At 35.7% G+C, this 144179-nt stretch overlaps 6 protein-coding genes across 9 annotated transcripts; 4 read left to right on the top strand and 2 right to left on the bottom strand.

Moving 5' to 3' along the window:
• Window positions 1-7085: 7085 nt before the first annotated feature.
• On the bottom strand, window positions 7086-25457 carry LOC148678715 (uncharacterized). Of its 2 annotated transcripts, none has more exons than XM_088637512.1 (7): window positions 21614-25457; window positions 20273-20430; window positions 18610-18824; window positions 16005-16163; window positions 13485-13643; window positions 10369-10468; window positions 7086-9531 (listed from the first exon to the last, which is right to left on the bottom strand). In XM_088637512.1, the coding sequence occupies exons 1-7, from the start codon at window positions 21705-21707 to the stop codon at window positions 9493-9495; spliced, it is 924 nt and encodes a 307-aa protein (XP_088493638.1). In that variant the 5' UTR covers window positions 21708-25457; the 3' UTR covers window positions 7086-9492. The 2 variants fall into 2 exon arrangements, with proteins under 2 accessions (XP_088493638.1, XP_088493647.1); XM_088637521.1 differs by having other exon boundaries at window positions 10340-10468.
• A 93-nt stretch (window positions 25458-25550) lies between these two features.
• Window positions 25551-31873, bottom strand: saraf (store-operated calcium entry-associated regulatory factor). The gene is made up of 6 exons (XM_088637500.1): window positions 31498-31873; window positions 30754-30932; window positions 29246-29675; window positions 28591-28738; window positions 27569-27654; window positions 25551-27131 (listed from the first exon to the last, which is right to left on the bottom strand). The coding sequence occupies exons 1-6, from the start codon at window positions 31565-31567 to the stop codon at window positions 27106-27108; spliced, it is 939 nt and encodes a 312-aa protein (XP_088493626.1). The 5' UTR covers window positions 31568-31873; the 3' UTR covers window positions 25551-27105.
• Window positions 31874-32480: 607 nt separating this feature from the next.
• leprotl1 (leptin receptor overlapping transcript like 1) lies at window positions 32481-39496 on the top strand. Its single transcript, XM_088637534.1, has 4 exons — window positions 32481-32617; window positions 35371-35446; window positions 36660-36846; window positions 37316-39496. Exons 1-4 carry the CDS (start codon window positions 32602-32604, stop codon window positions 37430-37432), a joined length of 396 nt encoding a protein of 131 aa, XP_088493660.1. The 5' UTR covers window positions 32481-32601; the 3' UTR covers window positions 37433-39496.
• A 4211-nt stretch (window positions 39497-43707) lies between these two features.
• On the top strand, window positions 43708-59792 carry srp72 (signal recognition particle 72). 3 transcript variants are annotated; one of them, XM_088637548.1, is made up of 19 exons: window positions 43708-43847; window positions 45094-45214; window positions 45453-45579; window positions 46289-46432; window positions 46892-47003; window positions 47768-47799; window positions 48816-48940; window positions 49138-49195; window positions 49309-49440; window positions 49830-49958; window positions 50461-50533; window positions 51836-51900; window positions 53436-53531; window positions 53821-53924; window positions 54996-55073; window positions 56667-56804; window positions 56949-56986; window positions 57514-57673; window positions 58781-59792. In XM_088637548.1, exons 1-19 carry the CDS (start codon window positions 43727-43729, stop codon window positions 58947-58949), a joined length of 2022 nt encoding a protein of 673 aa, XP_088493674.1. In that variant the 5' UTR covers window positions 43708-43726; the 3' UTR covers window positions 58950-59792. The 3 variants fall into 3 exon arrangements, with proteins under 3 accessions (XP_088493674.1, XP_088493680.1, XP_088493688.1); XM_088637554.1 differs by having other exon boundaries at window positions 45456-45579; XM_088637562.1 differs by lacking the exons at window positions 57514-57673; window positions 58781-59792 and having other exon boundaries at window positions 45456-45579; window positions 56949-56994.
• A 945-nt stretch (window positions 59793-60737) lies between these two features.
• On the top strand, window positions 60738-66894 carry arl9 (ARF like GTPase 9). The gene is made up of 4 exons (XM_088637571.1): window positions 60738-61290; window positions 65106-65274; window positions 65801-65976; window positions 66341-66894. Exons 1-4 carry the CDS (start codon window positions 61141-61143, stop codon window positions 66518-66520), a joined length of 675 nt encoding a protein of 224 aa, XP_088493697.1. The 5' UTR covers window positions 60738-61140; the 3' UTR covers window positions 66521-66894.
• A 4315-nt stretch (window positions 66895-71209) lies between these two features.
• suclg1 (succinate-CoA ligase GDP/ADP-forming subunit alph) lies at window positions 71210-102203 on the top strand. The gene is made up of 9 exons (XM_088637574.1): window positions 71210-71354; window positions 76372-76472; window positions 82194-82310; window positions 86077-86289; window positions 89548-89605; window positions 92819-92902; window positions 95531-95682; window positions 99522-99710; window positions 102017-102203. The coding sequence occupies exons 1-9, from the start codon at window positions 71321-71323 to the stop codon at window positions 102041-102043; spliced, it is 975 nt and encodes a 324-aa protein (XP_088493700.1). The 5' UTR covers window positions 71210-71320; the 3' UTR covers window positions 102044-102203.
• Window positions 102204-144179: the final 41976 nt, after the last annotated feature.

Genomic DNA, 144179 nt, shown 5'->3' on the forward strand with positions numbered 1-144179 from the left:
GAGTCGGGTTCATTAACTATTTTTCTGACTATAACGTTTGGGTAAAACCTTCCTATGTATTCCTGGTCAAGTAGCAACCATTCTCTCTTACGGATGAGCTTCTGGATGAAAACAGCTGAAATTGTCTGACATTTTTTTTGTCTGTCACTAGAGTTGCAAAGGGCCTTTTTAGATTTAGATCTTTCTAAAACTCACTCTTTTATTGATAATGTGGTTTCTATAATTTTATTTATGTATTCATTGTCCCTAAAGTTGATGGCCAGACACTCCTACAATAATTCTAAGGTTGTCACAGAAACATTAATAAAAAACATTTTCAGCATGTGTTTTATACATATTTACAAAGTGTGAATAAATCACGCGTAAAGAAAAATATGCAATACAGACAGACATGCTTCTGCACTATACATTACTGATGGTAGTCTTACTTTTTATGTTTTCTCTGTTATCATTTATGCAACAGAAATTGAATTTGCACTTATTTTATTGATTTATTTTTACTTAATTTCAGTTACATTGTTTCAAGTGTATGAATACATACGGAATCAAATGCATATCTAAACAGAACACTTTTTTTTGTCCTGGTCAAATGGTGGTTTTCCATAAAGGTACTTGCGGATTTCCCTTGTTGAAGCTTGGCTATAACTATGAAGACCCACTATTACACAGCATGAAATGATTTACCTTGAATGTGGAAATCCTGCTTTAAATAACGTTTGCATGTCAGATTTTACTCTGAGTCTTGGCATAGCCCTTGTTTACTGGGTCAGAACTATATGACTACATATAAATGGTACAGTATTTGGTAGTGCCCCAAGTCTCTTATTTCATGCTGTTTTGCATCTGTTTCCGTAAACCTGGAACTTATTGAGCATAACCTGAGGTTAATGACCAATGCATGCAGTGTCTTCTGTTCTATACCATACAAAAACACAGATATCTCATCTAAAAGTGCTTAGTTCCACAGCCATTATACACAAGGTTATTATTAATAAAGCTCCAGAGAAAGGAATTGCTTAGACATACAAATTTACGTGCAAATATGCAACAAATCACAGTGGAACCAAAAGTCTGGAAATAGCAAAAAAAAAAATGCAGAGAGAAAGAAGGGAGCACAATATTGTTCACTTTAATTAACTTGAGTTCCTGTTTTATTCATGTCATTCTATCCCTGAATAGATAAGTGTCTGCTCTTTCCATTTTTAGAACACAGCACATAGTTAGGAAAGGTTAATTTTTGGTATTTCCACATTTCGAACGATCTGTACTGAAATTCATTAATAATTGTCTTTATTTTACCTACTGTATAAACATTTTTTCCATGGCCTAGTTTGTCAATCAATTATTTTTAATGGTATAATAAGCCTGTTACAGTTATCTCACTCCTCTGGTTATTTGAGACTGTTAAAGCAGCCATGTCACCCTGCAACTTACAGTTGACAACCCATTGAAGGTAAGCAGGTGTGAGCCTGGCCAGTACCCGGATGGAGGAGACCTCCTGGGAAAAACTAAGGTTGCTTATAGAAGTGGTGTTAGTGGGGCCTCTAGGCGGTGCTCACTCTGCTGCCTGTGTGGGTCTTAATGCCCCAGTATAATGAGGAGAACACTATACTGTAAAAATGTGCCGTCCTTCAGATGAGACGTAAAACTGTGGTCCTCACTCTGTGTGGTCATTAAGAATTCCAGGGCATTTCTAGAAAAGAGTAGGGGTCCTGGCCAAATTTCCCATTGGCCTCCTAATGGCCTCCTAATAATCCCCATCTATAAATTGTCTTTATCCATCTGTTCTCCTGCCCACTGATAGTTGATGTATGGTGAGTGTACTGGTGCACTATGGTTGCCGTCGCACCATCCAGGTGGGTGCTGCAGATTGGTGGTGGTGGAGGGGAGTCCCCATTAAAGTACTTTGAGAGGAGTGTCCAGATAAGTGTGATATAAGTTTAAGGAATTAGTAGTAGTAGTAGTAGTAGTAGTAGTAGTAGTAGTAGTAGTAGTAGTAGTAGTATTAAAGAGAGTGAGATGGTGCAATGTAGGCCCTGGGAATTGTGTTTGCGTTCATACTCTGAATGTGGAATCTGATCATATATGCACACACAGAGAAAGTATTGGCTCATACAGTATTCAGTTTTGCTCATAAAAATTCATGTTGTGTGAAATTGATTAAATGATCAGAAAATTAAGAAGCACTTGAGTCTTTTATAGGCAAATAGCCACACCCAGTCCATATGTTTCCTAAGGAGTGAATAAATGTGTTAAAAGTTTGTTTTTTCATATTTGTTTGTACCACAATTGAATTAGGGTCTTATTCATTGTAGTTCAGCATGTTTTGACTTGAAATGATCTATTAGGTCTCAACCACGGTGCACCATAATTTGTCCATGTGACAGCCATTCAGAATGCTTCAATTACATTCTTGCCTTTTGGTCCTCCACCTCTACCCTCCACTAGCAGTCTTTTTCTGGTACCTTTTGTCTCTGTCATTCCCAGAATAACTCTTCTTAACTCATATGGCCTGACCATCCTTTGTCTGTTTGTCAGACACTTCAGATTCTAACAAGTAATTCTAACTGCAAGATGTGTATGAGCATATTTGGCTTATCTTAACTTAAGATAGGTTTGTTGCATCACTTTCAGTTTAGGCAGCTAGAGTGTTTTTTTGAGCATTTGCTTCAGTATAATTTGCTTGTGTTATGACTCCAAGAGATCTGTTATCCACACTGACAGTGAGAACCAGATGGTTCATTCTTAGTAGTAATTTTAATTGAAAACTTAATGTGCCTGCCCTTCCATTTTCTTTCAATGTTGTAAGCAGAGATTATGCAAAAGTATTAAAAAGCTGACCTTTTACAAATGCATTTAAGTTTGGTTTATTGACATGGTTAATTGAACCATGAGTAAAAGGCTACATTTCATAGAAGACAGCCTGACTCATCTACAGTGGAGGACGTTGTTTTTTGTCTCGGGGGGGGAGACTACTGTGTTTGCTGCTAAAAGGGGTCTCACTTGAACCAGACAAAACCAGTTCCTTAGCAGTACCACTTTGAAACGTTCTAAGCATTCTCTTACAAATAAATGAGGTCAGAAGCTCTCACATCTCCACCTAAAAAAAATCCTACCCAAGCCTTATACCATATAAGCACCAGTAAGTTTCTTGAAGGTTCCAGATACAGTATACATGAATTTAGATATGCTCTATAAAAGGAAGAAAAATAAAGGAAGAAACTATTAAATAAACGCAAAGTATATTTTATGTGTATGACTGTCTGAGTATATGAGTATCATTACATTTTGTCCATAGTTAATATGTACAGTCCTTTGTTTTAAGTTCAATGCTTGATTTAAGAGAAATTCTTAGAAATGTTGAAGTTTTGTTGCTTTCTTGAATACCAACAGTATACAGTGTTACAGTCTTTTACACTCTGAACATTAGTGAAAAAATACTCGAGAAGAATTTATGCACAGATATTCTGAACATGAAATGTAAATAGCAAGAAGGTTGCCTGCCTTAGTACATGCTAACAGACATTTCCATTTACTGGAAAACTGTGGGGTATACATTCTTTTAATTGGATACAGATTTGAAAGACATTATTTCAGCGCCAGAGTGCTTGGAGCACATTTTACTTCTGGTGTAAGGGGGACCTCTGCTGGGGTATTCTAATCATGAATTGTTCAAAATTTACTTAAAAAAAACAATTGCTGCTGCACAATTGCAACATGCCAAAAAATATTTAATCATCTTGTAAAAGGACCAATGCTATTGTTTTTTTTTTTCAAACTAAAACACTCATATTTACATACATTTACACAGCAGCCACACTGAAAAACTATGCACGTAAATGCACGGTAAAGGGTTTTATTTTCCTTCTTTGATTTATTGTTTTGCCATAATATCAACTTCACTTGAAATATTCTCATGTAGAAGGAAGCAATGGATTCTCCACTGTAATCATGTTGTTTGTTACTTTAAGGTTGGGTACAGAAAAGCAGCTTACAGATAAAACCCTGATTTGAAAAAAAAGGCTAGAGTTCCTGAATGCAATATATGGAATACATATAATTGAAGCTTATTCCCAAAGGGAAACATTGTGTGCTCTCGGTTTCTAAATATGTGATTCTGAAAAACTCTAGTGGTAAGACTGTTTCTCCTATTTCTGTTAGTTGATTGAAAATCATTGTTTTCTTAGGATGGTAATAACTCAATGTGATGAAATGGTGGTAATAACTCAATGTGATCAATACATTTAAAAAAAAACAGTAAAATTGTATATCAAATTGAAACGAACAGGACCTTGTAATTAAATAAATCTTAATTTTGGGTAACAAGTATTATTTCACTTTTATGTCTCTTACAGATATAATGTTAGTTTCTGTCACGCAGAAAAATATTGAAAAGAAGAGACAGAAAAAATTAGACTGTTACTAGCTATACACTTATACCTTGTAACAAGGCCCATGAGTGATAAATGCTACTATTTTAAATTGAATACAATTACATAATACAGCACTTTGTAGAAGAGTTTAGATAACTTTTAGTGTTTAGTGGAAGTTAACATTTATTAGTTAAAATGCTCAGTTTCATAGTTTTAAACCATGAGTTTTTATTATGTCTGTTTAACCATATTAGCAAAGCTGAGATAAGAGGATGAATTCTAAATTCAAGGGTGTGCATACTATTTCCCTATCCAAACATATTCAAGAGATGTTCTTCATTAAAAAGAAAGAAGTGGCATGGTACCTATCTTTAAAAAATATGTAATCTTGTCAAACTATTGAATGAAGAAATGTATCAATATGCACAATTATTACCACATTTGAAAGCTTCGAAATATTTTTTAGATTATCTTCAAATTTTAAAAAAGTATTAGAATTTTAAATCAATTGTTCTAAGAACCAAGAATTGAACCCTAATAGGTTAATGTTACTCTTTTTGCAGTCTCAAGGGTCTCTGTTTACATAGCCTTTGGTTTCACTAGTCTTCATTTGTAAATAAATATACAAATTTGTTTTGTCTCCAGCTCATGGAGTTATGACCTGCAGCCAGTCCACCCCTGAGCTTGGGGTCTAACAGATCAAGTGGTCAGTGACTGACTGACCTCTAAGGAAAAACAAAATGTTCTTGAACAGACTTTACAAGAACTCTCCCCTTATGGTTTAGAATTAGGTCAGTGCCTTGTGTTTGTGTGATGTCTGGAAACCATTCTACACAACCAGTTGTAGACCAGTAGTCAGTAAACTAAACTACATATTTTAATACAGTCAATATTCTTACTGAGTTTAACTAACCCCAGATTATAAAATTGGCTAGAAACAAAAAACAGCTTTTCTTGTTTGCTATGTTGAAGAAAATGCATATAAAATGCATAAAAATAATTTAATAAATTCCCATACAAAATAGTTGCATTCAGTGGTGAAAGTATCACAAAATATTGTTGGAGAAAAAAGTAAAGGACCAAATATTATAAAATCCTCTAACCTCTCATTTTACATAGCATCTAAGAAAGCTTTGCGTGAAAAATCAAGTTAATTTCCCCACCTACCCTTGTGTCTTCTGAAACCATTGGAAGCATTTTTATAAACACCACTAAATTCTTTCATAAACCCATTTCCATCTGCAAATAAATTTGACCAAGCTGGATTCAGTGGTTGACAACAGCATTACAACATTTTTCTTCAGCTGTAAACTGAACTTTTTCTTATAAAGCAGAGTGCAGTCAGTTTATCGCTTTTTATGTCCACTGACTTGTCACTATTAAAAGTTGGAAACTGCAGTGTGTTTAGAGGATATTAGGACAACTGCTTAAACTGTCCCTGGATCCTTATAAGACTTGTAAAATGTCAACATGCAAACCTAATCAGAACCTTCTTTAATCACACTTCTGGTTTTTGAATACAGCGGGCTCATTAATGTTGTGATTAACATTGCTTGATACTAGACAAATAAAATTAAAGTGACATTTTTCTTCAGGATACTGCAAATTAAGATTCATAGTCCTCAAATACTGCAAAAAACATCTACTGGTCATTGTTAAGGCTAAATTACCATTCTGTTTCTGTGAAACTATGTGCAGTGTGGTCTGAAAATACTGAGTTATTAATAATCCCCAAAGTTTCCTTTAATAGCTTGTGTTGAACATGATTGGTAGCAGATGGTTAATTGTGTGCAAATCGGCCCAGCTATCAGAATTCATACCAGTCATACACATTGCATTTCTTTGCTACAGAAATATATAAGAATTCATTTAAATAAACACAAAAATGCTCCTTTAATGAGCCTCTATAACCACCTTTGCCATGCACAACCTCTAATTATCCCTTCAAAATACTTTCCCTGCATGAGGCAACAAAGTCACCACTGTTCTTTAACTTCTGACACCAGTATTTCCTCCAGTGCCCATAGATATAATGAATTGTGTGTTTGGAAATCTAAAAAGTATTTTTTTTGAAAAAAGTTTTTGAGTTTAGATCTATTAACTTCTGTTTTCATTTTACTGCAAAGTGCTCCAAAGTGGAAAATCATATAATTATATTGGCAGAAATGTAAAAGTACTCTCCATTCATGCTCTGGACTTGCTTTGCAAAAAACACAGAACAGAGTGGTGTCACAATGAATCAATGTGGATTTGAGGTGAAAATAAGGTAATCTTCACAACTGACTTTGCAGGTTATCGTGGTGCACAATCATTTTATTTACTTTTGAGTTATATGCTGCTTTCTTTGTGAATAACTGGGAGATGGTATTTATTAGAATTAGAAGTATCTAATTCTGTATTAGAATTAGAAATAATTATTTAGTTTTACTGTACCATTGCTAGTATTATTTTTCATAAGAATTTGTCTCCTCGTATAAAATAATTATGAAGTAACCTTTCTAAGTATTATCCATTTTTAAAGAAAAATATAAACCTATAAACTGCTGTACATGACTTGGGATTGTTGTCAGTTTGTCAAGATGATATCATAGCTTTGGTATAAGAATCTGTAACTGTTGTGATTATATAAATATCTTACCTGTTAAAGGTATAGTCTATTTACAAGACCTGTCACAGATAAGATGCTTGTTTAGTTTAGTTTTATGTCCAGTGCTTGACCTGATATTATTGAGTTTAGCTGACCTAGAAGAGAGAACTAATAGACAGAAATGCTACAAAAGTTGTTGTGAGTGTAGGGTCTAAGACAGGAATCGATAAAGTTGTGTTTTAAAGATGGAAACCTCTTTTTGTCTGTCTTTTGACACTTAACCTGCTTCCACTCAAAGTAATGAGTCTCACCTTAAGGTGACCCCAGGTTAATGGCAAACACAAGAATGCTGTTGCCTGACCCATCTGACCAACAACACTCTTTTCCTGAGAGCCTAATCTGAGAGCCTACATTTTATGATACAGGGTGTACATATCTAAGTTATGAATAGTTTTTAGAGATGTTACTGGAGTGTAGAAATGAGTAGGCAAACTCTGTATTTTAAATTATCATTCACTAGAAATATAAAATACAATTCCACTTGCCAGGATCAATGAATATTCAATAAATCTAGCAGACATATTATTGTCAAATTCTTTTGTGACATATGGAAAATGACAGATTTTATGGCCTATGAATGAATTTACTCATAATGAAAAAGAAAGGCTAGCTCTCTTAAATTGGGTATAACTACAGTCTGAATCCAAGACCATTTGATTCACTCAATATCAGTCTTAGTCATGGTATCAATCTGCTGCTGTTACTCTCTGTTGCTCCTCAGCTATTACTGCTTACATAATATTTATTAACTAAAAAACATCACCAACCCAAACCACATAGCATATTACAAGATTCTGCACCAGCTCATGGACCAGTAATTATCAAATCTGGTGATAGGGACACTGTACTGTAAGGGTCCAGAGTCTAGATGAAAAATTATTAGTAGTATTATTGTTAACTTTATTTATAACTTTATTTTATATAGTGCCTTTAAAGGTGGCTAATCAAAGCAATTAACAGGATGCCAACAACAAAAAAATACACAAGATATTTACTATGAAAATACACAATGAAAGGAAAAAATAGATAGGGGTAGAGAATACGGTAGGAGCAAAAGGATATAAAACAGAACCAGTTAAATAAAGTCCCTTCTACAGAAGGTTTTGAGTCTAGATTTGAGGGCAGGTGACTCTCTGATATAATTAAATTGAAGTTCTGACTATACGGTCATTAAAGATCACATGGCATTTTTCAAAAGATTAGGAGTGTGAACTCTACTGTCCTGGTTTTCCCATTCTGAAACCGCACTGCTCTAAATCTGGTGAATCAGTCTCATCAGAATTACCAGGATATTGCAATTCAATAGTAGACAATGTAGTTCACATTCTATATATATATACAGCTCTACAAGATCTTTCAGGATGATATGCACTGTATAAATGTAGGAAGTAACTGCTGTCATTTTCTCAGCCTGGGCTCTTATGAAACAACACATCGTGTTCCCACCCACCTATGCATACCCCATCTACAATAAAGGATAAGATACAGTATCTAAATTACATACATGGATAAAAGTAATAAATTTGGACTCTATTTCAGAGAAGATTTGGCATTAAAAACATCTGACACACACTGTCCCCCACCTGGGAAGGCAAAAGAAAGTGGATAAACTAAATCCAGGTGTAATTTGGGTATCTCTTATAAAGATTTACCTTGATAATAGTATGATCAGATTTTGTATTTTTACCATGCTTTTGTTGTGTTTTTAGCATAGTTGTGACATTATTACTATGTTAATGTCATGTGTTCAGTTTTAATATGCTAGCTAGACTATAAGAAATCCATGATATGCCATGATAAATATTTTAACAAAATATTAACTATAGCATGGTATTCCCATGGTCCAGAGAAGTAATGCTGAAACCACAGGAAATCATCACTAAGCCCATGGTAGAAATGCCACTATACTGGGGTGAATCTTCCAAGGTAAAACAGAGAATGGAATTCAATACTTATTTTGTTCAACTTTCTAATCTAACAGTTCACTTGGAATCACTGCCACATTTCTTGAATCCTGAAATGTTAATGTAACAATGAAAACATTTGTACTGTCCATATTGAATCAAGTAATGTTTATGTAATTTTTCTAAGTGACTTTTCCCCATAATTCTTTTTAACACTGAGGGAAAGAAAATAAGTAGTTACTTCTTAGTCTGAGAGTCTGATCTAATGTCTGTCTTGCACATTAAACATTTTCCACCTTATTAATGTGGTTAAAAATAGTTTTGGTCAGCTAGTCAAAACAAACATCATCCCCACACTTGAGAAAGTACCACATTTGTTGCTCTGATTTTAAAAACCTCTGAAAAGAAAGACAATTAGATACAGATGTATTTCAAAGCAGGTAAACAACAACCAAACACGAACTAAGATGCAAAGGTTTTGAATTTCGTTGCCAGTCTGACCTAAGACATGGCCCAAAGGTATGTGTAAATCTCCCAGTAGAAAGAAGGAACTTCAGCCAAAATGTCTTCAGGGAGGTTTTTGATGTCCATCGATTGCATTTGTCTCCTGGTGAAAAAAATAAAAAAAGGAAACTCTAGGTCACAAGGTGTGACTATTATCCAGAAAAGCCACAAGTAATTTATAATATAAGAGGGCAGGACCAGTTGTATTTCCTGATGCAGTCATTAACCATTATGGAACTTTACCAGCTTAATATTCAATATAGTGAAAGTTAGAATAATAAATCAAATATGGAGATAATATATTGGCATTACAAAAAAACAAAATCTTCCACTTGGAAATTATGGCTACATTTTCATATTTTTGCCACTGCAGCTGGACAATTCTCTTTTGTGTATATAAAACAGACTTGAGGGAAATGCAATATTATATTATTTAACAAATAATTCTGATTTCTTTTTGGTTCTGAAATTTAGTTGGTACGTTTTCTAATATGTTCTTTTTTTCTTAGTACTTAGTTGCTTATTTCTTTTGTTTCTAACTAGACTGTTATTGGAATCCCAGTACTCTGAAGTGAAGGTTTAAGGAGGAAGATATCTTGCTTGTACGTTTTTGAAATTATATATCTCTCTCTTAAACTCTGAGACACTTGAATAATATTATCTTTCAGACTTTCTAATAGAATTGTTTTGAAGTACCAGTATGGAGTAGTACTTAGGGTTCCAAATTAAGCACCCGTGTGTACCAAACTTTGTAACTGGAAGACTGTGGCTTCAAAGTCTCTGAAGGGAAATGCTATTTTACCCTTGTGCCCCTTCAACACAAACCTCTTTAACAAACAATGACTGCAGTAAAGTAGCTCTTTATCTGCACTGTGCTCTGCAGTAATGTTAGTTGTTCAAACATTTCTTACTTTAAATCCATACAGAATTATCAACTAACTTGAAGAGGCGTAACATTTTTACAAAGGTCTCCTGTCCTGTTCCATTTGTTTATTTCAGCTTGCCCTTCTGCCAGTAGGACTGGATCCACCACAGGGAGCCTGTAGAAGGCAAATGAAAACACACAACATGGTTCACAAGGAATTGTAAAAAAATGTTTTTGTACCTTCTTGGCTAAGACATGTTTGGTTAGGCCACGATAAAAAGGAAAACAAAGAAGCTTTCTCGTTTTCTCTCCAATGGCCTCTCTTTTAATCTTTTTACGCATGAATGCACCTGACATTAAATTTATGTTGTGGTAAGAGGAGAGGCTTTACAAAGGAAATCTATATTGGTCCTTCAATGTACCAAATATCATCAGCATTTTTCTGTTATTTTATGTATTGCTTATTGTGCATCTTATTTTCAGAGGCAGTCTTACCTATGGGGTAGTCTGGGCAATTAGGCGGGACCCTGAGCTGGGTGGAGGAGAGAGGGGTGTTGTCTGGATGGTACTGATTATGATATAGTATATGTCCTAATGAAGTATCCAATAATATGACAATTCTGATGTTTTCACCTATTTCAATTTTCTTTGATAGCAAAATATTCCAACAACAACTATTTCCAGATGTCTACCTGCCCTTCGCAATTGAGCTATTCCAAAGTGTGCTCATATAGGTGGTATTTTTTTGATAACTCCCACACGTGATTAATCTAGGTCGTGCTGTTACTCCGTGTTCCAAAAATAAGACCCGCTCGTCCTCAATCTCACTAACATTATATAATAGTGAAACCTGGCAATGTTAGCTGAGAGCAATGAAATGAAATTATCCAAGTGGGGTAGACAAATGCAAGAAAAATAAAAAGAGGAGAAGAAAGTACATGAAAGTTTAGTTATTCCTTTTTTCAAAAGTAAAAATGAGAATGAAGCAACAGTGCCAGCAGCATTACAGCAGTCATCTGAAACCACTGGTGGCAAGCAGAATGCTACAGTAACATTAGCTCTGCAGTTACAGAGGCCCTCAGAGGAAGAAGGACCATCAGCAACAAACCCCAGCCTCACTGTTCCTACTGAGGGTACTCTACAGCAGAAGCATCTGCTGAAACCACCAGCAGCAAAACTGTCACTATAGAGGGAGAGGGACTATCATTCTACAGATTCAAGGCTCACAGATGGTTTTATGCCTGCCGTGGGTGACACTGCTGCAGTAATGGCCAGATCTGGATCTCCTCAGCCACTTGCTGTAAATTGCACTCAGATATTCTCAGACCACCAGGCACTTTGGCCTCAAAACCTCAAAAGTGACCAACAATGTTATGACATTGTTAGATGAGCGCCAGTCCAGATCCCAATCAACTTCGTAAAGCCAGTCCTGTAACCCTGTCTGTAGATGGCTCTGTACTTGAGCTTCAATCAAAATTGAAAAACCTTGGGGTTATATTCGATTCTGGCTTAACATTCGACCCACATGTACAGCATACTGTCAAAACATCTTTTTTTCACCTTAGAAATATCGCAAGACTACGCCCTATGCTATCATTAACTGTGGCTGAAAAGCTGATCAACATATTTGTATTCTCTCGAATTGACTACTGTAATGCTCTACTCCCTGGGGTATCTAAATCTACTCTGAACAAGCTGCAGTATGTCCAAAATTCAGCAGCCAGAATCCTGACCAGGTCTAGTGCAAGTGTTCACATTACTCCTATCCTGGAGTCCTTGCAGTGGCTTCCGGTCAAATTCCGCGTAGACTTTAAAATCCTCATGCTCACCTACAAGGCTTTACATGGCTTGGCACCTCAATACCTGTCTGAACTTTTATCGCCCTACTCCCCACCTCGCAACCTCCGCTCTTCAAATTCTGCCCTCCTTACTGTCCCCCAAGCCCGTCTACATTGTAGGGGCGACAGGGCCTTCTCCTGCTATGCCCCCAAGCTCTGGAACTCTTTGCCCAAGGATATTAGAGAGTCACCTTCTCTAAACTCCTTCAAATCCAGACTCAAAACCTTCTTCTTCAGAAAAGCCTTTACTTAACTGGTTCCATTCTTCACCCCTCTGCTCTTCTTAATACCAACTTCCACGGTCTCCTCTATTGTTATTGTTTTATTGTTGTAATTATAATTGTGTCCTATCTTGTGAAATCTTCTTATTTATTGTTGTAGTCTTCTTATTTATTGTTATTGTCATCCTGTAAAGCGCTTTGAGAAGCCACCTTTAAAGGCGCTATATAAAATAAAGTTTATTATTATTATTATTATTATTTTTATTATTATTATTATTATTTGTGTAAAGAAAATACCGCAAGTATTACAGAGAATTACACATACATAGAAAATGTGCTCTGCCTTTATGTCATCTTATACATTGCCTTGAGACTTCTCCTGACCATCCCAGTGACTTTTTCCTAAGGATAGAGAAGCTGTTCCTGTTTAAAACTAATCAAAACTCTTATGAGATCAACAATGTCACAAAAACAGCAGCATTTCTATAAGTTATAGCTAGAGTATGATGTTTTTCAATCCCAATATAGATCCCTCACACTGAGATGTCAAATGAATCTAGAGTCATTACATTGTTTTAATAACATTCAGTTTCTTTTTTATAGTAGTAGATTTATATTTTCTGTAAATAGAGTGAAATCATAACAAACTGCGGTACTTTGTTGAAAAGACATGCATTGTGAAAAGTGGGTACTTTATTCTTAAAGGTGGTCTGGGGGGCTTCATCCTTGACTTCTGCCCAGAGCTCCAGAACCACTAAGACAGCCCCTGTTTACTATACGCATCTTGTAATGTGTATTCTGCATGACTTGACACAGTTGTCCTGTCTTCTTAGACTGTTTGCAATGATATTAATTTCTTATACCAATTGTGTGTAGTGCTAAATCCCAAAGGTTTTAAAGGTCTACCAGTCAAACTAGCCAAGTCTTGGAACCTCACTAGTTGTCCTCCCTATGGGCTGATCCTAATGACAACTTAAATTATAAATCAGTTGATTTATAAGAGATGTTTTACTCTTGATGCTTGGCATACATAGAAAAATACCAGATACAGGCTTAGAGAGGTTCATTTTATAAAAGGTTCATGACCCATTCCAGATATTTAAGAATCTTCACTCAAGAGTACTATTCTTACCTGTCATAATGTTGATTGGCTGTCTCAGCTGCAGTGGATGCAAAGGCCTTGTATTTTGTGTTTTCTTGCATAATCCTTCTGAATTGCTGCAGCTGCTTTTCCATAGTGTTGATCTTTCCCCATAAGGCATCCTTCTCTTCTGACATACAATCCTTAAACCTTAATGTAGTTAATAATTGGCAAAATAAATGTTAATTTTCATGCTGAAAAGTAGAAAGACAAAGCACAAAATTCCAGCTGTTGAACCTTTTTCAGGTTTGAGTGAGAGAACGTAATGTCAAAGATAGGCAAAATGCAAGTAATAAGTAAAAACTAAATTCTAAAAATTGTGATGTAGTTGCTTTTCCTCTGAATTTTAAGTTTGTAGAGCAAAGATATTCTGAAACATCTTTAATTTTTCCAAGCTCAGTAGGGCAAATGTCCTTCTCTTGTTCATAACTTTATAGAAGGTCGTGTAACATTATATTACTGTATTTGTTTACCCAATGTCATTTTTGCTATATGGTCATTGAGTGTATGTACAAGGAACAAGCATGAGGGGTCAAAAATTTTACATAATGGCAAAGAGCCTAGCAAAAATTGGATGAATAACACGTGCCACACAATCAGAAGAAGTAATTAAAATCAAAACAGTATGTGGATTGCATGGATACACAGTAGTAATGTAAACACCCTGTAGGCATGTATACTTTGTTTACCCTAAATACAATTACCAAGTTACATAACCAATTTGAGAATTAAAAACATTTGTGCAATACAGTGTAGCTGAAGACTGTAGCTGACAGTTGAGAGATCACAGGTGCTGTGTAAACAAATGACTCTTTCATAGGCACCAAAAGGGAATGAACTGTTTTGATTACTGTGGGTAGTTCATTTCACTACTAAGGGGATAATTGTCAGGGAGCACACAAATTCTGGAAGAGGAGAAGTGGAGAAGGAGGGAGTGGGTCTTGACATGACACTGAAACTAGGCGGGAGCAGAGCAGCTGAGACAGTGGTAGCTAAGAACTAGGGTTTGAATCAGTAGCAAAAGGGAGTCAGTATAGGGACAGAAGTAATGGAAGAAATTGAGGAAGACAAGACAAGCTGCAGAGTTGGTGATTGGGTAAAGTCCACTGACAGAGAGTCCTGACACGAATGACTTACAATAGTTTAGGCAGGAGAATAGAATAGCCAAGGTCTAGAATACATGTTGTGTGGAGTAATGGTACAGTAAGGAAGTACCAGATTCTGAGAAAAGTTCACAGAAAAAAATGGAACAGCTGCAACAAGCCAGGGCCCAAAATGTATTTTTGGAGTGTCATAGAAGAGTGACACTAAGACCACCAAGAGGGTGGTGGGGTTTAGAGGAAATGAGATGGAGTGGTCTCAATGTGGGGAAGAAAGGTCAGACTTTGAGAGGCTGAGTTTAAAATGATACGATTGTGTCCAGAAGGAGATGGTAAAGAAGAGGTAAAAATTTGGAAGGAAACATGAGAATTTGTGACAAGAAACGAGATAAATATTTGAGCATTATCATCATAAAAATTATATGAAACCTCATAAGTGGAGATAAGAGCACCTAGGGAGAGAGAATAAGGAGAAGAATGAAAGCATAACCAGAAGACCTGCTGTAGCACAGCAGGAGGATCACAAGGTGTGAGCAGAGTCAGAAATCTTAGGTTGATCAGTGCTGAAAGGAGAATGAAGTGATCCACAACTTCATGGAGAGGGAGATAGCACAAGCTGAGAGAAAAATAAATAGGTACACAGTGGAAAGCAGTCTAGAGTGCCAAACATAAGCCACAGTGTAGAAAGTGAAACAGCAAGTGCTTCAAGAAGAGAATGAAATGTAAGCCACACAAGAGTTTTATAGAGAAAGAGCAAGGTGGAGATAAGACAATAGTTCAAAGTATTAAGGATGGTTTGTATAATAAGAAAAAACCTTTTTGTTCTTTTATGAAAGCCTTTTATATTAATAATACAAATGTCAGTTTTCATCTGTTATCTCTATTTAGTATTCACTAACATTATAGGACACTTGCTGAATTACACAACACAGACGAATATAGTATAGCCTTTAGATGACAATGTAAATAATAGCTTCAGAAATCTTTGTCTTTGTTTTGCTGCTTAGAAACTACTGGTCATTGCCACAAATGTGCCATTCAATACTGCCCTCTACAGAGATTTCAATCCTGAGCACCTTTTTTTTCCCTCTTTGTTCAGAAGAGTTCAGTAGCATAATCCTACACCCATTTTCCATATCAGCACTGCTTTTAGGATTCACAGTGTAAATTATCGCAAGTTTTTGTGATGCCATATTTAATATACAGGTATTGCACTGCATAACTTTTCTACTTTACCTGTAAGTTTAACATAGGTGATTATATTTTCTGAATCACACATACATATAAGTTGCCTTGGACAAAGGTATTAGGAAAATGAGTAATAACGATAATAAAACAAGGGACCACCTCTTCAGGAACAAAACAATGATAAACCTCCCTGTAGGAATTAGATCTTTCTCTATAGCTGTACCTCTTCACACAGTGCATCCAGGTCTTCTGCTGCTCACAGAAAGACTCAAACTGAATCACTGTCACCTGCAGTTTTTTCAGACTCCCCTGGTTCTTTTGTCTCATCTGCTTCAGAATTTCTGCATGAAGACTTCTCTCTTCATCCAGCTCCTGGATTTTACTGTAAATAGAAAAAAGTTGAAAGTCCTAGGTGTTTCTGAAAGGTGAAAACTCATTATTTTTGTATGTATATAGTATAAAACAGTTGAACCTAATATTGCTAGAACTCCTCAAATCCTGCATTCCTAAAAAGACAAATGCCAGCGGATGTTTAGGCTGTATCTTGAAATCTTTCATATGTTTCTAACAAGCTGAGAAAACAAAATTGGAAAACAACTGTGCAATCATTAATTCAACACTTTAAACCTTTGTTTCATCTGATCAATTTGGGACTAACACAATATTTCATTTTGTGTGCTATACATTTTTTTTTCTTGTTTATGAAGCACCATGCTAATACTTTTAAAGCCATAAAACTCTTTTTGATGTGTATCAAAACCTAGTTTATAACATCTACACACATGATGCAAATCGGAGCTGATACGATTAATAATGTTTTTCTGTACTGTATTACAGTAAGTGCTGTGATGTCAATCAGGATGAATGGTAGCTTTCCCTCAAGAAGAAGCAATGGGTCACTTTTCCCACAATGGGGGATATACTCCGTTTATAAAAACAGTGCACTCGTTCATTCGATTCTTAACCAAGCACTGGGTTAAAAAGGTTTATCAACACATTCATGATGGTTTTACAAACAGGGAAACGAACAAAATGGGAAGGACTGCATTCAAATTTCTGTTCAGTTTCATGACTTATGTTTTATGATACCCAGAAATGTGTATCTCACAGTAAATTGAAGTGTTACATCCCTGTTAATGCAGGATTATTTAAATTCTTGCCATGTTACTGTAGAACGGCTCCAGAATTCAAGAACCTAAAAAGTAAAAAAAAAACTTCCGTCGTTTTAATTTTATGTAGTATTGTTTTCATATTGTTTTCTATGTCTAACAAAATATGTCTATGCTGTGAAAGAAAGAGCAGTGTTCAGATATCCTCTGAATATTTTCATCGGTTTTAGAACTATCAAAAGTAACCTGGGAGAAGGCTAGTGGGAGTGTTTCCTGTCCTTTCACACTTTCTCATAATCTGCAATGTTTTGTAAAAATAATATTCTAACAGATATTGAATATTACCAAGGAAAAGTTGCTGTTAAATTTATTTACTGAAAGTCGAATTCCCCTCTTGGATGAAGTGGTAAAATATAATAATTTTATTAAAAAATATAATATAAAAAAATGCCTTTCACCTAGAGAATGAATCATTAATCACTCTTTCAGCAAAGTCTTAAAAATTAAACTTTGTTGTCTCTACAATGTAAGATTCCTGGAAAGAACAAAGCTCTACAATGATCTCCAGGACCAGCAGTTTCTGTAACTGATCAACAAACTCCATTGTTTTAGTCAATCCTTGTTTCTGACAGACAGATGTTTCTTAATCAACAGAAATGTTGGATCTATTATAGTCTATCCACTGAATGTTGTAAATCAAAGAGGACATAAACCAAAGGAATATAAAAAAGAACAAGACATGTTAACAAGAAATGTGAACAAGAAATTATGTTGTTAAACCCGTTATGCTTGTAGATGGCTACTATCTGATTATTGCAAGAGCATCACTAGGCCATATAGTATATTGAATGTTTATAAAGGATCCGATTTCACAACATTTCAAGGTGGTTTATTCAGATTTGACAACTCTTTGTGTAAAAAAGGTATCTGTTATTTCTATGAATCCATTACCAGAAATCTTTTTGTCCTGATGAAGTTGGTGGGCTTGCGAAATCTGTTCCCAAAGGATGAGATACACAGTGAAACGGAAAGAACATGCCAGCTTTTCCCCTGTACAAGAAGCCAGTACATCCTACAGTATCTCTTATTTTAGGTCCTTAAGGGACCTTGGGTGGAGCGGTGGCACTGTGGCTAAGGATCTGTGCCTGAAGCTGGAAGGTTGCTGGTTCAAATCCCATGGCTGGTAGAGAAATCCTACTCTGTTGGGCCCCTGAGCAAGGCCCTTAACCCCAACTGGTCCAGGGGTGCCGTATAAATGGCTGATCCTCTGCTCTGACCCTAAGCTTCTCTCTCCCCATCTGTCTGCCTGTGCATCTCATGGAGAGAAAGCTGGGGTATGCAAAAAGACGAATTCCTAATGCAAGAAATTGTATATGGCTAAAAAAGTGATCTTCTCAATCTACATGCTACAGAATTCTTTCAACTATGAAGCACACCTCCCACTACACTCCCTACTCCACGGCGCGTTTGCTATTTAAGATCCCCACATGTTCACGGACGTTGTTCAAGCTTAGAACCAGAGCATTTACGAGACAGCTACAAAAGGATTATTTTTTTCTTTCATATACAATCCTCTTGTATAACGAAGAACGATCGCTATAGAATCCCTAAGAATAAGAAGCGCTCTGCCGGTGTTCAGGCAGTACCCTTTCGAACCTGATACTATTACACTGGATATGGATTTCAGCCTGCTTGTAGGCCTGTGGTGTCATGACGTACCTGTTGAGCTCTGCCTGCAGTTGCTCTGCTTGTCTGGTTCTTTCCTGATTTTGCTGTTGCATCACCTCCAACAGGTTCTGAAGTTGGGTCTCAGAGCCCTGGAGCTGATGCAGGTCAGTGAGCACCTTCTCCAGCTCCTGCCCAAGCTCATGGGAGTTCTTGGCACTCTCTTTCGCCAATGTCTGCAGTTGCTGCTGCAGAAAATCAGCCAACTCCTAGGCATATATACAACAGACAGCATTAACTGACAGAGTAATAACCACTGGGCACAGGCCAATGGGGCCCATGTCCCGAATAGACTGTATTTTACAGTGTCCTGAATCTATTTTTAGAGCCACTGCAAAGTCAGAATTGAAGAACATAAATCTACTGTTTATTTTCTCAGCCAAATACAGAAGGGTCTCAAAATTCGCTTATACACAATTCTGTCTGGCTGACAGGGTCTTGGATGGAAAAACAGCAGAGCGGGATGAAAATGAGCCAAAAATGTTTAAGCTCAACTTTCAAATTAACCTCCCAAATTCACGTTGTGAATAAACCTATGACTAGTTTCTATGGCTAGAAAAGACTAGATTACTTTGTCAAAATGTTTTACATAGACTTTTTCTTCTCCCCGTGAATTGATATCAGGTCATTTTTAACTATAAAGATGAGACACAAGGATGTCAAAGAGAAACTAGGAAATGCAATGAAGCTTTAACAGAATGTACATGATGTGCAGATGTAAGTTCAAGTAAGTGAATGAGAAACCCAAGGACCAGGCCAGTGGATTTTTGGTAAAAGGAAAACTACTCATTTACTAGATGTCGAAAATGGTCCCACGCTTTCTGCGCTGCAGGGACTGTAATGGCCACTAACCTTTCACTAGAGGCCGCCAAAGGCCTCTAACCATTCACCAGGTGTTTATTTAGGTAAATATTACTGGTAAAGGGTAGATTACACATTCTCACGTGGGTGTTAAATACTGATCTAGTTCAAGTAGGTAGCTGCTTCACCTGTAGTCTTTACCCGAAACACAAAACATTGTGTTTCTTTTCTTCTCTTTTTGGCATGAAACAAACCTTTACCTTTTCCTTGAATACTGACATGTTTGGCTATATAAAGTGCTTTATGAGTATTGTGTTTTAGGAACCTTAGAGTGGGAAAACTGCTACAAACGTTTGAAGAGCACATCTCTTGAGTATATGACCTGCTATTCAATCAGCACAAATTCTCCTGCACTGTACAGTGTTGTTCTTATGTTATTTTTATTTGCTCAAATCCATGATGCATCTTCAAAGACTTATTCTGTTGTAGATTCTTTTAGTGAGAATGAGGCCATTTTAGGAAGGAGAGTTGCGGACCTTACTCTCTGTGGTCATTAAAACTCTCAGGGCATTTCTCAAAAAGAGTAGGGGTGTTACCATCTTAGTCAAATTGCCCATTGACCTTTACCAATTCATGGCCTCCTAATAATCCCCATCTATGAATTGGCTTCCTCTCTCTGTTCTCTTCCCTACTGTTAGCTGAAATGTGGTGAGCATACTGGTGCACTCTGGCTGCTGGCACATCATCCAGGTGAGTGCATAAGTACTTAAGTATAAGGAATTATTATTATTATTATTATCATCATCATCATCATCATCATTACATGCAATTATCAAGCTTTGAATACAACAAGTACCTTTTCATGCTGGGTTTCTCTAAGAAGCTGGTCATGTTTCAGCTGTAGTGCCATATTTATTTGTTCCTGTATGCAGAGCTGCATGGAGAGTGAGTTGACATCCATTCTCAGGCTCCTTGCCTGTTCTCTGGCCACCAAACATTCCCTCTTAAGGACTGCTACACCAAAGCAACCACAATTCATCATTTCAGAATGATAATAGAAACTACTTAGTTATTAAGTTATTAAGCAGTACTGAGCTCATTTGTATTTCAAGCCAGTATTCAACAGCTGTCTTAAAAGGATCTGTACCCTGCATTGAGATATCAAAGTATAATTTTCTATATCTACAGTATCTCATACTGTATATACTGTACCTCATATATCTGTGCACTGTGTTTGACAATAAACTTAAATTCATTTAGAATACCGATGCCACTGTTAAGAAAAGCCAGCAGTGCTTAGATATTTTGAGAAATATAGCATTTCCAAAAATAAAATTTGGAGTCAAAAAAGTACTTTTTATAAATAAGTAAATAGTTTTATGTATAGATAGTTTTATCACTATCTATTGGGTAGAGCCCCTTCTACTCATTTTTATGGTCCCTTTGCAATTTTTTATATAAATTTGTTCATAGTAATGTTTTGTTTCAAATGTGTTGTGCACTGCACCACTTGCTCCATAAATTGCCCCCTTGAGGATGAATAAAGTAGTGAATAATCTATCATTTACAGTAATATAGTCAATAAAGGGCATTTGATAATTATTTAGTATTACTTTCATCATAGCACTTTTTTAGTGATATTATATAAGATCTAATTATACAGTATAAATATCTAACTAAGAACACATTATGGCACCAACATTTGAATCAGTGTAGCTCTCTGTGGGTGTGCATTTACTTATTCATTTGAGCTTTATTCATTATTCACAATAACACAATTATCTGTGTATCCCTAAAGCATTATCAAATGCATAACAGAACCTTTTATGACAGATTGTAAACCATCACAAACAGTAAACTGTATTATTATTAATTAGGTGTTTGGGTAATATACTGTATATGAATATTTGCTTCACAGCTTTTTTAAGTATAATGTAATATTAAAGAAAAAAAAAAGTAATATTATGTTTCCCAGATTCTTTTTAAAGCACATTTCAAACTACACACTATCACTTGCTACCAAAATACCTGTGCACGTAACATTAGAAGTTACATAAATTGAACAAACTAATTTCAGATAGTCCACAAATCATTTTTTTAAGTTTATTTTTCATTATGTTAACCACATAGATACAGTGTATCTGGAAACACCACCAACTTTCTCAACCTAAGCTTTTACTCTTAAGGAAAGACTCACCTTTCTCTCCTTCAAGAGCATTACATTTTTCTGTAAGAAGCTGAATTTGATCACGAAGTTCAAAATCCTCTCGTGACATCAGAAATCTCTTCATTCTTTACTCTGTCCTTAACCTGTGTTGTGCCCCATTTACGTTGAGCTTGCATCTGTGAAAATGAAAAGAATTTAATGCTTTCATTACTTGCCCAAAGGTACATTGCCACCCACCCCCTGAAATCCACACCTTCATTCTTTTAGAACAGTGCATAGTCACACATTAAAAGGTTTTTCAGTATGTAATCATTTGTTTATATACAGTTATAAAAAAATAATTTTTAAATAAAAAAAAAGTTTTCCTGTTACAATAGTGGTAAGGTACCCCTACACAGAAATGTTGTAAGAGGTAAATATAACCTTACCATAACAATTAATCAAGAGAATACTATAAAACAAACATGAATTTATTCACAAAATAAATGTGACACTCAGATCTAATGGATGTAATCAAATATTTTAAACATAAATCTCTAAATCTAAATATCTATCTTGTGATCAAAATCCCAAAAGGTGTGAACAAAAGTACAGATGTATGAAATATGAAAAACTGTCAAAACGCAAATGTTACAAAGTTTGTTTTAGGCGTGACATTCTTGCTGTCGCTTGTGTAAATGCAAGCCAGTGAAAGTTGTCCAGTCATATTTTTACCTCTTCTTTGCGTTGGAGGGTTAGTCCTGCCAATGTTTTATTCGACTCTGAAGCAATCCTTTTCTCCTCACCTGAGCAAAGATCTCCACATTGATTTCTTTAAATAATGCCATAATAATACAAATATTGTGTGGTCTCACAGTGTCCTGGTGAACAATTGTCAGTTCAACACTGGTTTGCAGAAACTGAAAAACTGTTGGATCAAAGATTTTGGCAATGTACCACTGAGCATAAATCAATCCACACTAACGGCTTTGTTGTGTTAAATGTGGTTGCTTCCTACATTGTCAGAAATCCACTAATCCTACCTGTTGAGTTGAGCAATGCAGAAATCAACACAATGCTCATTAAAATGTCTCGATGTACATTGTGTTCTGTTATGTACATCAAGTGCAAAACAACACACATCATTAAATAAAACACTGCACAACCCACTCTTCTTCAACTTCAGACATCTTCTGGCCCACAGAAGACTTTATGTGCTACAGCCACTGTAATCTGAAGATGATTCAGAATGATGTGATCTCATTCTCTAGGTAACATCTCTCACAGATAGGCCACCTTAAGTCATGCTGATAGCAATCAGGTGATTTTCTTTACTCAGGTGGGTCATCATGCCTTTTTGAATGTCTGTTATTGCAGTTTTAACTAAGTAGCCAGACACTGAGCACCTGGCATTTTAATAAATTATGTCATAAGCACAGAATCTGTTTCATATCAGGATCAGTATTGCTCAAATTATGTATATTTGTAATCAGCTAGTGATGTAAAGCTGAAATTGTTGCTTTCTTTGTAAAATCAGGATACTTTACACTGTATACTGTATGCACACACAAAGGACGACTAGCTAGGTTGTATATATATTTATGACTGTATACCTTCAATAATGTATTTGCAAATACCACGTACTGTATGTTTGTATATTTAACATATTTGTTTCTAAACATTAAATACATTATTTAAATGAACTACCCAGTTTTTTAATATTGAACGCAAAATGAAATAAGTTTTGAATTTTATGTTTCCATGTTATGCTAACTTTGTCATTTGCAAGAAAAGTTATATTGACTTCTGTATGTAATTTGCTAAAAAAGCTATTGACCATTTTAAAAGTACAGAATCTCACAGAGGGTCTCTTGGGTGGAATGTGCAAAAATAAGCAAAGCAGTAAAGTACAAGAATCTTTGAACCTCCAGGCTATCCTAATAATAACAAGGGGCTAACTGGTGAATGCCTTCTCCAGTGTAGAGCAAGTTAGAGCTAGCAAAGCAGTACGTGTTATTCCTTATTAGAAGATAGGTGAACCAAACTTCAGCCATTTATTTTAAGGAATTGCAAGTAAGCTTTTGTCACTCTTGGCTGACATTAGTTGGAAGAAATAAGTTTTGGAGTAAATTTATTTAAGAGATTTTTCAGTGGCAATTTGTGTTACTCCTGTTACACACTGATGCGCTCTATGGTGACATCTCAATTGAATTTGTAATTAAAACATCAAAATACACAGGCACTCAACATTTTCTAGCCAACAGCTGTACAAAAGGTACTTGAGGAATAAATGAAAAAGTATCAAAAACCTGACAAAATTAAACAAAGGTATGCAATAATGTTTTAAATGTCTGTGCACATGCAGTACAAAAACCTTCATAACAGTCATGAAAAATAGAGATCTAAACCTCCCTCTGACTTGGATTGCTATTGTTTTCTTCTTTCATTCTTCTCTTCAACACTTCACATATTTCTCTTTAAAATCCTGTGAGTTTGTCTCCTTATTGTACACCAAAATCTCTGACCTTTGCAAGCTCTTCAAACCCAAATCTTCATATTCTTCACATCCCTGACAGATCTTTACTTCAGGGCAATGAACCCATGAAGAGGTAAATTGCAGGAGGGGACCAGTTGCATGTAGGTCTTCTGTTCCCACTCACCTTTTACAAATGGATAGTCCTGATCTTCCTTCCCTTTTCCTTTCACCTCACCTTAACATCTCTCTGCTTTCAGCAGGGTTATCCATACAATTTATCACTCAACTTGTGTTGCCCCCATTCTTTTCCATTTTAATTGCTCTTAATCACTACTGTCTTTGACACTGTAAATCACTCTACTCTGTTGTCAACACTTAGTGAAAAAGGAATTTCTGTCACTATTCTCAACCGGTTGTCTTTTTTCCTTGCTGGCCATAGGCCCACTTTCTGATCCTTCTGCACTTGTATCTCTTATGGTCCCCTTATGGGCCCACTACTGTTCTCTTTTTACACTATTCCCCAGCTCTTTTCATCTACATTCCATGATTTTTTGCATCATTATTCAGCTGAAGAAAATTGTCCTCTTCCCATCCTGTACCTTCATCTCTGTGAACCGTTCTTATTCCCCTTGTCTCTCTACATCCACTTTTGCCAAGAACCTAAGCATCACTCTTGGCCAGACCTTCTCCTGTTCCCGACAGCCCCATGTCCCACGTAGACTATTGTAGCTACAGCTGTCCATATACTCAACCATCAATCCAACTAATCCAGAATTCTACTCTTCTTATATTTTCTTCTTTTCACATGCTACAACACTCCCTAGTGCCACATGCATCTAATTCAAAACCCAGCCATTATCTGAATCACTCTGCTCTGACCTATCTTCAGTCCGTTGTTTTTCCCTAACTTCCTTCCGGCTCTCTCCACTCCTCTACAGCCAGATATTGGGTTTTGCCTTCTTCCTTCTTCTGCCTGTTCCTGAGCCTGTTCATTCTCACACATATCAGTTGTGGAATGGACGACCCACAGAAATCAGAGATCTACCCAAGACTCATCTGTCCAGAAAGCACCTGTGACCTTTTGTCTCTCAATGACATTCCATAATATAGTCTAATATCTCAGCCAATGTGATTCACAAATGGCTTTTATTCACTGTAAATATGAAATGCATACTGTTCCAAGGCCACCTATTTTATCCAGCACAACACATGATTTACAAGTTATTTTTCAGTTTTATTAATATGCTGTTGGTTGCATGACTGTTACTTACCAATTGTAAATTTCATATGTACCTGTATGTGCAAGTTTCCCTCAAAAAGAGCTACAAAGTGAATAGAAAATTATTAAACCGAATAAACTAAATTTTCATTCTCAACATATTCAAGAAATCAAAAACCAAGACGTATTCTCAGTTCCCGGCTGTTCCACCTTTTAAGGTAATATGTTGTATTTTAATTTCCAAACCAAGAGTTAAATAAATATTTTTGCTTCAAATAATCACAAACAATATAGACATTTGAAATTCTCTAATTTATTAGAAACAATCAGAAAAAGAAAGTCCAGTTCTGTTCTATGTTCAATACAACTAAACAACAGATTCATTTTAGAAAATGGTCAAATTCATGAGTACTATAAAAAATAACTTACTATAATAGTGGGTTCTTATTATTATATAACTCGGTGTGAAAATGACCAGATGCTGTTACTCATTAAATTGATACACTTTTACACAGATTCACAAAAAATGTGTAATATTTTATAACTCGTTTCAGTTTGCTGTACTTGAAAAGTCTTTAGTTTTCCTTTAAAAACTTGTTATAGTTAGGCACGCATACAGATTTGTAAAGCTCATCTAAATTTAAACAAAATTAAATAGAACACCTGTGCTTAAAAGTTTAATTTTTACCATAGCTTCAAAAATACCCACCATTATTATGGCAAAACATTCTAAGATATACTTTGTAATATAACTGATTGTTTCAAACATTAAAAAGTAGCATTCAGCTTACAAAACAATTTTCTCCCAGCATGTTTTCTTAAAGCTTTCATTTCAACCTTACATAAGGAGTATTTTTTTTTACAATCACAGCAATAAAATCAGACAATGTCTAAACCATCTCACTTTTTCCCTCAAAATCTTATATTTGTCGTTTTCAACAAAAGAGTATATATGTACAAAATATCAAATTCACTCAAAGCAATAATTGAAAGAAAAGTAATGACTTAAATGCCTATTGAAAACATGTGGAACATCTCAAATATATTCACATTCAACTCAAAAATATATTCAAACCAAATTCACAACTCTTTGTGTAAAGAAGGTATTTTTCACAGCTTAGACTAATGAGTCTATAGTTTTTTTAATTAATCTATTTTTGTATTCAAACCTAAAATTTATTTTTATTTCAGTTTCTTTACAGGGACCTCAATACTACTAGCTCTGGGAAGAGACTGTGGTGATAACTCACAGAAAAAAAAAGTTTTACATCTTCGAATTATGGAATCAGGAATGTTGCCTCTTAAGATATAAGCAGAGAAGATTAAAATTTTGAAAGACACTGGCTGTCAGCCCTAAAGATTACAACAGTGAAACGAGGACCTGAGGTTATAAGTGAAACTAAGGTGGAACAGATTTAAGGAAACAGGAGTTACGTCTTTACACAAAAGGTTGTGAGAATATAGAAACAAACTGCATACCCATGTTATTGGAGCAGACTTGCCAGCATACTTCACCAAATGGCTGGGTGAGACCCTTGGATTATTCAGATACTAAAAAGGCAATATCATAGAATACACTCTGAAGAGCCTTCCAGATTGCAAGATATGATAGAAGGTTAATTAAAAAAAGTCCTGAAAGAAAAAAGTTCTTAGGATCCCTGCCTGTGCTTCCTGTGTTGCTACCCAATTAAAAAGTTAATATTATGTCCTGGAATATACAACATGTTCATGTGAGCTGTTAGTTACAAAGCAGACAATGAGCAATCGTATAAAAAGCCTGCTTCATATCTGACACTGAAATTATTCTTCATGCAGACGACGTTTGCTATACTTTAACCTTCCTCTTGTCTACCTTCTTTTGGTTCCTCCAAAACCTACAAAAAACCAAAAAAAGACAAGTCTGCCTTAATACCACATAACTAATAAGCAAGATAGAAACCCAACAGATACAGTACATTGGGTTGTTTTCTTTTTAGTCTGCTCCAATTTCTATATACTTTTATGATTTCACATTTTCACAGGAGTGACAATACAACTTATTAGCATACTATAACATGGCAGATTTAAATCCTTTCCCCCTGAAGTGTTATTAAATTAACAATTACATACTACAAATAAAAATACTATTTTCACTAGTGAAAATAACACTGAAACATGGGTGCCATTATTATCTAATAAAGCCCTCATTCAGCATATCCTGCGTTTTATAGAATTTCAGAATAAAATAAGGCTGCATTACTAAGAAATGCTTAGTAATCAAATTATTTAAGAAAAGGATGCATAGATTTTTTTGAGAAGCCTGGACTGTTACCTGAAACTGTTCGGGTTCCACTATTTACTGGTGTAGGACCAATGTTTGAATTCCCTGTATCTCTTGTAAAATATCTGGGCTGAGATCTAGAAAAGTGGAAAGAAATAAGCTGGTAAAAGGTTTAAGACATGAAATGACCTGTTTCTCTTCAATGTATGCCAGGAGACAGTGTTGCTCACTGGCACACAATACAAAGACATTGATTTTGACTGACTTCTTCAAACAGAAGTGTGTGGCTAATCACTATGAGTCTTCTGTCATTTTAAAGTTCTGTTAAACATTGCTAAAATCACTGCTATAAGAATGATTATACAAACTTAAGGAGATGTATCTTAGACAATAGGTGTAACTCTCAGAAGTGAGTTTTACAGGTGCTAATCCAATTAACCCTGACAAAGTCCGATTCACATCACAAATTAAGATATCCTGATATTATTGTACTTAAGTAAATTCTTTCTTTGGCCAAAAAAAGCCTGTTTTCCTACAACTACTTTTCTTTGGTATAGACTGCTCTTGTTCAATATAAGTAGTCACATGAAAAACTGCATCTCTTATGCAGCTTAAGTTGTAAAATACAACTACTGTAGTGCTACAGAATATTGGTCATGCCTGTGAATTGAGTATAATCATAGATACATCCCCTGAAGGTTTAATATATACAACTTTGGCCTACACTGTATATTGTACATATAGACAGAATCGGAACAACCTTTCATTTATTCTAAAGACTCATATACAACTACGTTCTGTAATTGAGTACACATTTTTTTTGTGTGTTTTATACGTTTGTTTCTATGTTTTCGGGCCGTGACCAGACACGGTTGTTTTCAAGCTCGAGGATTAATTGTTTGAAAAAAAAATTTAGGTGCGATGTTCTGTGTTTGTGTTTGTGGCTCATATTTAGTCCTAGATTTATACAGTACCTCGTTGCTCCCTATGATGACTAAAATTAACACTGATACATCTACAGTATAAGAACTAGGCTTCTTGAAAATAGTTCCATTAAAACATTAAAAACTCACCTCTGACTTCCAAATAAATATCCTAATACACCTCCTGTGCCCATTCCAGTCCAAAATCCAGGCCCCGAAGCAGGCTTTTGGTGAGGTCTTGTGAAAGTGTCTTTAAAACCATAACTATCTCTGGCACCCCCATAACCTGGTGACTCTCCTAAAAAAAGGAGAAAAAATCAGGCTTGTTATTGGAGGGATGTTAAATAAACCAACATTTTTATAAAAGCAACATACAAGAAAAGTACAATGAACTGAAGATTTCATTGAGCAACATTCCAATTAGATTTTACTGACCAATATATTGCTCCAATTAATGTTTATAATACAATGCTTAATATTTAAATGAACATATATATCAAACAAATACATAACAAGCAGAAAATTCAGGAAAAAAACATTTTAAAAATTAAACTTTAAATCCTAACCCATATACGTTTCCTGCATTGAGATCCATCTACATTTTATACAACTCTGAACATTTCCCTCCTTTTCCAAATTTACACTATACCTCAGTACTGCTTTGACCTTGTTGAGAATAACCAGGAAACCTCTAGTGGGATAAATAATATTAAACGTAAGCCTTGGAAAATTTCCACGTGCAAGATTCCTCACAAGTTACAAAGAAAAATATTTGTTAACCAGGAGAAGTGGACTCCTCAGGTACCTGCGTAGGATGACTTAAATCCCGGAGGAGGTGGGCCCATTGTGTTACCATCAGTGAAGTGGCCATCGGTGTTGGCGTTGGAAAAGTCTGCATCAGGGAAACGCTGGTGTCCTTGTCCGTGTGGCCCACACAAGAACATCTTATATACACCATAGGCCAAGAGCAACAAAACAGCAACCACCATTAATCCACTGACATCACCTCCAGAGCCCTGATAATTCACATTGCTTGAGGAGTCCTGAAAAAACCCAGATCCAAAGCTCCTACTGTTCCTTCCCTTCTGCTTTCCTTCTTCAGTCAGTTCCAGAGTGTACTCCAGCCCACAGGAACCCTTCAGCACATAAGGGTCATCTGGATAATTATATCCCTCACAGCTCACTTCTATTTTTCCAAATCTATAAGAGTAATCCATGTCGGTTTTACACTCCCACTGTAGAATAAAAAGGACACAAAGAGAAATAATTCAAACACAAAACAAAATCATCTTGATAGTCTAGCTCCAATGAAAACATATAACATTTGTTTTGTACATTTTTCTAGTGGATGCTGCACCTTGGTGGAGGAGATCCCCGTTACGTGTAAAGCTATACAAGTGTAAGCAATTATTACTATTATTATTATTCTGCTGGTACACAAATGTGCTTGTAGAAGATCATAAGCCTGTTCAACCAAAGGCTTATGAGCAAAATGAAAAGACCTAAAGGGATGCTCTTAAGGTAGCAAGGTCCTCCTTCTGTCTCAGACTTGTTGAGAGTTGTCCTTGATACTGCACATTATAGCATCCTAATGGATTACATGGAGATTATCCTGGGGTTACAGGTACTTTCCTTTATTGGTTTGACTTTTTATTTATGATTTATTTATTTATGACATGATATTTAATGATCAGGAACCAATTTGTCAATCTTGATCATTTTAAATCTGATGTTGTTCCAGGTACTAAGGGATCTGTGTTGAGAACTTTACTATTTTGTAGTTGCACCTTCCCACTTGGTCAAATAATCAGCCATCATGAACTAGGGTTTCACTGTTGTGCTGAGGACACTCAGATTTACTTGTAGACTGAAGAAATCACATACAGTACTATTGTTGTGGTTTCTGTACTTTAGATATATATACACAGAGCAATGTATCTATCTTAAGCTGCCAAGACAGAGGTTATGCTCATATCCGCATCACAAAGTTGGACTCTAGAATGTTGATGGTGTTGAAATGAATCCCATGACAAAAAGCAGTTAAGACCCTTAATCTGTATGATGCTGAAAGATAGATACCATAATTTCATCATGATAATATGGAATAGTATGGCATCTAGTAATGTACAAAACAGGCTTCAGTATATCCAGAATTATCCTCATTTACATAAGAATATAATGACTCCTACTCACACAAAAGGCTCTGAAAAGTCTAAAGACTTATTACATGAGTGTAGTCTAGCTCTACATTCCTACAAAGATGATGATCATCTTTGAATTGTCTTGATATGTAAGTAGCCAAGTTACACATACCTGAACATCAAAGCCATCCCATCCTTTGTTATGACACTGAACTACTTCAGGAATGAAAGAGCCACAACCAGCAGTTCCTCCAATGCACTGTAACTGTGGAACAGGGCTGGTCCTGCGAGAATTGGTGTACTGTCCTTTGTACAGAGTAATCACCTGAAGCTCTCGAAGCAAAACACTCCCTGCAAACATACCAGATACACTTACAGTATGGCTTTGAAACACAAGCTTGTCAAGAACACATTAATACATTTTACTGACAAATTTTGAAAACAAATCATCCATTAAGACCCCCATAATCCCGATTTTCTACCTTTTGGAAACGTAGTCAAAATCATCAAAGAAACAGACAATAGGAGGCACTTTGTAACCGAAAGGGTTTTGAGTGTATGAACAACCTATCCAGCCATGTTGTTGTTTTGAAGCTGATATCCTGGCTTCGTTCAAGAAATATCTGGATGAGATCCTCGGATCAATTAAGCACAAACAGGAATTGTTGTAAAATGTAAGGATCTGATGCTATAATACTTGTTAACAGAATCATACAAAACTCTAATAACTATCAAACTCGTCAATTTAAGTGCAGATTAACAAGTGATAAACCTATCACTTGTTATAGATTAAACGCACTGAGGTAGCTCTATGGAATTAAAACAATATAAAACAGTTACAGTTTCCGTTTCAAAACAATGTGACGTAGCCGGCCTGCAAAAGATCTGCAAATAACAGCCACAGATTTCAACTTACCTCCATCGTTCCAACTCTCAGTTCGCCCCGTATAAATAAACAGCACAAAAATGGCGACGAATATCTTCATAATTGCTTTCTGTACAAAAAAAAAAACAACAACACAAAATGAGAACCTAAAATATCGAACGATGTAGTTTCCGGGGTATTTCACCTATCGAAAGCAATATTACAACTATTTTAAAAAGTAGACCAAGTTGTTTTTATATAGAGACTATATCACGTCTCAAGTATATGTACATGTATATGTCAAATCTCCCTTGCGATACCACTAAGGTATGACTAACACCTATTAAGAGAAGAAAAGCTGCTATGATTTCAATACTGTGATCATTATTGCGATTGTTTTCATCATGCAATACAATGTCTTTCAGTTTAAGGCTTTTCTATTGGCTTGTTCCAATCACGCAGAATAAATACGATGGCGTGAGAGCTTTTCAAGACGACCATTTTGTTGAGGTCAAAGTATATTATACTAGCAGGCTATTATTAAAGAATGTAGTTCTTGGTTATTCGAAATAATAACCATAATAACCAATAATGTTCCTATCACTCATAGTAAACAAACACTAGTTATATCCCCCACTCTTTTATTAGGCTTCTTATTCCGAAAACCGGGATGGACACAACACTAATGGGAAATATTGCGACCCCTAAAACAATGGATAAAAAACGGTCTCTAGATGTTTTACTATTACTGTAATAATCGCAGTAAGTGCAGGCGCTGTCGTTTCGATTGGGTCTTTATACTTCAAGTGTCTGAGCAAATATCTCCTAGGGAAAAACAATACTTTCCACGTTACTTTTGACGTGATTTGTATCTGTGCAGATGATACAGATAGCCAGATCTTGCAACATTGCACACAAAAAAAAAACATTTCACAAAGAATTGCTTCTTTTTAAATACCTGATTTTCTACATTTCGTTAGATAATTGCAAAGACTCGAAAATAATCTTAACTGCGCAAGGAGTGCTGCACCGTTAGGCGCAAGGAACCATCTGTCTGTCTGGCGTCGAGCATGCGCGCCGGGTGAGATTGCTGGGAATCGAAAGTGTGTAAGGTTGAGGATCAGCTGTTGTCGAAAGATTTCATGTTGAGCTGAAATGGCTGGGATTAAAGGTGAGCAGTGACTCGTTGAATCTTATCTTCTGATACAGTAATATAAGCAGTCCCAACAAAACAGCGTATAGATAGAAAGATTATGACAGCTGTCTGCTTGGTTGGCAACATATCCTCTCGGTTCGTTCATGGTTTTTTCTACAGGCCAACACCTTATTAAATGTGATTTCAGTCTTTATAGCTTATAATACCTGGAAGTCTCAACAAATTATTGATATATCAGTCTATATTAATGGATGTTTTAATGCTTTTTTCTTTTGTTATTAAAATAGCCGTGTGCTTTTCAGACAAAATGATACAACCGTTTGTCGTTGCATGATCAACAAAACAATGTATACAGCTATCATACAAAGGCACGATGTATCAGTATATTGAACTCCGTAGTTTTTCACAGTTTACACCGCACATGGGTAAAGGATTTAAAACCGCTAATAACTTTAGTGGATTGTATATTTATCATGTAAGCCTGTTCCGGTTAATAAAAAAAACTCGTCAGGTTTACGGAATTAGATATTTTCGTTACTGTGTCATTATAATACACTTAGAATTGTAAACTGCTTTAATTCCAGTTTACAATGAACATCGTATTTTTATTTTTAACAATCAAATTTGCTGCAACAAGAGGAACACGGTACTAAAATAATACTTAAACAGAGAAAATTTGACGATGTTTTTAATCGTTTGAAAACTATAGAAACAAGCTACTCAAGAGGCCACCCTTCGACAGTACAAGGGATCTTTGTGTGACTGATCACATGGAGATCATGGAACTGAGTACTTTGTAGATGTGAACTAGCTGTTTAATACATTTTGTAGTATAATGTGGGTTTATTGAATTAATGAGATGAGGTATTAATCTAACCCTCAAAACGATCCTCACTGTGGATGGAGTATATGACTGCACTATTTTCACACCAGTGTTAAGTCTTGGTTAGATTGTCATTGTAAATCATAATTTAAATTGCCTGCTTAAAGTATTATTATGAGATAAGTGATCAGTTTATAATTTTGTGCAATTTAGTAATATTTTCTCTGTTCTTACATTCTGTAATCTCGAAGAAAATGTTAGATTGCTCCTTCACCATGATGACAAATGATAAAGCATCCACTGCAACACCTGAACTTTTTATTTTGTAGAAGTTTGCTGTTATAATCATTTATTTAATGTACTCCAATACATGGAATTGCTTGGATATTCAAAGAAGCCTTATGTGTCAGGAATGATTTTCCCTGGTATCCTTATAATTGTCCACACATTTTGTATTGCGTGTATTGCATTTTGTTCTTAATCAAGTTATTTATACACTGTTGTCACACCTTTCAAGTTTCTTTGCTTAGTTTCTATCACAGATTCTTTCTAAGAATTTTTAGAATGTACAGTACCAGTCAAATGTTTGAGTACATTTGCTTGAAACCAGGTTTTTCATGATTATCTGTGCTTTAAACTGGATAAACGTGTCTATAGACACTTAATATTTAATTACATGATATGTTTACTTATAATCTTAAGTGAAAATGAGCCCTCAAAGCAAGCAGATTTCAGTCCGAAGCCCAGGTTAGTTTAAAGTCAGAAATGTGTATAACATGGTTTTAGAAAACTAAAAGAAGTTTAAAACTGTATTTGTCTTTGTTAGATGTTCTCACACTTAATTAGCATGTTACCTCATTTACCTTTTGTCACCAATTATTGGTAAACGTGTGAGGGTCCATGATTACTATAAATATAGGGGGCATAGGCAAAAGTTTGTAATTCCTGAATGAACATGGCACAATTTGCTCAGTAAGCAAGGAAAAAAGACAGTCTATAATTACTTTAAGAAATGAAGGTCAATCTTTAAGACAAATTGCAAGAACTTTGCAAGTGTCTGTAACTGCTGTGGCCAAGACTGTCAAATGATATGAAGAAACTGGCACTCATGAGAAGTGAAAAGGTTCAGGTAGGCTAAAGGTGACCTCAGAATCACAGAATACGTTCATTAGAGTCACAAGTCTGTGAAACTGGCGACTAATTGCGTGAAGCTGGCCTACCAGGAAGAATTGCTGCAAAGAAACCATTGTTAAGAGTGCAGAATAAGAGGAAGAGACCTGTCTGGGCCAAAAAACACAGAAACTGGACCTTTGAGGCCAACTTCACACAACCTCCTCTGAACAGTTGATGTTGAACCGTCTGTACTTCTAGTTGCATTTATTGAAAATGAAAAATTAACATTTTCAGTGCAGTTCACTTAAGATTATAAGTACACATATCAAGTAATGAAATATTAAGTGTTTATAGACAAGTTTATACAATTTAAAGCACAGATAATCATGAAAAACCTGGTTTCAAGGAGGTGTAGTCAAATTTTTGACTGGTACTGTACTTTATAGCTTTATTTTACTTACTCCTGCCAGAAAAATCACAATGACTCATTTGAACCTTTACTAGTACTAACTTAATTTTGTTCCAGTCAGCTGATGTTCTGTAGGTTCTATAAAATTATACAAGAGCTAAATATATGTGGAAAGTTTTGACCTATGAAGAGAGTAGAATCAAGTTCTTAATAATTTTGAAATTTAGCAAGCTGTAAGTCATACTACACAGTTGCTCATGTAGGATAAATAGCAAGGTATGATTTGCTCAACTGGACCTAAAATAGTGTTCTGAGTCATAAGGAGATTTTCCAGAATACAAAATATCTGACAAATGCCAGCGAATCAGGTTATGGTGATTTGGTCAATATTTTTTTCAGATGTTTTTTTTTTTGCTTTCACAGCTCTTATTAGCCTGTCCTTTGGAGGAGCCATTGGACTTATGTTTCTTATGCTTGGATGTGCTCTTCCTGTGTACAAGTGAGTGTTGTTCCCTTACACCGAATTTTCTGCTTGACAAAGACTGACACAACAGCACACAGAGGTTATATCAAAACAGCATAAGGCACACCACATCTCTCTTTCCTTAATTGTAATGAGTGATTCAGGGAGCACATACCTTTGTTTTTCTTAGTATAATGGAATAGTTTACTATAAAGCTTTAAAAACTCCTCCTTTTTTATAAATATGACTTCTGAGTCATTTTAAGTATGGCTTCTGATAAAGGCATTCAAAGTAGAGCAGTGTTTCCACCTTGTAACCTGAAATCTTAAAAGCCAAGTAAGGCTGGGCCTGGGCAGTACTAGGATAGGATACCTCAGAGTTAAACCAGGCTGTGGCTGTAAGTGGAGTGTATGGATACATAGATAGGTGATGGAGACACAATTTGGTAAGAGCTGCTGACTACCAGATCTTTAAAGATCCTGTGGCCCTGTTCAGAAGAATATGGGTGTTAACCCTCATGTCCTGATTAATCTGTTTTTGGGCTTACACAATTTAGCCTCCCTCAATTTTCCCTCAAGTTCAATTAGTGAACTCATTTCTCAAGTCTCCACTTTATCTTTAGTGGGAATGCAGCTGCATAATTACTGTTGTTTATCACTTAGTTTGATGCTGCATTTTAGTGGTGAATCCCCTCTTATATTTGAAAGTGCTTGGAGATCCTTGGGATGAAAAATACTTATACATTCAGAAGCAATTATTATTAATTAGTGACCACACTGTACAACTTTGAATAAGTCTTGCATATACATTTGACTGTTTTTATTACTTCCTAGCGTATACGATGTGTAAAACCAATTATACTTGAACATGAACAGTTTATTGTTTTGTTTATATGAGGGGAATTCTATGCCTCAGTGGGAATAATAACAAAAAAAGGTTAGTAATGCAAGTATTTATAATTTCCTAATCACATATTTTATTTCAGTGTTGTATTAATAAAAAGGGAAATACCTTGGATTTTTCTTGTGAGCATCTTTTTTATATTTACTTTTGTAGAAGACCCTTAAAATACTTGCAAAGCGTGGGTATAGAATCATCAGTGAGATGTTTCAGGAACAGATAAACTGAAAAATGTATTTACCCAACACCTAATCTGCTTTATCTTTTTTTATATTTTTGGAAATGCTTAGCTCTTGATCCTTTTGCATCTCCAGTTTGTTTTTGAATGTTTTCTGTCTTGTCATTACAGCAAATACTGGCCATTGTTTGTTCTTTTCTTCTATATCCTCTCTCCAATTCCCTACTGCATTGCACGGAGAGTGGTGGATGACACAGATGCTGCAAGCAATGCCTGCAAAGAGCTCGCTATTTTTCTCACAACGGGAATAGTTGTCTCAGCATTTGGATTGCCCATAGTCTTTGCAAGAGCTAATGTGGTAATTTTTTAATTTTTTATTAACATCTACTGAGATGCAGCATTAATTTGTGAGCAGTATAATATCTTTATACATTTTACAGTATAAACATTAGATTTTTATTTGTGCAGTAGATGAAGCTGGCACCAGACGTATAAATGTATCACACATTACTCTCAGGTGTGGAATATTAAATACAAGCATTTATTGTGGTGAAAATGAACTGCATGACCCACTTTTTGCTGTGTCATTTCCAGTTGTAACATATAAAGTTATCACTACTTGAACTGTAACTTCAGTATATTTTAAAGTCATAAGATTTCTAAGCTCATCATGTTTTTTATTTTTAGGAAATATGTAGTAGATGTTTGTCTCCTCAATGATCTTATAACACTGCCAAATTAAATTGACTGTTTTTTCAGTCTATAAGATGCTTTTTATACAGAGAAATAAAGCTAATATTGTCCTTTTATATCTTTCTTCTTTTCAGATCGAATGGGGGGCATGTGCACTTGTATTGACTGGGAATGCTGTCATCTTTACAACCATTCTGGGCTTTTTCTTGGTCTTTGGATCAAATGATGATTTTAGTTGGCAGCAATGGTAAATTTTAAGCTAAGTAAAAGTGCTGGGATCGGGGAAAGAGGTTGGGGTGGGGCAGTGATTCGGCTTTAAAAAGTGTCTGTTTTTTGCATTTTTTAAATGACCAGCCATCCATAGACAAACAGAAGAAAACTGTGCAATAAACTAAAGTAGCATAACTGTCATTCAGATTGTTAAAATAGACAGACTGTAGACTGACAGTTGGGGAATTTTAATTTACAAGTCCTTGTTATTTTTAATTGTCTTTCTCCTTTTTTGTATATGTACTTCCTTAGAATGTAAAGAACAAATAAGGGAGACATAGGACATAGAGTTGGTCTCTAATAATAGCACAAGTGGCTACTTGAAGAAACATTGCTACTATATATCTGCCTAGCCTCATGTTAACCTAAACCTAAGGAACAGTGCTTGGGAAAACTGTATAGTTTAAAGAACCATGGTTAATGAAATAACCCTGATATATGTAGAATTCTCAGCTTTTATCTACTGTATATTTCTCAGTTGTCTTTCACTTCCTGTATAAAAGATGTCTGAAGATGAAGTAATGCTAAAAATTGTTTTATATACTTTAGCTGGAGAAACAAATGCATAAAGTTTAAACTATTGTGGAATGTATAGCAAACTAAAAGAAAACTATTCTGATAACACTGGGTTTGAATTGCAATTTATATATGTTTTGTATTTAAGGTTAAGTGACAGACCTAGGTCTAGGCTCTTCAGGCTAGTCCAAATGAATCCTTATTTGTAGTCATGACACATCCTGATCAGTTACCTCTCCAGCAGGGCAGTCATTTTTACCTCAGACCCATTTTAAGCTCTGTCTATCAGATTTTGAACCAACTATGGTATGTCAGTGTGGTAAGTGTGATTTTAGAATTGTGTACCAGGTGAAAACTGTAAAGGTCTCTTTAAGCACATTTTTAATTCAGTTCATCTATCATTTATGTAACCAATACCTTGAAACCAATACCTGAAAACTAGGCGAAATGGGTACTTCAGGACAAAAGCTGAAAAGCTCTTAGTTACAAATATCAGTTTAGAGAGGGCTGTTCTGTTTATGTTTTATACTGCATTTACATCACCCAATGTTAACTTTGACCGTGCTTTGTTAGGTTCCTAAAGCTGCATGTGCTGTATACTTCATGGTCAAACCTATATTATTCACAAATTTATTAGTCAGCAAAAAGTGTTTAAAAAAATGTTAAAGCATCTTCTATCCAGGATTTATGAGACAAGCTGTATTGCTTAGAAGAGAGGTGCCATACTGCAGTCTTCAAGAACTACTAGGTCTTCTGATGTATGATTCATCTCAGAATCCGCTTTAATATATTCAGTTGTACTTTTGTGCAACATTTGTTAATTTACTGATTAATAATACCGGTAGCTATAGTGGAACAAAATTCAGAAGACTCCTCTAGAAAATGACATTAACACTCCCAGAGCAACTCTTTCTCATCGTATTAGGTTTTACTATATTGTAACATATTCTGAAAGCCCATTTAAGAACTGAGGAGAATCAGGATAGTATTCCTGGCTTTATTAGGACATATTCTTTCATTCAGCCTTGAAAATGATGCATTATGCTGTTTCCCGTATTTCCATATTTAAAGCTGGAATTATCACTTCAAATGAAGGAAAACTTGCTTAAAGCTGTTTATTTGCAAAGGGAGATTCATTACCTTTTTCTCTTTTTTCATCTACATATTTTCCTTATATCATTTAATGACAGAATGAACCTTTCCCAAGAATCTGAACTATAGTACTCTGCACATTTTGAGTAGGCTAATGTCATTGCTAATCATACCTATTGTGTTATGTATTAGACAGTATATGTCTTATGTTACACAGTATAACAAGGAGTAGTGTAAATAGTATGTTGTTTTTGGTCAAACAAAATGCTGTTACTTCTACCTATTCAAATTCTAAGTAACTGCATGCATTCTACAGAGAAGAAACTGATATCTGTTGCAAATATCCCGTTGTATGCCGTGTTTAAAGATCTGACCCTCAAATTAAAACCTTTTATCATGTAAATCACATAAAAATAAATGGCAAATAATTTATCTTATTTAAATATGTGTAGAGTTTATCTGCTTCAGATGTGTACTTCCAGGTATAGTACTGTAGTGGTAACCATGGGAGTAACATAAATCACATACATTTAGTTATTGGTAGGATTTACAAATTATAAGATAGAAATTCTGAGATATTCCATTAGAAGATAAAACAATATTCCATGACTTGCGATAGGAATCAGTTTGCGTGTCTTTTCCTATTGCATTTCTATTTTCTGCTGTCTTTGTTGATTTTCTGTTTTAGGCTGTTCTCATTGAAAGATAGATTTTGTAGACCAGTAGCTAAGATGCAAACAGGATAAAGCAAGCAAACAAGCTAAGCGTGTTTTTTTAAACTTATTTCTGTTTTTCAGTGCTGGGAGTCCTTACACAATAGTGTATAAAGTAATCTGAGTAGAAGCAGACTGAGAGAACTCGTATAAAAGTATATCTCAAAATAATTTATGTAAGATGCAGATAATATGAATTAATCTATAAAAGTCTTTTTTATTATTTTTCATATTTATAGGCTAATGTGTTTGCATAAACAATTGTTCTTCCTTTATCCTACACCACTGTTCTTTTAGTAGGTTTTTTTTGCTTTAAAAAAATACGAGCAGTAACATATGTACTGTAGGGCTTCTGATTTTTCAGTTTAACCAATATTTATCACTTAAGATTCCACCTCTTTCCCAGCATAATTTTAAAGGCATTTGCACTGTACAGGCTAACCACATTAAAAGCATTAAATGTATTAAAATTAATTCTATTGTGCTACAAAATGCTACTGTAAATCTGTAAATGTACTGCTACAAAATCACTGTAAAATTAAAAAACTTAAATGCAACAAAAATGAGGTACGATTATGCTAGTAATCACAATTTCACTTCAGAAAAGTATAAAGTACACAAGTAACAACTACTGTACTGTTGAGAGTAAAATTCATTTTCATTGAGATTTTATAATATTATTTGAGACTCAGACTGGAATAGTATCCAACTGTTTTTTAACTCTGTTTCTGTGATTGTAGAAACATCCATGTAAAAAGGGGCCTTTCACCTAAGGAAGGTATCTTGCAAAGTAAGAACAATTTGATTATGGTGACCTCAGTATTTTCAGAATTTAGAGTGTCACTTCTGCAGCAATCTGGTATTGTCGATACTGTGCAGAACTGCGCATTGTGGCACTTTTAAGCATATATTTTACAGTACAGTTGCCACATTAATTAAAACAAATACTATTTATTTGTTGCTGTTATGGGGCTCTTTTCCAGGGGCTGTTGATCTCTAATGTGCACCTTCACACCCTATGCCATTTCCTTGCTGTGATCCTGTAAATTAATCAAGAGAGCTTTCTGAAAGCTACAGTACATAGTAGACTACATATCCTTAGAATTTGTTTAAACATTTTTTTTCTGCTTATACTGTATGTCACTCTTGAAATTCATCAGTGGATAGTGGAAAAGAAATTTGAACATATGAGGAAAACAACAATGGTAGTTCTGTAAAATATGCACACATGAACATATGCACATCTATCATATGTTCTTACAGTAGTACAATTCTAAATATACTTACATGGATAACAAAGAAAGTAAGTAGTACTCTGAAGTCCAAGACAGTGTTTGAGAGAGAGAAAAGATATCAAAGCTAATAAATGTATAGACCCTATAATACACTGGATCAAACTGGATCAACTGGATCAAATGGGTATATCTGACTGTCTACAGTACAATTGCAGTTGCTTCAGCTTCAGCTATTTAATTTTTTAACATTAACTGAAAGAATGAGCCCGTTTGTATTTCTCTGCTCTTATTGGTATTTTTCTGTGCAGCCGTTTGTTCTCTTAAAAACCTTTATGTAAGATGTTTGTTGGTTTTTGAAAGAAATATTGCTGGAAATTATACAAATGAGTTACCACAAAGTTATATCACTTTTAGAGGCCCCAGGAATTAAATGTTGTGTCTTTAAAACATTCTTACAGAATTGTCTTTAACATTTTAATACTTTTCTTACCTTGGTTTTTACCAAGAGGTATTTTTCATTTCAAAGTTATGTATAAGTTGTAATTTTGCATTGATAGTATTTTTGATTAATAATTTAGACATGAACCCTGGGGGGTCAAAGTGAACACTTTTCTTTTATTCTAGCAGAAATAAAACATTGTTTTAATTTGTATGCTGCTGTTCATTTTAATTTTTTTTATTTGAAATAACTAGATTTTTTTAAAGCTACTGATCAAAGTGTAATGTTTATTTAGTAAGTGATTTAAATGTTCTTTAGAACAAACTAAGGAATTTGCTTTTATAAATGTACAAAACTGAGGTTATCTTAATGCTTGGAAGCAGTTTATTTTAAGATCTGATGTATAGTACTGTGCTTTGCTATGAATAAGTGAAGATAACTGGCACTTGGGTCTGTATAGTTCAACCTCAACCTGGAAAAAAATAGCAAGTCTGTTACTTTTAACATTGTATTTATTTTTTAATTATTATTTTTGTAAGTCCATTATATACACTGAAAAATATCTGTCAAGGTGAACTGTTTCCTCAGAAAACCTAACTGTACTTGTGGGTATGTTATAGTGGTTGAATTGTTTTACATATATTGCTCATTTTAGTCTTTTGTCTGTATATTTTTGCATTTTGCTACCAGTTTCATTAATATTCTTTTCAAGATATACATTTTTGTTTTATGTACGCTGAGCTATAATGTCATTGTGGTGAACCTGGAATCTTTTTGAAAAAAATAAATTTTTGAATACCTGCATTCAAGATACTGTTTTAATTTAAGGAACAAGTAGAGTTAATTCAGTGCTTGAAATGCACAATGTTTTTTTTTTAATTCCGCTTGTTCCTTTGCAGTTGCATACAGACACAGCTTCTCACTCAATCTTCTATATATCCATTTATTTTCTAACTGCTCTATGCAATACAGGGTCATTGGGGAGCCAGAGCCTATCCTGGCGAGCAACAGGTTTAAGGCAGGATACATCCTGGACGGGTTGACAGTCCATTGTAAGGCATACACAAACTAATATCGGGGCCAGTTAACCTAGAGGTATGTCTTTGGACTATGGGAGGAAACCAGAGCACCTGGAGGAAACCCACATAAATACTTGGGGAACATACTGTACAAACTCCATGCATATAGCATCCCAGAAATTAAAAGGCAGCAGTGCTAATCACTGCACAACCATGCTGCCCTCAAACCTCTTCTAGATACATACTGTACATGTAAATGCATGTATTAAACACAAGTAAATAAACATCACCTGAAAATAGGGGGTGTTATATACCTACAGTAGCATAACTGGTCTATTCCCATAATTATGGTAGGTATAATGCAGACCAGACTTTTTACTTTGAAAGGGGGCACACATTTGGGCAGCAATGTATGATCAGGCAAAATAATGTCTCATAAAATCTAGCTATTCTGCTGTCAGATTGAAACAAAGTTATCGTTAAGTGTTAGTCCACTAAAGAGATGCTTCGTACTGTAGATCTGGATGGTTAAACAATGTGCATCTCCACAAGAAACAGAATGGTATAGAGCAGCATAATACAATGCTGCTAAAGGAGGTTCTACCAGTTATTAAATACAAGGGTTCACATACTTTTTCCAGCCTGGACCATGAATGTTTAAACGATGTGTTCAGTACTGACAAGAAGAAGTACAATTGTGTGTTATTAGTTTAAGCAGATTGTGACTTAGTTGAAGATCCAGGTAATTCCAAAGGGTTCACAAACTTTTTCTTGCAAATTTAAGTAGCTAAATAAAATGGACAACATGAACAATATCACACCTTGCAGCCCTTTGCTGGAATATCTACTGTGTTCTTCACAAGTATTCAGAACTTTCAGATTAAGACTTTCAACAAGAGAATTATTTCTTCATTTGCACAGTTTTAATAAAACGCTTTATTCCAGGCATGTTAATCATCAGTGGCTTTTTACTGCACCTTTCTGTATGGACCCAGCATGATATCGTTATAAGAACTGACAGAACCATTTCAAAGGATATACCTTATATTTCACACGCGTCGTCGTTTTTGTTTGAGTACAACAAGTTTATTCCATGTTATATAAAAGGGAAAAATAAAATGTGGTATTGTAACGCTTACGGTTATTATAACCCTTTCAGCAAATGTGGCAGTGAGAACTACAGTATCCAACGAGATTGATTCTACACGTAACATTTAACCCGGAAACGATAGTGCCGTTTGTTCCGTGATCGTTCTGCTGAATGTGCAGTTTGCAAGGCAAGATGGCGAGTGGTGGAGTTTCTGTAGCTACGCTCTGGACAGAAGTTAATCGCTATGGACAGAATGGGGATTATACTCGAGCTCTAAAGTCCGTCAATAAAAGTAATGGATTCATTATGTTTTATATTGCTTACGCGATTACAGAATAGATAGGGGCACTAAACCCGCTAATGAATGCGAAACGCGTTCAGTGGCAATGTGTTTCCTTTTTATAGTAAACGTGGAATGTGAAAATAATAAAAAAAGTTTAATATATGTAAGATAATAGGATACAACATTATAATGTATAATGTATAGTAATAATGTTGTACATGGACGTATATTTTCAATTTAATGTCCTAAGTTTAGGTGTCTTGTGGCTGTGGTGGTAATGGTTACGTGTCCCAGTTTGTCGAATTCTCACATTCGGGTATTTTGTTTTCTATATGGAATATTAATGTATTATATATTTTTTTTTATTCCTTTAATTGCTCTGTGTTGTCACCACGTTTTGTGTGTGTCCGTTAATGTTGACGTAGATTAATGTTCACGTAAGTGTTTGTATTGTTAAAACGTTATGAATTACAGTAGGTGTATCCCAAAATATCTGGAGATAACAGCCTATTAGAGAAATCGCACATTTTAAGCGTTAGAAAACGTGAGAGTGAGAGAAAAATTCGCTCAGGGAGAATATGTTCCAGAAGAAGAAACGTGACAAGAACAGGGTGCAATATAATGAAGAGTATTTTGTTGAGGCCGATGCTGCATTTGTCATCGAAATTGTATTGATATTCGTGATTGCAAGATTGCTTCTATTTGTTTTTGGACATAGCTCTTTGGCTTAATAAATGTTCAAATAATAACCAGACTAGGGTATACATCAAGAAAATTTTAAAACAAAGAATAGTTTTATTAACTGTATCTCAAGAAATGTGAACCAGTTTGGGAAGTTAGTAATAATGGTAAATAACACCTGGAACTAAACTAACCATGTGGTCTAAACATACGGAAATGCCTGGGCATTGTGTCTGTTTCGATTGACTTGACCATTACCACATTCATTATTTTTCTTATTATTCTACGATAAATAAAATACTTGTTAGCATGTCATTTATAACTACCAAGAAAACATTTTCTGTTTGACCTTGTATTAAATTATTAAGCAAAAGAGAAATGCATATGAAGGCTTTTTTGGGTGTGCAATTTTTTTAGGCACCATTACAATTATGTAGAAGGTTGGGGATGCATTAATTTTCAGTAGATTTGATCTCTGTGTGTGTTTTAACAGTATTTGTTAAGTAAAATAATCTGTGTCTACAGTGAATCTTCCTATGCTTGAATTCTAATATTCCTTTCTTTCTCTGAATAGTTCTTCAGGAATGTAAAGATGACATCACTGCTCTGCATTGTAAAGTTGTATGCCTTATTCAGAATGGGAACTTTAAGGAAGCGCTGAATGTTATTCATACTCACACAAAAGTGCTTGGCAGGTGATGTAACCTTAATATCATTACAGATCCTCATTGCAGCTCAATTAGCATTCTGTACTAATGAACATTTCATGCCCATCTTCTAATGTACTGTACATTATATTGCATTATACTTTGAATGACTTCAAATTCTAGAAACTGACACCAAACTCTTGAAAATAATATTTCATAGGCATCAAACTTCCAAATGTTTTTTTAATATTTCATAGTGTCTTTGTTGTTCGTGTTTTTTTTTCAGCAGTGATGTGATTGCTTTTGAAAAAGCTTACTGTGAGTACAGGCTGAACAGGGTAGAGAATGCCTTGAAGACAATTGAAAGTGCAACCCAGCAGAGTGATAAACTGAAGGAACTCTATGGCCAAGTGGTAACTGTTCTAATCTTTATAAGCGCAAAGCTCAGAATGAGGTGCTGATACTAGTCATGAGGTTCAGAACTGCTATGCTATTAGCACGGGAACATGCCTCCTAGTTTGTTCTGTATTAGTATGGTTCATAATTGTCAATAAAATCTCAAATGATAGTCTTTAATTCTTATGCTGAGGCAGATCAGTCATATACTGCAACAGAGACTACACTTGAGCTTGCTTTGTTAAAATCTTGTTAAGATGAAACTGCACAGGGTTACATAAATATGTGGATGCACATACAGTAGAATTTGGGAGTAGTTGGAAATTACAACACTAAGTTGTTAGATCCGTAGGTGGCACTCTAGATTAATACTTTTCTACTTTTTTGCATTACAGAATAGATTTTATATGGCAATTATAATCAATCAGTACTTCTTAATTTTCTCTTCACCAGAGTTTTCTTATATTGATGTTATCACTTAAGAAGTATACCATATATCTATAATCTAGTGTTAGTTCTGCTGTCCATACAGAGCAAGTGTTTGTTAATGAACATTGTCAGAGAACTTATATTGTTGATGCACCTGCCTTTCTGGGTGTATTTGGGAAACTTTAAGATTAACATTTTTCTGTTGCAAAATAATTCTCGAAGGGGACCATGTACTGTTGAAAGTCAAATGTAGCTCTTAAAGTCTTTCAGATGTTGAAATGGTATGGCTTTGTTCAGTTATACAGATTAGAGCGCTATAGCGAATGTGTAGCTGTCTACAAGGACCTGATCAGAAACTCTCAGGATGAGTATGAGGAGGAGAGGAAAACCAACCTGTCTGCTGTTGTCGCAGCTCTCAGCAGCTGGGAGAAATCCCCACCTGTAAGTTCAATTTTTAAATATGTGAAGATACCCTTTCAGTTATGTCTTTTTTTTGTCTTTCTATAGAATTGAATTCCTGTGAATTTGGAATCGTAGTAAAATTAGCTCACCGCTCTAATTCTTGAACCTGTATGGTGGGAAATGAGCACCTGTCTAGACACACCTCCAAGGTGTTTGCTGTCTGTTTCACATGTTGCCACCTCTAAAATGCTTTGCGGTAGCGTTAGCATAGTTTGGAAAAATGATTCCTCACTTTCTTCAAAAACTTCAAGCTTACAATATTGCAGTAGGTCCTAGAGATCACTGATGAAAAACAAGCCAAGTACATCCTATGCTACTTAAGCCCAAGTTTCCTTCACTAAGACAAGGCTAGTCTACAGAATAGTTTTGGCTAAAACTATTGCACATTTTAATTTAACAAAGTTGTTACCATGCGTTTCAAACAACTTGTTTTATCAGGAGGACCTTGGCCTTCCAGAAACCACCTACGAACTCTGTTACAATTCTGCTTGTACTCTCATTGGTCAAGGGGATCTCACAGAAGCAATGAACAAGCTCAGAGCAGCTGAAGGTAAGATGAGAGGAAGCGATGTGCATGGATCTACTTTATCCGGTGGATAGCAATACAGGATATACAATACAGTATATAAAACCAAAGTGACCATAAGAATATCGCTGCAGGATTACTGTATTGTTAGGTAGATGCACATAAAATACATTTCTGTAGTAGTTCTTTCTGCATTCTTTATTTTAAATGAAAAATGGGTAGCAAACTGAGATGACAAATGTTACATACTGTACATTTCATAATGTCACAGAGTTGCTGTGAAAGTGAATGCTTTTTATATCACAATGTATATCACAATACAGGTGTTTCACTGTAAGCTTAAGTGTTGCATTAATTAGCATTTCACACTTGCTTGCTTCAAACATTATGTACATTTACAAAAGTATTAGAATAATACAAAATGTTTATGAATTCTTATATGCTGTCTAGGTTGAAACTTTGTCCATCACAAATTCTGAATTTGTCAATGACAATTACAGTGTTTCAACCATATTATGTACTGCATTATTATAGGTGTGCTATAACATGAATTAAAAAATTAAACAAAAACTGTTTTACTGATTAAATGTTAGTCATTTGTGTTCATCTATTAAGACACTTGTAGCTTCATTGTCTATTTCTTTACGTGCTTATAATAAATTCACAATTTTGGAATGGTATAGTACAGGTTTGAGAGGGGAAGATCTGAGTATTCATGCAGTTCGCTTTTCTTTTTAAATTGTGAGCATCACTGAAATCTAAAACGGCTTGTTTTTTGTGTTTTTTAGAATTGTGTCGACAGTCTTTGTCTGAGGATTCTGTAAGTATATTTTTAACTGGTTCTTTCTGTTTTGTCTATTTTTTTTTACTTTGGGGGCTTTTAAACAAGTTGCACTTTTACTGTCAGAATAAATCATTTTGGCAATGAGTGATTTACCTGGACAAATTTGGAACTACACCCCGACGGTTGCATGTTCAGGCCCAAGTTGCTGTTTACTCACTGTGGCTTGCAGACTCTAGTGGAAATTAGGATTGGCTGGGAAAGCCTTGTCTTTCAGTATCATATGTGTGAACTGTAGAGTTCAGCATGCTCTTAGAGAGAATAACTTTATCAGCCAAGTCTTAAATATATCATTACATATATCACTATGTATATTTAAATGTTTGACTCATAACAGAAAATTCAGAATTAAGACAGATACAGCATCTCAACATTAAAATTTATATCACTTACAGTAGTGGTAATTGTATAAATTTGTATACTAGTATATACATATTTATTTGCATTTCTATAGAAAAATATTATATCTTGTACTGCTAAACCATTCTATGATAGTATTAGTCTTTGAAACCCAGTTCTAAACTCATTAACCCAGTCTCAACAAACTAAATAAAACCTTCTACTTTTTAAGTATTCTAGCTGTACTAAGGGTATGTATCCAGCTGTTTTTCACGCTATCGTGCATCTAATTTGTTCACCATACTGACTAAGGCTACCTCTCCAGGTGGACCAAACATTCACAGTATCCAAATGTTACGTATGAATGAGCCCTCTCTTCTCACTGGTACAGTGTTGTAGAAGTATTTTATCTTCAAAACAGAAGTATATAAAAATGTTCTGTTCTGTTACCTGTTCTGTTTGAATAAAATGTTAATGCTAAATATGTAGTCATTGTGTTATGCATATGTTCTGCAACTTGAAAAGCAAAGAGGTCTGTCTGCAGAATAGTTTTTATTTAGTTAACACAATGTGCTTTTTTGCTAAATATACTGTTTTGATAGGTTGATTCTTAAGCAGTGTGATGCTATCTTTTCCACTTTGATGTTCATCAACAGGACATGACAGAAGAAGACATTAATTCTGAGTTGGCTGTGATCCATTCACAAATGGCTTACATCATGCAGTCACAGGGGCGAACTGAAGATGCATTACAGCTGTACAATCAAGTCATCAAATTAAAGTAATTCTTTGTGAAATCCACAGCTACATGCAAACCTTTATAAAAAGGATTCTCATTCTGAGATGACCTTAATGAGATTTCAGTTTCAATGTTGGAAATTATAATAAAATCTGTATTAATGAGTAGTTTAATTTAAAATACAATACATTTTGTTTGTCAAAGAAACTTATTTCATTCCAAGCTTGTTGTTTTTATAGGCCAGCAGATGTGGGATTGCTGGCTGTAACCGCCAACAACATCATTACAATTAATAAGGTAAATGTTTTTTTCATTTCAATGATGACACTCATATTTCTGATCTATTAGTGACAGCAGTAAAATTGCTCAAATCAGAATTACTGCATGTAACTTACTTTTTTTTTATGCAGGACCAAAATGTGTTTGACTCCAAGAAGAAAGTGAAACTGACAAATGCAGAAGGAGTTGAGCACAAGCTGGCAACAAAACAGCTGCAGGCTATTGAACTCAATAAGGCTTTACTAGCCATGTACACCAATCAGGTATTTTTCAATCCACATCTTGCTGACTGACATTGCCAAAACTGAAATTAAGAGATTGAAAACCAGTATTATACACGTTCTAAATTTTCTTTAACTTACATCTGTAGCATACTGCTCTAGATCCTGTTCTCTTTTTCACATAATCTCTCAGGAGGTTCTTTTTACTTTATCACATTAATAGTTTCAACGGCGGATGTCTATGATACTGTGGTTTAAATGTTTTGGCATGTTATCACTCTCGTGTTATGACTGTTCAGGTATAGGTAAAGTCTTATTCACTTCAGTGGTGTTACAATGGAATATTCTGCTGACGAATATGCTGATGGTAATTTTGATAATTTTGACAACATTTAGCTTTAACATTTTTAATTTTGATTTTCTTAATGCAGGCAGATCAATGCCGTAAACTTTCTTCAAGTTTACAGGCCCAGAACCCAGGGCACCCACGGCCGGTGCTAATTCAAGTGGCTCAGCTCTGCAGAGAGAAACAGCATTCAAAAGCAATAGAACTGCTACAGGTACATTTTGGTTTTATTAGAGCACCAGTGTGAAGTGATGGTTAGTGCAATTAAAAGTAGAAGGTTGGATGGGGCCCCAAGTATCCTTGAACCAAGGTAGTTAAATGTGCAGCTGTGTAAAAGGGAATATGTGTGATTTGCTGTGGATCATGTGTCGGTTAGATGTAGTTTTTATTCTATTAAACACAAGGACACGTGTTATCGAATTATTATACTGGGACTTTGACCTGTTCATTTGCATTGTCTTTTTCTTCAATTATAGCACAGTCAAAGCATATTTTTTTCCTAATGCTTCACAGGATAAAAATGTTGTGATCCTGTCATCTGCTTATTGATAAATGCAGATGTAAATAAAGGCATATAAGATTTCTGTGAGCATTGTTGTTTTATTAATGTACCAGGAGGCATTATAACTCAACAAATCAGTGGTAAAGCCAGTAGTAATTGCATTTTTATTTCCTTTCGGTATATATTGATTATATATTTATTTTTCCCCATTTAGCGTTTCTCAGAACAGTACCCTGAAAGTGCTTCAGAAATCAAACTAACAATGGCTCAGCTGTATCTGATTCAAGGTAGCCCGTCTGCTTGAAAGTCACTAAGAAACCCAGTTTTATTTCTATCAGTGCACATAAGTTATTTGAAGAGTACACAAATCATACTAATTATACTTACATAATTATACTTTTGAAGCAATGTGCTGACTATATTTGCATGAATTCTTCTTTTCCCTGGGAATAAGTTTGCTAATTTGAGATAATTTAGCAGTGAAGAAATGACCCATGACCAGTTTATAAATTAGACACTTGTGAAAAAATTCGATTGATTCAACTGTATTATTACCGTGAAATTATTTTTAATTGTCCATGAACTGGAATGCTTGTCTTCCAAATCAACTTGAAAAACTGTGTTAAAGAGGTTATTGTTTTACTTAGCTTTACTCCTGTTAAAACACACCTGATTACCAATAAACAGAGAAGCTACTACTGATTGTGGTAAATATTCTTTAAATCAAGTACAGTAGACCCTTGCTTTAACAGACTGGATTAAATGGACAGACTGTTGTCCGCAAAAGAAACATCTGTTATTGAATTGCAAACAGCATCCATTATGGTGGTCAAACACATGACATTTAATTTTAAATGCACTGACGGATGGCTTTAGTAATTTTGTAAATTTTACTGAACTGTGAATAAAAGATCCTATGATGAAGCTTTGAGTGCACCCACTGAAGAGATGGAGCAGGTCCATAAGAAATTTAATAAATTCGTGATTAAGACGTCATATTATCCCAACTGGACAATGCCAGTGAGACTTGGTTGTTTGCTCTCAGGACATAAAATTAGCAAGGAAAGGACCTCAGAATTACTGTGTGCAAATGCTGATGGCTTATACAGATTGACACCCTCAGCTGTTGGCAAATTTTGGACACCAAGGATCCTAAAGGCTATAATGAACTAGCATCCCGTAGTCTATTGCCATTCCAAAACAAGCTTGGTTTAATTCTTAATTATTTTAGCTAAAAATTCTCCTTAGTAATTTAACGGAAAGCTGGCAATAATTAACACCCTTTTCCCCTATTAGTCTGGTAAAATAAAAATATAGTGTACTTTAATAGAATGGTGTGTTAATATAAACAGTATAGTACAGTAATATATTAATTCACAGTGCTGTCATGTATGTACATAGCAAGAAAGCATATATATAGTACACATTTCGTGTAACAGCTTGTTTGGGGGCTGAAAAACCATCAATGGTTATTTATTGGATAACTCTTCCCACCTATTAGTCCCTTATCTCAAGAAGTTACTGTAATTATTATTAACTCGCATCACATCAGGGGTTTTCTTAACTATTTTACTTTTGTCACCCTAAAGGTCATGTTACTAAAGCCTGTGATATTTTGCGATCAATAGAGGAAATTAAATACAAGCAAGGCATGGTAAGTATTTTGATTATAGAACTATGAAATTCTTATTTTTTATATATTAATCAAGAATACGAGAACATTTCAGCAGTGATGTCAAAATGTCACATTAAAGATGTACATTGCAGTAAAGAGGGATACTTAAGACAATTGTTTCAAGTTGATATATACTGTAGTTTTTTTTGCCCATTGATGCGTTGATTGATTTGTTGCCTTGGATTTGGAGGGCATAGCCAAATTTCATCCACCTAATCTTAAAGAAGTCACTGGTCATTATAGTTCATAAACAAGTTGAATATTGTACCCTGTAAGTACATATTTTTATATACATTTCTGATTTAATGTTTAAAATGTACTAGTTTGTAAAAAATAACCATTTATTTCAAAATTGTGATTTGGGCAATGGTGGTCACAGTCACATGATCGCTTTCAATTGCCAGGGTTCCAGATAGGATTGCAAACTGCTTTTAAGGTTGCACCTTTTTAGGGTGATGATTGGAAGTCATCTGGTATAGGATGTGTTCCTTATTGGAGAGTTACTCTAGCCCTATCAGTGGATTAATGACAGGTGATCTCCAGCTTGATTCTGAATCCCCACCTTGAGGTAAAGAGGGTGCCTACCTCTTGGAGATAAAGACTGAGAGGCTCTCCACATCTGGAGGTGTCAGGATGAGCCCAGTTTATGGTGGCCTGGTTCAATATACGGACACTCTGCTTACAGTCCTATCTCTGCAGCATTCCTATGAATCTGAGTCAAAGGAGTTAGAGAGTTCTGGGTTTTTTTCAGTTTGTTGCAACAGAAAGATGCTTATACTTCATATTAACATAATTATAGCCTTGTTGCTGTACTGCATATGTTAAAGACAGCCTTAGTAGGTATTTGTCTGGCTTACACAGTTATGTTATTAAACAATACATAAAACTGATGTCAATATCTATAATATATCAATTTTATTTGCTAATGGTACAATAAAGGGGAAAAATTCCCATTGCATCATTGCCTAACAGCGACATTGTGAAAGATGTGATGCTTCTCCACCCTCATATGTGGCAATCCGGAGTTTGCAGTGTCGAATTAGACCTCTGAGAGGTGGGCAAGTCCTAGGAACACATTCACAGGCCATTATTCTCTTTGTGCAGCAAAGGAGTGGTGGTACTCGAAAATTTGAGCAGATAAACAACTGAAAATTTCAAAATTATTAATATTTGGAATTATTTCCAAATAATGATGATTTCTAAACTGGCTGGGTTAACAAAAAATTAAATTGTACCTAAACGTCTTTGGTGATTCTTAAGTCTCCTTCAAATTTATAACGTTTATTATGTTCTCTTATTATTGATTTGAAAATAACAAATTGTTTGTTGGGGCATTTTTGTGTTGTGCAAGGCTGTACTATTGTCCATTAGAGGTGGAAACAAATATTTTTGTGATGTAGTGTATAGATAACAGTTAAGTGTTTTCTAGTGCAAAATATGAAATTTTCCACTCTACATTGTGGGAATTGCTTTGTGTTGAGTTCAACTATTGTTTGATAACTTTTCTTTTATAGATTTCAGCATTGGTTACCATGTACACTCACGAAGAAGACCTAGATAGCGCCATTGATGTCTTTGGCCAAGCTATTCAGTACTACCAGAAGCAACAGGTATGTTGCCTAATTATAAATGGTATATAGTAATTATGTTGCAGATACAAACATCATTTTATGAAGATGCTGATCATTAGATGCATATTCAATTTTCAAATTAGCTCTAAAGTATCAAAGAGATCATCTCCCATGTTTTACTGAAGCATAGATGTAATACTTTTGTTAGATTTCATTGGATAAAATTAAATGTCTTATTACAACATCTGTCCCAGTAAGTATTTAATACTGGTTTCTGCAGAATCTGCCAAGAAGATGAAACATTTTTTTTCTTTATCATCCTTTTCAGCCTGGTTCATCTGGTCATTTAGCACTTGTACGAGAAGCAGCGAACTTTAAGCTGAAATATGGAAGGAAGAAAGAGGCTATAAGTGATCTGGAACAGCTGTGGAAGTATGTGTACTTTAGTCATTTTGTTTCTTTTGGTGTGTGAATGCCGTTTGTTTTCTGTATTTTATTTCAGTAAGTCTTAAAAATTGCAGACATTCTTTCTAGTTTAGCTCAGGGTTCACCATATAGGTTTATAGGCCACTCGAATTCACCTGTTTTTAAAGATTGAGAACACTTGAAAGATATTGGTTAATTATGCAGGTAATTTGTCCAATTAAGGAAATTCTGGTTCTTGATGCATGACATTTCTGTTACAAATGACTTTTAGATTACATTGTTAAACAAATGACTAGCAATTGATCACAGATTATTCCATGATTGACTGATTAAATATAAAAACTGCTGGTTTGGGGCTTTCCAGGAGTAGGTCTGGTAATGCGTAGATTAGGTGACATAAATCCTAAAGTTAAGGGTGTTATACTGCATTTTCTGTTTTATCAAATTCTGGTCAAAGTGGCAATAGTTTTGTGCGCTTTGTTTCATGTTTAACAAATCAACTCCACAATTTTTAATCATAAGGAGTACATTTGATATAGGGATACATTCAATTAATCATAGTAGGAAAGAGTATTGCATCCACTGTTAGGTACATAGGACGCTTAGGTCTCCTATAAAGTTGCCAGCAGGTCTATCCATGTGGAGCTTAAACTAAAGAAATTTCAGAAACTAAGTAAGGTAGAATCTTGTTAGTACTTGGATCGTAGATATAAAAAATCAGGTTGGTGCAGGTGCTAGTAAATGAAGAGACCACTCTTCCTCAGGACCTGACAATTTCAAATGAATGTCCTTGTGTGGTCACAGGGGCCACTATGCAGTGGGATGTTTAATGTTTCAGATGAGATGTTCAGTATTACACAGTACTTTTCAGAAGAGCAGCCACTTTTCAAGAATTCCCCCTGTCTAAGATTTTTCTTGCTCATACCGAATCCTGAAATCTGACCTGAGGAATATGTGGCTTCCAAGTTAAATGAAGGTTGTTCTCCAATTTCCCCTAAAGGTGAAGCAATAAACAGTTGTCCTTTTTTTATGTTGTTTGTAAAGTCCTTCTTTAACCTATAAACCATTTTTTTCCAGGCAGAACAAGAATGATATACATACATTGGCACAGCTTATCTCTGCTTATTCATTGGTGGATCAAGAAAAAGCAAAATCGTATCCTTTATTCAAAAATATTGGTGTCCTTAAGAAATGGTTGGATGACATCCTGCGATTAGCTGCTTGTTGCCAAACAGGCTACATGGCCTAATGGCTTCCCCTCATTTGTCACTGTTCTTATGGCAGTTCCACCCCATAGGGAACTGCTGCTATTGTGGTGGCAGATCATTCAGATGTAAACTGAATTAATGTTAATCTTTCATAATAACTGACATAGGTAATGCAAAGTTTCATTTACTGTACATGAACATTTGTAGAGGTCTGCAGAAAGGACAGATTTGATTTAGTTTTTCTTGTGGCTGCAACTTTAAATGCAGGAAATGCATTTGTACGGTATTAAAGCATACGACCCCCAAACCATTTCTTTTGAAACAACACCTTCTTTACCGCTGTGTTCTCTCTAAACTGCGCACATGCAAGGCTGCTCAGTAACTTCGAAGGTTCTTGTCACAAAACATACTAGGCTATGCAGAGTATTAAGGAAGAAACAGCTTCACAAATGATTGTTTTGAACTAATCATTTCAGTGAAATTAGTCGATTCAAGATTCCCCAGGTGATTTGGTAATTTAATTCCCTATACCTTTATGCTCAGTGAGACAAAAAAAGCATCTTTAAAACTAAATGTGTAGAGCCTTCATATTAATGCTATGCATGGGTTTAAGGGCTACATGTGCAGAATGTATTTTGCTAGTTATTTCAGGTGGCTGTATTAATTTCCAGATTATATCGAATTTGTAATAAAGCATTTTTAAGATGGGTGTACTTTCTAAAAGATAAATGCATAATTTTCTTCAGCTGTGAATAGATATACCCCAGAGTAGGTAAATACTATTTGATTCCATGTTGCTGTTTTATTATTCCACTGTTAATTTCACATATATCTTTGTTAAAAAAAGAATTTGAAATTGTGTATTAATATTTTCACATTGGTTTTGTTGAATTTTCTTTAAAAAGTCTGTCATAATACTATTTTGCTACATAATTAACTACGGTAACAGTCGTGATTATTCAGTAAAATAACATGAGTGTACTTTGGTAATATTTGAACTTATTTGGCTGCCCTGAACCCTGCAAACATCCACGATATGTAACAAATGGGCTCAACAACTAATTTGTCTACTTTTAATATTTCATATGGATTTTAATTTAGATTCTCAGATAACATAACCTCATTTAAGTAATTATTTCTCTTAATGTGGTATTCAGTGGTGTTGTAATATTCAGCCTAAATGTACTATATGTGAAATATTGCAATGAAAAAAACTAATATGCTGCAAGCCCAATATGTGATAATTGTAAGTTCCAAGCAAACGTAACAATATTAATTGAATTTACATAGCTAGTTCATAGCAAAAGTATATGATGTGAAAGAATAAGTGTTAAGCTCTTACAAATTAAATTAAACTAGGTTAACAGTGTGCCACACTTTTCTGTAAAGTTTTTTAGATACATTTGAACATGGCACTATTTAAAACGTTTAACACACCCTCAAGCTGCTCAGCTTTGATGTTTGTGCTCACTCCAGTTTGCCCTGAGTTAAACTAGATGGCACTTTTCTTGTGTGATCCTTCCTTAACAGCATTCCTCAGTCTCAGTAAACACCTCCCATCTCCAGACACTATGTCTTTTAATGTGGACGTGGATGAGCTGGAGAACTCGCATGGAGCCACTTATATTAGAAAGAAGGCTGCAAAGGTGACTGGGGATACTCTGCCCAAAGAACAAGGGTAAAAATGAATTATCTCCCTTACAGCATATGCAACTGCAATTAAACTGCAATTTGATTACATTTCAGTTTTTTAAGTGCATTTTATGTCATAAGAATACAAAATAATTAATATGAGACTTACAATTAAATATTTGTTTCACAGGCAAGGGGATATGAAGAAAAAAAAGAAGAAAAAGAAGGGTAAGTGATTTTATAAGCACCCAGTCTCTCTCAATATACATAATTATATGAAGATTAAAAAGTTACAAAATGTTCCATTAGGGTCCACATGTTGCTCATTGATTAAAAAATCTTAACTGGAGATCACTAACATCTCTAAATGGATTTAATATTGTAAAGAACAATATATACTGTATTTAATCATACAGTTTTTCAGCAGAGCTAGTAGCTATAGGCAGACAGCAGTAACGTCTGGACTGAGCACTGTCCAAGTAGAGCAGAGAGGTTTACTTGTGAAAGAATGTAGCAGGAGACTTCCTTGTTGTATGGGGTGGTTTAGCGGTATGTAACAAAAAGACTATGCAGAGTACGTTGTTTTGTGAGCAGTTACAGGGATTTCATGAAGGCAGGTATGACTGTCTAATACTGATAAAACCTTATTAGTTATTAAAGAACTCCTAGCAGGCCAGATTCAGACATTTATAACCTCTGATTAATTTAGATCACTGTTCAAAACATAACATCGTGTTTACTTTTAATATCTTTAGGTAAAATGCCAAAGAACTATGACCCCAAAGTGGCTCCTGACCCAGAGCGGTGGCTGCCAATGAGAGAACGCTCCTACTACCGTGGCAGGAAGAAGGGCAAGAAGAAGGACCAAGTGGGCAAAGGAACACAGGGGGCAACATCTGGAGGCCTGGCTGAACTGTGAGTATTCAAATACCCGCTTTAAAAACCTGCTGTTTCCTTTAGTAAAATGTTTTTCAGCATAAATATCCATAGGTGGTCATATTTCAGATAACAAATACAGGATGACCTATAAATGTCTTTATCATACTTTTAAGATCAAAATAGAGCTCATAATGTGCATCTTTAGATCCATAAACATGATCTGCATTACTGCTCAGATATAATTTGCATGGAATTTTCAAACTTCAGCTAAGGATTAAAGTTGAGGACTTGTTTCAGGTTGAACTGGTGTTGGAGGCACCAGTCTAGGGTGTACAAGATCCCATAAGTGGCAAATAGTGAAGCCAAACTTGATAGTTTTTGAAGAAGAATACCTGCAGCTCTCTGTTACTGCTGTGTTTTGTAAAATACTTAGCTTTTCAGTATCAAAACAGTGAAAATGAGTTTAAATTGTATTGTGTAAATATAAACATTTGTCTTCAGCAGAATTTTCAAAAGCTTTAAAAAAGTCTATAAGTTTCATCTCATAATGGCACTATTTGAAGGAGAGCATAACAGAAGTAGTGCAAAGTGCACTTTTATATTCATATCAGTAAAACCATAACTAGAAGAGAAAAGAGATCGAGGTTACCCCTGATAGCTGAAACCCAATATGTTCAATCATTCAGATGGTGATATAATCAGAGGAACCCATCGTTCCCATATAGGAATGTTACTTTTGGTGCTTTAGGCATAAGACAAAGTTCAGAAAAAAACGTGCACTACAGCACAGATTAGGTCAACTTGAATGTCAGGGTATTTTCTCAGGCATTGTTTTCTGCATATAATTAAAATCAGGAAATGACTGAGAAATTAGAAAATCTGACCTTTCGACTTGTCAAAGGTGTGTGAATGTAAGTGCATGGCTGCTGACTTCAGGCTTAGGAAAATATAGGATAGTCTTGTAAAAGAATCCTCTGAGCATAAGGGATATGACATCCCACCCAAAATAGTAATTAGCTACTATTTGTTTTAGTTGTGAGCATTTGGTAATTTGTGTAAAGCAAGTGCACTTTTGTACATGTAGTTCAATCAAAGTTGGATAAAATGGTTATTAACATAAAATAATGATCCTGTTTTCCTCAGGGATGCTAGTAAATCTGCGAGCAGCCCCCCCACCTCACCAAGGCCTGGTTCTGGTGCTACTTCAGCCTCTTCGACCAACATGGTTCCCCCCAGACAGCAGAAGCCAGCCGCGTCTGGAGCCACTAGGAAGAAACCGCAGCAGAAGAAGAAGAAAGGGAAGAACTGGTAGTGCCTGGATGTGCTGTACGGTGCCAGCAGATGCACCACAATAAATCTCAGTCATGGATCTGATTAACTGTCAATCACGAGCTGTCCGTATATATTTTTTAATTTAACCATGATGTAACTTGGGGTTTTGATAGAGAAGGTGGATCAGGGTTAATTATTTTTTAAAATAATGCAAGACCCTTAGTTTTGCCCCCACCCCGTCTCTCACCTCCATTTTTAAGTTGGGTAAGTCTGAAGGAACATATTTTCAAAACCAGCCTGTGCATTAAGAATGACCAACAAGGAAATTTTCTGTGAGCAAAGCTCATGTGTTCATCAACATCCTATAAGCAGATTTTTTTTTAAGTCTACTTCACATGGAAATTACTAGGTTGTTTGCTTTTATTGGGAAAGGTAGCTACCAAATTCAGTGCTGCTGGCTGCTATAAAACCAAAATGAAAAAAGTTGAACGGTAATGTAGAACACATTTTCAGCAACTTTAAACTTCCAATACAAGTTTCTGTAATTAAACACATGGCACGAATTGTGTGTTTGCTGAAATCATTGTTATAGCGTGGTTCATTTTAACCACCAAGTCTTTGTTTGATTCCTTAAAGACCTTAAGGATTTTGTTAAACACTCTGGATATCCATGGTAAATGTATTAAATTCTGGATGATGTAAAATTCAATCTGTTACTGTCCTGTTATTTATTAGGAAGCAGTGTGGAGTAGTGGTTTTGAGGTCTGGGGTCACTCCCATTGCTCCAGTAAATACCCTGTTGTATAGAGGGTTCTCCAGGGTGTTGCTGTAAATGAGTTTGTTCACAATTGACTTACCAGGCAAAATAAAAGAATACAAAATACTGGGTAAGCTTTCAGTCCTCTTAAATGGTGGTGATTCCATGTTTACAGTAAATCTTCTTGATTATAACAATTATGTAATATTTGTCAAAATATCAAAAAAAGACCACAAATCCCAGAGTAACATTTAAGGAACATTCAAATCCTTTGTTTTTACACTGTCCTGATGTAACTTTGACTGGCTTGTTTTTTTCTGGGAACGATGGCTTTTTTTGTCCTGTGTTGGATTCTGTCTGGGGAGCACCTTCTGTGCAGAGTTTGTATGTTTTCTTCTCTTCATGCGTGCATGGATTTTCATCCCATCTCCTAAAGGCATGCTGGCTAGGTGAAATTGCCCCCTTTCTCTCTTTGTGATGGACTGGCGTCTTGAGCAGTTAGGCACCTTCAACACCCACTTTGCCACTCCATGTTTCCAGGGCGGGGTCTAGGTTGTTGAAAGTTGAGATCTTCACCAGGACGAGTAGCTTTCCGAAAGTGGATAGATGAACAAACTTAGTTCAGATTTGAACAAAGTGGAAGATACAGCAGGAGCCAGCAACCTTACAAGTTCTTATTTTATCTGGCTGTTGGGCATGTGTTGGATTTTACCAGCATTCGTTTCAGACCTAGTTATAATTATTCTTTCACAAAATTGAGTTAACGCCCCTGGACAGCTGATGGATCTGTAAGAAAGTTGCTGAAGATTGCACTGTAGATGTTCTCATGCAATCGATATTAAACTGTAGCTTGGATCGTTTAAAAACGCGTTCAGACTTCTAGTTTATTTAGGATTTAAATGTTTTGAATATAGGCTGAAATATAAGGATAGATTGAACTGCGATAGTTTTTTTTTTTTTGAAAGTAACCACGTCTTAATCGTTCTTTTTTTTTTTCCTTGCTAAATTTTAAGACCAGAGCGAGGAAAGCGCCTCACAATATTGCCCGAACAAAGCTTCAAGAATTATAGGCTGGGCAACATGTTGTAATCCTCGTGTGACGTCAGGGAGGTCAGATGGTTGGTTTGAGCTGTGCTGGTCATTTAGCTTGAGTCTGATTTTCTGTGGAGGATTTACTCTTGTCCTGTTACGTTGTACGTAGTTCGAACGCAATACGTTTCAGGAACTGAATCAACACGCTTTTAACTTTTAAACGCGCAGACCTGCTAAGGCACAGAAGTTTGTTCTCCACTGTTAACGTTGCACCTCCGGATTTGCTAGATGGTAGTCGGATATCACGGTTGTGATGTGGTTGTCGATATTTTAAAAGCACGTTTATACTAACATGAACTATGCACAGCATTATTGATTACTGATAGTAACGCTTTTATCACGATTTATCAAAAATATAATTCAGGCGGTCTAGTACAGTAATATGCCTGGTTTCAGAGAGGCTGGTCTGTTGGGTGCTGCATTTGCAGCTACTGGGGGAGTTGCTTACGTCTTCTGGAGGTACTTGTCTTCGAGGGAAAATGAAGAAAAAGTGAAGGCTGGAACTGTGGGTGAGCAACCGCTGTTCACAGAGGTAACACGTTTTTTTGTTTAATTTAACACACTCCACCCCCTTAAAATCCCCCTGGGTCTGCCTGAAGACATTAACCTGTTATTTTTAGAAGATGTTAGAGGAGACCGAACCGTGGATAGTTACTTTTTAAATCGCAAAATAACGCTTATGTAGTTAAAATGTAATCGTGATAGTGCATAGGTTATTAAATCCTAATTTATTGTGGCTAAATTTGATTTAGCTATCGTCTGCATTTATTCAGCGTCGATTAATATTAAATGTGTAATGCTTTTAGTGGTATGTCAATTGAAATTACTGCGGACGTTTGCTTCTGTTTAACTTATTTTCCGACGCATTGTGTATCCGTGTATGTAGCATTGAAAGACGCACTGTTAACCAGCGGGTCCCCTTTTGATTTCAACTTCCGCTAAAATCTACCCTTATCGGTCAGCTCATAATGTAATACCGTGGTTTTTTTTCCGGGCCAATATAGTGTTTTTCAATCATTATAAAAGTAATTATAAATCAATAGATAGTGCAAACAGAATTGTCGCCGACCGAATGTTTCATGATGTGTTTCAGTGTTATAACGCATTGTGGGTGTTGTAGTTCTACCTCGCCAAACCGTTGTAGCTACTGAAATGGTGTTTTTTGTGTAAACCTTAAAGTTTTCTAGAGGCATTATATACAGTATATATATAAGTTAGGCATATAGTTTGCATCATCCCTTCCCAGAAAAGGGCCCATTTGTCTTGCTTATCATGAGAACAATGCCTTTGTACCATTGATATGTTTTGGGGTGGACTAACTCAGCACACTGTTTTGTTTTCTGAGGCCATTTGTAACCTGTTAAGATGCTAGCGAAATACAGTCCATCACCCTCTGGCCAAGAATAAGGACACCACACTAAGACTGATACACATGTTCTCTCTTCATAATATTTTCCTTCGTCATACAATTCCACTGGATCTGAAATGCTAGGTTGCATAAATCTTGTACATCACTCAGCTGTTGTATAAAAATCATTCTACCAGAGGGGCCCAGGGTTTGCCAATGTTCATTGAAGCAACAGAATGAGATCAAGAACTCAGATGCATTTCCCAGCAGGAGAGCCAAATTATCCAATTATCTGTCAAGTTGCTACATCACTTGTATTGACTAATGTCAACCTCATTGGAGTGACATTGATCAAGTCCTGGGACTTCAGGTTCTGAGGGCACACATTCCTGTTAAACAACCTCCATCCTAATGCTACTTGTGTAACAGTGGATTTCTTGAGAGGTGTGAATGCCACAGTTATGCATGAATGTGCCTTATGACTTGAGCCCCATGGAACCTGTAGGATGAGCTGGGACAAATGTGTGAAATCTGGGGCTCAGATATCAGCAAACACATTTATTTATACCATAAGACAGCATCTGGTCCCAATCTTGTATATGTAATTTGTTCTCCCTTCAAGGGCGGGTACATATGGTAGTAGCCTGTGGTTTTCACAGTAGTTCCCCTGTGATGACAAATGTTGATTAGCATTAATCTGTTTTTTTTTCTCTTCAATAAAATTAGTGCACTTGCTTAAAACAATTACTACACTTCTGATGATACCTTTATGGGTTTGCTGCAGTTTAAAGTTTATTCTTACTACTGTAGGAATAGTAACAGTATATGTATATATTTCTAGAAATGTAAACAATAGTTTTTTACATATCATTCAGTATTTTCTAAGTTTCAGCTGACATTTAATTGAACTGCATAATAATGTCCTTATCATTGAGAAATGCAACAATTACACTACAGGACAATAATTAAATTTCTATTAGCATCAGAACAAACTGTCAGGATTTGTCTTTGCTTACAATACCATTGTAAGTTGTCACAATAGAAGAAGTATGGAGATTCTGATATTATGGATATAAAAATTCTAGTATAGTATAGAGTCTATACTGTACAAAAGGTGCTGTCCTTTGGGTGAGATAAAACCGAGGTCCTGACTCTCAGTGGTCATTAAAAATCCCAGAGCATTTTCAAAAAGAATAGATATGTTACGCTGGTGTCCTGGCCAAATTTCCCACTGGCCTTTACCAATCATGGCCTCCTAATAATCCCCATCTATGAATTGGCTTCATTACTCTGTTCTCCTCCCCACTGATAGCTGATGAGCTGTGAGCATATTGGCACACTTTGGCTGCCGTCACATTATCAAGGTGGGTGTTACACATTGGTTAATTTTGATGGGGGGGGGGGGTCCCCATTACCAGTAAAGTGCTTTGAAGGGAGTGTCTAGAAAAGCACTATATAAGTGTAAGGTGGTTCTTTCGTATTATGAGGTGAATTTGCCTGGCAGGGTTCTGGTATACTCATTCCCTTAAAATCAATGATAAATGTTTATTTAGTATGGCTTGATGAGAAGACTCTGATGTTATTCATATGTCATAGCCTTCTCCTTCACTAGATCTGAACCCTGAACTGAGAAATTATGGGATATTATGGCACAATGCCTATGGCAGCTTTTCCACTTTGTCAAGGTATGATTTGATTGACTTCCTCTTAGAGGCTGCATCCCTCTTTCAGAATTCCAGACACAGGTACACTCTGTGCCACGATGCATAAAGGCTGAACCGGTTGCGCATGGTTGCCATTAAGTGATTTTATGTTGGTGTTTCAAGTCATTCATATATTATTTTTGTTTGTAGCCTTGACCATACTGTATCAATTTCTTGAAATCAAAATTAAACCTTTATGTCTTCTCTATCCAAGCTCTGAGACTTGAACTTTATCAGGAATTTGGTAACATTTAGTTACATTTCATGCTTTCCTTTATGCCTTCTGATTCATATCAATAGACCCATCTTTTGTCATGTCACTGTGCATGCAAGAAATGTATTGCTCTATATTTAAAATGGATTGACAAAGTGGTGCCTCGCTGTCTGTGTGTTTTATGGTGCTTGTTGAGCTTTTGTGAGACTCTTTGGCGTTATTCTTCCATTGTACAGTTCTCCAGAAATGCCACTACATTTGAACTTTAGCTGAAACCGCCTATGTGGGATAAATCCCTTCATGCTTTAAAATATGTAGGTGACAGTCTCATTTCATATAAAAGAAATTGAACATTAAGCTTTAGAAATAATCAGTAAAGAAGCATTAATTATTGAAACTACCTTGTATATAGGATTTACTACTTGCATTTATGACTTGGACACCAATTCTAAATGGCTGTTTGTCTTTTTGGAAAATTTATCTGCTCTTGTGAGGCTAGGACAGCCTATTCTCTGTTTTATATTCTTTATTTTTATTGGCACTTGAAATTAATTTAAGTGGTGCCAACTGTCTACCATGTTGGCTTTGCGGGAGAAAGATAAAGGAATGACCAGTCATCAGCAGAATCCAAATTTAGTGGTTAGGGATACTTTAAAAGCCAGCGGAAGCTGCAGTCAGGCATGACTAGTTGTGTGTGCATACAGACACTTTGATAATACCTTAAATATGTGAGCTACATTCTTAATGACTTCTGTTAATGCGTGTAGTAGTTAAAATAATTCAAATTCCTGCTGCGGTCCTAGCTACTACACAAAGGAGCAGCTTAAGTTATCTGAAAATTTCTAATGTGTACCGAGATGTGGATTTGTTGATATCAGTAACTAGTTCATTTTTGTGTGTGCTGTACTTGTTTGACTATTTTTCTTTAAATGTATACATAGGTCTACCTATTGGTATACTGAGCAGATACTCTTGAAGAAATTTACATAAAAAGACATAAAAATGTATCATACCAGAAGGTTATTTGGTGCATATTAATTGACCATACAGTTTAATTTGATTGAATTTAATGTGTTTTGTAGGTTAGATCTGCAAGCAAACAGGTGCTAGTACTGGGTTTGGACGGGGCTGGGAAGACCAGTGTTCTCCACTGCCTGGCCACTGGAACTGTGAAGAATAGTGCATCTCCCACAGAAGGCTTCAATGCTGTTTGTATCAATAAAGAAGACACCCAGATTGAATTTATAGAAAGTAAGATAACCAACGGGGCTTAGGATTTTTGTATTTTATACAAATAACAGTAACACAAAGTTAACTTTACATGAAATGTTGTTTGTGTGAATGTGAGCAGCGTGAATATACACCCATTCTACAACATTACAACTACAAAGAAATTTCATGACTTAAAAGGACCTAAGCCTCAAACTTAGGCTGATTAGTTGTAATTAGCTGATTTACCTTTGTCCCAGTTTTGTCTTATGTTTTTTTTTAAAATAATTTCATACAAACCTTTCTTTTCTTTTGTGAATAACGTCCCTCTTTCCAGTGCACAACAAGATAGGTGCATGTTTTTTTTAAGAATTCTGTTTCCAGAATTACTCTCATTAATGTTTACACATCTTTTTCTAAAACAATCAACAATCCCATTTTGTTAAAAAACATGCATTTCTAAGTCTATATTATCTTGTAAATCTGTGTTTTTGTATTAAGTAAAGTTTTGAAGGATAAAATGTTAACTAAGTTTCATGTAATGTGTCTTAAATGTCTCTTCCTGAAGTTGGAGGCAGTGAGTCACTGAGGACGTACTGGAACATGTACCTCAGTAAGGCCCAAGTGCTAGTCTATGTAGTAGATGCTGCTGACCCTGATCGTTTCCCTTTGGCGAAAAAGCACCTCCATGAGCTGATCAGAAAGGACTCCTACCTCCCTTTGGTGGTGTTGGGCAATAAACAGGTGGGTGACAGTCTAGAATGAGTGAAAGTTGCCATCTTGAGGAGTGGCCATTAACAGATAAATTGAAAAAGGTTTTAAAATGATTTCCAGTCTGACCTGGGTAGCCCCTCAACATGCTAGATTAAATCCACATTGCTAGTTTCCCTGCATAAGAGAAGATAAGCAAATAGAATTAAAAAAAGTAGATACACGTACAATAGAATTTTAACTGTATGAAGTGTTATTCTGTCAATTTGAGAAAATGTAATTATACTTACCCAACCGGTGCAGCTTGGTGAAGAAAACATTGAAGGAAAATGGCTTGGAAGTTGCAGAGTTGAGTCTGTTATATAATGTCATGTAATTCTTGTTTTGTGCTTTGTAGGATCTACAGGGGGCCTGCAGCATTATGGAGCTGCACGACGCTTTATCATTGGATGAAGTGGGGGATGAACGAAAACTGTATATCATCGGCACACATGTGAGAAAGAGTGACTCTGAGGTCCCATCCAGTGTCCAGGATGCACGAGAGCTAATAACTCAACTAGTGACAGAAAGAAAATAAGACATTTTTTAATACTGTGCCATGAGGAAAGAATGTTTGATATTTTTATGAGGTATATTTATCAAAACTTGTTAAGAGCTGGTTAACAGTCTGCTATATTTGAGCTTTAAAAGTTACAGTATGAAAAGAAGTTGCAAAATATACACTTTTGTGCTAGGGATCTACGTCTGCTTTTATATTGTCTTTACAAAAATTATGTTAGGTTACTTCACCATTTTTAGAAGTTATGTTTTATTTTTTCTGCTTAAGGACGGGTTGTTTTTAAATTGACTTATTCTTATGAAAAGTGTCATTTCAATAACACAAAAGTTGTTGCAAAACTGTATGAATATAATTCTAAGAACATCTGGGGAAAATAAAGTTTTTGAAAAGATTTTGATGCTTCAGTTCATGTAAGTGCTTAAAAAATTACATTACAATCTAACTGGTTCGTATAACACTCAAGTGAAAATAATCAAATATTTAATTCATGCAGGTAAAGATCTGTAATATTTTTTAAATTCACATTTTTTTTTGTTTCACCACAGTTTATTTCCAACTGTAATTCGTTATTTAAATCCTGTCACCTGAAGAGATAAAACAATTAATATCACTACCTATACGAGGGACATACAGGACGCATAAAATATTCTGCTTAACTAGTCTTTGTTGTGGACGTTGCAATGGTACTCAAGAGGGGCACATCATATCATCAGTGTGGGCGACTTTAACTCCATATTGTATCACATACATAGATTTTGAGATTGCACACAGATGTCTCTGAGGCTGAATCATGGTAATCACAAAGGCATTTTATAAAGAAATATCACATAGATTATGTACAGTATAAACCACATTAATTAGATTATATGTATAGTCCTGTTACAGAATTGCAGAATTACTGACAAAGTGCAGCATCGATTTATTCATTAAATTTTTTACAGATGTGGACATCTATGACCATTCATCCAAAAGTACTTGACAGCTCTGCATGAGATGTGTGAAACATTTTTAGTAGCTTTTAACAGCCTGAATTCACTGCCTTAGGGGGTTGTCTATCAGCTACTGACTGCAAACCCCTAAGGTGTCTAAACTGATACATTTAGTCAGGTTTACTGTTGTAAATCCTTTTGTGTGATTGGATGATCTGGAGATTTACATGGCTTTTCTGACAATAACCATGATGATGGATACCACTATTGAATGTCTTTTTTGTTATCCTGTTGTCATGTGCCTGTGCTGTTGCCCTGACAAGATGGCAGGTAGCTGCTCTCTTTGTTGAAGTCAATTGAATGTATCATATGTCACTATCTTACCCAACTATAAAAGATCAATTAATCAAAGTAATTCCAAGACCATTTAAGCCATACCTTAATAATCCTGTCCCACCTAATACCCATCTACTTTGTCTAATTGTTACAACGTTAGACACGCAGATCATGATTTGTCCCTGGGTCAGCACTGCTGGAGGAAATGTTCCCAGTGAGTCAGAGCCCGAAAAGAAAGGAATCCTCAGGGTACTCATGCTAATGGAGTGATGCTCACCAGGCATCTGAATTGGAAGAGGATGCCTGGCTCTCTAGAAAGAAACAGAGAAGTGGAAAGCAGGCAAGGGTTCCAGGGTGAAATGCAGACTGGCGCTGGAGCTGCAGCACAGGGCAAAGTGCAGACTAGTGCTGGAGCTGCAGTACAGGGCAAAGTGCAGACTGGCGCTGGAGCTGCAGCACAGGGCAAAGTGCAGACTGGAGCTGGAGCAGCAGTACAGGGCAAAGTGCAGACTGGCGCTGGAGCAGCAGTACAGGGTAAAGAGCAGACTGGAGCTGGAGCAGCAGTACAGGGCAAAGTGCAGACTGGAGCTGGAGCTGGAGCTGCAGTACAGGGCAAAGTGCAGACTGGAGCTGGAGCAGCAGTACATGGCAAAGTGCAGACTGGCGCTGGAGCAGCAGTACAGGGCAAAGTGCAGACTGGCGCTGGAGCTGCAGTACAGGACAAAGTGCAGACTGGCGCTGGAGCTGCAGCACAGGCAGAGTATTGGAATGGACTTTAATAATGCATGCTGTTTCAGCAGAGAAGGGCGAGGGTAGTTTATAAAGAGCCCTGAAGAAAAGAAACCTGGACAGTCAGCCCATTGACGGGGATTAGGAAGCCTTGGCTGTATGGGTGTTGCTCACTCAGTCATGGTGACTGGATTCCTGCTGCAAAGTTTCCAGAAAAAAAGTCTAGCATTCCAGGGCAACAGGACTCCTCAGGGAAACTGCTGAAGCTTCAGTGTACCACACTGGAGCATCAAGAAGAGTGCAACCAGGATGAAGAATGGGGAGAAAATTAATAACGATGAACTGCCACCAAAGCAGTGCCTTTGGATTAAATAGAGAAAACAGCAAATTGAATAATTGAAAACATAATTGCTTATTAGGATGGCTCATCAGAAGGGGGTCTGGTCAGAGGGTCAAGCCCTGGAAAACCGTAAGTCCTTGTGAGAATCCGTCGGTTTCCTAGAGCAACCTGGGGCCGAGGGATGCTACAGGACAGCAGTCACGACACTAATACGTCTACTTTGAGTCTCAGTATATATAGAGAGAGAATTGCCAGTTATTTGAGCCTGTATAATATACACAGAGAACTTGAAATTAATAATTGTGTTTGTTATGTTTATTGCTCACCCCAATGATGGTTGGAATTTTAGTCCTCCTGGTACTGATGTACTCTACAGCAAACAGGATATTATTTACTTTTGGAGCAATTGAGGGTCACTAATTCCTCCTGAACAAAACCTTCAAAATTCTTCGAAGTCCCGTGAACACCATGACTGCTCACTCAGTCATGGTGACTGGATTCCTGCTGCAAAGTTTCCAGAAAAAAAGTCTAGCATTCCAGGGCAACAGGACTACTCAGGGAAACTGCTGAAGCTTCAGTGTACCACACTGGAGCATCAAGAAGAGTGCAACCAGGATGAAGAATGGGGAGAAAATTAATAACGATGAACTGCCACCAAAGCAGTGCCTTTGGATTAAATAGAGAAAACAGCAAATTGAATAATTGAAAACATAATTGCTTATTAGGATGGCTCATCAGAAGGGGGTCTGGTCAGAGGGTCAAGCCCTGGAAAACCGTAAGTCCTTGTGAGAATCCGTCGGTTTCCTAGAGCAACCTGGGGCCGAGGGATGCTACAGGACAGCAGTCACGACACTAATACGTCTACTTTGAGTCTCAGTATATATAGAGAGAGAATTGCCAGTTATTTGAGCCTGTATAATATACACAGAGAACTTGAAATTAATAATTGTGTTTGTTATGTTTATTGCTCACCCCAATGATGGTTGGAATTTTAGTCCTCCTGGTACTGATGTACTCTACAGCAAACAGGATATTATTTACTTTTGGAGCAATTGAGGGTCACTAATTCCTCCTGAACAAAACCTTCAAAATTCTTCGAAGTCCCGTGAACTTAATATTGTAAAGTGCTATATATATTCATGTGTCCAATTAGCCACAATAACTAAATGCTTCTATGCTCAAAATTCAAATCAAAGAAACTTTAAATATGCATTTAGCAAGTGATTCAAGCCAAGCAATAGATTCACTTTGCTGACTGGCTTAACAATATCCTTATTACAATCGGGTTCACTGTCCAATTTGTTTACAGTTTAAACACATTTCTCCTCCATGTATTGCCAGTAGTACTAAGTGTGTAAACTACAAAAAAAACAACAACATTTTCTTTCTATAGTTAAAACTGGGTTTTCATGACCATGCAGGCATAATGATAAACAAAGTGGTTTTATTAGTCTACCAGGAAATTCTCCCACAAAAAGAAGACTTACAGCTGAGAATACAGCTATAGTTGGAATAAGTGGGAAACAAACAGAAGAAAAAGTGACATCAGAAAGAGTTGACATGGGACTAAGAAATGTGAGACAACACACTATTATAACAGGTAAGGAAGAAAAAATAGTTGTAGGTCTAGGCAGATAAACAAGTTAAAAGTCAAAGGGTGTGCTATAAGTATCAGAAGAGCACAGGAGACAACGTTTCATCCTTCAAATTGTGAAGCATTTAGAATAAAAAAGAGTGTTAACTAACAGGTTTCATAGTGCAAAGGTTGAAAACACATGGAAATGGACATGATTTCTTATTTCTTCACGTAAATATCTCATATTTATATTCACATCTTTCCCCCCTAAATTAAACACTTTACAGGGTTGCTTTATTAAGTTATTGGACATTAAATGTGACGTTTTTACATTGCACATAATGTAAAACCCATTCAACGTGTGTTAAATTATTCTGCTTTAATATTGTACTAGATCGCCTCAATACAGCACAGCATTCCTCTTCCCCCTAGTGGACAACCTCATCTACTGCGTTCATGATGCCTACTTCGCGGAATTCAAAGTAGTTTAACCTTAAAACGCATGAAACTAAGAACATTTACTGAATTTTATTACAATGACTCTTGTTCTAGTTAAGGTTTTATTAGATGAACTCAGTCGTTTCTCGAAATAAGTTTGTTTTAAAAACTATATTTTATATATAACTATATATATATGTTTTAGTTGCAGAATAATTTACGGCAGGTCCCGCGGAAGGTCGACATTCATACGTGTGCCTTAACAAATAAAGTTTTTTTTATTTCATGTTAATTCATAATATTGTAAAATATATATTAAACATATTTAAATAAAACAAAAACTGTAATTTCAAAGCAAAATGCCGAAGGCTCAATTGAAGAATTATTTTGTAGTCAGGCACATTAATAGCCGACTATACCTGTGACGTTTAGGGCCGCTGCTCGCCTGTGTCATTGGTAAATGACCGAAGATGTCTCATAGCAGGCTGTTTGCACGATTGCTCTGTAAGTATTACAACTTTTTCAGACTTTTTTAATTTTATTGTGGTATCACATTATGCTTCTGTGTTGTTAAGTAATTAATGTACGAAAGGTGTTAATTTTGTACATGCAACTGTAGCATACCGTTAAAGCCTTGTGTGTACCCCTGCCCTTAATTACTGATTTAGGCCACATTGAACTTTGACCTAGTCAGTGTCTTGTCAGTTTGTTTCCTTTCTGGACAAAATGTATTTTTAATGTTCTCTGCAAAGTCTGCCGTCGTATTGTTAGAAATAAATGAGGGATTCTAGTGGCAAATTGCTTTTTTTATGCAGTTATGGGCGCACAGTATCATTAATTCAGTGTATGGCTGAGGTTAGAAAATATCATCACCAAAAAGGATCCTTCCCCTCATGCATTTGATAGATAGATACTTTATTGATCCCGTGAGGGAAATTGCAGTGCAACAGCAGCTTAACACACACAACACAGCCATAGTGTAACGAATTATATAATAATAGTACAATACATACAATACAATACAAGAGTTACTCACAGTCCGGACACACAAAGAACAAACTAGAACAGAACAGTACACAGAAAAATCGTATCACACATATGAATATAAATATAGATGTAAATATAGATATGGATGTAAATATAGATATAAATATATTGCACAGGTCCCTGGTGCAGTGTATTTCTGCATGTTTCAATATCTCAAGTTTTAGTTATGTTGAATGTGTTTTGCAAATTTGGCAAAGGTATTCTAAATCAGAACAAATGTCAGTACCTGCAGTTTATGGTTTGCAATCGATTATATAGGTCTTCATTGTTATCGCAGAAAAGCAATCGGGTACAGCAGTGGAACTGTTACTCAATACTTGCAGTAGTGTGCTGATTCAACAGTTGACTTGTGTTTCTGGACTTTGGACTTAATTTAAGTTGTTTCGAAACAGAGAAAACGGAACAGTGAAAATTGTACGAGTGTACTACATACTTTGTACATGCATATAATAGTAACGTTAAAATTGATTTCAACGTTTTTAAATACTAACACATGCGAGCAGAAAACGCCTTTCTTGAAACGTTCAGTGTTCTTAAAAAACTGATAGCATTCTAATATGACTGATAGCATTTTACTGATAGCATTCTGAATAATGGACTATGTTACATTACTAATCAGTTCATTCCTGTGATTGTTGGTTTGATATACAGTAATCTAGGAATTTTGATATTTCAGATTCATTCACATATTTTTTGTCTCTTAATGGATTGAAGTGCTATTGTTATACCATCTAAAAAAGTTTTCAAGTTGTATGGTATACCCCTCGGTGCAAACTTAGATGCACAGTATTTTATTTTTAAGTTCTAAACATTTCTTGATATTGCTTGACTTGTAAGAGGAAAGAGTGGTTTCTTTTTTCTGTTGAGTTAATGTCAGAATTAAAGCTGACCTTTAAGCTATTAGGTGAATGAAATATAGCATGCATTAATAAACAATTCTTCCTTATCATGGCACAAAATGAACTGGATTTATCTACACAGGCATATAGTGTAGGGTTTCTGAAACATCTGAATACGTACTGTAGTGTTTATTATTGTTAAAGCTGGAAGAAATGATGGGCCTGCTTGATCAATGTTGTATAACTACAGGCACCCGTGCTCCCCCTATGAGACATTGACTGGGGGGTCTAGAGCACTGGTTCCCAGTCCTGGTCCTCATGACCCACACACCTGCTGGTTTTCATTCCATCCAGCCTTCATTAGATCATTACTTGATCTAATTAGGCTTCATTAAAGCCTTACTTGATCTAAGAAGTTGCTTCAATTTAATATTTGTATTTTGTGTCTAGTCACTTGCAACAGTTAAAGCTCCAACATGTTTAAGAGCTGGGAACAAACAGTTCAAATTAATTTTATTATTATTATGTCAATGAGGGGTTTTATTCTGTAGGTGAGGTCTCGGCTGGAACAAAACCAACAGGTGTAATGTCATAATGTTTCCGTGTGTCAACGTGAAAGTTATTGTAATGTCATAATTGAATATCTTTTTTACAGCCCACATTAATCTATTATCACTAGCTCATTCACCACAGTTGCTAAAGTAATCATTGAGAGGAAATGCTTAATGGATTGCTTTTAGCTTGTTATGTTTAAAATGGTTTAGATTGCTAATATTTCTTAAAATATAATTAAGATTCACTGTTCTTTTAAGTGTTACCTTTCCTCTATAAATATCACTCTCCTGTATCTTCAGTTTTACCTAGAATAACACACAACTATGGTAGAATCCAGAGGTGCTCTCTCTCTGTGGTTTCTGTAGAAAACTTTTTAAATTAGTCTTTTATCCCGACGTTTCACTCTGCTGCTCAGGACACATCAAGTAACTGGTCTGTAATGCAGTTTTTAGATCTAGTATCTAGTTTTTAAGTTAATGTTAAAACCACTTCATTTACTCTCACAAATACACCTTTATGTATTGCCTTTCATTATGTATTCACAAATTCATTTCATTACCTATTCACAATTCAGCACAAATAATAAATCATGTCTGTAATGATGCCAAAAAACAGCAATCCATTTCTGCTGTCACACAGCTTATACAGTCTTTAAGGAATTTGTCACAAATCTCTTTCTGATTGATGTAAAGGTTCAATCTATTTTCCCCCCAGTATAAAATATGTCCTAGCATGGCAGCACAAAGGTTTCGTGACATAGCAATAGAGTGTTTTCAATATTGGAAAAATAATTAAATTAATAATTTACACTGTCAGTTTTTTTTGGGCTTCATTTCCTGTAAGTGTCAAGTTAGATTGCGATCACAGTGCCACTTACAGTGCATCACAAAAGTATTCATACCCTATGGTGTCCCATTTGATAAAATTCCAGAATGATGCCTTCACCTTTGATAAACTTAATATCTTTATATTGCATAAGTATTGAGAGTATGGCCTCTAATTTGGTGGAAACACATTTGACAGTAATTACAGCTGCAGATGTTTTTGGTTATGTCTCAACCAACTTTGCACACCAGCTTGGTACAATTTTTGCCTATTTCCTTGTCAGATTTGTTGAGAATCTCTCAAGTTGCCTGGGGCTTAGTTAGTTACGGACATAACTATTCAGTTTTTTTCTACAGATTCCCAATAGGATTCAAGGCAGCTTTTTAATTGGGCCACTCAAAGATTTTAATTTTCTTATTGTTAAGCCACTTGAATGTAGCTTTGGCCTCATGCTCTGGTTTTTTTTAAACCGAATGTAGATAGAATTTTTGCCCCAGTCGTAAGTCTTCATCTCACTAAAATAGGTTTTCCTCTAACACGTAATGTACTTTGCTCTGTCCATTTTTCCTTCAATCCAAATAAGGATTCCAGTGCCTGCTGAGCAGGGGCATCCCCATAGCATGATGCTGCCACCACCACTCTTGACTATAGGGATGGTGTTGACTGGAAGATGTACTTTGTTTCAATTAGATCTCATCTGACCACAACACCCTTTGCCACAGTTTTGCAGGATCACTCAGGTGCTTGGTTGTAAACTCTGCGAGGGATGCAAGATGATTTTCGGTCCGCCGTACAGGCAAGATCTGCAGAGTGACCAGGATATTGTTGACTGCTGCACATTTTCTCCCATCACAACCATTGCTCTCTCAAGCTCTTGATGAGTACACTGTGCTCATAGGGATATTCAGAGACTATGATATTTTTGTACCGTTCACCTGACCTGTGCTTTTCAATGACTTTATCTCGACTTGCTTTGAAAGCTCCTTAGACTCAGTGTCTGGAATGTACTTGAAATTCACAGAGAAACCTCGCAGAGACAGGTGTTTTTATTCTCCTGAGATCCAGTATTATTGTACACTCACAGAGGCTAATCAATTAGTTGTGTGGCTCGTTAGGATAATCATGAATCTGAATTAATTTAGGTTTGCAACAGCAAAGGATTTGAATGCCTATGCAATACTGTCTTTTACATTTTTCTTTCATATTTTCATATTTTTCTTTTAACACATTTTTCTTTTCAGAATCTGTATTTTGTTTTGCATATGTGGAGTAGGTTGTGTATATAACAAATATTAAGTGCTGGTTCAGACTGTCACATCTGCAAGCTTGAGTGCAACAAATGTAAAAACAAACAGGTAAAGGTTTATTCCATGTTGGAAGAGAAAAAAAAGAAACAGAGTTTTGGCTGTGGAGCCATCTTCTTTTGGTGTCTAATGCCTGAAAAAGGCTCCACAGCCAAAACTGTTTCTTTTTTTCTCTTTCAGCATGGGTTAAACCTTTATCTGTTTCATTGCAGCCTGTTCATGTTGACACAGCTACCTGCTCAAAAATGTGAAAACTATAAGAGTATGACTACTTTTGCAAAACGTTATACGTATAAAGAAGAATGCAGTTTGCAGTAAATCAAAGTACTGAATTTATTAACGTGCATTATGTATTTATTGTAAAAAATTCGGTAATTGTAAAGGAAGATATATATGGGGGAAAATTACAAGGTGTGCTAGAGAAAATACCATGTCGATAATAAGAATACCCCAAAATAAGAATATTGTAGGAAAGATGATTGAGAAAAATAATTGAAAGAAAAGAAGTATAGACCTAAAGGATTTAAAGGAAAAATGAAAATTATTCCAGATGAAAATGTTTTACGCTTTCTCTTATGTCACAAAATGAATTCCCATTCTGGGGGAAAAAAATTAAGCTTTTGTTCTGCTTTATCCTCTTTGATGAAAGGACTTAAATGCTTGTAGCTTTGGGCTGGTGAAGTCCCTTATTAATGTTTTCTTACAAGTCCTTGGAAAAGAAATTGGCTATGTAGTACTGCATAATTACATTTGAGACAGAAAGTGCTATAATATCCTCTTTAACTAAAACAAATCTTTATTTTGTAAACAAATTCACAGCATAAATACTGTAGATCTAATAATTTTTAAATATCAAATCAGTCTGCAGTTCTTGGCGGCCTTTGTTGCTTGGTGCCTTGGTGTTATTGAAGACTGTGTTTACATACCATTTCCTTTTTTTCTTGTTTACAGGGCAGCAAAATGGAGTGAGACATTGTTATACTGCATCTAGGAAAAATCTCTACATCAACAAGGACACAAAGGTCATTTGCCAGGGCTTTACTGGGAAGCAGGTTTGTATCTTTTCATTGCATATTTGTATTTTTTGTCAGGTGAGGAATGACAGGATTATTGTGGGCATCTTTGTGTACTATTGACAGACCATGAAATAAGCTAATTTAATATTTTGACTTGGCTGATTTTTAGCATATTACACTGTGTAAGCTCCAAAACTTTTTACTTTTAAAACTAGAATGTCTGATTCAGAAGTATAACATTCAGTACAACATTTTCTATACAATCACCGAATTATGTTAATTTGTTACTATTGTACAGTATGTTGCACTATTTTTTCTCTATATTGTTTGATGGGTGTGATATACATGTTCATTGTTAATGTTAAAATTCTGTTCTAAAGCGCTTATTTGTAAGCATATGGTAAAACAAAAAAGTAAAACAAAAGCAACTTACAAAATGCTGTTTATAGTAACATTTTTTTCAACACTTTTTAAACAATTACAGCACAAAAGTGAGTAAGTTCCTTCCGTGTTTTCTGGTGTACATAAAACTGTTTTCAGGTTTTTTAGGTGGGCCCTTGTGATAAGCTTTCATTGACGTATATGAGCCTGAGCCCAGGCCTTCTACAGTTTGAGGCTACCCTCACTTGTCCTCTCATATATAGACCACACATTACTTACACATTAAGTGACTTAGGGATGGAAAGTTGGTTTCTAAACAACAAAATGCCTGTTGGAGCACAGTCTAACCCCAAAACATGTGGCACTTCTTTGATAACTGTTAATCTAAACAAGATATTGGATCCTAGAGAAATAAGCTCTCTCTGGTAGATAATAAAGGAAATTAAAATGTCATTGTAAATTAAAAACAACCATTTGCTCCTAAATTTACTTCCCATGTGTTCTGTGATCAGTAATACCTCTTATATTCTAGTGCACAAAGAGCACAACAATGCTTGAGTCTTCAGGCAGGTGGAACTTCCTTCTTTGTGCAGCGGAGAATGCAAATTAACTGGCATTATTGTTAACCCTTTACTTCTACTGAAATCTACAGTGCGTAGCCACTAAACAGGTGTACCCCCATTGTTTCTTGACCTTTATTGTATAAAATGTAAGAAAGAAATGTATACAATTTAACAAGCCATAGTGGTATGACTAGTATATTATGTACTGTACACATCTTTTATAGCAGTTACATAAGTGTTATGTTGTTTTTTATAATTGCAGTTTATTCATGACTTATACTTTCAGATATCTTTACATTCTTACATTTCCAATTAAATCTGAATATACATATTGATAGAACAAAACCACATGGCAAGGGGAATGAATGCCTAAATTGGGGTGATGTAATTAGTGGAGTACCACAGGGTTGTATTAATAATCTAGATTCTGGTTTTGTTTCAAAAGTAGTTAAGTTTGCAAATGATACCAAAGGAGGACGATTAACATACATTGAAGCAGATGAATAAGATTGAGATAGAAATTCAACACCTAGAAAATTATATTTAATGTAGACAATTGCAGAATATTACATTCAGGTAGAACAAAAACTATTTTACATTTTCTTTCACACTGGGTATGTATATTGTGAGTATTTGTATACTGTTAAAATAAGTACAGATGTTTGTTTTAGGTGAGTACTTCTTTTGCATAGCACAAAAACTACTAATTTCAGAGTTATCGTAGAAAGCACGTACTGAATAAATCACAGGAAACTGCTGTCATGTTGTTAACTAAGTGAGTTACTATTTGCTATTTAGAGGCCATCAACAAATAACAATGAAACCATTTTTTCAGAGTTAATATTACAGAACATGATCTAGTATACAGTTTTGAAGGGGTGCCTTTTATTTTTATTGTTTTGCATTATTAAAAAATAAAATGGAATAAGCAATGAATCATCACTATATTATCAGTATTTGCTTAGCATACATCTACTTCATTACTAGAGATGCCAAGTGACTGTGAGCTGTGAACTGCAAAAAAACTAGATTTTTGAGAATTTCTTCTCTTTAAATGAAATCCCTTTAGGTTATAAGTAAAGAATGGCATTGCTGTTTCTACTGTTAAATGTTTTGTTTTTTTTATTTGTACGTGCATGTCACGACTCCCACTAATACTTCTGCATTTTCTGTTATCCAACTTAAATATTCAGAATGTTTTAAATATGCAGTTTCTGTTTTTTGTACTTTTTAACAGATCTCTGCTATTCCTTTGCTCATAGATTGTTGTTTGCTATTGCAGATATTTGGTAATACATTATGAAAGAATTGTCAAACCTGCTCTATAGTAAAACATTATAGAAAATGCAGGGTGACAAAGCAATAGTGATTTACTGCATTTCTCCAAGTCACTGTCTTTGCCATTCAGCTGAAAAGTGGCTTTGGCTGAATAACAATCCAAATAATAACAAAACCAGAGAATCCTGCAGAATATAAAATGAAAAGTGCTGCAAACACAACATGAAACAGACCCATAAAGATTGTGCTTTTAAGTTGCAATGGTGAATATCTTGTCATATGTCCCAATGTCATAAAAGTTAATGTTTGCCAATATGTGGTTTTGTTTTGAGTAAAGCCCATGGGGAAATAAGGACACCATGTACCCTTTCAGTTTTTTGCTTTACAGAAACTCATTGCCCACAAAGCTGTTTTATTTCTGGGTTTATAAGAATGCTCCACATTTAAAGTGCAACTTTATTGAAACAGTAGTGAAAAGGACTTGCAGGGTTTTGAAGGAATTTAGTAGACTCACTTAAATTGCTGTACCAAATGATCAATTTGATAACTTGTTTTAATTAGATGTATATTTCAATTGTTGGCAATTGTTTTATCTGTTAAGTTACCCCTTTAAAAGCTTGAAGCTTAAAAAATCATTTTCCCCCATTATCCCTATAATTCTCTAAAAAATCCCAAAGTAATCTTCAATACTGGATATTTCATAGTTTAATTGAAACATCTGTTGCAATTTTAATGTCAGAACATTATCTAGATTTTTTACCTCATAAGCTTAGCACATGTTTAAAATCCTGACTTTGTTCTCTATCTTCTGAGTTGAACATACTTTTGTTCATTACAAATATATTAATCAAAACAATAAATTGTGATTAATTCCATCAAATTGTTTTGGTAAAATGTAATTTTCTGTCACTTTTCTGTTCCTGTGGCTAGTTACAAAGAATTTATATGTTAAAGATGTTATCCTGTACCACTAAATACTTAGGCTGTCTGAGATGTTGGACAGTATCATTCAGTGGAAAATCATCCCAGTATTTTTGGACAGATAATGATAAAATATCATCATTTTTAAACATACAACATTGAATACATTTGCAATTATAAAAATATAATAATGGCAAAATAAACCCTGAAAAGGCTTCTTAATATTCTTAGAGCATCTAAGGTGGTCACAGCTATATAGTTTTCTGCCAGAGCAGTAAAGAAAGCCAGATTAATATATTCAGTTTTTCTCATTTTTAAAAATTGTTTGATCAAGGGGCAATTAGCAAGGTAACAGAACTTTATTTTTATTGTAATTTCGATAAAACTATACTGACTGAGCAATTTTCAATATAAATTGCAAAAAAACATTTGTCTTGCTCAAATAGATCCTGAGATACAGCAGTTTGAATGTCAGCAGGTCTGTTCATTACTTTGACCCTCTGTAGATTGTGAACCACTGGTCCAATCAGTCAAGCTCCAATTTGACATATTTAACATAAAATCACTCTCAGTTGCTGACTGAGTCCTGTAGTCAAGAAACTTGAGTGTGGGCTATGTCATTGGCAATCTGTGACCAAAATTATACAGGTGCTAGAGCACAATTGGCTCAATGTCAGTGGGATTTTGTAGGTTTGTCACATTGCCTGCTTGATCTGCGGGGTACCAGGCACTTTACAGTTTAGTCAGTAACAGCTGGACTGGTCTCTCAATTCATGTCATTTCTGCTGTGAGCACAGGGGACTCGGTAAGTGCAGTTCTAAAAGTATTGGTGATTCCTAATTGTGTTGAAAGAAAAATATGTCCAAAAACGCAGGAAAAGGCCTCAGGTAAATTAGCTTTGTGAACCTTTGGGATGGCAGTGGAATGACTGTGTTGAGATATAGCAATCTAACAACAACTATTCTGGTCCCACCTTGAGATTTTAGGTTTGTTTGTATACAGTACTTGAGTTTAGCATCGTAGTTGAGCAGATGATTTACTTTTGATAACATTTTCCTCTTATCCTGGCTTATTGTTAATTTTTTAAGGTCAGAACAGTCTCCTGAAGGTGTTATTTTTTAATTGTCATTTTTGAAATATTACCTGAAGCAGGCATTGGCTACATATCCAACATAATGGAAGTCTAAGTAACTGTGAAGAAACAGTTTTAAAAATACAATAACTATGCTTGTCTGCTCTGTCAGTCTGTTAATTATTACCCAGTGAAACCTCTTTGACTTGGAAATACAGTTCAGTTGGTTCGTTTACAATATTACTTTAGCAGTGCCAGCCTCTCTTGATTTTCAGGAGACCTTACAATGGATTTATCATGTTTTTTACACTTAAGAGGAAGGTCTGATGTTTTGGACAAAATGGTGGTTCTTAAGAAAGCAAAGATAGTTCATTTCAGCACACATTTCAAAGACATTTATAGATTTGTTTAACAGAAAGGCTATGCCTCTGCTATGGTCATAAAATAGAAGGGCATTGTAGAGATAATTTGGGAACAAATTGGTCACCCAATGGTAATTTTTCATTGTATTGTAATACAATAAAAAAATCTTTGTGCCCACATTTGGCATTCTTAATTTAATAATTAAGAATTAAAATAAGTGATGACTACAGTGATGAAGATAGTGAATTTTTCTTGTTGCTTGATCTGCCTTGAAAATGGTTTGAACTGCCCCAAACTGACCTTACTATATTTATTTAGATTAACTAAAGATCCATCTGTAAGGTTCAGCACAAGCTGTTATGAGTATTTTTTGAGAGATGGAAAGTATATCTTCCTGAACTTGCCGTCTTTTGGGACATTGACATCACAACTTTTCATTGTCTTCAACACCTTTAAAGAATTATCAAAATTTTGCTTGGATTTAAGTGCACATGCAAGTATTTTAATTTTAAATGTTGAATAGATATTTTTACATATGACATCTTTTTTTTTTGGTCTCTCCTGGAACCAGTTATTGACAGAACTCACAATGGTTTATGTGCTACTTAAAGCAGCAAACTGTTCGAGGACTCACCAAAGGCAAGGGGTCCACACTGAAATAATCTTTTTTTTGTTCATTTATTAATGAAGCTGCTAAAATGTTGGTAGGACTTTTATTGGTTTGAAAATGTACACACTTTTGGTACGCCCCCTCTAAAGCTGCCAGCTGACAACTGAGGGATTAGGAGGTGGGTAAAATTGCCATACCTCCATTTATTTTTGTTGTATCACAGGAAAGTTTATAACAGAGGAACAAAGTGGTGTGAATAAAAGAAATACAACTCTTGTAAAGATGGAAATTTTCTAGGTGAAAAGGGACTCAATAAAATGTTAGACGCATCTGCTAATTGTACCATTTAAAGCATTTAGATTGACTTCTCTTTTTTCTGTGATTTTCTGAGACCATTTGTGATTCTTTGCGAGATCAACTAGGCATGTCTACAAACTGATTAACGTAAATGTGCTACATAATTCTTTTTGAACTTTAGTGTGTAGACCGAAAGATGCATTGAATTGTAAAATTGAATTCTCTAAGTACCTCAGCATTGTGCACAATGTGACAGGTATTCTGTTTTCTAGGGAACCTTTCACAGTCAGCAGGCTCTGGAATATGGCTCACAACTAGTTGGAGGAGTTTCCCCTGGAAAAGGGGGTAAAGCCCACTTAGGTCTGCCAGTCTTCAACTCTGTGAAAGAGGTAACAATTATCTTGTTTTTTTCTTAACCTTTCTTTTACCTTTTTAAATACATAATGTGGAACTGTGGAAAAGTAAGAATGAATTGAATAAATATGTATGGTTAAAAATGATTTGTAATTTTCAATGGTTTTGGAATTAACTTAATGCAGTAGAGAATGTTTCCTCTGTTAAGAGATGGTACTAAAGAAGACCTTCTATTAAGATCTTAATTTGATGGTGGTGGTTTGTTTTTTTACAAGCTGTAAATCTCATTTAGTCTAGAATACAGAATTTCTTTTTGATTAAAAAAGGAAAAATCAAAGATGCAGATTTAAAATAGGAACTGACTGATCTAGTAAGTATTATTTTGCCGTCATTGGCAACATAGAAGGGAAATTCCAAGTGAATGCACAGTCTCAGCTATTTCAAAGCTGTGCTACTATTTAGTGTTATGATTTTTAGGTGTATAGATTCCTTTGACCATTTTTTAAATTCATTATTGCAATACAGTACACAGTGGCTCATATGTTAGTATATTTTAAAGGGCAACTACAGGGATTATTATAATTACAATACTTCAGGTACAATATATTTTTCTGAGCGTTAAGAATAAAATACATTTAATGTTTATTTTATTTTGCATACTACGTATTGAAATCTTTGACTTAAATGTAAGTAAAAGATGTGTTTATCTGGATCTTTGACCATCATGTATTTGTCTGCACAGTCCCAATAAGGTGGAATGTTTGATTTTTGACTGTCTCCAACTAACCAAGCACGTGTAGACTTGATGTCTTTCTACCTTTTGCCTAAACTTAGCAGACATAAAAAATATTCTGTTAAAATAAGTATTTGAGTTGCTCTGTCTGGAATTAAAATCTGTTTTGACAGGTAAAATATCAACGGGCACGTATTTGAGCTTTCATATATCCATAATATTTTCTGACAGGTTGACTCAGTAATGCTTTGTAGTGTATATCCATACAACCTGGAGGTATTGACTCGCTGCATGTATTTAATTACCTACCTTTTAAGACATGCATTAGCTGAGATAAATTGAATTTAGACCTGTGTTTATGCAACTTTCATGAGACCCTTTTATTCATACTATTCACATTATAGATGCTCTTGTGTTAGCACATGATCTAAAGACTATTAATCCCTTTAAATGAGATATGTTAATCTTCCTCATTATTTTCATTATGAGGCAATCAGCATGCAAAATTCAAAGTCATTACTCCTGTGGCTGCAAGGCTCAGAATATAGTAACTCATGAAACCAATCAAACTTAATCATTTTACACAACTGTAAAATAACTGTGTTCTAGGTAATATAGTGCTTTCAATGTGTAAACTATAAAAATAAAAACAAATTTAAAAATGTGGGTGTACATAAAACAATTTTGGATAAAACAACTTTGTTGAAGCCCACGGGCAATCTTTTAAAGTATTTTAATAGTTATATCAAATAGTTTTATATACTTATTTACATAGTACATTTATATAATGTAATTTCATTGTGCATTAAAATCATACATTTTCTAACAGTTATTTACATTAACATAAGAATTTCTGTAGAAAGAAATAAAAGTGCACTATAAAGATTTACAATTACAGTATTGGACCTGTTCAGAGAACACATAGTAAGGTACCAGAAGCACATGGATCATCTAAAATAATTGCAAAGACTAGAAATGTACATGAGTATAAAATATATTTTTTAAGTTTTAAGATTTCATTCTGAAAAGTCAGGAGAAATTTTGCACTGTAATTGTATGTGCATATTACTGTGCACAAACAGATGTGAGTACTCTCACCTAAACTGCTAAAAAACTGAAATGAGGAACAGAACGATATTAACACTGACACTACTAATTACCTTGCATGTAACATTACAATTAATCCTCCATTCTAATTAAAAGGTGTTCAGATGTACGGACCAGTAAGTAATTGACAGGTACACAATTAGATGGTAACCATAACTCATGAAAAAGAATGAATGGTCTAAGTGCAGATGTTAATATTGCTTGAATGTGCATATTAAGAACAATACCAAAGAGTTATCTGAGATTGAGATGTTAGGAGTTTCTTAATACATATTGTAAATTGTCATATTGTTTTCTGTTACTACGGCATAGTATTTTAATTACAATCAGCAGATATGGCAATCAAACCAGTTCTGAAGTGTTAGATTATAGAATGCCATCTATGTATAGTGGAAGCTACCTTTCATTTGTTATTTCTCTGCCGTATTAAGTCAATACAAAATTAACATGTGACTTGGATGAATTACATCTAATCATTTTCACATTTGAAAATTTACTCATGACACCTGTGCTACCCTGCCGCCTTATGTTGGGGGAAAGCACTGATTAGTCATGCAGCAGGCTTTTTTTTATTTCCACCTGAAGTGGATTTTACTAATCTTGATTTGAATAGGTATCGGTTTAATCTTGTTTTATATTATTGTAAATCTCAAATTTGTAAATATACGGCTTATAATAGTAGTTTCCAACAACAGCACAGCTGACACACTGTATAGTATATACTAAGCATTAGACAAATTAACTCTACAAAATACATAGTACCATAACACCATCTTTAGTGTAAATGACAGCATTGGGACTGAAGGCTTTGTGGTGTCATTGTTCACATGATCACTACTATACTTCTACCAAACGGTCTCCTGTCTCAATCAAGTCATTTGTTGGATTGGTAGATTATGACTATCTGATCACTTTGGGATTGGATCATTTAGGATTTATGTCTGTTGTTCTTGACAGGTCAATGTAGCAGAGATACTTAAGTAGGGAAGTCCTCTTATTGTCATTGAAAAGAAGCTACCTGTGAATTTAGGTGTTTATGTTGCAGCCTTATTTTTATCTTCACAATATGAGAAATCTATAAAAAGACAAATTGAAGAGTCATGAAGAAGCAACCCAGCCATGTTATCAAAGCTTTTAAGAAAAAGTAAGACAAGACACTCAAATCAGTTGGCTACTAGCAAATAAGGAAGATGTGTTAAATGTTCTTCTCTCATGCTTGACCTTTCCTTTTTTCTTATGAAAGGGTATGAAGTGCTGGTAAGACTGTGGCTATGGCACTGCCATATGATTGTGCCTAGCACAAAAAATACCCGCCTGTGTGGTTGCACTTATTACCATATTTATCTTTCTCAAGGACATTTATGTTAGTGTGTTTATGTCCATAGCACCTCCAAATGAATTTTCTGTCATCGTTATTCAGCTGTAAATAAAATCACATGGTATCAATAGAGATGGTTGCATGTTGGATTTTGGAACGTCCAGACTATCCTGATTGATTTAAAGTGTTGTATGTTAGATTTCTTTACAGGGATGCAAGCATTAGTTTAAACATAAAGTATGTTTGTGGTACTTCTTAACTGGTTTTGGCCTTTTATTCATTGTACCAGTGTTTCTATTGCATTTCTTTATCTGAGAAACTGAAGCTCAATAAGGCTATAAAACACTGCTCAAACTCAGATTGTTTCTAAACCTACAAGCTATTGAATCATACACAGTTCTTTGTAATCTGAATCTTGCAGCCATTAAAGCTGATTATGCATCAATTGGAGTGCTAATGTAGATCTCAACTCTTGGACCAGTTTTGTTCAGCTAGCACAAACTTGGACTAATAACTTTGGGCTATAGACTTGATTTGAACAAGCACATTCACTTGCTGAGCTATGTGGGAGTCTGTCTTTCTTTTTACTGTCCTGCAAAGTGCACTCGTCATTCACTGAAATTATACATATGATCTTCCTTAGGCCAAGGATGGAACTGGGGCTGATGCCACAGTTATCTATGTGCCTCCTCCCTTTGCTGGTGCTGCTATCATAGAGGCCATTGATGCTGAAATTCCACTGGCCGTGTGTATTACAGAAGGCATCCCCCAGCAGGATATGGTACGAGTTAAACACAAGTTGATCCGCCAAAACAAAACCCGTCTCATTGGCCCAAACTGTCCAGGAGTCATCAATGTAAGTACCTAAAAAACATTTTTACTTTGTGAGTAACTATATTTGAGATTCAAGTTGGTTATGTTTTATAAATTGTATTATAATAAATTGGTGACTTAAATTAAATTTGCAGCATTAATTATATGTTGTCTAATGTTTAATTCACATTTCAGAATATTAAACATTGGGGAGAAAATATTGTATTCATTTACAATATTTTATGTGTATATAGGTAACAGAAGCACAATACTCTAGTACTCAATGTTTAAATATAATTCTAAAATGTAAATATTCTGTTGTAGATTCTTATTAACACATACAACTGCCTTTAAAATAAAACTGTGTGTCCTGCTGATAGTCTCACAATCTGTACACTCTCTTTTTAAGCATATTCAATAGTTACATAGGAATACCTACCATAGAGACATAAAGAGGTGTAGTACTGTAATCAAATATAGCATTCAAGCACAAAAGCATGGGGAATCAAGCATCTTAGACTCTATATGGGTCAGAATTATATAAGTATATATAAATTATATATTTATATATTATAATATTATATAAATGATATTATTTAATAATGTTATATAAAATATTATTTAAAATCCAGTGTTAGGAATATGGTAAAGATGATCAGATGCAGACATCTTGTATTGCAATGAAATGAAATCAGCTTCATATGTGTAAGTTGTTATTGTGAGACATCGTAATGTTTCTCGCACAGATATGGAGAAAACCATGCAGGATGTCAGCAGTTGAAAATGAAATGGTAGACATGGCTAACAACTGGTTTCTTAATCAGTTTGTCAGAAGTCCTACTAAAGGATGAAACTGTATCTAGTTTAGTAGTCTAGTTCTTTAATGATAATAATGATTAATGATAACAGATTAAAGACAGCAGACGTGAAAGAACCATGTGATCTAATTGTGGCCTGAAGTATGTTTGAGGCTTTATATACTCCAAAACAAAGGTTTAGAATTTTGGGAGAGAAAGCTATGAAAGAGAGGCGGAATTAAAAAAAAAACAGAATATGATACACAGTAGTAGGCAATGGATGACAATTTAAATAGATTCTGTATGAAGCAGAGAACAGGTTAATCCTAAGAGTATTAAAAGATAGAAAACAGTGGACCACATGGCCTAATACATCAATTAAGAATAATAGTAAAAAGAAAGAAAACTTATTAAAAAAGATAATTATCCAGTATTTTGGAGAACAGATTAATGAACTGTATGCACCAGTGAAAAGAGAGAAGGGAAAGCAAGAGAATATATCAATGGAACCTAAAATCCCATTACTAAAATCCCAATTCAATTTTTTTAGTATTATAACACCAAAGAAAACTGTAAAGGTAGACGCAAATGTCTGGAACAGATAAGACATGTTTAAAATGGAAATGCTTCTGAAAATGATTTTTTGTATTAAATATGATCAAAACTAATAATAATTAGACCTAAATTAGATGATAATATGTATTGTAATATCTATGGGATGGTCATATTGGGATTAGTAGGTCTCAACAAACTTGCTATATTTCTTTGAACAAGAAACAACAAGGAGCACAAACTGAGCACATCTTCTGGTACAGTTGCAAGAAAAAGTTTGAGAACCCTTTATAATTATCTGGATTTCTGCATTAATTACTCATACAAATATGGTCTAATCCTCAACACATAGACAAACACAATCTGCTTAAACTAATATTACACAAACAATTGTATTTCTTCTTGTCAATATTGGAACACATTGCTTAAACATTCACAGTCCAGCTGGAAAAAGTATGTGAACCCTTGTATTTAGTAACTGGTAGAACCTCCTTTAGCAGCAGTAACCTCCACTAAATGTTTCCTGTAGCTGCTGAGGAGACTTGCACAATGGTGAGGAGGAATTTTAGACCTTAAAAAACTATTTCAGTTCATTAATGTTTCTGGGATTCCTTGTGCGAACAGCTCTCTTCAGGTAATGCCACAGTATCTCAATTGGATTATGGTCTGGACTCCAACATGGCCATTCCAGAACACACATTTTCTCCTGTTTAAGCCATTCTGTTGCTGATTTATCACTGTGTTTCGGTCATTGTCTTGTTGCATCACCCTCTATGATAGCAAGCTGTCCAGGCCCTGAGGCAGCAAAGCAGCCCCAAACCATGATACTCCCTCCACCATGCTTCACAGCTGGGATGAGGTTTTGGTGTTGGTGTGCAGTGCTTTTTTTCCTCTGAACATAGCATTGTGCGTTTCTGCCAAAGAGTTAAACTTTTGTCTCATCCATCTACAGAACATTGTCCCAGAAGCATTGTGGAACATCCAGATGGTCTTTTGCAAACTTGAGAGGTGCAGCGATGTTTTTTTTGGAGAGCAGTAGTTTTCTCTGTGGTGTCCATACATTAACACCATTCTTGTTCAGTGTTTTTCTGATAGTGGACACATGACACATGAGACTTGGGCAAGTTCAAGAGATTTCTGCAGGTCCTTTCCTGTTACCCTAGGGTTCTTTTTCACCTCCTTCAGCATTGTACGCTGCTCTCTTGCCGTGATCTTTGCAGGACGCCCACTCCTAGGGAGAGTAGCAACAGTACTGAATTTACTCCATTTGTAGACAATTTGTCTTACTGTGTATTGATAAACACACAGGCCCTTTAGAAATGCTTTTGTAGGCTTTTCCAGCTTTATGCATCTTTACCATTCTTCTTCTAAGGTGCTCTGATATTTCTTTTGATTGGGGCATGGTTCACGTGAAGAACTCTTTCTTGAGAAGAGGAGACTCTGTCAGTAACCCACCTTTGTTTGCCTTTTTTATAGAGCAGGACACCTCCAACCCACACCTCCAATATCATCTCATTGATTGGAACACCTGACTCCAATTAGCTTTTGGAAAAGTCATTAAACTAGAGGTTCACATACTTTTACCAACCTAGACTGTGACGATGTGTTCCGTACTGAAAAGAAGAAGTACACTTGTTTGTGTGTTATTCGTTTAAGCAGATTGTGTTCGTCTATTATTGTGACTTAGTTGAAGATCAGACCACATTTTTATAAGTAATTAATGCAGAAATCAAGGTAATTCCAGAGGGTTCACAAACTTTTTCTTGCAACTGTATATTTAGATTTTTAGAAGTGTTTCCTCATGAACGTTCCTTAGATTAGTTAGCTACTAGCAACCAAATTAACAGGATTGCATGGCTTCTCTGCTTTGTAACCATTTTTATGTATTATTGTTAAAAAAAAACGTTTAAATGGTTCATACCTCGTTAATGAAGATAATTTCATTTTTACAGCCAGGTGAATGTAAGATTGGAATTATGCCTGGTCATATTCATAAGAAGGGAAGAATTGGTAAGTGAGATTTATGATAATAAGAATAATTGCTTACAATAATGATGCTGACTGATTGGAAGTAATGTTTTGAGGTAATGTTGAAATAATATTCAACCATACTTAGCCTCCCTGCAATGTTGTAGGAGAACTGAACCACTTTCATTCGTTAGCACTGCATTGGTGCTGGTTTTTGCCATTGAAAGTAGCTTCCCAGCAGCTTTTGTTTCTGAGATATAATGCCTTCTTTTTAAGGGTCTTACCTCACTCAACCCCACTACAGTGTTGTAGGAGAACCAAACCAGTCTCATTTATTCGCAGCTTACCATTTGCTTTAATTCATGATATATCGTCTTTTTCAGGTGATCACGTGACCATGTATAGTGGCTTTGACCTCCAGTAATCCTGACTGTTAAGTTCAAGCACTCTATTACTGGTGCGAGAGTAACAACATCTGCAATTTTGTTACTGTGTTTGTCCAGGGGTGGGGCAGCGGTTGATTTTGCATTTAATACCAGTACCTTCTGTGCTTTTTTGTGAACAGGAGAATCAAATTTGGCTCTAATATCATACCCTAATCAGAAAAGTTGTGGGTTTAGCCTTAAAAAAAGAACATTAGCAAACAATTGATGTGATGGCAGCCATAGTGTGCACAGTACACTCACCACAGTGGGGAGGAGAATGGAATGATGAAGCCAAATCGTAGATGGGGATTACTAGGAAGCCATGACTGGTAAAGACCAGGGGGACATTTGGCCAGGATGCCGGGGTAAAACCCTACTCTTTTTCAGAAATCCCCTGGGATTTTTAATGACCACAGAGAGTCAGGACCCCGGTTTTACGTCTCTCTGAAACAAGCCATTACAGTATAGTATCAACATCACTATATTTGCCATTAGGACACACAGACCTCAGGGTGAGCACTCCCTACTGGCCCCACTAACACCTCTTCCAGCAGCAACCTTAGCTTTCCCAGGAAGTCTCCCATCCAGGTACTGGCCAGGCACACACCTGCTTAACTTCAGTGGGTTGCCAGTTGTGAGTTGCAGGGTGATGTAGCTGCTGGCAAATATATATAGCTCTTCCCATCAGTATCCAAATCTACTAAGTTGGAAGACTGAAGGTAGACATCTTTCAATCTGTGCTAGCTCTGACTGAGTCTATTGACACATAGCCAAGTTATATGTATTTATTCTGTTACTGTAAGTTAAAATTGGAATTAATATCAGAATGCCTTTACTGATAGCGGCAGTGAAACCCTCATACATTGTTCACATGTATTGGGGAAAAAAGCTCCTGGGAACACATCCACTTTGTGCCCATGCTGTAATTGACATTGGCACTGATTCCCACTGCTCTTTCTTCTGGAAAGCATCCTCAGCACTAAACAAGGCAGTACCATATTTTGGTCTTTCACTTAGGTCCCAGTAGTAACAAACAATGTTTTCATCAAACTTTTTCAATATTTTTTTTGCAAGCTGAAATACCTCAGTTTTGTATACTACAGTAAAGCACAACACTGAAATATACATTAATATAATGTAAAGTGAATTTTAATTACCATTATCTAAAAGGTTAAATCTGTTAAGTTAGATTTCTAAATGCAATGCTGTAAAAGAAATTAAAAATTGTCTCAAAATTGCCTTGCCTTTATTCCTACTGATTTAAATCCACATTTGTCTATACAAACAAGTCTATAGTACATCCTTGTACTTTTATTAATATTTTTATATTTATTCAGCAGCAAAACTCTTTTCCCAGGTTATGGTGTATGTTTATTTTATTTAGTGTAAACAAATAAAATGAAAATAACTTAATTGGACCAAAATAATAAATTTCTGTCAAAGTGAAAACATATTGTGTGTAGGTGGGTGTTGCAAAAATACATAAAAATGCTCTGTGAAGTAATTAATTGTCATCCAGGGTGAAGGTTGCATTGTGTTTAAGAAACATTTTTGGATTGGAGTATATAAATATTTCTGTTGTCCATTATTGTCCATACTTGTGTATTATGGCACACAGTACGTGCCCATATATATAGATAAGATAAAATGATTAAATGAATCTGGTATAGTGTCTGTATTTATATCTACACTCATTCAGTGTTAATACTGTTTCCATTCATACTTGATAATAATGTTTTCAAAAAATATAGATGTTAAGAGTTTGAAATACTATATTTAAAAATAAATCTTAAATGAGGTATTGTTTTCAAAGGAGAAGAAAATGCACTGAATATTTGTTAGCTCTCTTTCAAACTTTACCATCATAGTATATTCAGTAAGGATATCTTCTTCCTATTCTTCTGAAAAAATGTAAATACATATTTGAATTCAAACTTTGTGCAGAAGGCTTGACAGAAAAGAATGTTCTAGTTGTTCATTATGAACCGTAGAGTGGCTATCAAACGTATTCACCCCACTTGGATTTTTTTCACATTTTATTGTTAAGAGTATGGGAATCATAACATATTTAATTGAAATGTATATCATTGATTGACACAAAACACTCTATAATGTAAAGATAAAAAAAAATATTTAGATCCTCCTAGATTAATTATAAATTGTAATGCTGTCTTCAAAGGACAGTAGTTTCCAAGGGTAGTTTTTAGATACTTTAGCCCGCACCATGATAGATGCAAGAGAATACCAGCATCTTAAATGGCAGAAACAGGCAGTTGCTGTGTGTTTCAGACTGTAGACTATATATAGTATTTAAAGACTAACAAGCCAGTAGCAGGAGCACTGTAGCTGAAGAAACTTTATTGAAAGAGAGAATGTTGCCACACTCCAATCGCTGTTTTGTTATAAGCACTATGTTTGGAGCCAGCATAACAATGTACATCTTTCTTCACCTTCCCTACCATGATGTGTGGTGGTGGGGGCATCATGCTTTTGGGATTATTCACTGTGTCAGGGTCCAAAAGAACTGTGAAGATAAAAGGCAAAATAAATTCAGAAAGTTACAGAGAAATTCTAGAAACCTGTTGCAGTCTACAAGAGACTTGTGAGTTCGGAGAAGATTAATCTTAGAGCAGGACAAAAGTCAAAGCCAAAGTTACTTCCATTACATGTCAACTCAAGGGGTATTAATATTTTTGATAGCCACAGTACAATGAAAACATTCAAAACAAACACATTAAAGATTTCCTTACCGGGTAAAGGTTATGATGATGGTAATGATAAAATCTAAACACAGATGAATATTAAGAAAAACTTCATACTTCTTTATCAGGAATTGTCTCTAGGTCAGGGACCCTCACATATGAAGCAGTCCATCAGACCACACAGGTTGGGTTGGGACAATCTCTTTGTGTTGGTAAGTAATGCCTCTTTGAAGTATATCTGCTAATGTGCTTGCATGCAGACATGAAAATTACATGGATGGGGTTAGCTGCACTGTCTGGCTCAGTTGATCTCCCTCAGTGATCTAAAATGGGAATCTGTACACTTGCAGACACTTTGAAAGACAAACACCCTGGTACATTCCAGGGTCTCTATTCAAGTTATATTGTATCAAGTACCTATTTTTCTGTTTTTGCCTTTGTTCTTCAATGTGTACTAAAGGTATTCTCAAAGGCACAGACTTTCTGTCTGTTCTTCAGCACAATATGCCAAATGCAGGTAGTGGAATAAACAGAACTGGTGTCTGCAGGCTTTACTTACATATTAAAAAATAAAATTGAAAGCACAATTAAAATTACATAAACCACTAATGATTAATGGTGTTTGGATAGGGATAATCCTCATGCAACTGAATACTTTTCTTGTGATAGCTGTAACTTGTTTTGTACTTCAAGGAGCCCTGACCACTAGATGAGTCACTTCAGTTTTACTAACAAAATTTGCTTAAGACTTAAGAGATATTTTTTAATTGGTCTCACTGGTACCATGTAGAGTTTTGTGAATTATTCCTCCGAAGGAGGTCCAGGCTACTTTTTATGGTGTTGGACTCTCCGGTTGTGATTACTTTGGGAGTAGTTTGTTTTAGATCTTTTTATATGGTTTTTAAGAAGAGGATTCCTTTCTTTCCAATAATCCCACTAAGAGAGGATTGCCTTGTGCTGACCTCTGCTTTCCATGCCCTGGTACTAATAGTCCCTTGTCTGTCTTGATATTGTCTACATGCAACATGCAACTATCCATTGTATTTTTTCATAAGGATAGAAACGGGAAATTATAGGCCTGGGAAACTGCACTAGATTCCTTGGGTTTAAAATTTGATGTTGATTTTTAGAAATTTCCTTTCCTGATTTATAATTTGATCACAAAAAATAATTGCAATTACTGCTTACTGCATTTGTGAACAAAATGTCTAATTTCCATTTTTTGTTACCTCTGAAATGGTCATTTCATAGGTACAAAGTTTCCTATTGAATATTTTCAAATTTATTTAAAACAGCAAATTACCTGTTGAACTATCCGCATTATTCTTTAAATGTGGTCCTAGATTTCTGTTGACCTTGACACAATACCTTTGGGATTCATAAATCCGTTCATTATGAGTGGAGGCACTAAAGGTAACAAATGATGGAAATGTCACTTTTTTGTTGGTACAAAAGAGCACATTTTTTGGTTTAAGAATTTTATTAACACTAGTATTGAATCAAGTAATGATTTTCAGTTCTTATATTACTGTATTTCTTCTGTATTTTTAATTCACTCAACATTTTCAAATCTTTACAAATCTCGTGTGCTTCATTGGTTATTTTACAGCTGATTGGAATCATTTTTTAAACTGTTTTTTTTAAATAAGATATAAAAATAAATCAGTGTGTTCAATTGATTTGCAAGAAACATTTTCTAACTGATGTATTCTTAACTGTCATAACTGTTTATCCATCGTACAGAATGCTATTATGTCACTGAGGTTATTATAACACATTTATATATATATCTCTGCCTCTAAACTTACTTGTCCTTGGTCTGAAGGAGAGATGATCAGCAGATTAAAAAAAACAATGTTGATATTGAGTCAAGAGAATACTTATTTTATATACTGTATTCACAAATAATTCTAAATCAACTATATAAAATTGAAAAGGAGAAGTACGTGGAATGTGGTAAACATGTATATGGAATTTGAAGAATGACCTCAAATAAAGTGAAATTGTAACAGTCAATCAGTGATAATGCATATGTTTATATATACTTTACAAATTAAATAGCAAGAACAAAAATTATTCTGTTTCCAAAATTAATAAAACGACCTGATTATGTTAACATGAACCCTTGTTAACACTGAGTTTTTGTGACGTTGCTGATTTAGACTTTTTCTTCCACAATTAAATGCAGCTTTTCTGTAGCTTAAGCTTCTTCTGGTTTGAACCTAGAGCCCAGGTTTCCTCTGAGCCCAAGGTGGGGTCAACAGTGAAAACTGCAAAATCAGCCTTGGGTTCTTTCTTCCTATGATTTATCTTCTTTCTATGCTGTTATTAGCCATGTGCACACATACCTTCCATGTAGTAAGGGTATTGGAACATTTGCTGGACTTTTTACTAAAACTCTTTTTAGCTGGCATTTAAAAGTGCTAAGAGGTCTAAAGCTTTTCCTGATAGGGATGTTTCAATTGGCTTTTATAGTTTCAGATTTTGTTCCTAAAGTAAAATGTCTCAAGGGCCAATAATGATTATATATAGAAACAGACGAACACATGCATGCATGTTAGGTCATCTAAAGTCATTAGCTAGTTTGTATAGGTGAGTATGTGAACTGTTTTTTCTTAGATTAACACTTCTACAACTAAATCGCCTCAAGACCCATAAAGCATTTTGTCTTGCAAATAGCAAAGTCCAACAATGAACGTCTTATCACTTGAGCTACTATGCTCTATGTGTTATTTTTGACATAGTATAATACAACAGTGGAGTAATCAAGAAATAATTCCTCCACTGGATTTACCTTAATACAGTTTTCAAAACACCTTATCACTCTACATCTTTGTTAGGAATTGGTGGAGATCCTTTCAATGGAACAAACTTCATTGACTGCCTCGAAGTTTTCCTGAAGGACCCAAAAACAGAGGGAATTATCCTGATTGGAGAGATTGGAGGAAATGCAGAGGAAGATGCTGCAGAATATCTAAAACAACATAATTCTGTAAGGATATGTATTTGTCTTTGACATTTATATACACACTCTTGGGGCCTGTTGCTTTCTGTTTGCTTAAAATGTTCTTTTAACATTTGTGGTCTTCTAAAGTTAGAATGCATGAGTGAGTTTCAAGGAATTTTGTAACAATTTATATGTTCAAATGTAACTTTTGATTTTACTTACTGACACTTAGTGTTCCTTGTTTAATATGAATGTGCTGTCATATCCTTGGAATGTTTAAAATATTTTGAGGTTATGAAGAAATTGAGGGATACGATGAGCTAGAAACCTAAATGATTTATATCAAGCAATTAAACAAAAATGTGGCTGTCTCAAGCACTCTAAGATTGAAAGCTAACACATGCTATTTTATTTAACAATAAACATTTTAATAGCTTTTGCATTTGAAGCATATACTAGCAGCTACTACCTGCCGTTGGGAATCGTTAGGATAGGGTAACACTCAAGCAGACTATATAAAATTTGAATGACTTTAGCAGCCCTTCAGGATTTTTACCTGTCTTCATAAAATTGTTACTTGAAATTTAACACTGCAAATGTATATATTTAAAAATACTTTAATATATGAGACATATACTTGGTTTCCAGTTAACTCAACCTTGATCCATCTATTCATTCTAACAGCTTTATCCAATACAGGATTTGGGGGGGGGTGTTGCCAGCGCCTATCCTGGCAAGCAATGGGCTCAAGGCAGAATATACCCTAACTGGAAAATCAGTCCACCCCAGGACACACTCAGACACAGACATAAAGGCACGCACACCAGACTTTCACCAGGGCTAATTTTCCCTGAAGCCATTTATCCTACCATTAGGTCTTTGGACTACGGGAGGAACCTGGAGCACCTGGAGGAAACCTACGCTAACACTGGTAAAACATACAAAGTCCACAGAGATAGCACCCCAGGTCCCAGGAACCAAACACTGCAAAGCAGCAGTGCTAACCACTGTGCATTGTTCTGCCCACCTTGATATGTGAATATTAGTTTCAGCAAAAGAAACACTCGGTATGTTGCAAAGATAAAATGGAACTTTAATTTTTCCAATACTGTCAGTATTGGATGAAACAAAAACATAACAAATTCACACAGTGAAATAAATGTCAATAAAGTCAGTGTTATCATCTGTTTTTCAGTGATCATGTAGTTTCACAGAGCCTCAGAAAGTTTATAAAAGCCTGAAAGTCAACTTGATTGCTTTTCAAGGTTGCTGAACACAAGTAAAATACACAGTACTACTTCAGCATGGGAAAACTAGAATAGTTCAAAGACCTAAGACCTCAACAACTGTACTGATCAATATAATAAAAATCTATAAGACATCCATCACGAAGAAACCCAACTCTGAAAGGATAGGTAGAACAAAGGCAAGTTATTGTAATGTACGCCAGAAAAAAGAGTTTTGGGGGATAAATCATGCCCAAGGGCAGAAATTGGGAATATTCAGCAAAGCTATATATTGTTGGGATACAGTGTCCCTAAGACTACCATTTGTGATTCTCCTCATGAATCTGGGGTCTGAGGTACAATTCCGTGGAAATGCAAAAATAAAAATTAATTTTCCAAGTGGCAACTAATTGACTCAAAAGTCAAATGGGACCATGTGATGTGTTCAGAACGAACACAGATTGAATGTTTGGATAGTCTCCAAGAGTGTGGCTACTACAGAAATTTTGTTTATCAAGTTTTGTTTTATTGCTAAGACACTCAAGTTTGCACCCATGTGGGCTCTCCGGTAGTCGGCTCTCTTGGGCAGTATGACCTGAAAAACACCAAATGTACTGTGATTTACTGCGATTGTGATGGCCAATCACCAGTCTGCAATCCAGCAGAACATCTGTGCTATAAAGTAACAAAAGCAGTTCACAAGAGCAAGTGTTGTTTAATCTGAAGGATTTGGAGAACTCTTTCATGTTGCACCTTCTCTGTGTTAAGGAAATTCAAAGAAAGATCAACAGACTCCTGAATGTTAGAGTGTGAATGATTTTGAACATTGTATAATTAGGAAAGTCAGCAGTTATTTTGAATGGAGTTTTTAGTATAACAATTATAAACAATAACAATAGTAAAACAATTGTCACCTTTTTATTTATGCAATGGATACTGAATGTTTGCTTGCATTTTTTTTAACTGCATACCCTTGATATATTTGGTGTCAGCTATACATTTAATTTCATAACATTCCGTTTTGTTGATAAAGAGGATATTGTATGACAGAATAAATTATTTAATTAATTTATAAAGGTAATGCAGATGATGAGCAAATAAATCCATTATGTATGAATACCTCATGCAAGGAAAAATAACTCCTCAGGAGGCCCTAATCAATGAAGATATGTTAATAACAACTCTAGCTCAAAGACAATATACATTGTAAAATGATTTTGTGCCTCTTGCGAATATTACTGGCTCAGTTGAAAGCTATGCAAAACCTGACATTTGTGTTTGTTGTCAAAATACAATACTTTTTTTGTTGCTTTAGTGTTACTTATTAATCTTGTTCTTCGGGTGAGTGTCTGATATTAGTAAGAGGTATTAATTTTGCTTATGCATATATAAAGTGCTTTTGCATTTCATGCAATGCATTTATATTGAAAAATTAAAGAGTTATTAAAAGCTAATAAGATTCATGTCTACCCTTAATCCTTTCATTTAACATTTGACCTAGTGCAGTCTTACAGCTGTCTCACATAGGTGATTATTCTTGGTAGAAAGACAATAAAATAGATTTAAAACAAGGCCATTGCAATAGAAGGAATGATTTGCTATAAAATCTATACATATTAATAGGATTTTTGATTTAGACAATAGCAACATTTCAGAAATTAATCTTTTCAGTTTCAATGCAGCATCACCAAGGACAGTATCCTTCAAGACACTATAATCGATTCAATACCATGTAACTTAATCTCACAAAATTTAGCTTGAGCCTCAAAGAAGTTTTATTTTGATTGTTTAAAGAAGTCATCTGTTACACAGAGATGACAAAGAAAAAAGGCCAAAAGTGTAGGTGGTGTAATCATAAGAACAAAAAGGTAGTAAAATATAACACAAAAAAGGAATAAGTGTGCCTGAGTAAATGATGATGACCCCAACAACTTTATTATGAGAACTTTTAAAAATGTATCTTTAGTGTCTTTGGTATAATTCTGTTTCTGTTATTGTTATACTTGTTTTTTAACTTGGCAGATGTAGGTACTAGTATCAAGGCTTATTTGTTTTTAATCAAAATATAGAATGCTGGAATTAATAATCGATCCATCACCTCGCGACTTTAACTCAGGGTCACCAGGAGCACCAAGTAAAAACTCATACAAACATGGGGAGAATTGGTCTAGAATTTAACCCAGGGCTGCAGAATTGCAAGGCAGCAATGCTCACCACTGCGCTGCTTCATGCTGCCTTGGGAATTAATAATTAAATAAAAAAAAAACAATGCAGTTAATTGAGCAGCTGCCTGCTTAAAGTTGTTTATTATTTAATGTTAATGTAACATGCTTGTATGCAGCTGTGGTTGTTCACATGGCTGCTTCACAGCTCTTGGGTCCTGGGTTTGAGTGACAGAATGGAACATCCATCCCAGAATAAAACATTTAAAATGGAATTACAACACATTATATTCATTCTAGAATTTAAAATAAAGATAGCTTTATGCTTATTGCCCCCTAGAACAAACACAGTATGTATACCCAATTGTATTGTATTTGCTTTTTGTTTCCATAAGTAATTTGCAGCACTGTGTTATGTGCATTTCTGGTTTGAGAAAGGTTCAGGGGAAGTGCTTTGAGTAAGGATTTGAATATCTTGGTGTTTTATGTTTTTCAGGGTCCTGATGCCAAACCTGTTGTGTCATTCATTGCTGGCCTGACCGCTCCACCAGGCAGGCGAATGGGCCATGCTGGGGCCATTATTGCTGGAGGAAAAGGAGGTGCGAAGGAGAAGATCGCTGCCCTGCAGCAGGCTGGAGTGGTGGTCAGTATGTCCCCTGCACAGTTAGGCAGCACCATGTTCAAGGTGAGAATGCATAAGTTTGGTCTGAGGAGAAAACCACACTTTCATTTACTATGCAAATGTATGTAGAAATCATCACTGACAATGTTTTGTTTTTAAGTGTCTTAGATAAGGATGCTAAGCAGCAGGTTTATTTAAGCTAACCTAAGTGATTTATACAATTAAAAGAAAAGGATTCATATTAACGTAATAAATTATTAATGTTTTAAGTATTTTTAAGTGTTTATATGTCCATAGGATGCATGAACTTGCATGTGTTTGTATATTGTCCATTCAGATTGCATTTCTCTTCCCTTTAATGATTATATTTCCTTTTGGTGCTCATTTAAATATAATTTCCTATCATGGCAGCAGTTATGTTCAGGGCACTGTCTTGTCTTTTCTTTCCCTTATAAACTCTCATTTGCTCTTCTCATTTGCCTTCCAAAGTGGCTGTTTTCTGGCTGTTTGGTCAGCCCTTCTCATTAGTGAAACTCCTAAGTTAGTCACTACCAGGCTGGCAGGCTGCTTGCTATCCAGGAGCTGTAAATCCTTTGGGTTCAAGCACTTCATTATAAATTCAGATCCTCACAGCAGTGGACCATGGGCACTTTAAATTTTGCATTTGTGAGAGTGCTCTAGAGAGCCACTGAGAAATGCCAAACATCCAGTAAGCAACGAGGGACTCTCCTAAGGTTTAACAGTGTGATGAAGTTTAGATTTAATAAGACAGCTGCTATAGTAACTTCTACCCACATATACGCCATTTCATAGAAATCAATAGCAAATCTTTGATATTTACTAATTCCAAATCCAAATTAAATCTGGAATTCTTGTTAAAAAGATTCCATGTAAGCATTACTCTTGACCTTTTTTATCAGCAGATGGCAGTAAATGATCAGATGTGGTCGAGCCATATGAATTATTAGCATCACCCTGTTGTCTAGGTGATTTGTATTCAGTAAGTCTTTCATATAAAAAATAATGTGAAAAAAATGATTATGGGTTGGTACTGTAAACTGCATTTTTTTTATAGTGAATTTGAAAATGATCAAATGCCGTTGTCTGCCACTTATTTGTTATGTGTAACCTAACTAATTATTCAGCATTCAACAATTATTCACATTCAGGTATGTGTTAAAACTATAGAGCTAATGCAAAATGTCTTTGGTGTAACAATGGTAGCAAAAAAAAATCCTTGAAACAAATAAGCAGTGAAGCCTACTATATTTTTAGGTTCAATTGTACAGCGCTTTCATTTTCAGTGCTTTATTGACACAAGATTTTATTCTTCTCTTTTTCTGTTATTAATGTATGGCAATTTTTCAGTGTGCAATTTCACAATACTGCCAGAGCTGTCTGTAAAAATTCAAGGACAGAGTTATATAAAAAGCATTCTATGGTTTCATTGCATTCACAGTAATATGGTTACAGTTGTCTGTGGTTGCTTATTAGGAAAGCTGGGTTTTTCTCCTTTTCAAACATTGACCTGTACTCTCATTCTACTAATATGGACGTCTATGCTTAACTGATGCTGTACTGAGAAAATGTCTGTCTCTGATGTGCTTTGTTATTTACCTCATCATTCAAATTTTATTTCATGAATTTAAATGGCTTTGTTTTTTGGCTGTTTTTAGTATAGATTTTAACTTACTTGTTTTAAGAAATATTTTTAAAGATTAAACGCCTTCAAATGCCATGTCTACAAAATCAGTTTTAGGGTTTTTAACATTACTACAAAAAACAATTTTCACTGTAACAAACCAGCAGTGTGGTTCATTGCCTTTTGTGTATATAATAGGAGTATTGATTCTTAATTCTTAATGCTAAAAACTATTAATGTGATTTTCTATTTTCTACAAAAATCTCTGAAATTATGTGCTGCCTTTGTAAGCACTATCCTTCTCTTACCACATGGTGGCATAACATCACTTGACAAGCCTCTATGATTTTTTTTTCTCAAAATGTCTGGAAACATTAAACCTGAAAGAATGTAATGGAGTGTTTTAAACACCTTGTAGAAGACCTCCAGTACTCCCCTTAACAAATGTCTTGTATTGTAAGTAATATATCATCAGCTTAATGGTCATTAAACAGTTTGAAGGGTGTGATTTTTTTTTATATGAACCATGCTTGTGATTAATCTTTTCACTCCTGAGAACCTCTCCCCCCAGAACAAATATTTTCTGAAGTAGGAGTACTTTTTTTAAAGTAAGAAAATCCACTTTGAAACTGCTTTATACCATCACCTGTCCTTAAAGATGTAAAGGAATTGACTAGCCCAATTTTGTCTGCTTCAGTAAATTTAATAATTGTTGTCTTTTCCACAGGAATTTGAGAAGAGGAAGATGTTATAAATGTAAGAAAACACAAATGCAGCGATCTGTCTCTGTATCCATTGTGAAGAGACTCAGATTTTCCTATAATCAACTCCAATGCATATACTTACAGATTATATTTTATTTCAGTCTGTACACATAAATGTACAACAGAAGAAAAAATAAATTTGTCATTGAACATTTTTTGTTGTGTGCTTTTTTGTATGTGCCTCTTGATTTTCCAACATTTGAAGAACCATGCTTATGTTTGTGCTTCTGTTTAGAAAGAGGTGGTTTCAAGGCAAATAGTAGTGAATACACAGTGCACAGTGTATAACTATAAATGTGTGCTAGAATACGAGTACACCAAGTAGTATAGTGTTTTTGCTTTTTAGCACTCGTTCAACATTCACAAACAAGGCGCACAGATACTAAGAATTTACAATATCTTTGAAAAGAGTTTGTGATTCTGGGTGATTTGTTGAGGCTGTTTCTGGAATAGTATTCGCTTTTGTCCTCTGCATCATACAGGGCAGCTGGATTGATTCCAACCCTGAAGAGCATGTGTTTTGACAACAGATTGTGCTAAATCTGTTTAGCTTCAAACCACAGCAACTAAGGGATGATTGGTTTGGGACCTTTTAAAACCTTTATTCATCCTACAGTATATGAGAATGTAACTTAAAGTGTTAGCCGAATGTTTTCTGATTGGATAGTACTTACTCTGCTAAATTATCCCATACTGGAATCCAGAAAGTTTACAAACAAGAGGAGTCATTCATATGGCTTGTTTGGCTGATCATATATCTGTGAGCTGTGAGTGGCAAAACTCACTTTTGTAATTGTAGTAACATTACAACATATTGAATGCTTACCCATGGTTATAATCAGTACAATTGCCTGTTTATGCTGATGCACAATGAAAAAGCATGTTTGAATTATCTCACTGCATACAAACAATGTAAATGCATTTACATTTTAAACAGTCAACAGATAAACAGGTTTATTAAGTGTTTTGGAGTGTTTTTCTTCCTTATAATAATGTACTGAGCTGAGAATTAATGCCATTGTATAACAGGTAGAGTTAAAATGGCCAAAATGACTTATTCTGTATAAGTAATGCGTGTTTGAAAGTGTGAAGAGAAGTTGCCTAAAGAATACGAGAGTCTGCATCAACCATAAACCTACAGAGAAACTGGGAACAATCTCTGAGGGACAAACCATGTATTAGAAGACTGAAAATCACAACACCATTCTAGAAACATCACACCATTCTAATTTATCTGTTTAATCTTTTTGAAAGTGCAGTACCTGTAATATGGGAAATTCCAAGATGAAAAAAGGGCATTTGCTCACCATTTACATTGGAAATATGCTGCATGGTGACAATACAGTGTTGCAGTGAGCCATAGCTTTCCCCAGCAGACAGTGGATACAATGCAGGATAAGATGACCCATTGCAAGCCACACACAAACTCTACATTAATTTAGAGATAAGTAATAGGTGAAAAAAAGAAGAGGGGAAAAAACACAACGTTTCAGGTGTCGGAAGGCTCCACGGCCCAAACGTTGTGTTTTTTCTCTCCTCTTTTTTTAAGCATGGTATAAACCTATTACTTGTTCCTTTGCAGCCTACGCATGCTGACACAGCTACCCACCTGAATTAATTTAGAGATGCTGTTTGACCTATACACAACATTTGGACTTTATTTGGACTGTGGGATCAGAGTTCAACTTTATTGGTGGGTCTGACATGGTAACAGTGGAAGTACCATCCAGCTTTTTGTGTAATTGACAAAATCTAGTAGTGCTATTTTATTTTGGTGCCTCCATATAAAGTATAATTGGACACTTAGTAAAAAAAATAAAGGCATAGTACATACTAAAGTGCTGCATAAACAAGTGGAATTTCCTTTTAATCTTTTTGTGGACATAAAGGTAAAATGAAAATTTAGTGTGAAATGCATAAGTATTTGAAAAGTCAAATACAATTTGTAATTTTTGCTATAGACAATGAAATTGTATTTCAGATTAAAACATACATATAAGGCAGAAGTTCAGAATATTAGCTTTTATTTCTGAACATTTTTGTGCACATATATTAAAAATGAACTCTGGGACAGATGTTATCTGGTCCTGTGGCCTTACCCCCGTGCAGCCTCTTCAGCTCCTTCTTCACCTGGTCAGCTGTGATGGTCAGCCTGGCCCGGGGGATGATGCTCATAGTGCTTTCAGTGCCGGAGGTGTTAATGGCGGAGGTGTTGGAGAGTGGCAGCTGTGGGGGATGGGTGGGTGAGCAGCCGTCGGGGGTTGTAGCTGTAGGCGGCCATGTTTGTGGGGGGATGGAGGAGGTGTTGGGCAGTTGCAGCTGTGAAGGGTTAGGGAGCGTGTGGCTGTGGGGGGATGGGTGTTGCGCCACAGAGGACCCAGAATCAAACCTGTTAAAGAACTGGTTCAACTGGTACAGTCTGTGAGACTTCAGAACTGCGTGTCTGAACTGGTAGTGAGTAACACAGGGGCACCTCAAGGGACAGTTCTTTCTCCATTCCTCTTCACCCTCTATACTTCGGACTTTAAGTACAACTCAAAGTCATGCCACCTGCAAAAGTTCTCAGATGACTCTGCAATTGTGGGATGTATCAAGGGTGAGCAGGAGGAGGAGTACAGAGGACTGGTCAGCAGCTTTGTGGAGTGGTGTGGGGTGAACCACTTGGAACTGAATGTTACAAAGACAAAGGAACTGGTGGTAGATTTCAGGAGGAAAAAGGTCAAACCTACTCCTGTCTACATCCATGGGAGTGGCGTGGAGATGGTGGACTCGTACAAGTACCTGGGAGTGCACATCGACGATAGACTGGAATGGTCTAAGAACATCGAGGCTATCTATAAGAACGGACAGAGCCGACTTTACTTCTTGAGGAGGCTCAGGTCCTTCAATGTGTGTAGTAAGATGCTACACATGTTTTATCAGTCGGTGGTAGCGAGTGCCATTTTCTACGCAGTGGTGTGCTGGGGCTCTGGGATTAGAGCAGTAGATTCCAAAAGGCTGAACAAGCTCATCAGGAGAGCGAGCTCTGTCATTGGGTCTGACCTGGACCCCTTGGAGGTAGTGGCTGAGAGGAGAATGATGTCCAAACTGGAGGCCATCATGGACAACTTCTCCCATCCCCTCAATGACAGGCTTGCAGGAATGAAGAGCACGTTCAGCAATAGACTGATTCACCCACGGTGCGACAGGGAGCGCTACAGGAGGTCATTCTTGCCGTCTGCCATAAGACTGTACAACGCATCCACCTTGCGTCTTGGCAGAGGCAACAGCGACAGTGACCTGTTTCTGGACTAAACGCATATACACATATACTGCTACATTTGTTCTCTTTCTTTTTCTTTTTCTTTTTCCCGTTTACAACCACTTTTGTGCAATATATGCCAGGGACCTGTGCAATACATTTATATTTATATTTATATCTATGGTTACATCTATATTATATTCATACGTGTGATACGATTTTCTGTGTACTGTTCTGTTCTAGTTTCCTCTTGTGTGTCCGGACTGTGAGTAACTCTTGTATTGTATTGTATGTATTGTACTATTAGTATATAATTCGTTACACTGTGGCTGTGTTGTGTGTGTTAAGCTGCTGTTGCACTGCAATTTCCCTTGCGGGATCAATAAAGTATCTATCTATCTATCTATCTTCTATCATTTCAGGTCACCATAAGTATTTAGACAAAGTAACTTAAAATACTGTAGAGATAGTATTTGGCCACATACCCCTTACATGAAATGTCTGCTTCAATTCTGCACCCCATCAACCACAAGATTCTTGATATGTTCTTTTATGATGCTTTTCCAAGCTTTAACTGCTGCCACTTTCAGTTGTTGCTTGTTTGTGGGGTTTACTGACTTTGGTTTCTTCCTCAACAACACGTTAAATGCAACCTCAGCAGAAGTCAAATCAGGAAATTTACTTGACCAGTGCAACACTACTGATTCCGGATAAAATCCTTGGTTAAGTGTGCAGTATGTTTGAGTCATTGTCTTGCTGCAGGGTGGATTGCCGCTCAATGAATTGGAGGGATTTTTTTGGACATGGGCTACAAGATGTTTCTGTACACTTCAGACTTTATTCTGCAGCTGCCATCATCACTTACGTCATCAATAAACAATGATCCAGGTCAATAGACAGCCAAGCATGCCCAAGGTATGACCTCCAGCACGCTTCACAGACATGGATCATTACAAAGAGAGTCTGTAAAACTTTATTTCAGAATTCCTTTTTGTATTTCTTTGCAAATTCTAATCTGGCCTTTCTGTTTTTAGTGCTGATGAGAAGTTTGCATCTTGCAGTGTGTCATATTAAGGTCTTCTGCGCACAGTGAATTGAAATAATTTCACCCCTGCAAACTGAAGATAGTCTTTAACCTCTTCGACTGTTATTTTAAGGGTTTTCTTCACAGCTCTAATGGATTTTCTGTAACTTAACTTCTCTCATATTCCTTGGACAGCCTGATCTTTGCCAATTGCATACCTCTCCAATAATTTATTTTTCAAGACATTCCATATTGTTCATTTTGTATTGCCCAATTTCTCTGCAATGGTTCTAATTGGAATTTCCTTTGTGCTCATCTTCACAAATGCTCCCTCTTCTGTCATAATTCTCTAGCCTTCATCTTGGTTTATAACCTCTAATGCGAAATACTTGCCTGTTCACAAAAAAAAAAACTCTAAAGGCTGGAATAATGAGTATGCATTCATAGCCCTATTATGTTTTCACAATTAAAGCAACATGGAAAACGTGTACAATCAGAAACACCTTTCGGCCATTTTTCCCAATATTTATGTTCACCTAAATTAGGGAGATTGAACAAAACAAATGACATTGTTCTAACATGGTTAAGCATGTATGCAAAGTAATACCCAGAAACAAAACCTGAAATTCAATAAGCCTTTGATCTGAAATACAAATTTCTTTTTATTGTCCAAATACTTGCTTTACTCTTACTTTACTCTACCTCAAATATAATTGTAGGCTGTGTAAAACATCAGGCAATTAAACAATTAGAATGGGAAAAAACAATAGCAGAGCTTTTAAATGATCATGACTTGGTTGTAGAGAAAAAGGACACATTGAATATATTTCAAAATGTTTCAATAACCAAGATGGTATATGGTTATGAATGAGAATCAAAACAAAAAAAAATCATCTCTGCTGGGGAAAATTCCTCACTTAAGCTCCTCTCTGAAGAAGAACGATGATTGCCACAGCAGAGAGAAAAAAAATGAAAAAATAAAGAGCTGTCATTATTTTACCAGCATTGACACTGTGAGATGTTGAAGAAAACAAACTTTTTAAGCTTTCTTGGGTTGTTATCTGGTGGTGATATACATTAGGGTTTTGAATTACATTAACAGCATTCAATAATACTTTGACAGACGTGAATCTTCTGTTAACTACTGCATAGTAAGACTTTTAAAAGAATACTAATACGAAGAATACTGAATGAATTCTATCCCTCCAGTTGCGTTTTTCAACCCCTCCACCTTCTTTGAAGGCCAACGATTTGCTGACTTTATCACCACTGTCAGTGGAGTTAGGTTCTGCAAAGCCACACATTTCAACTCCTTGCTACTTCACCCAGGTTGGAAATACAACAGTTCCATTGTTGCTCTTTTTAAATATTTTAATAATAATAACAATAACATCACTTTATTAACCCTATACAATTACTTGCATTATGAATTTGTCTTTTCACATACCCCAGCTTGCTCTCCATGAGACACACAGACAGCCTGGGGTCAGAGCACAGGGTCAGCCATTGTACAGCACCCCTGGAGCAATTGGGGTTAAGGGCCTTGCTCAGGGGCCCGACGGAGTCAGATATCTCTGCCGGCTGTGGGATTTGAACTGGCAACCTTCCAGCCACACGTGCAGATCCTTAGCCACAGAGCCACCACTCTACCCCATATATTTTACCCCATATATAGAGAATATACCAACATAATTTTTTTGAAACCATTTTCTTTAGAGAAATGTTCCCACAGACTTCTTTTTCATCTCTCATATACAATGTTGTTTAAAGTTACTGGGACATTAGTAAATATTACTGACTGTTACAACCCCAGGTGTCTAGGGGTAAAGGGGTGTAACATTTAAGATGGGTTTGGATGCAGGTGGGTTTCTGGTGAGGGACTTAGGAAGCGTGACAACAAAGGTTTGGTGCAAAAGTGATTTATTTTTAAAAAGTGAATAAGTGACTGGTACATATACAGGACACACAGGGAAAATGAAACTTGAGTGGTGCCAAAGGAAAGAAAATAACAAAACCAAACGGATCTAGCTGATATAGTGAGGTCTAACCTAACTAACCCAAACAAACAAAAATCAAAAGGGTCTTCGGCGTCTTCATGCGCCCTAACTTCCCTACACTGAACTAACCAGAACCAAAAGACATGAGTGGCACACGCCCCTTAACTAGTGTGTCTGGACAGAAAACAGCCCTATGAGTGAAATATATATCCGACAATCTTACCTATTACCTTGTCCCTGAGTGTACACCAATTCACAGTTAAACACAAACACGAGTGAGCAAATTGCACAATGGTGGAAAACAGGTAATACGCAAATACACAATACACAAGCCAGGATTGGGGTATAATGAGAACGGATAAGGAGTAACAAGCAAGGTAATACAAGCACAAACAACAAACAAAAACTAATTAAGCAAAAACAAAGCAAAAGCTAGCAAAACAAGCAAAAGGTCGAGCAATGAGCATTCTAAGTTGAACTGGAGCTCTCAAGGTTGGAGCTTCTTCAATATTTAAACTGTAGGTCGTGGGTTCTGATTGGCTGGGAGTAGAGATGATAATGATGTCACAACATCAGCAATGTTGTAGTGATGGACCAATGGGGCGGTGCCTGAATACAGGAAGCGAAAAAACCCAAAACAAAAACACGGATAGCACGGGAACTAACACTGATATTCTACAGAGAGAGAAAAACTATGTATAAATGACTTATGCAATATTTATGATCCACTTCTTAACAATATATAACAGAATTTCATTCTGTTTTTTTCTACCTGTTACATGAAAACTGCTACCTCTCTCTTAGAACACACAGCTTGAACTAAATGAGGTGAAAAAATAATGTGAAAATCTAAGAGAAGCACCTAATTTTGGTGGTCAGTCAGCAGATGGTCCTTTCATACAGTAGCTTGAAAGTGTAGAGAAGGAGTAGAGTAAATTAATTACACTGGTTCCAAGTAAGTAGATAAAATGTAAACATATCCATAATTATCCTTCATGAAGGGCAGTATTCTAATGGGATAAACTGTGTGTTGAATCAATGTTTTGCATAATGGAGTGCAGACTACAACCGACAGTTTTTGCAAAAAAAATGATAACTCTATTCAGGTAGTTGAAGAAAAAAAAATATTACTTTTGTCAATTAAGTCAAACATTATATTTACTGTTGATTAGAATTCTAAATCTCAATAAATAAAAGTGAGGAAAATATTATGGAAAAGTATAGCTAGGAAATGTCAGTTGAGGCAAGGTAATCATAAATACTACCTGGAATAGAATCAAATATCGGTCTATAATGGATCAAACTTTTTCAGCTCTTTGAGGAAGCAGTACTGTATGTGATAAAATGTTGAAAAACATGACATTACCTGTAGTAGCATAGACTAACATGAAGGCCTGAGTTTCTTTTGTTAATGTACACAAAAGAGCAGCAATAAAAATAGAAGATAAATTCATAAAGCAATAACATCATTTCATTTTTCTACACAAACCAATACAAAGCACTGTTAGGTCAAGAAGCTCTTGGTCTCTTCATTGATGGGATTCATCTGATGGTTTCCCAAACTATGCTGTCAGTCAGACTCCATTGTGATTTTGTATCATCATATCACAAAGATGACAAGTGAGCGAACTGTACATTTTTCAACTTGATAAGGACCCTAAATACACAGTCAGGCTAAATCTAAACAAACCCTAAGAAAGAACAAATGGTTTTGAAAGCGATACACTGGTGTCCCCATTCACCTGACTTTAAACCTCTTGAAACAGGAATGACTTGACAGGAAAGTGGAAAAGAATAATGCACTTAGTGTGCATGACAACTGGGCAAATAGTGGTCCTAGAGGCCTACACCCCTGGTGGTTTTTGTTCTAGCCAAGCTTTCAGTTACACAAGTGAACCCTTAACAGACTTAATAATATGATTCATTTAAACACTTTGTTTTCAGCTCTTAATCGTATTGGAGGTTGTCTTTAAACTCCATTTCATAAGGAGCATAACATTCCAATTTGAGTAGAAAAAGAACTAGCAAATGTTCCAATCAAGCAACTTATTAGTTCAACTAAAGCTTCAATTAAGAACAAAGTTCAGCTAGAATGAAAATCAGCATGTGTTTGGATCTCCAGGATTGGGGACCCCTGTCTTAAATCAATAATGTGGTAATTAGACAGGTGCTTAAAGTTAGTAAATGAAGCTGAACAATTATTACCACTTGGCATTGAATCTATTTACTTTCCAAAATATTTGGTTGATTTTGAATTACTGCAAGTGTGTATTTCCATTGGATTTTTCGCTCTTTCTAGCATTGCCCTTACAGTTGACCTCCACTCCATCTACATACTTTTAATAGCAATGAGGTGAAAAATCTATTAATCCATTCATTTTCTAACCACTTTATCCAACTTAGGGTCACAGGAGAGTCAGAACCTATTCTGGCAAGCAATGGGTACAAGGCAGGACACACCCTAGCCAGATGCCAATACAGCACAAGACTCTTATAGACAGAAATGCACACACACTCAGAAAAAGGCCCTATAATTAACGTACCTATAGGTTTTTAGACTGTGGAGAGGAAACTTAAGCAAATATTGGGAGAACATACAAACTCCACCCAGATGGCACCCCAGGTTCCGAATTGAACCCAGAGCCCCACCACTGCGAGGCAGTAATACTAGCCGCTAACTGGATACCATTCAATGCCAATAGAGGACTTTGAACATTCTGATGACTTATGTACCGAATTGATCTTTACGTTCTTCATTAACCCAGGTGCTGCAAATCACTTCAGTAATAAAGACTTAGCCAGAGGAAAGACAATGGCATCATGATGTCAGGTTGACTACCCCTAATATAGCATGAGGATTAGAGGTTTGATTTCTGTTATTTCATTATGTTGGTGTAAGGTGAAAAGATATGAAAGTTGCCTATTAATGTATCCACAAGATGCATATTTTATTGTCACATCATTATTGATTCACACTGCTTTACCAGAGTAAATAGATGAATCTACTAGCTTGATACTGGTCTTGTGGTGGTGGATTTAATTGTGTCCCTCAGCAGAAATAGCCATATCAGATCTTGTCATTGACCATGTAATAAATAACATGAGTGAATCCTGATAAATGGAGCTCTGTGACATGAGTCAGTCCAGAATATATCACCAAAGAAAATGAAAATGTTAAATATCTACAACTTTATTTTTCTTTTATGCAGTTCACTTCACCTCCCTTGTTGCTCATGACAGCAACACTGCTCAAAATCTTGGTATTTGTTTATCCTGAGCTCCAGAATTATTTTTTCTTCCTTTAAATGTGATATCATGCAGGAAACATTCAATTTATCCTCTAATGCTAAACAATTTCCAGACCATTATTATCTACATTCAGACAAAGGCTATTTTATTTTTATTTTTTTAAAACCTCTCTTTACAAGAATGATGCATGCAAATTCCAAAACAATGTCATTGTGAATCTCTCATTTTAGCTTTGACTACTTAATTATTTTTAAATAATATTTTAAATTATGTCTCCGATATTTTCATGTTTTACTCTCCTTTTGCTTGGTGCTGCAGTTTGTGTTATTAACTAGAGCGAAGTTCCTTTTTCTGGAGCTTACAGTTGAGAGTATGATTGTGGATTTCAGAAACAGTTTGTACAACTCTCTCCAAGGCATCTTTTGCACATTCTGTTGTACACCACCATGGCCTTTCTGGTTTAAATTAAAATAATTTTCTTTTTGTTTTCAAGTTTACCTCTGTAAACACAGAACATTTCTATAGATAATGTCAAAACTGGGAGGTCAGCAAGCCACATGTATCTTTCTGTAATTTACTTTGCTTTTGGTGCTGTTTTATAAAAAAAAGATGTGGAAAAAACAAACATTTGAAATGCAGGTGAAGATTATTATATTATTCATAGTTGTTGGTTATACTTTGAACCTCAATTGTTTTTAGAGTTGTTAAAAGTTTTTAAATGGTAATAACATATTGTAAAACTAACATAAAAAGGGGAAATTGTAACACCATATTAGAAAACAATATATGAGCTTTGGGTCATGTATTCCAATGTCCTTTCACTGCTTTGTAAATGTTTTGTAGGCTACTCTCAAAGCAATTATCAAAACTGTTTTTCTCCCAAACATTCAAACATTTTTCAATGAAAGAAAATTACAGTATTTGTAGTATTTCAGACTACACTTCTGTATGTCTTGTCAAATCAGTATCTTTAAATGTTTGGAAAAATTAAAGTAAATTTTACTCTGCAACTAAAACGTCCCAGTAATCGTAGGAAAACAAATGTGGGGAAATGTGTGTGTCTTGCCTTAACATACAATTATAAAAATCTCCCATATCCCATATTAAATAGCATAATTTAATTTTCCATTTTGGACAACAGTCTGTAGCCATAATAGTGTAGAAAAAAATAAATAAATAGAGCTTAGTCTCAGCTTTTTGGCAGGAATTGTTGGAGAATTACCAATTCCTTGGTGGGGCTCAGTACTGGTTGCTGTTTGCTGATGTATGAAATGTGTAATATATTTATCCAGGGAGGCACCCTCTGAGACTGAATCCTTGTTTACATGGAGGCTGTGACAGCATATTTTATATATTTTTCAAAATTCAAAATCATTAAAATATGAGAACACGCAATTATAAAATTTAAGCAAGAATGGAAAACAATTTTAAGATACTTTTTTCTGACTATATGGAGTAGAGTCCAACTATATTTCTTCTGATCTAATACAAAGCTTTACATACAACTTTGCTTATATTAGGCTAAAATGATTTACAGATGACATATGTTTTCATCAAATCTATCGTGATTTTCTGTTTCTTTTCTCCTTATCTTTTTCTTTTAACTATGCTCTACCTTTAGATCATTGAGGAAAGATCATCCTTCTTTCCAACATCTAATGCTGTTCCAAAAGTGTTTAACATTTTCTAGTCACACAAATTTATTCATACTCCCAATGAAATATGAAACAATTATCACATAGCTGAATGAGTTACAGATTAGATAATGTCTCACCTAAAAAAAAAGTTATTTATAGTTATACTATAATCATCATAGCACTATACAGAGCAAAGCAATATTTGTCATAAATATCTCAATTCCAGGAATTAAAGAGGGTCACATTTATTCAGACCTTTAAGTATTTTTCAATAAAATTCAATCAAAAAAGTTTAAATTATTATTTAGCTGTAATTGAAGCCTCTGGAACTATATAAAGGCTTCTAAAGGCTTCCCGTTTTCTCTGGGGTGTGAAAGGAGCTGATATGGAGAAAAAAATCTGTAATTGCACACATCATCGTGGTTAATGTTAGAGAGATTGTCAAAGACTGTAGGCAAATGGTCATTGACCTCCACAAGCTGGGAGATGGTTATGAAAGAATCCACAAACAGTTGCATCCACCACTTTCCACTGTAGTTTCCATTATTATGTTTTTTAAGGCTGCTGGTTTAGTATACACTCATACCCCGGTATAAGAATGTTCAGTATACGAATTTTTGCTGATCCAAACATGAAGAATTTATACCTTGAAATTTGTTATAAGAACGTAATTTCGCTCATCTGAACTTTGAAGTTCGAAAGTGACCGACTTTGGCCGAGAACCTTCTGCGAACATTTGAATTCAGCGTCACCAAACACCTGTTTGTTTCTGCATGGGCGAAAGGCATTATGGTTTACGATCAGTGCTTTGTTTACGATCACAGCGAAAGCTTCTGCTCTCAGTTTCAAAGTGTTTTTTTGTGTTTGTTTTGTAGTTGCTGTTCATAATGAGGTCTTAAAGTAGAGAAAAAGATTATTTAGCATAATAGTCAACAACAGTCTGACAATCATTTTAGCGCTTGGATCGCTTGGACAGTGATCTATTACTGAAGAATGAAAAATGCAAATCTGATATCATTAATTATTTTAGTTGGCTTATTTGAGTAGAACTGCATTGTTCACTAAGCTTGCTATAATGGTCTGTATGATATTATATGTTTAGGGTGGTTTTTGAGTAAACTTTGAGTGGAAATTTCCCAGAAAAAATAATGGACTTTTTATTTTTGATTTACAGTCTCCCACATTCAGAATAGATTTTCAGGAATTAATTAGGTTCTGATACCGGGGAATGAGTGTATCTTGTCGCCATAGTCTGTTAAGTAGTCTGGGTGGCAAATGTAAATCCGAAGGTAACAATATACACTGGCATCCTCAAGATACAAAGTGTTCAAAACTACAGTTGCTTGCATGAATGTGACATTCACACATGGGTTACAAAGAATAAGCCTGTTCTGAGATTGAATCATAGAACAGTCAGATGAAATGAAAAGTTTTTTGAACAGGCTCATGAGCCTTATGATTCACATTGATGAAGATCATGTTCAGAAAATGCTCATGCGCACTGTAAAATATTGGGGATCTATTATGTTCTGGAGTTGTTTTGGAACTATGGTTCCTTGTCAACACATAACAGAACATTTTAGCCAGACACCTGGCTCTTTATGTCAAGAAGCTCAAGCTTGCCCAAAAATGTGTATTCCATTACGGCAATTATCCAAAACATACATCCGAGTAGACAAATGACTGGTTAACTGCATGTAAAATAAATTTTCTTCTTTGTCCATCTCAATCTGCAGACCTCAATTAAATTGAATATTTGCTAATGTAACTGACAGTTCACTAATGGAACCCAAATGCTCTGAAGAACTTCTGACTCCTTTGAAGTGTCAAAAATACATAGGACATTACAAAAGGCCATCTAGTCAATATACCCTACCAGAGAATGTTTTACAAAACACTAACTACAGGAGTGTGAATAAATGTGATAATTTCGTTTTTTAGTATATAAATTAATTACACGTGACAAATATGACTCTGCTCTTGGCAGCACAGCGGTGCAGTGGGTTGCATTACTGTCTTGCGTTAGGCACAGCTTTGGGGTCCTGGGTTCAATTCTGGACATGGGGTACTCCTCAGACCAAGACCATCAGCTTTCGTAACAACTTCTTCCTCCAGGCAGTAAGACTGCTAAACAGCCAACCACAGCAGACGCCTGCAATAACCTTAAACTGATAGGTTGCACTGGCCCTCTCCTGTCACTTGCACTCTCGGGACACATACAGTATGAAGAGTGCTAAATACCCACCAACCATGTGTTACTTTTGCACAATCTGTAAATTGTATTGTAAATTGCATTTGTGTAATTTATTGTATCCTTATGTTAATCTTATCCCTATAGCTTCCTGCCCTTCTACTCTTCTATACATCTTAATGAGCTCGCAGACAAAGCATTTCATTGCCGGCAACACTGTTGTATGCTGTACTGTTTGTGCATTGATAAATAAACCTTGATTTCGTTGGTTTATTCTGCGTGCTCTGACTTCATCCCAGACCTACTTGATAATTCCAAGAAAATTGACCCTGCTGTGAGTGTGTGCTAGTTTCTATTTCTGTGCACCATGTGATGGACTGGCATCCTGTCCAGGGTGTATCCTCCTTTGTGTCTGTTGCTGCTGGAATAGGCTCCTGCTCCGCTTTGACCCTGTATTGGATAAAGCAGTTAGAAAATGGATGGATAGATGACTTTGCTCTGTACAATGCTATTATGATTACTGTATAACATTCTTGATGGTTTTTGCTCTGATTTGAATATTTGAATAAATTTGTAGAGTGTATTTGCTCTTATTTTAGCTCCGGAATCAACTATTTTCTAAACTCTACTCATAATTAATATCTATGTTAAAGCTGAAAAAAAAAGATTTTTGGTGGTATGACTAAAACCTCACTATTAATTTACTGTGTATTTAATACAGTATATACCATACCACAGATGCTAAACTGGCTTCACACATACAAATTTCAGCATTTTCAAAATTGTAACAGAACTTGTTTACTGGTTCTGTCTCTATAATAATGGAAAAAAGACTATATATTTATTTTGTTGCAAATGAAATTTGCATCCATTTCTGATGACTCATGTTTTTGTTTTTTTCTCACTAGAAATTGTTATGCCATTAGCCATGTCCTATTTTCTGAAGGATCCTAAGGGATTATTTTGTACTGTACTGGAATCCAGCAACTGGTCAGCAAGCTGTCTGTACTGACATACATTCATGCCATTGCTCTGCATAAAAAAGCATTGCTTCCAGGGATATGAGACTGTTTTGTATGACTACATGTGCTTCTAGGCCCGAACGCAGTGGATTGTGCACCATTGCATACTCTGCATGAACTTCAGCATCTTGCATCACTGACTATTGTGTTTGAAAACAAAAAAAGACAATTAAAACTGTTACAACTGTTCAAACTGTTTTCAGAAAACTGCATTGTTTTATGAAATCACATATATTTTTGGAGGTGCAAGTATAGTTTATTTATTGTCCTTTTATTTGATTATTGTAATGTTATCTGAATAAGTAATTAAATGGTATTTATCTCTGGCAATCATCAACTAATGTCAAAATGGAAGGGAGGAAGAGACATTGGTTTCTATTTTCCTTTTATCTAAAATGTAATTTTCTACAAGATGATATGTTTTGTCATTCTGAAAAATAAAGCAAACACACTTTATTTGGACTATGTATTTGTCAAGGCATACAAGCAAGAAAGGCTGCAGACAGATCAGATCTGCTCATCTTGAACTATTTGACAGCAGCGAAAGAACCCCATCACAACTCTTCTGGAAATCAGCCAATGAAATAGCATCTTTAACATGGCCTTATTCTACACATCCAAAACCTATTCTCTAAATAAAATGACTGATGTTCTCTATTCTGAAATTAGGATTCATTGACAAAATCTCCAGGTCATTCTCGCACTTAATTTTATGTTAGATTCTTGAATACATCCTCAAAATAGTTTTCATCAAGTACTATTTGACAACTTAAGTACTAACTTAAAATATTATAATACTATAGTAATATCATTATCATCATCAATATATGAATCTCCATATTATAGAAAATGATAAGGTGTTTTTTGTACAAGGACTGTCAGAACATCAATGGTATAAAATATACATATAGAAAATATTTTAAAATCCCTCATTTCTAGGCAGATTTCTGCTTGTTGGGCATTATTTCAAAATTATGCATAACATACTTCAGTTTTGTCCATCGTACACCTCTATTTATGAGAACATAAGAATATGTATTAATCAAAGAGGGCCTTTTGGCTCATTTAGCTTGACCAGTTTTTAGTAAGTTTATTGATTCAAGGCTCTCATGCAGATGTTTCTTGGAAGAAGCCATCTTATCATCTTCAACCGCATGGCTGAGTAGTTTGTTTAATACTCCCATAACAGTTTGTCAGGAAAAGAAGTGGTTCTATTACAGAGACCTGTGGTATCACCCAGGTAGAGCATTTATCTCTGATCTGTACCCAGTATTCCAAACTAGGGCTTACTCCAGTCTTGGAAGACTGCAAGAGATATTTACTGGCTTATGAATAACATTTCTTATTTCCAGAAGCACAATTGGTAAAATCCCATCTTAAGTTCTTCTAATATTTGGAACACTTTTGCCTCTTCAATGCTTTCGTTATTTAATGTAGGACTTTATGTCCTTTATTTTTCTTAGCAAGTTTGTTTTGGCATACTGTCTATTTCATCCTTGGAAAACAAAAACACCTTGTTAAATGCTCATTTAATACCATAATACCATAATACCATACCAGGAGAGTTTCAGCTCCTAAGCTTCCTATTGTTTTTTCTAGTTTACTGTATGTGAGGAAAGTTAAAATGTCCTATGAAAACCACTTCTTCCTTTACATATATTGTACACTACACCCCTAATTCATCATATAAAACTGCATTATAATTGATATCTGAATTTAAATCTGTAGTCTTTAATGTTTTTTGTGTCTGATATATATTCTTACAACCTCAATTTATGCAGGTTTTTGTGCCTGTGCATTTTTTTTTATTAATAGTACTGCACCCCCAAATCTTCCATCATTTCTGACTCTTTGGAATGCTGTGTATACACTGATATTGTAATTTCCACCAAAACTCACTGTCAGCCTTTTTTAATTATTCAAATTGTGTCATAATAGTATGCTAATGTTGTTACTCCTAGAACCTACAGTATAGAATTGTAGTCCTTATACTTTTAGCATTAAGTATAAGCATTTAGTTAACTGGTCCTTTGATGTTATGTTTTGCCTGGGGTCCACTGTTTGTGTCCACTCTTACAAATTTTATATGGACTCTCCAGCCCTCCCATTCTAGTTTAAGTATTTTTTAAATTTGTCTGTGGAGCATTACCCCTGTCTGACTGAGGGATGTCTTGTTCACGTGTAGTCCATCTTATTTATACCGCACTGAATGTTTTTGCCATTTAAGGATGCGCAACATAGCTGAGGCCTTCTTTGGCACAGTAGTGTTAATGGGAATTTTTTAAATGGAAACAATTAGGACTTCACGTCAAATGATATGGGATTTCAAACATATGCTTTAAAATTGTAGCAGTGTAAATATCTACACATTATAATTCTAAAAACAATATTGAGCAGATATTTTTTTCTAACCAGTTCAAATGGTTGCAGACCATTGAAACTAGCGCATTGATCTGCTTCATTATTCTTGAGTTAAAATGTACTTTTAAAAACTTATTCCCAAAGGATTCCAAAGTGCTTTACTCATAAGAAGGAACCCACTTTGAAGTGCAGCAGCTACCATGCTCCCGCAGATGACTGCAAAGCAGATCCAGTGAAGAAGATCCAGTGAAAAGCCAGGGGTTCATTAAGACCCAAGTAAGGATCTCAGGCAAATTTGAACATTTACTGTAAATCCAGACAGAAGAGTAATACCCACTGGTCCAATAACATCACTTTCAGCAGCAACCTGGATTTCCTTAGAGGTTTTGCATTCCTCATCAAGCCCAATTTTGACCAGCTTCTGAGATATGATAAGTACACATTATAGGCTGGTAAAACTCAAAAGAAAACTGTGGAATATAGAGGAATTATACTGGACACACACAACCCTATTATTAGTTTGGTCAGATCCTAAGAGATATACAGCAGAGTATGGCATTGGCACTCTAGACCTCCTCCAAAAAGAATACCCCAAAACACTGATACAGATTTCAAAATACTGAACTAAGAGCAAATCAATAACCAGATATGTTTTTTGGTGAAACTGAGTGGATTTTAGACAAAATATAAACTTATAATAAAGAACAGAATGAGTGAGATGCAGTCTTGTATGAATGTGGTGCCAGAATGCGAGTCGGGTGGCAGCACTACTGGCTAGTACTAGAGCAGAGAGAGAGTGGTGAGGAAAACTGCTGCAGGGGCAGCTGTTGCATCAGCACAGAGGTTTGCTGACATCAGAAGGAAAAATGCAGGAGGTATGGAGGGCACAGAACCACTGTCTTTAAAGTAAAGCATGAAGGCTGAAGATGTGAGAGTGACTCTGGTCCTTGATGAACATGATGAAGGCAAGGTCTCGGCAAAGCTGAATACGAGACACACCTTCTGCAATGGAGTAAGATGCAGAATTCTCATACAAGAGAGATGTGCTACAGGAAGTCCTGAGTGTAAAACTCATAGTATATATGAAGGTGAGCTGAAGTCTGCGAGATTAAGATCTAACTTTCCTCCAAAATTTCTATTGTCCCTTTGTTATAATTCCATTTATCCACGCACCTGATCTACTGTACCTTTCTGCTTTTATGTGACTCCTTTCTTAACCCTTTATATTCACTCATTTGGGGTTTCTTCTCCTGTGGAGTTACTTTTCAAGGTTTCAAAATTTAGTACGGAGACATCAGAAATCTGTGTCTAAATGAAGTATAGCAAAATAGATGGATTCTATAGTTTTAAATAAAAAAGTGAAAAAAGGTAAATACAAGTTTTTAAATAAAATTATAAAAGGTTTTTAAATAAAAAACAGGTGATTTCTGAAATCTCATTTTCAGGTGTGAGAAATTGTGTGGTGGTTACACAATTTAATTTTTTTAAAGTAAAAAACAACATTAAATAGTCTGCTTAGCTCAACTTTTTTATTTAGTTGGCTGTAATCATTTTCACATCTTCTATGCAACTATTTCATGTAACAGGAAGTAGAGTTATTGACTTGCTCTTATTAGAATTTAATAAATAACCTCTGACATTAATTAATAGTGTTTTTGCCTAAAGAATGACAACAGACGATTTTGGTCTTTTACGAATATGTAAAAAGATTGGTAATAGAAACATTATGTATTTTGTGCTTGTCACAGACAATGTTTTCCCTCAGAGAGATCTCTAACAACATTTTCATTTATTAAGATTATGGAATATACATCTGCCAGGAGCTTAGCAATTTACTCAACACATTAATAATTTTTTGTGTAGAATCTTTTTGAGCATTTGTGCGTAATACTTTTTGTTATATCTTTCTTCCAGACCACAGTAATGGGGTTAGATTTATTTATTACCTTCTAACTGTAAAAGCTTCAGTCACATTTCCTGTAAGTAATTGTTAACTAAAACTCACATTTCTTCAGTGTGTTCTCATAACTCTGTTCTCATAATGCTTTTGAGTAAGAGGGTGAATCTGTCAATTTCATGTTCTAGAGACCAGCAAAGTGGACTTTCATTATCACCTCATTTATGTCTCTGGGTTTTACTTCTATTTCTTGACTAAATGCTAACAGTTAAAAGACTAATACAAAATTGAGTGTAATTTCTTACAGTGAAACATTTTCTGTAGGTCATTATATAATTATAAATTATTTTCATTAATCATTCATTATTGAAAACCTTATATTTTTGAATGTGTACCATTCTTGTTTATTTGTGTATAATATTTTTGCTGCCAATCCTGGAAGCCAACCAGACAACATCCATTTACACTACATATTCAGAAGCACTTGGGCAGCAACACTGAAACTTGTGAAACTCTTTTACCTATTATACAGTATAAACTAAAATTTGTCCCCTGTCCTTAAAGCAGATATTTTAAAAATGTTATAAAATATGTATTTACCTGCTTAGATTTAATTATATAACAATTTGAGATGACTTTTGTGCAAAAGGCATTTTGTTACATAAATGTTATTATAAAATGTATGCATTCCTTTAAATAGCTATGGACACTGTTAATGGATTCCAACTTCCACAGAACTGATATGTGTGCCAACAATGTGAAGAGAGCAGTTCATAATAAATTACAGTAATGAATTGGACTGCTATTTCAATCTACAATTTCTCAATCTTTAAAAAGAATAAATTCCCTTAGATAACATCCATTAACAGAAAGCTGCTTAGCCCTAGTAAAATTTAATGAAACCCAGAGGCTTCCCAAGGAGCATAGGGCACAAGGTGGAACTATACCCCTGTTCAGGTCTGCGGTGGATTACTGAGCACACACAGTCTAGAAATACCAATTAATCTAGCCAGCATGTGTTTATGAGGTGGGAGGGAAGCAGGTCACTTAGACAAAACCCATTCAGGAACAGGGAGAACATGCAAACCATACAGAGGAATCCTTTGCAATGTTTGAAGTACACAAAAGCTACTGATGTAGCAGCCTAAAAAGCTACAGCATATTCCATCTTTTAATAATGTTGTGACTGGGGGGGGGGCAGCTCAGCTTCAGCAAGATTAACAGTGTTTGCACTTCTCAGCCCGATTGCCTGACTCAGATGGTTTGAAACAAAGGTTTTACTGTATTTACTCAGGTTAATGAACTTCAGCATTAAAGCATTAATAATAATTCCTTACACTTATATAGCACTTTTCTGGACACTCCACTCAAAGTGCTTTACAAGTAATGGGGATTATTAGGAGGCCATGATTGGTATAGGCCATTGGGAAATTTGGCCAGGATGCCAGGGTAACACCCTTACTCTTTTGGAGAAGCACCCAGGGATTTTTAATGACCACAGAGAAAATCAGGACTTTGATTTTACGTCTCATCCGAAGGACAGAGCCTTTTTACACTATTATGTCTTCTACAGTAAAGTAGAAGAAAGAGAGTGGATCAGGTGGGGATTTCAAATGGTCACAGAGGAAGGAATACTGCACTGTTGTACTGGAGCTTGGAGAAGGGATGACATCACATCACAGGAGAAGTCAGAAGAGATGGACATAGAATATGGTGACTCTGGGGAACCATATTTTTCCATAATGCTTAGACTGGGGTGGCTGGTTTGGACCTGTGAAAAGTGGTTGGAGCATTAAGTCTGACCAGGCTTTGAAGGCCAAGTGAGACCCAAGAGACAATAGGTTGGGAGTTGAGCGATGGTGCCAACTACTGCAACTACCGTAGCTACTCTGAGTTGGAAAGGTTGAATGGTGTGCCCGAGAAGGAGCAACAGACAATGAGAGTTGGAATTGTCCACCGGGGAAGAAACTCAGGAGGTGTTGTTTGCAAAGGAGGTCATCCTCTGAGTCCAGCTGTAAATTAATTACATGTAGGATAGAAGACCAAATTCAGCAAGTTGGAGTAAAAGTGTGGTCCACATTCTTTGATTCTTCTGAGCCTCACGTTCTTGGACCACTGAGGCTGAAGATGGAACAGCAAGGGTGAGGAAATCGGGCTCTGTAGTGAGTTGGATGTCAACTGGAGGGGGTGGGGAACAACATGTGATTTGGGGACTCAGGTGGCAGGATATTTAAATGTAGGAGACAGAAAATAGGTGAGATTAGGTTTTGACCTCCTGAAATTCTGTTTAAAATCCCATAAATAGGTTATTGTGTGGTCTGTTAGAATTGTAAACCCACTTTCCTTTAAATTCAAAGACATAAGTTTAAGGAAATTTTAAGTAAATATATTACTCCCTCATTAAGTATAGTATTCTGTATAAGGTAAAGTGTAATTGCATACACCTAGAAAAGCTTTTTTGTCAACACAAAGTGTAAAATCTTTGCAGCTTTGTACAAGGTATGGTTCCAATATGAACAGATGGATGTTTAGGACTTGAACATTTATTTAATTTAACTAAAGATTAGTCATATTCATACTAATCCTAGACATATGCCACCCTGAGTTTTGATGAAGTAGATTTTATTTCAATTACAACTATTATCCACTTTCTGCATATTTCTGCACAAATGAATCTGTATATTTAGTAATTGTGGAGACATGCAGAGAAGCTGCACTTTTGAGTTTTGAAATTATCTTATTAGTCATATCCTATCATATCGGATAAACAAAATATCAGCTGAAAAGAACATTTCAGGATTATGTTAGTTTGTGTTACTATTATAGCACTATTTGTTTATAGCCAATTGTTGTAAAATGACAGGTCTGTCTGGAAGGTCTACTTGTTAGGTTTTTTTTATGGAGTCAATTCTAATTGTTCTGTGAAGTCTTTCAAAAGTTTTGAAACACTTGATAAAGGGGGACAGAAAAGGCTGTACAGTAGAAAATAAACAACAGAGGTAATGGGCTATATTGTAATTTTACAATATATGGAATATATTTATTTTATCAATTATTCAGTGGAATAAAAATTAAGACATTTCTCAAATTATATTTTTTTTAAAAAAAAATTGAGTGCGACAATTTTTGGCACACCTTCTTTCAGTACTGTGTGCAAGATTCTCTTGCAAGGATAACAGCAGAAACATTTCTATAATGTTTTGTGAGTTTGGAGAACACACGGGGAGGACTCTAACTAGCATTCCTCCATACAGAATCTATCCAGATCCTTGATATCCTTTGTTCTGCATTTATGGACCACCTTCTTCAATTCAAACCACTGCTGGTGTGTGTGGCCAAAAACTTTTATTTTCATCCCTTTTGACCATAGCACCCAATTCCAATCCAGGTGCCAGTGCCATTTAGAAAATGTCAGGGGTTTACTTTTGTTGTTTAATTTTTTTTTCCTAGCAGCCCTTCCAAACAGCCTATTGTACTAGCCTATTGTAGCCTATTAACTACTAACTGTAGTTTTGGAAACCCAGTGACCCAAAATGTAACCAAGTTATGTAATTCTCCATTCATGACCTTTGGATTATTCTTTGCCTACTGAGTTATCCTCCTCAGTGTGTGTGGGGGCAAACGTTGTGTCCTCTACCAGGTAGTTTTATCACTGTTTCAGAGGTTTTAAACTTCTTGAATATTTCCCTAATAGTTGTAAGTAGTAAATGTTTTTTATTCATTTTTTTTGTACTGTTTGCCTGAGTTTTGAAAGTCAACAGACATGTTTGTTTTCATTTGTGAGTTTTTTGCCTTTCCAATGGTGATAGATGACAAAGAATTTTATGTGGCAAAAATGTTACGAGCCTGTTGCCTCATTTTTATACCCCAATGAAACAGAAAGCAACAACTACAGTTCCTTAAGCTGAAATGAACATAATAAAGTAGAATGTTAATGCATATTTTATTTTGTTTTATTTTACTTATAAGAAAATTAAGGGGTGTCGGTAATTTAACAGTAATCTTTCTGACAAATAATACTATTACTTCTTAAAAAAACTTTTTTCTGAGAATACATTTGTATAGTTTTTCCATATTCTGGAGCATAAAATATAGGTTGTTAGCTGTGTTGTTTATTTTATACAGCCTTTTTTGCTTAATTTTATCAAGGGACCTCATATGTGGGATGTGACTGTAAGAGCAAAGTATGATTTAAATTTTTCTTCTACGACAGAAAAGTCATTTGTTTCACCAGTGTAAACCAAACTACATCTATAGCTCCACCTAAAAAAATAAACAAACAAAAAAGTCATTTAAAAAAAGCCTAGGGTTGAATATGGTAATTAACTGCTAACACCTTCCTTTGCTGGACTTCAGTCTTATCTTTGTTTTCATGGTAGTCTGCCAAGGCAGATTAAAAAAAAAAACACTGCAAGCAATTAGCTATAATCTGTGTTAGAGAATTGCAATAGTCAGATTGCCAATGGAATTTAAACTCTATTTGTTTTAAGGCTCAGAATACCATCAAATCTCTTGCAACATTGTAGTATTTGTACCCAAATGCCGTTTAATATTTGTAGAAACTTAACTATTCTAGGCAATTAATTCAACTTTCATCTTCCTCAAACAGAACTATTGTTTTAGTCAAAATGCGAACTCATTCTGATTTGATATATAAAAATACAACACCTGTTTTCCAGAAAGCACATGGATCAGAAGATTTTGCTACATTTTGCTGATATTTCAAAGGATTTTTGAAGAATCTACTAGATAAGCATCTTAGCTTCTAGATGTCAGACATGCAACCATGAGACAACCGATTAGATAGCTATTGTCATTGAAAAAGCAAGGCATTTGACACCATCTGCTGCTGAACTGGCTTTTTCTGGGAGTTCTTTTAATGTGGTGTGATAAATAAGACATGCATTACAGATACTTTTTTTACAAATGCTATATGCACACACTAGGCGTAAAAATTACAAGGTTAGATAATGACTCTTGATTTATTTACTTGGTTTAATATGTAATCACAGTCATAATCTTTTATGTGGGATGAAAGGTATTTTTTAAACAGTATCTTTATTGGTTTTTCCATATTAAATATGAAATGAGAAATATGAACTATGTACAAACAACAACAAAAAAGAAAACAACAATAAAAAGAATGTGATAAAACATCCAGACAGTTTGCATATTTACAAATAGCTCATACAACGGCAGTGATTTAAAACACAAGTCACATACAGTAGGTGTTCATTTTTTAATGTATTACCTTTTATAAAGTAGTTCCCCTAATGTAAGCCTTTACTCCCCTTATCTCTAGATGTAACCCCTATGATTCTCTAGAAAATTTAGAAATGAATCCCATCTCTCTCTGAATTCCTCCATTTTTGATTTTAGAAGATATGTAATATTTTCCAATGTAATGCATGAAGTCATCCCCTTCAACTATTGTGACACACAAGGACTTTCTTCCTGTATCCAAATACAGACAAATGGTTACCAATGAACACTCCTTTTTAGTCATCCTAAACTCTTCTGGGTATATATTAAGAATGCATAACTTAGGGTAATGAGGCAATTTCTTACCAATAATCTGTGAAATCCACGGCGATGTGAGACCAGGGACGCTTGGGTATAGGGAGAGGTTGAAGGAGACCAGCTCTTTTGAGACGAGGTGTCTTGATCCTGGAACAAGTGGAACCCGCCTTAACATAGTCAGTGACGTCGGTCTTGAGGGAGGGCCACCAGAAGTGAGAGGAGATTAACTCTGGTGCGTCTAACCTCCGGCGAAGCAGGAGTCATAGCCCCAGCGGAGAATGTCGGAGTGGACATGGTCAGCAATGAAAAGCTTATCCAGAGGACACTGGGGGGGATACGGGCTGGTTGGACAGTGAACTTCTACGAGGTCCTCAATGTCGCAGTGGATGGCGATAATCTTATGGGGAGGGATAATGGGTTCAAGGGGTTTCTCAGAGTCAGGAGGATCATGCAGGCAGGAAAGGGCGTCAGCCTTAAGATTCTTAGAGCCTGGGGCGTAAGTGATGAAAAAATCGAATCAGGCGAACAATAGGGACCACCGGGCTTGTCGGGAATTGAGTTGCCTTGCCGACTGTAGGTAGGCCAGATTCTTGTGATCGGTGAGGACAGTGAAGGGATGCAGGGCCCCCTCCAGCCAGTGTCTCCACTCTGAGATTGTTGGGTACAGGGAGACAGAGCCCGGACATTGGATTGAGAGAACGGATACTGACCTTAGCAGGGGGATGGGCGGTGCGAGGGGGTTGAACAGGACAGGAGGCTCTGAGGTGATTGGGAGCCCCACAATAAAGACAGCGTCCCACAGAAAAATCGGCTGCTCCGTTCTTCTGGAGTAAGACCAGAGGGGAAGGGGGAGTAGCAGGAGTGGAAATGGGAGGGGTTCAGTTAGAGGCAGGGCGGAGTGGGAGGCGTTCAGCCCTATGTTGCTGCATGCGGACGTCTATCTCCATGACCAATGAAACAAAACTCTCCAGCGTAGGCGTGTGGAAGGGGAGGTGAGCCAGGTGATCTTTCACCTCTTCGGACAGGCCCCTGCAGAATTGATGAATGAGGGCTTCCTGGTTCCAAGCAAGCTGGGAGGCCAGAACCCGAAAGTCTGTGACATATTCCTGAAGAGGCCTTGCACCTTGTGATAGGACCCAAAAGCGAGAGGCGTTGAAGTAAGAGGACTGGGACTGTCCGAAGGTGGCTGTCAACAGTGCTTAGAACTGTGTGAGGTCAGAGGCTTCCGGAGCATTCCTGGCGAGGAGACCCGCAGCCCATTCCAGGACCAGCCAGAGAGGTAGGCTACCAAAGCGATCCATTCTCGATCCATGGGAAAGCAGTCCGGATGGAGATAATAGGCCATCCAGCACTGTGTCAGGTAAACCTGACACATATTCGGACTGCCATCGAATCGGTCCAGGGTGGGAGGAGGCAGGGGACTGTAGGAGGCAGGTGAAACAGGAGGCGGCATGGGGTTCTGAGGTGGGTGAGAAATGAGAGGCTGAGGATCAGATCCAGAGACAAAGTTAACCAGTTGCTGAACAGTAGAGTTAAGCTGATCCAGTGCCTGAGAGTGCTGCGCAAGCAGTGCCAAAGGAAAATTAGAGCCCGCGGGGTCCATCTTAAGGCTCACTGTTCTGTCAGTAAAGTCACTAGGGAATTGTGAGAAAAGGTGGGCGGACCCTATGCGGTGCTGTGAGAGTAGGTGTCCAAAATCCTAGGAGCGAAAGGCAGTATACGAAGTCGGGGTAGGGAGGCTTGGTCAGGTTTCCGGAGAATCTGGTCAAGAGTAAACAAATCCAAAAGACGCTAGGCAGAAGCCGAAGACAGAGCTGGGTCGGGTATCCAGAAGTCAGGTCAGAAAGGTATCCAATAGCCACTAGACAGAAACGAAGACGAAGCAGAATACAAAACAGGGTCGGAATCCAGAAGTCAGGTCAGTAAGATATACGCGCACAAGAGAAAGGCTAAAGTCGATGAGAAGTGTCAATAATACCAGTCGACCTATCTTTTTCATGGTATATAGTACAGTTAAAATCTCCCCCTATGATAAAATGACCTGGCAGTGAAGCCAGTATCAGGAATAAATTTCTGTTAAAAATTGGAATTATCATCATTTGTTCCATAAACATTTATTAGATTACGTTTAACAGAAAGCAGTTCACACTGGATAATGACATGTACACATATTGTATCTTTAACTTGTAGAAGAATTGATTTGTGTATAAGTGTAGTGACTCTTTCTCAAGAATTACACGAGGCAAAAAACAACTGTCCCGACCATCTCTTGCGTACTCTATCTATATCCTCAGACATTAAATGGGTTTCCTGGAGAAAACTATTTTAGATTTTAATTGTTTTATTCTATTCATAACTTGCTTTAAATTAATAAGTTTATTTAAGCCTCTAACATTCCTGGATGTATACTATATTTACACTGCCATTGCAGCAACATAAATAATTTATTATTAGAATTGTACCATCTGGGTTATGCTCACTGTTGATAATAGTAATCCTACATTTTAAGTTGTATTCACATTCAGAATGAAGAACAAGATAAACCATGCAAATACCCTTAGAAAGAAAAACACAACCAAACAGAAAAAACATTGGAACAATTGAAAAACAAAACCATCTCCAATCGAGCTAAGCGATGTTTCTCCCCTGCCCATTCCCTTTCCAGCAAGACCTGGCTATGGAGCCTGCCTGGTCCTGTCTTGTTCTTGTTCTTAAGGAACAGCCCTAGCCTGTTTAAACAGTCCAGGCCAAGCCCCTATAAATCACATTTAGTAAAAAAAACATCCTTTATCCTTTATCTTTTCTGGTAGGCCTTCAATTCGCAGGTTGGATGGACGACAACGATTTTCCAAATCATCCATCTTTACAGTTACTGCCTTAACAGTCTTGTCCAGCTGTGCTCTCTGGCTCTGCAAAGCATTGATGTCATCCTCGTTGGTGCTAATTCATTCCTCTGCTTCTGTTATCCATGTGGTGTGAATTTTCAGCTCTCCTTGGATTCCTTGGATAGCATTTAGGATGCCATCAAACCTTGCAGTGAAGTCCTCTTTCATAGAGCGAATGGTGTTCAGAATTTTATTTGATTCTTGCTCTTGCTTAGGACTCTCCCCCATTACTCCCTCCTAGTTGGCATTCCCTTTAGCCTCTCTCTGTAAGTCCAGTTTCGGATGTTTTTAAACTTGTTTGATAATTTTCGGTGCCATGTGGTCTTAAGTCCGTGATATAAACTGATATATGAGTTTGAATGTCATGAAGTGGTTTTATTCAAAGAATTAACTCAAAATATTATAGCGGGGCTCTGACTAACGTCAGCTCCGTGCCATAACCCAATCTCCCATGAAAGGAATTTGTTCTTGCTTACACATGGTATTAAGCTCTAGTGTGTGCTTTGATTTTAATTAAAGGTAACATTAATACTGATTTTTTTACATTATGCTGAATAGTACATATTTGAAAGGCAGTACACTTCCTTTTTATGTTCAGTCATCCTTGCATAATTTATACTTGAACCAGCAGAGAAATATAATTTTTGATCAGAAGCATTAAGTGTATTTTTCAGTTCTGAAAGTTGGTTATCATGTTTTACAATGACTGATTGAAGTATTTAACAAAATACTTTCTAACATTTTAGATTGAGACTGGTCATTTTTTAGATTTACAAAAATGATAGGAAATGGCACATGCTGTTGACCATGTAAAACTTTCAGATTTTAAAGTTTCTCTAATCAAATAAATACTACGAAAACCATTAATTTTTCCCCCTGTTAAAACACTGATAAGATATCGTTTTCCTTTATTGTCATTATACAATAATATTTGACATTTAAGGTTTATAAAATGTTATCTCATGTTACCAGTAACATGAGGCTCCTTGTGGCGTGACGGTGTACAGATACTGAACATTTAAAATGTTCATATCACAAATTTGTCATACTGCAAATAACATGCATTTTTACATTGCGTTATAATGCCCATCCCCGCCTTTTTTCAAATAATCAGATACAGGACTGCACTACTTTATAAAAGCTCCAGGTGGTGCAGTGAATGATTAACGTGGCGTGTCTAACACAATGTACCACCAAGGCACAAAACACTCCCTTCAGTGCTATAGCAGAAATGTTAAGCTAAAATAGGTGCTATGCACCACCAGTGCAACTTTGTTCTTCTTGTGTATTTATAACAACTTTGATGAAGCTAAAAGATTGTAAAAACCATATTTATATCAACCACTAAGAAGAAAAAAGGCAGCAAAAACATTTATAAATCTAAAAATTAGATTATATATAAAAGACTAAAAATTGTATTGAAATTTTATAATTTAAATATTAAAATATGCAGTGGTTTTAACATTTGTATTTTAAACTAAATACTGTATACATGTAAAAACTCTTTGTCACTCAATTTCTGTTTAAGGACATCCTGCTCTTCCTAAAGGTCCGGGAGATTGTTGGTCTGTAGGTTCATTCATGTTATTACTTTATCATTGATATTATATTAATATTTGACATACTGTGATAAATGAAAATAACAGAAATGTGAAATATAGTTTACATATTATTTTATTATTAGAGCAAAACTTTATTATACTCAAGGGACAATTTGTTAAAAGGATAACTTGAGATTTAGATGGGACTGAAACTTGACCCTATTATGTGACAGCATAGAATTCTACCACTGAGCCACCAATGCATTACTCTGTTTCACTTTTCATATTCCATTACAACAGACGTAGTTAAAGGAGAGCATCAACACATGCCCAAAATAACCACAGCAAGTGAGTTGAAGACATTGATGTAGAAAATGTTTCTTCCATTCTGTGGAAGAATTTGATTCCAAAAATAACAAAACATTTTCACTTTCCAGCTTTTTTGCAGGTGTGTTTAGGAGAAACAGAAACAAATCCATCCCTCATATTTCCTCTTTCTCCACCCCTCCTCCACTGCCCTGAAGAAACATTGTATTTTTATTATCTTTTTCTTTTCAACATATAGTTAACATATGTTTATTGGGATTTCACGCAGAACCCACTTTAACCTTTAGTAGAAGTATGTGTATTAATTCCTGTATTTTTCTCATCAACAGTATTATATACTGTACTAGAATGTAGTAGGCTTATGTACCAGTATTCAATAATAAAAAATAATAGAATCTTATATACAGTAGTAGGATATGTAAGGTACATGATACTACACACTATGACCTAATCCATAATCGGTGAACCTTTAGGACAGGGGTCTGAAACTCAAACAAATATGGGGGCCACATTAGATAAAATGTGCTAATCGGCAGGCCACATTCATACACATACAAAATGCATCAAATATAAAAAAAAAAATAAAACTGAAATTTTTATTTGAAACATGTTTGTTAACTTTACTCATGTACTCAATGTCACGTGAGGTTATTTTGGAAGTTCCTCATTCTGGCTGCTTCATTGATAGCTTTTTGCAGAGTCCAGAACAACATTAGGCTTGATATCACGTGAAGAAGCCAATTGCAATGTTGCTCGTAAATGTTCATCTGTGAGTCTTGACCGTAAAACAGATTTGTAGATATTCATTAACGAGAAAAACTGTTCACATACATACGTATAGCCCAAGATTGCTATGATTCTAGCAGATGTAGAGACTAACCTCAAAAACCTTTTTGTCTGTCTAGTTTCTTTATTGACAGCACTTCGTCAACCAGCAATCAGACAACAGAGACATATACACCAACTCCTCAGGTTAAACACACTCACAAGGGCTGTGAATAGGACATGTACGCAGGTTTAGGGTAGTTACAGACAAGGGACAAAACAGGAGTAAACAATTAACTACTATTTACATTAATTACTTCACAGGCTGGGGGCCATGTGCTTGAGACCCCCTGCTTTAAGGCATGTTAAATAACCATTCTTCTCAGGGGCAGTTCATTACAGGGCCGTTAAGAAAGGAATAATCTAAGATGGCCTATCAAATGTTGTCAGAATGTTTTTGGGAGCCAGGAGGAAAATGGAACACATGGTGAAAACCCATAGAAACAGACAAGGACATCCACACAGATTGAAGCCCAAGGTTGATAGGAAACACAGAACGGGGAGACAGTAACATCCTGCAGTGCTTTCCAATTCACCTTCATTGTTCTGCATGTAGGGAGCATATAGGATCTGCTCTCAGTGGTGCAACAACGTAGCATGGGATATTTTAACTCTTTTACATAGTAGCTCATTTGTGCATTAATTAACTATAGAGATTATGAAGTCTGGTTTAATTTCTGTTTAGAGATGTTAGTCAGTGTTAGAGATCCTTATGCAGTGTAATCCAGTGCATTGAAAATCAACATCAAGCAGTATGGGTAAGTTACTGAATAGTGGGAAATATAAAATAGATTAGGTGTTATTTTATGAATACCCATACTTATAAAGATAAGATAAGATTACTTTATTAGTCATATACAATTTCTTGCATTAGGAATCCATCTTTTCACATACCCCAACTTGCTCTCCACGAGACACAGACACATAGACAGGGAGAGAAGTTTGGGGTCAGAGCACAGGGTCAGCCATTGTACAGCATGCCCCTGGAGCAGTTGGGGTTAAGGGCTCAGGAGCCCAATGGAGTAGGATTCCTCTGCCGACCATGGGATTTGAACCAGCAACCTTCCAGCCACAGGCACAGATCCTTAGCCACAGTGCCACTACTCTGCCCCTCCCCTGCCTTTTTTAAAGATTTATACTTAGAGAGTTTAACATCTGTATTAAAATTAAAATAAAGAATCTTACCTCAAGATCTGCTATGGTGGTTCATCAGAAATCACATCCAATCTTTACTATTGTTTGGAATGTGGAATCTAAACTTAATTTTAAAAAGGCACTCAAACAGTGTTACTCTTTCTAGCCTGAGGCATGGTTTGCTCACCAAAATTAAAGATTGTAATTATATTAAATTTTATATAAAACTGTTTGAAAGACAAACACATTATTACTGCTTAATTTTGTTCCAATAAAGAGAGAATTCCAATAAAGACCTACAAATCCCATTTTAATTGAAGTAGGGGTATATTCTATTCTCCCTGGCTTTGGCACCAGTATTCAGGAGACATGATTCTCTTACAATTTATATTGCAAGAAAAGGTTTAATGCAGCTTTTTAAAACTTTTAAAAATGTTCTGAACAGTTGATGTGGCTGATGGAGTGATTTTGAAATATTCACTTAAGAAAGTCAAAATGTATAATTTGTAACACCTAAATATAGTTTTTATATGGCTTCATTATTCCAGTATTTTCTGTGATATATTTATGCTTAGTCACTTCTGAAACCAAATTAATCTCATGCTTATCAAGACCAATTTGCAACAGAACTTTACAGGCCATCTGTCATTATTAGCTTTCATGCACTATGCTAATGGGTTATACCATGGGCAGGTGCATACAGCTTTACTGCAATATTTCACTACGAACCTCAAGAGAAGAAACTTGGACCATTAATCAATTTATGTTAATGAATTTAAATTTTAATCTAGGTTATATTGCTTATTTTCAAACTATAATCTTCAAGATTTGTATTTAAAATGTATGATTTATCACTTGACAGACCTAGGGAGACAAGTTGCACCTCTTGCTATAGTTACAAAAACTGAAAAGAAAATTGATTGTAAATTAGCAGACATGAATTAAAAAGTGCTATCACTTTTCATGGCTATCTTAAAAATCCATTTTCGCAGTGTTAGAAAAATGAGGCAAACTGTTTAATAATAAAACAACTTAAAACTTTATTTGAGGCATTCATTTAGAGCAAGTTAACTGTGACGTTATCTTTTTCTAAAGGTTCTAAAATCTGATCCTGAAATGTTAAATCTACTATTTACTCACAGAGACAAGGAAAATGGATCTGTAAGGCAAAGGAACAAACTAAGACAGTGGCTCTACATCTGACATTGACTTAAAAACAATGACAAATGCTTCATTTTAAATATCATTTTATTAAAAAAAATTAAAGTGAGGTAACATGATTAACAGCACAGTAACAATAATTTAATATAAAAATAATTTGTTTAGCTATTTTTGGCAGTCTTACCTGCTTCAAGACAGACATTTCTGTATACAGTAATTAAAGTTAAAGTTGAATTTTTCCCTATTTACAATCATATGCATCAGGTATAGATCTTATAAGTGCTTTAGGATTACAGCAATTTTTGAAAAGCAATTGAATTTATTATGCACAGAGGTACCAGCCTTCTGCAAGAAATTAGAATAAGTTAAGCAGATACAGTCAGCCCCTTTAGCTCCATTGGTAGCTAGTAGCTAATCGATCCAAGGACCTAATCAATATATTCAACAGTTTGGTTGGGTAGATTGTTTCATACTCTCATAACCTTTTTTGTAAAGAACTACTTCCTGTTCTCAGATTTAAATACACTTATTGAAAAAGTACACTGGACTTACTTTGTCAATGTCTTTGAAAATATTATTTCTTCAATCAGGTCCCCTACCTTTTTTGTTAGATAGTGACCAAATGAATACTGAATGCATGGTAGAATACATTATACATGGTATTCTAAATGAGGTCTTATTAATACATTGTACAATTTTACAGGACCAGTTCTTGATATAAATTATACACTTTTAACTACTTGTATATATCATGCTAAATCCTACTATTCTGTTAGATTCATTATCTAAAATTTGAAAAGGTGGGTACTTAAAAATAAAAAGACATTTTGACCACGAACACAATAGGTTTATTATTTAATAAAATACTGCAAATGTTTTGAATGTTTTAAAAAATTGATAATCCGACTTTTTTTGTCCAATTTGCAGATTTAAGATTAATGAAATGTACAGGTATCACTTGATAAAATCCCAATGTCTATGAACGAAGTTCATACAGTACATATTCACTATAAATATAATGTAGACGGAATATTATAACATGATTGTTTATTTTTAAAACACGTTTCTGAATTCAAAAAATATCTGGAGGTTTTAAAATGAAAATGAAATAATAGTGATGAATTTTAGCAAACATAACAAAGGAAGTAGACAGGAGCTCACTTTCACCTCTCTATTACTGCAAGATTATTCATGATGCATTTAAATTCTTATTACTTTGTTATTTGTTTATTTAGTAACCCATTTGATAATTAGCAAACAGGAGTATTTAGTTACTGGTGATGAAAATATGTCTGCATTACTCAACTGCTACTAAAGTAATGTCTTTCCCTAATAGAGATTTCAGAGAATTTTTCATGATTCTCACTGTAAAAATTAGCTCTTCCATCGCCAAACAAGTTGATTAAGCACCATATTTTGCCAGCATCCAGGTGGATGTCTTCCAAAAAGAGGATGTGAGGTATCACATTTTCTCCACACATCTGGCAACCTTTCCTCGACAAAACTTTAGAAGAGCAGGCAGTCACAACAGCTCCAGTCTCCTCCCAAAATCCAAAGACATACTGGTAAATCGATTGGCTTCTGGGACAAATTGGTCCTGGAGTGAGTGTTTGTATATCCGTGTCTGTGTGCACCTTGCAGTGGATGCAATCCCATCAGGGTTATATTGTTACGCCCGTTGCATGCTGGGATAGTTTCCGGCTCCCTGGCAATCTCAAATTGGATGAAGCAGTTAGAAAAAATGGATGGATTTTCTACACGTTTTGCCACTGCCAGCATCAGTTAACTTAACTTGTTATAGAATGAGTCTGTTAAGAAAGAAAATACTTTAGTAATGTGTTATAACATTTATTTTTGCTAATTTGTCAAAATCATGCAAATATAAATCTTTTGAGCAGCAGATATAAATCCTTTTACACAGATGTAAAATAGAAATAATCTTCTCTGAACATCAGACTAATGGTTACTTAATAGTTTCACACTAGAATCAGAACTTTTTTATATACTTTTCATTACCTTTTTAGTCAGCTCAGTAAACAAATTTGTCTCCTCCTTTTCACTTATAGGCTCAAATGATGTACTTACCCATAAGAAGATATCACACTACACCTGACTACTTGATCCTTGGCCTTACTAGCTTAGTACAAAAATGAAACAGTCTGTTGTCATATGTTTCTCAACATATCTTTACTCCTGGAAGTCATTGGCCCTATCATAAAAAATGCTGTAATATGACCCTAACACCTCTTCCAATTATCCACCTACCTTCAATCTTACTTTATCTCTAGAGTTCATGGAAAAGTAAATCTTCAGTCAAATCATATTTTGTTGCCAAAAAAGAATTGAGTCCCTACAATCTCTTTCTGACCATGCAGCGATACTTTAACTATACTTCACAATGTATTTATTATTCACTATGATACGCTATTCTGTCTTGACAGCAGCCATCACTTGAGCCTTTGTTCTTTAAACTCTTAAAAGTGAGATTTGCAACATAGATAATGCAAACCCTTTAAATCACTTGGATAGGTGCACTGGCCTGTCTAATACATCATACATTTGGATGAAGTCTTCTATGGATTCATTTAATTTATATGGTTTGTAGGGCACACTCTAGGGCTGAAGTCCAACTCCATTTGACATATTTGTAGTATCCTATAGGGATGTTTTTTTTATGTTCAATATGCTTTTTAAAAAGGACAGTGGTGCATTATTTAAAATAATATTGATTTATTAAACATGGTTAAAACAATAAGATTTAACTCATGCTGTCAATGAGTAATGTCCAAAGGTTTGTTCAGTGACACTCACATCATCAGTAAATGTCTAAAAAATCTTTTAAAAAATCTTTCTGCTTCAAATTGCTTCAGATTGTTTCTTTCTGCTTTCTGTGTGGGTATGTTACAATTTTGCCACTGTTCTGTTAGCAAAACCATTTCATCAGGGACAGTACAAAATCATTGTTCCAGAAGAAAGGTTTTGATTCCAGGTGCTTAAAAAAATAAATGTTCAGGTTTAATGTGCAGCACAATTAATTTGCACAATTAAGTTGGAAGACCTCCCTTAAATTGATGCACTGCAAATGTGTTGTGCCTTATATGTAGATAAAATATAGCAATTGTACATTGAATAGATTTAACAGTATGATATAGCAATGTGAATACTGTGTGTTAATCAATGAAATACTATATATATACAGCATGTGCAAAGATAGAAGAGAGCCGTATAACTTTAATCAAGCAGATGATCACCAGTCTTGTATGCAAGTACTGCATCTGAATAGCCTTTTCTTTTTTGAATGTTCACATTATCTTCATAAAGAGTGATGCTGTCTAATTCAAGAAGTAAACACGCTCTCCCTATTAATCCTTGAGGCTAAGCATATGCCAAAAGGGATTTAACTGCTTCAAAATGAATTGCCATTGCTGTTCTTTGTACATGTACTATGACTTTATTGCACTTTCTGCATTGTTGATCTACAGCATAACCTTGGCAACCACATTTTTATTGTGGTATAGATGAAGAATTTAAAGTTATTCATTTGATTATAGACGTTTAACCTCAACTGATACAGATCTTTATTTTTATTTGCCCTTTTTACAAAAAGCCTTAGTTTCCTGATGATCTTTTACACAGACTTTTTTTCTGTTTTTGTCCTTAGAAAACACTGTTATGTAACATTTTGTATTTTCAGAAGTCCTGTTTGCTTAGAGTGAGGTTATTTTTTTTGTTAACTGCAAGTGGTTCATGGTTGTTAATTTTAGAATCCAGCATTCACATTTCTGATTAAATTAATAATTAATGTTCTTTGAGTCTGTATTAAATTAAAAAAAATAACAGAACTGTTTTTTTGAGGCAGCAGTAAATGGAACAGTTTGCAACCTGAATCCAGTTAGACAACATTATATGCTACTTTTTTTTAAAGCTGCACAAAAATCAAAATTAATAGTAAGTTTGGCATAAAAAAGGTATTGCTGTTCTGGAAACAGTCCAAATTCCAAAGAGGAACAATCACACACGTTCATGAGTACCACATTTCTTTAAGCACTGCTGAAAGTGCAGATACTGTCGTACATTTTTCATGCTGGCTACAGTGGTTTGAGACCCAGCCAAGTGGGTGGACACTTGCAGATCGAGGAACCTGAAGCAGCTGATAGTTTCCACTGCTGCACCATCGATGTTGATTGGGCCATGACTCCCTCTGGGTCTCCTGAAGTCCAGAGCAATGAGTTATTTTGTCTTCTTGACATTCAGGCCCAGATTGTTATCAAGGCACCATCTTGTAAAATGTTCCATCTCATTCTTGTATGTGGACTTATTGTGTTGCTGATCATCCCGATACTTGTGATGTCATCAAACTGAATAATGTGGCTGCTGGTGTAAGTGGCCATAGTCGTAGTTGAACAAGGAGTATAGCCTAAGACTGAGACAGCAGCCTTGGCCAGCTCCAGCGTTTAGGATCACTGTAGAGGAGATATTGTTGCCAGCTTTCACCACCTGAGGTCTCCCTATCAGAAAATCCAGTGTCCAGTTGCATAAGCCCAGATTCCTGAGTTTTGGGACCAGCTTGGTGGGAACAATTGCATTGCACAAAGGCAGAGCTGTTATCTATAAACTGTATCTTAACATACTGTAGGTGCCCAGCCTGTCTAAATGTTCTTGGGCAGTATGTATTGCTAGAGATATGGCATCATCAACTGACCTATTCGGGCAGTAAGCAAACTGAAGTGGGTCAAGGAAATCTGGGATAGTGCAATTTATATAGGACAGTACGAGGCTTTCCAGGCACTTCATGACCACTGAAGTGAGTGTCACTGGGTGGTAATCATTTAAGCAAGTTACCTAAGTCTTCTTGGACAGTGGCACAATTGTGGTTTTCTTTTACTGACACAGACAGAAAACACAAAATGCCTGCATATACAGGAGATAGCTGACCTGCACAGGTTTTCAGCTTTTCAGGACACGAGTGGAGACACCGTCAAGGCCAGTTGGCTTTATGAGTTTTCACTCTCATAAAGGCTATTACACCTCATGTTTAGAGAGCTGTAACACAAAGTCCCCTGGTTTCTGGGAGCCCTGATAGCAGGCACAGTGTCCTGAGCCTCAAAGTGGGAGTAAATCTTATATTTTAAATCTTAATCATAACTGACTCTTGCTATATACATTTCATGCAAATATCTCTTTTCACATTGTGTTACATGCATCCCCTCTCTACCTTTGTAGCTACTGTACCACTTGGTAAACTCTCTCTCTGAATGGAGGTTTGAACCTCCTCGACCTATAACCAGAAGGCTACACCTTAACCAAGCAGGTTAAGACAAAATGTATTATGTTTATACTGTATATTTAAAAAAATCAAAATTCAAAGTATCTGAAAATTGGATGTTGTTAATCTGTGTGAAATTTACTTTGAAGCATGAGACAAACTGTATCTTCACATTGACTTTCTTTTCTCTGTACTTGAGCTTCAATCAAAATTGAAAAACTTTGGGGTTCGATTCTGGCTTAACATTCGACCCACATGTGCAGCATACTGTCAAAACATATTTTTTTCACCTTAGAAATATCGCAAGACTACGCCCTATGCTATCATTAACTGTGGCTGAAAAGCCGATCAACACATTTGTATTCTCTTGAATTGACTACTGTAATGCTCTACTCGCAGGGGTGTCAAAATCTACTCTGAACAAACTGCAGTATGTCCAAAATTCAGCACCCAGAATCCTGACCAGGTCTAGTGCAAGTGTTCACATTACTCCTGTCCTGGAGTCCTTGCACTGGCTTCTGGTCAAATTCTGTGTAGACTTTAAAATCCTCATGCTCACCTATAAGGCTCTGCATGGCTTGGCACCTCAGTACCTGTCTGAACTATCATCGCCCTACTCCCCACCTCGCAACCTCCGCTTTTCAAATTCTGCCCTCCTTACTGTCCCCCAAGCCCATCTACATTGTATGGGTGACAGGGCCTTCTCCTGTTATGCCCACAAGCTCTGGAACTCTTTGCCCAAGGATATCAGAGAGTCACCTTCTCTAAACTCCTTCAAATCCAGACTCAAAACCCTCTTCTTCAGAAAAGCCTTTACTTAACTGGTTCCATTCTTCACCCCTCTGCTCTTCTTAGTACCACCATCCACGGTCTCCTCTATATATTGTAATTGTGTCTTATCTTGTGTATTCTCCTTATTTATTGTTATTGTCATCCTGTAAAGCGCTTTGAGAAGCCACCTTTAAAGGCGCTATATAAAATAAAGTTTATTATTGTTATTATTTTCAAGTGAAGAATACTTGAACAACCCTTTACATCCTAGCATGCACAAGAAAATGTTGGTGTCATGCCACATCTACATCATTATATATTCACAAAATGAATAAGTTTTCGGATGTAGATAAATTTAAATATGGCATCTTCTGCTGCACAGTTTCTCTATTTGTCTTGCTTGGGTGCTGGTTTTGAATTATTACTCAGAGGAAAATGTCAGGTCAGATGGTCCACAAACAGGTGTTTTGGAAATAATCTGAACTTCAAGTATCTTCTATCCAAGCAGTAAGCGAGGCTAGGCTACTGAGATCTTATGAGATCAGGCTTCAAGGTCATAAGCTATAACTACTGGCCTTAGCACCTTAATACAACTGTATGTAATCTGATGATAAGGAACAAACTGTGGCATGCCACCATCACTATTTTTCTATATTACTTTGAAAATTAGGATGCAACAGCATAGAGCAGAAATGGCATATATATCTGGATGACTCATGGTTCCCAGAATTTATATGACATCCATTTTACAAGATTCATTTTGAAGAAATCTCATAGCTGCAGAGAGAGCCATTCTGGAAAATCACATAGCCCCAGTTATCTCTGATCCTTTCGATCTGGTTATCTGGAAAGTGAAATGATTTTAAAAGAAAATAAAAAAGAAAGAAATATTGGTCTACAAATCTAAAGCAATTACCAACTACTATATCAATACTGCCTTAAGGTTACTATTTATCTTTTTAAGTAATTTTGTGTCTGATGTGAGAATTTTGTTCTGGTTTAATAATAATAATAATAATAATAATAATAATAATAATAATAACAATAATAATAATAATAATAATAATAATAATAATAATAATAATAATAATAATAATAAAAAATTGTTTTAGTTGGTTGAATCAAATCAATAACACACGTTTTTCATTCTTTAATTGTGTGCTCTCAGATTTATGATCTGGGATGTCTCATTTCAATGTGCTTGAACATTACACTGTATACGTAAATTGTGTAAATGATTGCATTGGATTTACATACTATCCAGCAGTTTGTAGGATAATTTCAGAACTGTAAGGATAGGGGATCAATCTACTTCATACATGGGCAGCTGGAGGAAGAAGCAGCAGGGGCCAGCCCTGGCTGAATTAGCTACCCTAGTGTAACATCCTAGAGCTGGTGTTCATATTTGAAAAAAAAAATAGAGAAGCGCATTGGAAAATTCTTGACATATCATCCTTAAATGCAAGTAAGATACATACAGTATATATTCAAAGATATGAATTTTTTGTTTTGTGTCTGAAAGATGTTTACATATAAATTAATATTTCTAAAAGCATTTGTGGATTTTATTACATTTTCAGACGTATTGCTATTTTTTTCTGAAATGGATTGTCTGTGTTTGTGTTTATTTTTCATACGTGGCAGCAAAAGTACCGTATGAGGGGCTCTGTCCCACTGAGAAGTCAAAATGTAATTATGAACTTTGTGAAGGATAGTAAAAGTTAACAAGCATGTTCAGCACTACATTGACATTGGCAGTAGACCCCAATGAAGGTAACTTTGCAAAAGAAAAAAAGTATGTATTATACAGTATGCATGCATTATGAGTCTCCTGTAAATCTGACAATAAGAAATAATAAAATATGTTTGAACATATTACTGCCGTATTTTCTTTAGAATTTTGTGAAAACCATTTAATATTAGGGAGAACTAGTGAAGTATTGTCTGGCCCACAGTTAGCAATGGGAAGGGAGGTAGTAATGTTATCTATTAAACACTGTGCAAAAAATATGGCAATATATTTTAAAACTATAAATTAGGGTACCTAATTGCTTTCATTACATAGGACTAGTTTGTTGTTTACGGCGTGTGTATATGTAGTATTTATATATTGCATGGATTTCTGTGGATGTTAAAAAAACATCTGCTATCCTTTCTTCAAAAGATATCACAAACTTGTTTGACATCACAGCACTCTGAAGTGATAAATTCAGCAGTGCTATAGTCACTGTACCAGAACAAGCATAGAAAGAGAAATGTGAGTAATTCATCAAGTGTAAATACCAATAACATTTGTGTTAATAGTATCTCTACAGCCTTTTTCACCAACATTCATTAGTTCCTTTTTATTTCTTCCTAGAAAATTCCACAAGGTGCACGTTTAGGTCATATTGATGCATGGGATCGTTTTTAATACTTCTAACAAGAAGAACTTTACAGTATAAAAAACAAACATACTGTACTGTATGTATTCAGTAGTGCAAAATTAAAATTGTTACATTCAGAACTTTTACATTATTAAGAATATTCCAGTGAATTCTGTATTTTTAAAAGCTTTAGAAAAAAATTTAGCATGTCATTGATTACCAGTTAAGAAAACTTTTTTCAAAGCTAAAATTTAAAATGTTTATCACAAGACCATAAACTATGTATGTCGTCAAGGGAGTCAGCAGTACACATTGTCTTCATTATTTTTGCCAAGAGTAAGTTAATTGATAAAAATGAGTAATTTTCTGCTTGTAAGTTTAACTGAAGGATTCATGAACTTTTTTTTGCCAGTGGTAAAATACACTTTTAAACAAAAAGTCTAAATTGAAATGATAAAGCTTTAAGTAAGCCTCTAACACATGTCAGAAAACATAGACCAGAAGCAGAAGCAACTAAGGTTGCTGCTGGAAGAGGTGTTAGTGGGGCCAGCAGGGGGCGCTCACCCTGCAGTCCATGTGGGTCCTAATGCCCCAGTATAGTGATGGGGATACTATACTGTAAACAGGCGCCGTCCTTCGGACGAGACGTAAAACCGAGGTCCTGACTCTCTGTGGTCATTAAAAATCCCAGGGCGTTTCTCGAAAAGAGTAGGGGTGTAACCCCGGTGTCCTGGCCAAATTTCCAATTGGCCCTTACCAATCATGGCCTCCTAATAATCCCCCTCTATGAATTGGCTACATTACTCTGCTCTCCTCCCCACTGATAGCTGATGTGTGGTGAGCGTTCTGGCGCACTATGGCTGCCGTCGCATCATCCAGGTGGATGCTGCACATTGGTGGTGGTGGAGGGGAGTCCCCATTACCTGTAAAGCGCTTTGAGTGGAGTGTCCAGAAAAGCGCTATATAAGTGTAAGCAATTATTATAATTATTATTAGAAGCACAGTCCTTTTTTCTGACAGGCGTGGGTGTACAGTATTTCACTTGATGGAAAAAAAAAAGAAACACTTACACTGCTGACTCAAAAATGTTGAGATGCAATAATGCTTATTTTGATGTACAGTAAATAACAGAATATTTTAATGCAGATTGTCCATTCCAGTATATCATATAAAAACAGGAAATATTTTCATAATTTTTAAATCATATTTTTTCTTTCCCCTTTTTCCATCAGTAAATGAACTTTTTATATTTATAACACAAGTTTATTTTTATTTATAGCAAAAACCTCCTAAAACCAATATTTAATTTATGTGTAAGGTCACAAATATTTTTTTCTATTGTGTTTCTGATCTCTTTTTCTGTTTTCTGTCAGGTTAAATGCTATTTCTCAGCAAAACACAATAATGTCTATCCATCCATTTTCAGGGGAGCCAGAGCCTATCCCAGTAAGCAAAGGACACAAGGCAGCACCCAGCCACTCCATCACAGGGCAGAGACAGACACTAACACACACAACATACACCAAGGGCCAATTTGCCCAGAAGCCAATTTATCTACTAGTATGTCTTTGGGCTTTGGGAGACACCTGGAGCACCCAGAGGAAACCCACTTGATCAAGGGGAAGACATACAAACTCCGTACAGGTTATTATTATTTTAAGAACATATTATCCGAATAGGGTGGTGCTGTGGTGCAGTGTTTAGCATTGTT

The sequence above is a fragment of the Lepisosteus platostomus genome, chromosome 1, assembly GCF_059453375.1.
Source record: "Lepisosteus platostomus isolate fLepPlt1 chromosome 1, fLepPlt1.hap1, whole genome shotgun sequence".
In the NCBI taxonomy this organism is placed as follows: Eukaryota; Metazoa; Chordata; class Actinopteri; order Semionotiformes; family Lepisosteidae; genus Lepisosteus; species Lepisosteus platostomus.

Coding starts and splice junctions, on each gene's coding strand:
- LOC148678715 (XM_088637512.1), bottom strand. CDS start 21,707: ATGAAGAGATTTCTGATGTCACGAGAGGATTTTGAACTTCGTGATCAA. Junction 16,164..18,609: donor CTGCAGGCAGAGCTCAACAG/GTACGTCATGAC, acceptor TTCTATTTACAG/TAAAATCCAGGAGCTGGATG. Junction 10,469..13,484: donor GCCAATCAACATTATGACAG/GTAAGAATAGTA, acceptor TGCCTTCTACAG/GCTCCCTGTGGTGGATCCAG.
- saraf (XM_088637500.1), bottom strand. CDS start 31,567: ATGAAGATATTCGTCGCCATTTTTGTGCTGTTTATTTATACGGGGCGA. Junction 28,739..29,245: donor ATTTAAGTCATCCTACGCAG/GTACCTGAGGAG, acceptor TCCTTTTTTTAG/GAGAGTCACCAGGTTATGGG. Junction 27,132..27,568: donor TGGAACCCGAACAGTTTCAG/GTAACAGTCCAG, acceptor GGTTTTTTGTAG/GTTTTGGAGGAACCAAAAGA.
- leprotl1 (XM_088637534.1), top strand. Junction 35,447..36,659: donor TGTGCTCTTCCTGTGTACAA/GTGAGTGTTGTT, acceptor TTGTCATTACAG/CAAATACTGGCCATTGTTTG. Junction 36,847..37,315: donor TCTTTGCAAGAGCTAATGTG/GTAATTTTTTAA, acceptor TCTTCTTTTCAG/ATCGAATGGGGGGCATGTGC.
- srp72 (XM_088637548.1), top strand. CDS start 43,727: ATGTGCAGTTTGCAAGGCAAGATGGCGAGTGGTGGAGTTTCTGTAGCT. Junction 49,959..50,460: donor AAGCAATAGAACTGCTACAG/GTACATTTTGGT, acceptor TTCCCCATTTAG/CGTTTCTCAGAACAGTACCC. Junction 56,987..57,513: donor AAAAAAGAAGAAAAAGAAGG/GTAAGTGATTTT, acceptor TAATATCTTTAG/GTAAAATGCCAAAGAACTAT.
- arl9 (XM_088637571.1), top strand. CDS start 61,141: ATGCCTGGTTTCAGAGAGGCTGGTCTGTTGGGTGCTGCATTTGCAGCT. Junction 61,291..65,105: donor AGCAACCGCTGTTCACAGAG/GTAACACGTTTT, acceptor TGTGTTTTGTAG/GTTAGATCTGCAAGCAAACA. Junction 65,977..66,340: donor TGGTGTTGGGCAATAAACAG/GTGGGTGACAGT, acceptor TGTGCTTTGTAG/GATCTACAGGGGGCCTGCAG.
- suclg1 (XM_088637574.1), top strand. CDS start 71,321: ATGTCTCATAGCAGGCTGTTTGCACGATTGCTCT. Junction 86,290..89,547: donor ACTGTCCAGGAGTCATCAAT/GTAAGTACCTAA, acceptor TCATTTTTACAG/CCAGGTGAATGTAAGATTGG. Junction 99,711..102,016: donor TAGGCAGCACCATGTTCAAG/GTGAGAATGCAT, acceptor TCTTTTCCACAG/GAATTTGAGAAGAGGAAGAT.